The sequence below is a fragment of the Epargyreus clarus genome, unplaced genomic scaffold, assembly GCF_041222505.1.
Source record: "Epargyreus clarus isolate Ecla_fem2 unplaced genomic scaffold, WU_Ecla_fem_2.2 ptg000002l, whole genome shotgun sequence".
NCBI lineage: Eukaryota > Metazoa > Arthropoda > Insecta > Lepidoptera > Hesperiidae > Epargyreus > Epargyreus clarus.
In genome coordinates, this window is record NW_027332210.1 from 8,590,607 (window position 1) to 8,734,785 (window position 144,179).

At 34.9% G+C, this 144,179-nt stretch overlaps 8 protein-coding genes and 1 long non-coding RNA gene across 10 annotated transcripts in view; 5 read left to right on the forward strand and 4 right to left on the reverse strand.

Moving 5' to 3' along the window:
* Positions 1-634: 634 nt before the first annotated feature.
* On the forward strand, positions 635-21,087 carry LOC140747328 (protein glass). 2 transcript variants are annotated; one of them, XM_073079716.1, is made up of 10 exons: positions 635-858; positions 8,178-8,407; positions 9,247-9,440; positions 11,695-11,806; positions 12,837-12,986; positions 14,279-14,677; positions 16,729-16,946; positions 18,480-18,563; positions 19,868-19,972; positions 20,766-21,087. In XM_073079716.1, the coding sequence occupies exons 2-10, from the start codon at positions 8,270-8,272 to the stop codon at positions 20,839-20,841; spliced, it is 1,476 nt and encodes a 491-aa protein (XP_072935817.1). In that variant the 5' UTR covers positions 635-858; positions 8,178-8,269; the 3' UTR covers positions 20,842-21,087. The 2 variants fall into 2 exon arrangements, with proteins under 2 accessions (XP_072935817.1, XP_072935826.1); XM_073079725.1 differs by having other exon boundaries at positions 636-858; positions 12,852-12,986.
* A 3,487-nt stretch (positions 21,088-24,574) lies between these two features.
* On the forward strand, positions 24,575-45,569 carry Oga (O-GlcNAcase). Its single transcript, XM_073079737.1, has 22 exons — positions 24,575-24,899; positions 25,019-25,070; positions 25,888-26,116; positions 26,726-26,830; positions 28,204-28,366; positions 30,556-30,684; positions 31,255-31,398; positions 31,677-31,791; positions 31,890-31,975; positions 32,403-32,572; positions 34,305-34,680; positions 35,197-35,318; positions 36,049-36,128; positions 37,473-37,647; positions 38,317-38,491; positions 39,158-39,211; positions 39,655-39,845; positions 40,296-40,384; positions 40,896-41,029; positions 43,448-43,596; positions 44,014-44,200; positions 44,465-45,569. The coding sequence occupies exons 1-22, from the start codon at positions 24,833-24,835 to the stop codon at positions 44,587-44,589; spliced, it is 3,117 nt and encodes a 1,038-aa protein (XP_072935838.1). The 5' UTR covers positions 24,575-24,832; the 3' UTR covers positions 44,590-45,569.
* A 5,882-nt stretch (positions 45,570-51,451) lies between these two features.
* Positions 51,452-53,579, reverse strand: LOC140747349 (uncharacterized). Its single transcript, XM_073079750.1, has 4 exons — positions 53,254-53,579; positions 52,416-53,134; positions 51,720-52,068; positions 51,452-51,635 (listed from the first exon to the last, which is right to left on the reverse strand). The coding sequence occupies exons 1-4, from the start codon at positions 53,377-53,379 to the stop codon at positions 51,567-51,569; spliced, it is 1,263 nt and encodes a 420-aa protein (XP_072935851.1). The 5' UTR covers positions 53,380-53,579; the 3' UTR covers positions 51,452-51,566.
* A 1,196-nt stretch (positions 53,580-54,775) lies between these two features.
* Positions 54,776-56,783, reverse strand: LOC140745102 (uncharacterized). The gene is made up of 2 exons (XR_012102622.1): positions 56,620-56,783; positions 54,776-56,011 (listed from the first exon to the last, which is right to left on the reverse strand). It is a non-coding gene; the product is annotated as an uncharacterized LOC140745102 (long non-coding RNA).
* Positions 56,784-57,981: 1,198 nt separating this feature from the next.
* On the forward strand, positions 57,982-86,634 carry Nelf-A (Negative elongation factor A). Its single transcript, XM_073079837.1, has 11 exons — positions 57,982-58,191; positions 65,293-65,547; positions 67,442-67,619; positions 68,557-68,712; positions 69,309-69,419; positions 69,988-70,097; positions 70,714-70,878; positions 71,691-71,738; positions 72,325-72,483; positions 72,831-72,930; positions 78,383-86,634. Exons 1-11 carry the CDS (start codon positions 57,982-57,984, stop codon positions 78,646-78,648), a joined length of 1,758 nt encoding a protein of 585 aa, XP_072935938.1. The 3' UTR covers positions 78,649-86,634.
* LOC140747423 (uncharacterized) lies at positions 86,624-88,616 on the reverse strand. The gene is made up of 4 exons (XM_073079866.1): positions 88,464-88,616; positions 87,723-87,863; positions 87,171-87,324; positions 86,624-86,838 (listed from the first exon to the last, which is right to left on the reverse strand). Exons 1-4 carry the CDS (start codon positions 88,557-88,559, stop codon positions 86,780-86,782), a joined length of 450 nt encoding a protein of 149 aa, XP_072935967.1. The 5' UTR covers positions 88,560-88,616; the 3' UTR covers positions 86,624-86,779.
* Positions 88,617-88,970: 354 nt separating this feature from the next.
* Positions 88,971-90,487, forward strand: LOC140745109 (uncharacterized). The gene is made up of 2 exons (XM_073076884.1): positions 88,971-89,157; positions 89,448-90,487. The coding sequence occupies exons 1-2, from the start codon at positions 89,073-89,075 to the stop codon at positions 90,449-90,451; spliced, it is 1,089 nt and encodes a 362-aa protein (XP_072932985.1). The 5' UTR covers positions 88,971-89,072; the 3' UTR covers positions 90,452-90,487.
* Positions 90,488-100,875: 10,388 nt separating this feature from the next.
* hkb (zinc finger transcription factor huckebein) lies at positions 100,876-101,850 on the reverse strand. The gene has a single exon (XM_073076895.1). It carries the CDS (start codon positions 101,848-101,850, stop codon positions 100,876-100,878), a length of 975 nt encoding a protein of 324 aa, XP_072932996.1.
* Positions 101,851-122,414: 20,564 nt separating this feature from the next.
* Positions 122,415-144,179, forward strand: part of LOC140745129 (probable sodium/potassium/calcium exchanger CG1090) — a 34,422-nt gene continuing 12,657 nt past the window's right edge. The window contains exon 1 of the mRNA XM_073076904.1: positions 122,415-122,764. Within this exon, the coding sequence (XP_072933005.1) occupies positions 122,753-122,764 (12 nt within the window). The 5' untranslated portion in view covers positions 122,415-122,752. The remainder of the gene's footprint in view (positions 122,765-144,179) is intronic.

The following is a 144,179-nucleotide window of genomic DNA, read 5'->3' on the forward strand; positions in this document are numbered from 1 at the left end:
TTTGATTTGAAATAATAATTACATCTAACACACATCAGACTCTACTTAAATACTACTTATCTATGTTAAATACTAAGTAAGTTATTTGCATGAATGAATGATAAATGAATTGATAAATTGAATGAAGCCACAAACAGCTTATTTTAGTAAGTTCTTTTTTTGAATTCTTGACAAATAAAAACATTTTTAGAGAAAATTTACGAATAAATAACTAATACTGCGTAATTTACGTAATAAATAAATAATTATATCAAATATTTTAGGGACATTTTGGCACGGAGACGTGCTAAAATGCCCCTAAATTTTTTACGCAACTATTTCAATTCTCAAAACTGGGTACATTTTCTTGTTAGGAGTGAGTAATCTTTGCTAATCTATGTTGCCAAACTTAATCGCCACTCAATACCGAACAAAGTGATTCAATTATAAACGTCCACCTGATTGGACCTCGCTCATCTAAATAGTATCAGATCACTAAACGGTTCTCACCACAAAAACGGAGCTTCCGCGCCATAACCTGATACGCGATGACAGCGACTTTCCCGCGCACAATATGTCATGTTTTTTTTTTCAGAGGGGTTGGATACAAACAGCCAATTACGAAGGGGCGCGGACTTGCACTTAACACACTTGAGATAGTCATTTAGTCACCAACATTAGCCTGCAAGGGTTCGTCCATCCAAAATGATAATTAAAATATTATCACCCACTAGACAGTGTTGCCATAACACACTATCGATACGTTAATTTAATTAGTACGCGGAGGTGTTTTGTGAAACTGTGATTTTGTGATGTGTTTTAACAAATTATTTTTGCTCGTAATTTTGGATATTTGTTTCGGATCACTTTACATATAAGGTAAGGGGTTATTGCTTCTTTTTAGAAGTGTTACACAGTGCTTCAGTGAATCGAAAGAAGGGAATAAATTTAATTAAAAGTATGACATTAACTTTCCCATTGTGTCGTATTCGCATCCAATAGTGAACCTTATTTTGAAGGAATATTTCATTTTTATTCAGGATTTATCAAAGTGTTTATAACATATTCCATTTATTATAGTAAAATATATAAATTACAACATACGCACACAATAAATTAAAATAACAATCAATAGTTATAATTCTCGTTAGATTGATGTAGTATATTCGTTTTTTTATTCCTTAGTGGATTTTCTTTAAAATGGCTCTACATGTAATTACCATTGTTAATTATAAGAAAAATATGTGATAAGAAATATTCGGTTGCGAAATGATAGATGTTTTCAGGCGATGTTTTCAGTGTTGCTATAAAAACAGATTCTGAATTTGATAAAAAAGATTGCTAAGATCCTACAGCTTACGAGTATTATTATTTTATATCGGACTTCAATAACATACACATTTGAGATTTAAGAAATAATATCAAAAATGCCTAGGAATTACCGACATTTTTATAATAAACCATTTTATACGTACCTATTTAGGCGCCTATTCATAATTTTTGAAGTTAAAAGTAGTTGTAGGTACTAAGTCCTAAGTATTTAATTACCGCTATATCAAAATTTATTATGTATTTGTGGTTTCACTGTTTTAAAAAAATCATGGTTTTTCTGATAATGTTATTTTTGAGTTGTAATAACGTTGTTTAGTTGTAGTAGCATACTGGTCTAGCACTTAAGGGTAGTTTTCGGGTCTGAAATGTAATAAATAAGCACTTAGGTCGGTTCATATGATATTAAGGTCGCGTTCCGATCCGGTAGTAGTTTCAGAAAATTGTACCTGACAATTTGTAAGTGCCGCCGGTGGCCTATACAAAATAAAAATAAAATAAGAATTTGTGTAGGTACTTACATTAAAAATTGGTCTACCGTTAAATTTAAGTATTAACTCTACATTTTTTTATTTTTGTGTACTATTATGGCGTTGAATTGTCTCCCTTTCATTAGTTTGAGTGTGTAGCCTGATGGCATTCTAATATGCGACTTATCCAAGTCTAGTCATTCATCTAGAATATAGCATATTTATTTAGTACATGTTATTTTGTCTTATACACACAGTGTTTAATTAAAAGGAATAAAACTAGAATAGATTAAATGTGATGTGGTTAAAGTACCTTAAACAATTCGTGATTCGACTGCGACGGCACCACTGACGTACCTATCTCCTTTAACAGTGGTTCTAATGCTGTTTAAACTAGTTTGGATTGCTAGGTAGCGTAGCAGAGATACATTTGTCAGAATTCGTTCCTTAGAATAGCAACGCATATGTCATTGACCCCGGTGAAAATCCTACTCTGTTTTAGGTTTATTGCAGATATCCATGAGCTGAAGAGACCACTTACAATCAAGTGGATTATATTTCAATGGATATAATTAAAAAAATAAACAGAAAATGAATCGAGGTTATTTTCGGTCTGTAAAAGATTGAGAAAATAAAATTAAAAAAAAAATCAATCGACTTCTATGTCGGTTTTAATGGTGGTAGAACCCTTTGTGGTTCGACTCCGGCGGCACCACCGCCACACCTATTTCTACCTAATAACAGCAGTGTTAAGCGCTGCTGTGTTCCGGTTTGAAGGGTGTGGTAAGGGAGACAGACTTTTCCGAGGCGTTCCAGCTTAGTCCTCAGGGGTAGCGGCGCATCTGTGGCCGACCTCAGGTAGGAATATCTAATCCTATCTGGGGTTGATTACAGATGTCCATGGGCGGCAGTAGCCACTTACCATCAGGTGGACTGCATGCTCGTCTGCTACTCTTATATTATAAAAAAAAAATGTCACTATAAAGTAAAAAATAATTGAAATAAATGTTGGTTTAGTACATATTTCTGAAGTCGGCGCTCAATATATTTCGCTGGATGACGACGTAAACAGCGTGTCTAATATGAATGTAAAATGTATGAATGTAAAATAAATATATACCGGCCGAATTGATAACCACTTCCTTTTTGTAGTCGGTTAAAAATGCCTTCAGCTGATCCAAAGAAACATCTGACTAATAAGGATAGCCCCACCACAGGTTTAAAGGCCTAATTAAGAATAAGCATAGTTTAGCATACTAAGCTCTCAATATCAGTCTTTGCATAAACTATGGGAAATTGCCATTAAAGTAAGTGTTTGTAAGAAACTCAAGTAGCGTACGAGCATATACTTCTCTTGATGATAAGTGGTCGGTGCTACAGACATCTCTTATCTACCTTAACTTATTTATAATACGAATAAAAAACAATTTATAATTATTTTTTTCTGTATGTTAGTCTGAACTTGTGAATCGTAGCGACTAAAGACCTAATTATGAGCTTTCACTCAAAAATTCTAAGAAGTAATAGTAAAATAAGACTTTAAAAAATAAAATTAAACTAGATTAGCTATAAGCCATATGGGCTACCTCTTTAAAATGTCTTTCTAAAACTTGACATCAAGTATAATGTGAAAATAAAAATATTTCAGATTGAAATTATCGAAATCTTTTAAATGCTAAAACCGCTAACCCCAAGTTATTTACGTTGAAAAAATATCAATAGATACCCTATAATCACTAAATACGTTTTTAATTTCCATAAAATGTTGTGAAAGATTCTATAATAATAAGAAAACTCAATTTTATTGACATAAAATACCGAAAGAGACTCTACAACCACGAGATACGTAATTTTAATTCACATTTCACCTGAATTATTTTCCAATCGGCTTGGTTGTTCCAATAATTTATTGAATCCATTAATAATAAACGGTTACACCGTCCGTCTGAGTCACACGTCGATATCCGCCGGAACGAGCCATCGTACGACGAAACATGAAATTGGAGACTAAGAGGGGATTACTCGAAATTACCCTTTTTACGATAAAGTCGTTAAAGAAAGATAGTGAAGAAATTGTACCGAGACGTGCAAAAAACATTTTCCATTCGGTGGTGCTCGTTAGTAATATTCAATGAATGTAATGTTTTGTCTGCCAAAGATTGATAACTGTAATTTTATGCGTACTAGAAATAATCATATGTAGATTTCGTTTTGGGAACCATGCCTCGCACGGCAATTTTAGATGGTTTATTTTATTTATGATTTTATCTTTTTTACTTTTGATTGTATATATTGTTAATTAGAAATAATTTGTATATATTTTAGCTCTAATAATTTCTTGTTATTTAGTTATAAATTTATTATCCGTAATTGACAAGATTCTGGTCAGAAAAAATATAGATTGTTTATCAATATCTGACATAAGAAATACAAAAATATTATAATTGATAATTTACAAGTGCCCCCGTAGGCATATACTACGTAGGCTACGTATAAATAGTAGCAATTATAAAAAACGACTGAAACAATATTATCTCTTATCTCTTAACACAATATATGTTTAATCATACATTGAAATATCGTACCACGACCTCGTTAAAGTACGATTGTTTTTGTAATATTACAATAAACTATTTTGTATGATGTCGGTCGAAATAATTCATTCTTGTTTTTGACAGTAAATTTCATTTTTTATGCGAAATATGACAATTTCAGTTGTTTTATACAATGGATAAGCGAAAAATGAAGCTCGACTTGGCGGAGGCACTGCCGTGCCTCCTGATAAGGGTTTAAGTTTACGTCACTGGGCAGGAATAAAACAAAACTGTTTTAAGGAGGTGGTGGTACGAAACAAAATATTGTTGATGCAATATTGAAATAAACCTTACCTGAACTATGATTGTTTTTAAAAGGGTACTACCATGTAGGGCCTCTGAAATGTCACTCCCACGATTTAGACGCATCCGGCGGCACCTCATACATACGTTGCAGTGGCGGACTAAGGTTGTCAGGCCCGGGGCGGAAAGTTGATAGGAAGCCTCCAGGGTAAAAAGTTCGCCTGTGATTCGCTGACCTTTTTTTTCGCTGTCTGAAACACATTTCATAGATTGTTTGGTCCTGACGACCTGTTATTTGAAGACCCCCCAGAATCGGAGGCCCGGGGCGGACCGCCCCTTCCGGCTCCCCCTTAAGCCGTTAGAGATATGTTGAAAGCTATTAGGCCTGTAACGTATGCAAAAAACACAAACACACGTTCGAAAAACATTACACTTCACAGTCAGATAAATAAGGAAAAAAATCACCACTGGATTTTCAGTATTGAAGAATTTCATATTTCATCTTAACATAATGATAACAACGGTACAATAAACGCATGCATTTTACTACGTTTCACTATCAATTCTCATTCCTAAACAAGCAGCTTGTCTGTAAAAGCTGCTTCATCTAGACAAAGCTTTACTTAGAATTATATTAACATAAATAATATACACTATTTTATATATGATAACTGTAGCTAACGAGTCAGTTGCATGAATGCAGAGCTCTAATCATAATTTCACATTGCTTCTAGCAAAGATAAGTTCTTTCTCTTTCGTCCTTCATCATTAACCCTTTAAGGAATAGACTATTCGACAGAGTCACAGGAGTTTAAGTCACAATTCCCATTTCCTAGGTGTGTAACATTTTCTCTGTTAAGTATTGCTGGAAGCATTTCGGAATAAATATTTAGATATGATGCTTATAGTTAACGCATAGATCATATTTTGAAATTACGATCAGTTATTTCATTTTCATATATACGGATTTTAGAAATCATGTTATTTTTTACGTGAACATTATTAATTATGTAAATAATTAGTAACTACAGTATAATATTTTCTGTCAAAGATTTAAAAGAAATATACTTAGAGCTTAATGATTACGATTATAACCATTGACTAGATATGATCTTTTTGTGCTATATTAGATACTAGCTGACCCGGCAAACTTTGTACCGCCTCAAAATCTATTTATCAAATATATTTCATATAAAATATAGCATATGTTACTCGTGGATAATGTAGCTTTAGAATGGTGAAAGAATTTTTAAAATCGATCCAATAGGTTATGAGCCTATTCATTACAACCAAACAAACAAAGTTTTCCTCTTTATAATATTAGTGTAGATTACAGAAATAAATTGAGAATATTAAGATGAGCGATATTGATGTAGCAAAATATGACATATAATTATAGTTACGTGTAAAATATGGTAACCGGGGTATAACGAAAATAATACGAACTCTATCCCCCACATAATTGCAAAAATGTTTCAATTGAAGCTTGCAATATGTGAAAATAAGTTGATTATTAACCTATTTGTGAATCTCTTACTTCAGTACCTATATTCAATAAAATTATTAGTTAACGAGGCGCGGCTTCACTCGCGTTACGAATTAATATTATTAACTAAGAAGATTTATATAAACTTTCATCCCCTATTTTATCCCCTTGGGGGTAGAATTGATCAAAATCCTTTCTTAGCGGATGCCTACGTAATAACATCTACCTGCATGCGAAATTTCAGCCCGATCCGTCCAGTGGTTTGGGCTGTGCGTTGATAGATCACTATGTCAGTCAGTCACCTTTAAGTTATATATTATATTTAGAAATTATGAGTTAATTAATTATACAAAAAACTTATCATTTTTATAATATAGGAGTAGCAGACGACCATGCAGTCCATCTGATGGTAAGTGGCTACTGCCCATGTACAATCTGTAATCAAACCCTATAAGATCAATAAGATTTGATCCTTACCTGAGGTCGGCAACAGGCGCCCCTACCCCTGACTACTAAGCTGGAAAGCCTCAGAAAAGCATGTTTCCCTTGCCACACCGTTCAAACCAGTACCTTTATCAGGAGTTTTTACGTTTCGACAAATATGAGTGTTTTGGTATATATTTACGTATTTGCCCATACAAATTTCAATCGGCGCCCCTAGCTGATTGTGTCAGAACTAGGAAATCGTACTTTACTAGGAAATCATACTCGATATTTGTTTACGTATTGGCCCATACGGGCCAATACGTAAACAAATATCAAAACAGTCATATTTGTCGAAACGTAAAAACTCCTGGTAAGGGTACAGGACACAACAGCGCTTAACACTGCAATTATAAGACAGAAATAGGTATGAGGGTGGTGCCGACGGAGTTGAACCTACTCAATATATATAAAACTAGACCGTTCCGCCTACATAACATTTAAAATCAATATCTTACTTAAATCGGGATGTACGTGGGCGTTGCCTAGATATAATTATGACGTATTATTGTTCGACACTGTAAAAAAATAACTTTTACGAATAGGATAGTAAATGTACTTCTTTTATAAATATATAGGCGTGACAAATATAGTAAGCGAGACTCAAAGACTAACTTCTAACTTAGTTTTCAGGATTGGCAACGTACCTCCCTATTATGTATGATTTTAGACAAATATTAGGTATCGTGGAATTCTTTTAATATGCAGCTAAAGTGTACTTACGATACTCGGTTTTAGGTACAAAATATTGGGAATAAAGAAATTCAAAAGGGCTTCTACATTATTGGTATTTTGGATTCCTAGGACACAAAAGTTCAAACATAAGCTTTTTTCTCACCCGATCTATGTTACCTGGGTAGATTTTCAGTTGTGTTTCAACCTGTGATGATATAGCAATGATGTTACCTAACTAATTAAGCATGTGTTGTTGTGTTTACTATTATTAATTATTTAAACACTTAGCGGTTAAGAATCTATCGGGTAACATTTAGAACTAATCACACTCTCTAACCTAAAGCATCTGTGCCGTAAAATTGACGTCATTCAACAAATTTAGGTACCTACATCTACCAGTTTAATCTACTGCATTACGATGCACTACTTCTATCTTCTTCGTATATCATCTTGCTAACCTAAAGCCTCTATCGTCAAATCGACGTCATTCCACCAACTAAGTTAAAGTCCGCGTAAAATTGCTAGTCCGCTCTGAATATAGAAATGAATCGCGTCGCCATTAAAAAATGTATGACAACACCTGCTCGCAACAACTTCAGAGCGGACTAGCAGTTTGGCGCAGACTATACCTACGTCTAAGAATTTAGTAAGTCTCCAGTACTATACATAATATTAAACATCGATATGCAATCGTTAAGTATACCTACCATTCCATTCAAAGCAATAGCCGACTGCGACTTCAAGCGACGGAAGCAATGAGCTAACCTTTTTTTTATAACCTAACCTAACCCAAAGTTTTTGTCTCGTCAAATCGACGTCATTTGATAAACTTAGGTACCTACGTCTACCAGTTTAATCTACATGCATATTCTCACATCTCACACTATAAACTAAGTATACCTACCATTCCATTCAAAGCAATGGCCGACCGCGACTACAAGCGACGGAAACAGTGAGCAGCCTCCGTACCGCCCTGCGCGGTGAGATGCGCGCGAGAAGAAGGCGTGGCCATGGATTGCTACGTGCCCAACAACCCGCAGTTCGGGCTGCCCGACTACTGCCACCAGAGCCTCTGCTGCGACCCGCTCCAGCCCTGCACCTGCATCGACGGGCCGCTGCGAGAGTTCCCCGAGGAGGAGTGCTGTCAGGTTAGTTTTAAACAATTACCAGTATTAATACTAATTATCATTTGTAATTATAAAATGGAGTTAAATTGAAAACCTCCTTCTTTTTTTTTGAAGTTTTTTTCAGAAATCCTAATTTGTTTCTGACGGTGTTTATGATTATTATTCTAATTTAAATACATGCATTATAAAGCTCTCTGTTCAGTGACTATATTTTAATTGTGAGATGATACTCAGTACCATTTTTAAAGCTTATTTTAGTCCTAGGAATAGGTCGTTATATAGGGGTCCTACGGTAAAGGCAAGCCCGATTTTAACAACATTGGCTTTTTAAGGACAGACTTAGCGATAAAAAATTATACTTTGATTTGTTTTAATGTTTTTTGAGATATTATTGTTGTTATTTCTTCACGACTTTCAGAATTTTATAAGGTATCTCAATTAAAATTTGCCTCCGGCCTTTATGAACCTGCCCCATCTGAATAGACACTTATGTAAATATGTTTGTAAATTCTTGTCGGTGGCAGCGAAGTCCAGTCAAGAACTGTGTCATATAGCCCAAAATTAATAAACATAACAGATTTTTCCTTAATAAAACGACTGATATCACCCTATCACTAGTGACTAAACTAAATATAGTGATATACCTTTACTCAATTTTTGTTAAAACGATGATGGTTAAGCTTAAAACGGAAACTAAGCCTTATTAACAGGTTCAACACAAACGAATACATTTAACAGGATTGATTGTCTCTTTATCATTATTAACTTAATACTGTCCCGGCACAAGTCTCCAGACACGAGTCCTTTATCTATCCAACACACTGTAACCAATTTTGTGCTAAATCTTTTTACCTTTGCAGCAAGAACCCGAGACCTGTTGCCCAGAGAACGGCGAGCTCAACGCCTTAAGCGAGACCATCGCGCCTTGCGACGTGACCCTCGGCGATGTGAGCGAGCCGTGGCCGGCAGAGGACATGGGCTCGTTCTCACTAGCCCCCCTCGAGCTCGACCCGCTCCCTTCACTGTTTCCCTTCTCACCGTGCTCTGGGTACAAGTAAGTCATTCTTTAATTATAGACGTAGCTAACGAGCATGTTTAATTGATGATAAGTGGCCATGGATAGCCGCAATCAAGGTGGGAATACTTTGTGGTTCGACCCAGGCGGCACCACCGCCACACCTACTTCTGCCTAATAACAGTAGTGTTAATTGTTGCTGTGTTCTAGTTAAAAGGATGTGGTAAAGGATACATACTTTTCCGAGACATTCCAATTTAGTCCACAGGGGTAGCGATCATAGCAGTATTTAACATTTCTATTATAAGGCGAAATAGACATTGCTGTTCTAAAACTGAAGTAGAGGTAAGGCATAAATTTAAACCTAGCGATAAGCAGACGAGGCACTAGATGGTAATTACAATCACCTATGGATATTTGCAACACCAAAGAAGTCGATTACTATGTATCGCCGGCTTTGAGACTGGAAGTAAGACATAAGTTTCTTGGGAAGAATAATCACCATATGGGTAGGATACACAGACGGTTCCGGGATCGAATCCGCGGACAGATAAACATATAAATGCTAATTTAAATATCTATTCTGGGTCTGTGTGTTTGTGTATCAGTGTGTGTCCAATGCGAGTGATAGCCTAGTGGTTAAGAAACTCGGCCTCTCGATCGAGTGGCCCGAGGTTCAAATCTCAGGCACGCCTCTGATTTTTCAAAGTTATGTGCGTATTAGAAATTAGTTATCACTTGCTAAACGGTGAAGGAAAACATCATGAGCAAACCTGCATACCTGAGAGATTTAAAAAAAATATCTAAGTTATGTGAAGTCTACCAATACACACTTGGCCAGCGCGGTGGACTATGGCCTAATCCTTCTCATTATGAGAGGAGACCCGTGCCCAGCAGTGGGACAGTAATGGGTTAATGATAATGATGTGTGTTCATGTCCTGTACCTACGGATTAGGGAATAAAGTGTGGGGCTGTAAGTTTTAAAGTGAAAAAAGCTGAACGTTTGAAATGTTAAATGATGTTTCAGTACTTAAAGGTGGAAACAATCAATAGTTTCCTTCGTCAAATTTTGTATTTCTCTTCAAAAGAGTAATATAAAAGGTTTTGTAGCGCCTTACCTAAGCGGGAAATAATAAAATATTATTTTTTTTTATTTTATAGCAAATAAACAGGTAGAATAGTGTCCATACATTTAAAAAATGTTTGTAATACGAAGTAGTGGACAATGGTATTGGACAACAATATCTGTAAGGGCCTCGGCAGATCTGCTACATTTATTATTAGCGATCAACGCGATGATTAAGCTGAAGCAGGATTCGACTAAATGCACACATTTGAATTCACGTCGTAGATACTTTTGGAAAAAGAGTCGCAAAACGTAATGCATTGTCGACGCAATCGCCATAACGCAAGTCACAGATGTTTAAAGTCACGAGTCTGCGGCAGTAAGATTTCTTTATGCGGCTTCTTCAAAAGCTTCACGTTATGTCACTGTTTGAGGGAGCTTTAGAAAAAGTTCAAGAAGTAATGAACGATTATATAAGCTACGGAGGCTACGTTAATACGTAGCACAGTACCCTTACCAGGAGTTTTTACGTTTCGACAAATATGACTGTTTTGGTATTTGTTTACGTATTGGCCCATACGATTTCCTAGTTCTGACACAATCCGCTAGGGGCGCTGATTGGAATTTGTATGGGCAAATACGTAAACAAATACCAAAACAGTCATATTTGTCGAAACGTAAAACCTCCTGGTAAGGGTAGTGTAGTGCATCAATGTGCTACGAAGTTATGCTGTTACACGTAGATGCATTGTGCGTTGATGTCTAACGTCTACGCCGTAGATGCTACGGATTTTTTTAATTATGGAATTATTAATTTTTAGTATATATTCATTTAAAAGTTAATTTTCTGTCAGTATTATGTAAACCTTGTACTTATTACATTGGCCATTTACCATTTGATCTACTCGTTGTCTACCTCAAACTTCAAAGCGCAATTTTTTAAAAATTTTGAGCTCCTCAATGAAAAATACAACTTTCAAAAATTTTAAAACCTTTGTTCATTGAGACTGAGATTTTTATTCCAGTTATAAAATCATTATACATAATTATGACTTTTATGAAATACAGGTAGAAGGAATCAGTGTATTTAAATTAATATTTTTTATTGCTTTGTTATCAAGCATCTCTCTGGCCATAGACAGATACACTCCCATATATGCAGATAAACATAGGCTTTTAACTATTCTAACCCTCTTTTTACGTAGGTTATTAAATTTCTATTGAAGCAGGAACAACGGAGGCGACTGCCGGGAGCGGGGCGGGGGGGACGCCGCGGACGTCCTGCTCTCCCTGAAACACGCCGTCGTTCACGGGGACTGCGCGGAGACCGTGCCACAGGTATAGTCATCTCCCTCACTCACACACACAACCCGTTGCTAGATAGAGACGGGGTATTAGGGTAGCATAAAGGGCGGCCCGTTATGAAATGATTGTAATTAATACGGTATCGGAGATTAATCCCGAATACCTACATGTTCTGAAACCTTAATTAGATGTTTAGTCGTTATGATATTTTCGCGGTTCACTTTGATGTAGGGATGCAATAAATATAGAGCTTTGGGATAAACCAGGTACAGAGTTATTTAATCGACTGTACAAATAAGCCATGTATGTTAATAATATGCAAGGCATCCTAACAGACTAGGTAACTCAATAAATAAAAAAATGTAAAAAAGTTTTTTGTTGTTAACTAAGTATTTCACATATTTTATTTCATTACATTTGATTATTTAAGTCATATATGAACATAAAACAGATTTCATACATTTGTATTTCTTGTTATTGTTCAGTTAAGAAAATGCGTAATTAGGTAACAAGTAAGTGAATACGTGTGGCAAATGAGTTTAAAAGTAAACCGCATTTTGCGGTCATTCGCCGAGAGACTCGAAATTGAATTGATTTTTAATCTCTTTCATACTTACCTATGTCTTTCTGGTTAGATCAACCTATATTTTAGTTTACCTATACCTATACTATATTCTATACCTATATTCAGTTTTATTTACCTAAACGTAATATAATACAACTGCATAGTATTATATAAGACATTATATCCAATAACTACTTATTGCAATTTGGTAATAGAATAGAATTTAAACTTAAACGATTGTATTATTTGTACTATAAATGTTATCCATACATACCATAACAATAATATTAATGAAAAACTTGTAAAATAAATAGAATAGAATTCAATGTTATATGATTAAAGCTTTAAAATTTTAAGATGTGTAGAGCGACGCCATTAGGTATGCCTCGAAATCTTAAATTGAATTAAGCTTAGGGACTTCTTTATATTTGGAAAACAGTGATCCTTTTGGTTAATTAAAGTATAACTTAGAACATTACATTCTTCTATAACATTTAGTGTGATTGGGGCCAGATGGTGGTGAACGGTGGTAGTGGTTACCCGTACTACGAGCACTATGGCAGCACGCCACTCTTCCCCACCATGAGTGTAAATGTCTCCATGAACATGACCATGCACGGCTGTCCACCAGACCAGCTTTGTTCCCAGGTAAGTAACATATCTCTCATTGTGAAGATGGTAGAGCTCTCTGTAATTCGACTCCGGCGACAATCAACGACAGTAGTGTTGAGCGCTGCTGTGGTAAGGGAGACTTTTTTATAATACAGGAATAGCGGACGAGCATGCAGTTCACCTGATGGTAAGTGGCTACTACCGCGCATGGACATCCGTAATCATCCCCAGATAGGCTTATATATACCTACCTGAGGTCGAACAAAAATGCTCCGCTACCCCTAAGGATTAACCTGGAACGCCTCGGACAAGTATGTCTCCCTTACCACACGTTTCAAACTAGAATATAACATCGCTTAACGCTGCTGTTATGAGGCAGAAATAGGTGTGGCGGTGGTGCCGCCGGAGTCGAACCACAAAGAGTTCTACCACCTATGTTCGGCTGTATATTTTATATTCGTCAATTACTCCGCGATTCTTTGTATTTATGTAGCATTGTTTGCGACTTGTATCCGAGCGCGTCCCATTTCTCGCAAACTAGTAAATTTTCAGCAATTTCCGTGGTAACAACCGGTGAACATAATCATAAGTTAATTAATATACATTTGTTTATCATAAAGTAGGTTCAAACAAACTTTTTAAACAATATGGCTTCCTATTCAGTCAATGTTTCCAAGTTTGAGTTTTTAAAAAATTTCCCTTAGCGAAGCCAATTAAAAAGCAAAAATTTTAACAATAGAAAAGTTTCTCTTTAATGTCGCATGTTTATAATTTTTGAAAAGAAAACTTTTGTTATTAACAAACTTTTCAATTGTGGCGCGGCACGTACAAAAAACACCTACTTGGTTATAGGTAATCCAACGCTCATCGTGATTGGAAATTTGTGATTTATATGTTAATAATATTCTAAAAGTCACTTAAAAGAATCAGAGATGATCTCTCAATCCGCGGGTCCGAAAATCAAACCCCAGGAATGCACCTCAGATTTCAAAGTAGTGCGTATTAGAAATTAAATATCAATTACTATAACGGTGAAGTAAAACATCGTGAAGAAACTCACACACCTGTCTATTGTAAAAAGTTCTCATAGATGTGTCAAGTCTATCCACCTATGCACTTGACCAGCACGATGGACTATGACCTAAAACCCCTTTTACTCTGAGAGGAGACCCGTGCGCAGTAGTATAACAGTAATGGGTTGACAACGATTAAAAAATACCCGATTACCACAAAACATGACTTACGTTACGACTATGGGCTAACGTTCTTATTCTGAGGGGAGCCCAGCTGTGGATGTTGATAATGAATAACTAAATATTCTTTCACAGGTACAATGGAACCAAAACGCAGCAACGCCATCAGTGAACGTGGTCTATCCACAAACCCAAAACGTGATCCCCACTTCCTACCCAGCCGCCACTTACTCCTTCACAGCCGACTTCCGAGCACCGAACCAATCGGACCCTCTGATCACCGCTACATCAACATTCAAGCCTCTCATCCAAAACTCTCAGAAGCCAAACGCGAACTACCTATTCCAGCAAAAACCGAACTTTGCAAGCCAAAAGACTATGGGGCCGATGCTGAAGCGGTCGCCTTCTAAAATGTACATGCAAGAAACCCAAAAGGATCCGATAGGCAATGGGTATATTCTGAACCACCAAGGACAGATGCATCCTCAGGAGTACGGTTATACTGCGTGTGTTAACGCTTCGGGGAAAGTTCAGGTAAGTCAGTCAAAATTTGCAAATGATTTCATATGTTTAACCAATGTTAAGTAAGGAGAGTACGGGGTATGTTCCAATTCTTAAAGGATGTTTATAAATGCTTGAAAAATGTAATACTTCTTATATACTCGTGATATAATAATCATATTCTACAAAGCACGAGGCGCGCAAGATATCTAACTCACTTTCATCCATCTAAAGCTCGATCGCGTTTATTTAACTTTTTAGATTACTTATAATCTAATTCATAAGGCTGAGACCGCACTGCGATTAAACGCAGACTGAATAAAAAAAGCTGAAAACGCCAAAACGCATACGAACACGCACTGCGGTTTTCTTTTGGCTTAATTTTATTTCAGTCTCATCATAGATTTCAGGCGAACAGCACGTGTTGTGGGGTTAGAGACTGAATAAAAAACCAATGATATTTAAAACTATAGATATGTTACCTGCCCACAAAACAACACAAATAAGTGTTACACTAAACACACAAATACACGTTTTTCTTTTTGCTTACCCGAAAGTAACTCATTCATTCATACGTAAATATGTACGTAAATTTTGCTTCTCTATTACTACTTGTGGAAGGAATACGTTATCTCTATTTTGTCAGTTACGTAATTATAGCGGACCAAGCACGAAAAACAATCAAGATATAATGATTTCTCCTCATTTACTTGTGAAATGTGATTCCATGAATCTTGGGTATTTTTTTTGCATAATTTGTACATTTAAGCATTGCCCAAGAAGGCATTTTGAGGCTTAGAAGACTAAAATAATGACGTTAAACGTATACAGTGACATACATACGTGTCAGTTACTACGCCGCCGCGAGAGCGGCTGGAGTCGATTCACTCCCATTGGTGTATTTTGTATATTTCATGTTTTACCCACTAGTAACATATCTTTAGTTTATATCAATGCCCCACCATACAATTACTATGGGAGACAAAAAACCGCGCTTTAAACAAGCCGCGGTCAAAATGTAACAATAAATCAGTCGACTGAAAAAGTCACTAGTGCGTGCACTTGTATAGAAAGCAATATGTTTTATATTTTAGCGGTTTCAGTCTTGCGGTTAAACGCGTGCGTTTAATCGCAGTGCGGTCTCAGCCTAAGTAAAGTTTAACTTTAGAGTAAGAAGGTAATTCTTGCCTCATTTTTTATTGAACGGAAAAGGTTTAACGACAATAAACGCTCGTGATAACAAATACGTATTGGCGTTCCTTTTAGACACCTTTTAGTCCCTAACTTTAAATTAACTTTAATTCTTAATTAATGAATAGTAACTTTAAATACCTACGTTAGGCCGAGAACGCACTGCGGTTAAACGCAGACTGAATAAAAATAGCTGAAAACGCCAAAACGCATACGAACACGCAATGCGGTTTTCTTTTGACTTAATTTTATTTCAGTCTCATCATGGATTTCAGGCGAACAGCACGTGGGGTTAGTTTCATCGCTCGTTCATCGAGACTGAATAAAAAACCAATAATATTTAAAACTATAGATATGTTACATGCCCACTAAACAACACAAATAAGTGAGCGAACCGCAAGCGCATTGATACACAAATGCACGTTTTTTATTTTGCTTACTTGATATTTTGAGTGACAGAGCTATTGGAACAATGTGATAAAGAAAGACAACTAGTGTTTGATATTCCGTTTTAAGATTCATTCATACGTTTGCTCTTTATTACTACTTGTGAAAGGAATTTGTTGTCTCTTTTTTGTCAGTAACATATCTTTACTTTATATCAATGCGCCACCATACAATTACTATGGGAGACAAAAAACCGCGCTTTAAACAAGCCGCGGCCAAAATGTAACAATAAATCAGTCGCGTTTAATCGCAGTGCGTTCTCAGCCTAAAGTCCGCGCCAAACTGCTAGTCCGCTCTGAAGTTGTTGCGAGCAGGTTGCGATTCATTTTATATTCAAAGCGGACTATCAGTTTTACACGGTCTATATACCTACGTACCTAGTACCTACATATTGGTGTTGTATTAAAGGACAAGTGACATTTTCTAAATTATTAACATAAATCCAGGTGGGAGCCCTCAGCGGTTGTTCAGAAGACGACGAACAGAAGCCAAACCTTTGCCGAATTTGTGGCAAAACCTACGCTCGACCCAGTACCCTGAAGACACACTTACGAACCCATTCCGGGGAGCGGCCCTACCGCTGCGGGGACTGCAACAAGAGCTTCTCCCAGGCAGCGAACCTTACTGCACATGTTAGGACGCATACAGGCCAGAAGCCCTTTAGGTATGTATGGTTTTAAACTGATACTTTATTAAAATGACGCGTGTCTCAGCAAAAGCTAGAAACTCTACAAATAGACCTTTTTTGTTTTTACCGACTCGGAAATTATAAATATTCTAGACCTCTTATCATACCTATGGTAAACATTCAGAAACTAGTCGCCCTTAGTTAGAGTTTATATTAGAGTTTAGACTTTTATTTTCTTTTTTTCTTTATTGCTGATATTTTGACCCAGTTACTCGGATTGTGGTCACGGCGTAACATAAAATGTAATCCGAAATGGGACTCCCAATTACGTGATCTAAAATATAATAAATCATTAACTTCTCATTGACTAAGGTTCACTTTGCAAAGTTGAGTCGTATAGCAACGTTAGGTACCTACTCATTGTAACTTGTTTATTCTAAGGGAACTTTCACAAAGCGTGATGAAACCGTATAAATAAGGGAAAAACTTTTTCATTCGCAGCCAGACCTTTGTATTAATTGAATGAAAAGTTATCAAACATTAACCGACCGACAAACTTTTAGACGCCACTGGCCATAATAATGTTGCTAGGTTGTCAAAAAAAAAAAAGAAATGGAAGATTTTAACTATTCTATTTAATTTATCAATAGTTAACAAATGATTGCTAATAATAATGTGAAAAATATTAATTTTATTGACCAATATTGTTTTTAAGATCGTAATTTTATTAATTTAACATCAAAACTAAAGACTTTTATTTGAGGAAATTGAAAAATCACTTTAGCTGAAAACATATGACTGTTTTCGAATAACCGTCACCCACAAAGAGTATGTCCCCCACAAGTAGGGTTGCCACCCGTACTTTATAATAAAGTATTGTACGTTATTTGAGGTAATTGTACTCTATACTTTAAGAGAACAATAAAGTACACGAAAATACTTTATTTCGCATGATTTGATTTAAAAGTTTAGTCGTAAGTATTTTTTCTTTAAACGACATTTATCGATTGGTGCTGAATCGATGTCGTCACTCGCCAGCGCGACATCCCTTAACTTAAATATATTAATAGAGAAAAATAAATGTACTTTATTTTGATACTATGTACTTTATTTTCTAACCTATAATAATCAATATACTTTATCTGTAGAAAAGAAAGGTGGCAACCCTACCCACAAGCGCCCACATTAAAGTTTATCGTATTATACTTACATTTGGAGTCGTATAATAACATTCTTTTTTATTTATATATTACGGCAATAATATTAATGCAAAGTTACATAGTATTGCCCAGTGCCCTCACTTCGGTGTTGTATTCACTAAAATGTTTGATGTCAACAGCTCCACACGTATCTTACGTTTCCTACGCTAGAGGACGCTACTAACGGCTTAGTCTAGTCTCTATGGTCATTATAATAAAAAATAAATTATATAAGGGATGTTCGAGAATTTGTGATTTTTATTTTCGATTTTGATTGTTTTTTCCTTTAAATGTAATAACAGTCAATGTAATTAATTTGAACAAATTTACAAAATATAACAATGAAAAGGAATAAATGAATATGTTTCAGATGCCCAATTTGTGACCGACGCTTCAGTCAAAGTTCAAGCGTCACCACTCATATGAGGACGCATTCCGGGGAGCGGCCGTACCAGTAAGTATCATAGAGTAACTTATACATGAGGGCAGTAAGTACTAGCGGTGGTCGTTGAATCAACGAACTAGTTAAATCAACCGTTGATTCACTTTTAACCAATCAACGTTAACCCAATAGAAATTAACTAGTTAAATACGTCATCGACGTTGAACGGAACTTTCGTTATTTTCAACGTAAATTTTATTTTGTTTAGAATTAAACTTACGTTAAAATAAAACAAAAACAATGTATATATTTTTTTATAATATATGAGTAGCAGATGAGCATGTATCGTTTTTAGGGTTCCGTACCCAAAGGGTAAAAACGGAACCCTATTACTAAGACTTCGCTGTCAGTCCGTCTGTCCGTCTGTCCGTCTGTCACAGGGCTCTACCGCATAAACCGTAATAGATAGACATATGAAATTTTGACAGAGGAGGCATAACGATGGCAGCTATAACAACAAATACTAAAAATAAAATAAAGTTGAATATTAAAGGGGGTCTCCATACAACAAACCGGATTTTTTCGGCATTTTTCGATCTAACTGTTAAACTGTACTAGGAAGACGGTTGAAATTTTTACAATACGTTTACTACTATAACTGGTATTATAATAAATACAAATAAGAACCATAAAATATATTTTAATATACTTATTTTCATTTTATTATACTTTGATTACGTATAATCGTCGTTCCATTGTCACCCCAACGCCATCTATTGTTGTTTCATATGACTAAGTATTGTTGAAAATCATAAAATGAATTAAAATAATGAACATTTGGTAGTACGGAAGCCACTATGTGCGAGTTCGACTCGTACTTGGCGAATTATTTCGGTATATTAACTTAACTTAAACTCCAATTATGTAGAATATATCTAATAATTTCCTAATGAATAATTAGAAATATCGAGAATTGATATTTATTTCAATTCTTGATATTTATAATACACACTACGTGAAATTGTTTCTAAAATAACATTTACCGCACGTCAGCAGAGACGCGTTTATCGTTGCAGCATACTTAAAAACCGTTTATTGTTGATGCAAGTTGAAATTTGTAGCACATTAACTCGTTGACGAAATTAACTAGTTGATCAACGAAAATTAACGTTGACGTTTCGTTGATGGAAAAAACTTTAACGACCACCGCTAGTAAGTACTATATCTATGAGCGAAGATATATTCTTTGGCATACCGTTCAGCCCACACGGCGTGTTGGATTTTTTTATATATTATGCCGTGTCGTTGGATTCGTCTAAATTCGTCTAATTGAATTCGCGGGTCCGACGAATATTAAACTTAACATTTTGTTTCAGGTGTAGATCCTGCAAAAAAGCGTTTTCAGATAGTTCAACGTTGACTAAACATCTTCGAATTCATTCAGGGGAAAAGCCGTATCAATGTAAATTATGCCTACTAAGGTAAATATGACATTTTATTTTATGCGCTTTTTTTCTATTATTACGCATGACAACAGAATGATAGAGTAAGGAGGTACATTAAAAAAGTTATATTTGAAGCATTGCATAAAAACCGTCGTCGCTTAAAATCTCAGTGGCATAGAAAATAAGGTAGCAATGCAAACCGAGATAACTAATGCAATATACAATACAATACAATACAAAAACTCTTTATTGTACACCAAATTTATAGTAACAAATACAAAATATTTACAATAATTAAAGGTACGCGCGTAAGTGGCGGCCTTATCACTAAATAGTGATTTCTTCCAGGCAACCAATATTTAGATTTTTTATATTTTTCTTGCTATTGCTATGCTGGCTGATCTACATAATAGGCGACAGTATTTGTCTTAATGAAAAGCAATATACCTCTTACCACTTCAGGTAAACTTTTAGGAAGTAGGTTTGGTTACAGATGTTCGTGGGTGGATGCGACTGCTTGTTCATTTTATTCTTCAATCTTAAAAAATAGTATATATGTGTATATTATGTGTATATATTATTGTTTATATTTTGTGTATTTATTTGCATATATTTATATGTCTATGATATCTATCTTACCATATCTATTTTGTGCACACTATGTTTGCCTATCATATAAATTTTCCGACCATAGGGGCTGCTGGAAGAAATTTCAGGTTGGAATAAGTTGTCCTCTGTACTATATTTCTCTATAATGCTCTTTTTTATTATGTTTCTGTGTACACAAATAAATAAAAATATAGTATATTTCTGTCATTTGTTTGCTAAGGTTCTCGCAGTCCGGCAACCTGAACCGGCACATGCGCGTGCACGGCAACGTGTCGGGCGGCGCGCAGCTCGGCTGACGCGCGCGGCGCTGCGGCGCGTGCGAGCTGTATCGTGATGCCGTGTGGCCCTCAGTGTGAACATTCCTAAAGTGCATATTATGGGACAAGTTTTGGTGTAATGGACTATTGGTGGTAATGGAGCAGAGGTGTGTCTGACCATACATAAAAGAAACATACGTGTGGCGACCTCCCGCTACTCGTTAAGAGATGGCGCTGCTGAATCACGCTAACGAAGTTTTCTAAACATCTGCATATATACAAGCTCCGAACTGAGACGGCGGGAGATCTCTCTTTGCCAAACGCGGATTATATTAAAGTTTTCTCTGTGGGATATATCTAGCTCGACTTACATCGTCTTTATGCAAAATCTGTCACACAGTGAAATCCTTATTATACCATCTATTTCGGATTTGTTAAGCAAAAGGATTGTTACATTTCGACAGCTTGTAGAATTTGACAACCTCACTTTCCAGTGAAAAGATTGTCTAGAGTCTTAACTCTGCATCCAGTACCAAATATTACGACTTATTCGTATGTAATGCAGTTAAATTTAGCTGAAACTTAATATGCGTCTGAAGGTGCTTTGTGGCTCCAGCCAAAGTTTTACTACACCTAATTCGGAGACAATCTTCTGAAACCGGTGATTTCGTAAATGACTAGTATAAAATTCATTAAAATATTGTAAAATATATGTATATTTTCTGAATTTAAACTAAGTTGGTTCGGACAACGAAGACAAAAATGTGTTACATTATGTCTACAGTATAATATTTATGAACTTATAATCATCAGTATTAACAATCAAAGAAAACTAAAACTAAGTAGTTACATAGTAGTACATATTCATAGCTTAGTCTTTCTTGTAAATATAGAAGAAGAAAGTAAATTGTAAATATTAGTTTGTTAATACCAATGTATATTATATGAACACAATAATGGTATCCCCTTGGTCTGATTTTTAGAGGTTCTTACATTATGGAACTAGGAATGTAAAATCATTATAGCACGATAGTCTTTCCCATGTACGTGACATAATATGTGGAATTAACTTTCTTCGAAGATATTACCGTTTGTTCACAGAAGGTGCCAAAAAAGCTCTTCTTCTAAGTATTAAGTTTATAAGAGTAAATTTTGCCAACCTTAAATTTGCCAACACGTTATACTTGCCAGCTAAACCAAAATGTAATAGATTCTTGAAATCAGTATACAGGGTGAATTTTTCAAACGGACCTTCAGGGCCAAATCCGAAACTATAAGGATTAGCAAAAAATGCTGAAAGGAGTTACGAGGCTGATTTTGGTAAAAACTAAAACTGCATCATTACTTTTTTAAAATAACTTTTTCCCTAGCCGGGAATCGAGTTCGTTTTGAAAAAAAATCCACCCTCTATATTATTCCACTATCTGATAGTGCTGCTCATAAGGATCAAAATCTGGGAAGTAATGATAAATGTGCACCAAGCTAGTGTTATTTCCTGAAAATATGAGTTTCTCGTGACTGGGGAATACCTGCTCGATACTTAGGGATCTCTAATTAATATCGATTAATATATTATTTATTAATTAAAGTTTTAGGAAAAACCGTACACACATCAGCATGTATTCCGGTTAACTAATAAATCACCTTTAGGACTAACTCTATTTAAATTTAGATGTTCTAAAAATCGGATCAAGTGAACAAAGCCAGTGACATACAAATACTTATATCTCAAATTGTGTTGTTCTAGTCACTTTTGTATGTTTGATATTAGCTTTAGCACTATTAATAATCAATAATAGAGGTTGTATTTCTTTGTTTTGTCAATAAATTGGATAACAAAATGTTCATGTACCTATGTATATTAATTATTATCAATTATGTTATATTATTCTTTGCTACGCTTACGTATGAAGCTTATAATATTGATTACTTGTGAAAATTGTGTCTTTTCTTCATTTACACTTGATGATGAATACCTCAAATATCAGTATTATGCTGTAGTGCGTAGATATATAGTTATGTAAGTATATTTTATCTATAATAATCTATATCAACATGTATGTATCTATAGTCCGCGCCAAACTGCTAGTCTGCTCTGAAGTTGTTGCGCACAACTACAAGCCTGTATTCCGTAGCAACGTAGGGGCATACTAACGGAGCTATGTACCCGTGGGCGAGAGCAGGCAGCGGCGGGTGCCTGGAGGGGTCCCGCGCTGTCTTCATCTCGCAGATATGTACAATTTGCTATTCGACGCGACTCTTTTTTATATTCAGAGCGGACTAGCAGTTTGGCGCGGACTATGCTTTCTAAATCAAAATGCATAATAAAAATATATGTATACAAAAGGCGTTTGTTTTAATTTAAACCCTTTTGATAGATAATCATATTTTTTTTTTTTTTTTAAATTAAAAATCACGCTATAACAGTTTTTGCAACTAAAGAGCAATACAACAATTATTGTAATGTAGTAATTTTGCAATGAACTTTCTCTAAGGCGCTCGAACAATCTCGCCTCGAAAATCGTTAAGCCTGAGGATGTTAATAAGGACAATGGTACAAAATTATTTAAATCGTATATTGTCATCGGTTTTCATAATTTGTTTGATATCGGTATTTGATAATTATTCAAAATATTGAATTAAACTGAACGTTCAAAGTGGATAGAAATCGGGTTCAAAGATTCCGTTACATAGTTACATATATACATACATACAACCCAAGCTAATAAAAGCGTGTTAAAAAATGAAAGGTATATTTTTTATGAAATGTACAATAACTACGTCGACGACGTTATATCAAACTGAAGGATTTGTTTAAGTTATTGAACGTAACTTACAGTTATTTCTAGTTTAATTCTCATGGACAGCCTCTTTTGAATAGTTGTTGCTTGCTTTTACACCACTAGTGTGACTTCCCTATATTAAGTGTATCATCTATGAGTGTGACTAAGTTCTCACTAGACCTGTAGCAAACCGTATGTATTCGGTACTAAGTAACGGGTGCGCTCTCTGGTACCGAGTAACGAAACGTTACTACTGAATGAATTTCGTTACTCGCACGATTTCGTTCCTCGATTTATATTAGTATTATGTGAAATTTTATTTTATTTAATATGACTAATTTCATTAGAACAAACTATTTATGTTGTTTAAAATATGTTTTTATTTAATAATGTCTAATTTCAGGTTCAAAATAAAAGATTTATTTGTTTAAATGTCAATACAATAAATAACTTTGACTTAGTGACTTAGTGTTGGTATTTCATTATGAATTAGAGATTCCATTAATACTACCTATTATAATATTCTAGGTATTTACTCAATAGTTCATCATTTCCAGTTCTACACTACACTGATACACTCGTACCAAATGAACGATACGATTCGTTTCGTTGGGTTATCATACTGAACCTCTGAGGTATCAAAAAGTAACGAGTAACGTAACGATACGAAAGTAACGAGTACTCATTTTTATAGTAACGAATACATACGGGTTTGCTTTTTCTCGTTACTTTTACACCTCTAGTTCTCACTAGCGTCATCTACAATTTCTCAAAGAACATTTTGGTCATGTTGGTGTATTATCCATTATTTATCTATAAATAGGTAATGGATTAAACATTCAAATTTACCTTTTTACGTCAATGCTTTTTAAAATAACGATTAAAACAACAATTCTATGTATGTAAGTTAACCATAGATTACCTCTTGAGTCTAGACCGAAATATTTAGTCTGTACTAAATTCCGTAATTGTCAAAATGCTAACGACATCTTCAAACACTTCACAATTTCACATCTCAGTTTGACACATCACATTAGATTTCTCCGTATAATTTCAATTTGGGGTCCTATTTCTGTAATTATCGTCTAAATACCGTTCACCGGCGCTAAATTCTTTGGTGATTGATTAATAAGAGCCTTACTAAATTGTATGGAGTGAAATTTTCGGTTCCTATCACGTATTTAGGCTGCAATACGAATTGAAAGTGATTGATTATTTTGTGCTGTAAGTCGTAAGTTTCTTCAAATATGACCGAAAGCTCGCCGGACGAACCTAATTCTACGCGAAACGACTTTATTTGCGGAGTGGTCGAAGGTAAGTTTGTTATTTTGGTGTATATTTCTATGCTTTCGTTTGTACAGATGCTACGATCTATAGATAATATATGTTGTATGTTAGTGCTAGTGTGAATGACCTAAGCTTGTCTATTACAGGCTTTTACGGTCGCCCGTGGACTACGGAACAAAGAAAAGACCTATTTCAGAAGTAAGTTTATTCTTTAATACTCCAATCTTATGTAAATTATGTTGTATTTGTAATTTCTAACAGTACTGAGTAATTATAATTTGTAATAGTCTTACATCTTTCATTCTACAAAAGTTCTTTTAGTACTTTGTCACTTTAACTTCAATCTTTTTAAGTTAAATATTTGTAATCCCAAGTTGTAAAAAATAAAATGCTAATTAATTTACATAAAAATTAAAATTAAAAAATAAATATCCTGTTTAAACTTTTTATGTTTAAATTTTTATTTTATGATAATAATATCATATTTGTCCAACATAGCCTATGACAAAACAAACTTGTATTATTCTATTCAATGTGTATGAATGTATCAATATCTTCAGAAATACAGTAGCAATAGCCCAGTGATTGTAACTCGGCCTCTTGATTGAAGGGTCCAAGGTTTAAAACCCAAGCACCCACCACTGATTTCTCAATTATGTGCAAATTAAAAATGATTTTCACTTCCTTTAATAATGAAAGAAAACTTTGTGAGGAAACATGCATACTTAATATCTTATAAAAGATCTCAATGGTACGTGAAGACTACCAATGTGCACTTAGCTAGGATGGTAGACTATCCTCCTAATCCTTCCTTCCAATAGTAGTCCTAAGTCTTTTCATTCTGAGAGGAGACCAGTGCCCAGCAGTGGGACAGCAATGGGTTGATGATGATATCTTAAGGAACACAACCACACAAACATGGGCCATTCCTGTTGAATGCTGTTATCTATAGAAAAAGATCATTTTGTCCGACACACCATTCAGTCTATGTATTTAAAAAACAATTAAATTGCAGGCTAAAGAAATGGGGCCTCGATATGTACGTGTACGCTCCGAAGGACGACTACAAGCATCGGGCGTACTGGCGCGAGCTTTACACAGTAGAGGAGGCAGAACACCTCACCTCCCTGATCACCGCCGCAAAGTCTCAGGGCGTGACCTTCTGTTATGCCCTGTCACCTGGTCTAGACATCACGTATAGCAACCAGAAGGAGATTACCACGCTTAAACGGAAATTGGAACAGGTATATAAGTGCAAATATATGTAGTAGCTGAATAGAATAGAAGATCGTTGTATTGAATCAAATCCTTTAAATCACAGTAATTTAATAATTTATAATTTCCACAGTCAGAGATGTTGTTGCTTATAGAAGTAATTACTGCAATACATCATGTACACTGATGCCACACCTATTTCTGTCTCATAACAACAGCGTTAAATGCTGCTGTGTTCTGGTTTGAAGGTTGTGATAATTAAGACATACTTTTCTAAGGCGTTCCAGCTTAGTCCTCACGGGTAGCGGCGCATCTGTGGCGCGCAGGTAAGAACATCTATTCCTATTTGGGGATGATTACAGATGTCCAGGGTGACAGTATCCACTTACAATCAGGTGGACTGCATACACATAAGTACAAACATGCATTACCAGAAATATTTTTAGGCTGCATTACTCTGGTTATCATAAAAGGCGACTAAGAGCCATGAGATAGATTATATAAAATGTTTCTTTTAAGTATATTGTTAGTTAAAAGTAATTTGTGTTGTTTCTCAGTTGATGCAGCACAACACTAGACGAATGACATAAATTCTTAAGTTTGTTTTCATTTTTATTAACTGGTATGTTTTATTGCAGGTCTCCCAATTTGGTTGTACATGTTTTGCGTTATTATTCGACGACATCGAGCCAGAGATGAGTGAATCTGACAAGTTAATATTCCAGAGCTTTGCCCATGCACAGGTATGTTATATTTATATTAGAAATATTACAGGGTTGTCTATAGTAATATTATAAGGAAGACTGATTTTTATTATATTTCAGTTTGTAATGGATAAACTTAAAATAACTTGACCAATTTTAAACACTATTGAGATGCAACAAATGCCAGATTCCAGGCAGAAATCTAAATTCATCATTTAGATGTGTGCTAGGATCATTATAGTGTTTTTCAACATTTCAGCCCATAAAACAAAAGATTAGAATCGCCACACTAGCGATACATTGCGATCCTCAGTTAGGACAGTTACTTGAGCACATCTTATGGGTCATTGAAACACACTTATAAATAGTATTTATATTAACATAATTATATTTTTGCAATTTCGACAAATTTAGTAAATTCGTCGTTCGACCTGTATCACGATACAGTTTTTCAGCTTTTTAACATTTCAGCCCATAAAGCAAAAGATTAGAATCGCCACACTAGCGATACATTGCGGTCCTCAGTTTGGACAGTCTACTTGAGCACATCTTATGAGTCATTCAAACACACTTGTAGATAACGGCGTGTCCCACTCGCCTAACTGTTCTCTGCATAACTTTATTTGTTCTTATTAACTTTTTGCTTATATTAGCTTCACCTGTATGTGTATTTGTCTAAGCATGACTTTTTTACGTATTTTTTACCAACTTAGAAAGGTCTGATGAATTAAAAAAAATCACGCGTATTAAATACCGACCACAATACTAATTTAGCATCTTGGAACTGATCCGATAATGGAGATAGGAGATGTGGATAGTATATTTAGTAGCTATTTCGTGCCAAAAATCCGTAATTTTGTTTTTCTCGCATATCAAAAGAAACTTAGGCTTTTAAGACGAATATAACGTTACCTTAAATGTCGTTAACCTTAACAATCCAGTCGTTTTATTTATACGAGGTGAAAAAAATGAAAAATAGATGCGCGCGAAAAATTGCTGCCGCCCATAGACGTCTGTAATTAGCCCAAGCGAAGATTAGATTCCTTCCTGAGATCGGCCACAGATGCGCCGCTAGCCCTAAGGACTAAGATGGAACGCCTCAGAAAAGTATGTCTTTCTTACCACATCTTTCAAATCAAAACACAGCAGCTTGGCACCGCTGTTATTACTGTTATTAGGCAGTAATAGGTGCGGTGGTGCCGCTGGAGTCGAACCTCAGGGTTCTACCACCTTCAAAATGAATTTAACTCTCTTCAGTGTCTTCGCGACCCGTATAAGTATGCGTATGAAACGTGCATCACGAATCGCACGCGTGCATTTGCATCTGTTTTATACGCACACATACATGGGTCGTGAAGCCATTATAGGGAACCTGCTCCAACAACGTTCTTAAAAGTGCCATTTTTTCTCAGGTGTCGGTGACCAACGAGATCCACCAGCACCTGGGCTGCCCGCGGTTCCTGCTGTGCCCCACGCAGTACTGCTCCACGCGCGCCGTGCCCACCGTCAACAGCTCCGAGTACCTCAACACGCTGGGCACCAAGCTCTCGCAGCAGATCGACATCATGTGGACAGGTGAGCGTGACCAGCACCTGGGCTGGTCGTAACCGGTTAAATCTGGTTCATGTGGACCACTTAGTATGTTCCCGCTGAGAGATTTTGAAGCAGAAGCAGTGGGAGCCTAGTGGTTGAAACTCGGTCTCTCGATCGTGGGGTCCGAATATCGAATCCCAGGCACGCTGATCTTTCAATATTATGTGCGTATCAGTTATTACCTTAGAGATTTATAAGAAAAAAATGTCAAAGGTATGTAAAGTCTACCAATATGCACTTGGCCAACGCGGTGGACTTTGGCCTAATCCATGTCATTTAAAAAAAAGCGCCGTCTAATTAAAGTGGTCATTAAACGAGCAATATACAGGGTGAATTTTTCAAACGGGCCTTCAGGGCCAAATCCCAAACTATAAGGATTAGCGAAAAATGCTGAAAGGAGTTACGAGGCCGATTTTGATAAAAACTAAAATTGCATCATTCGTTTTTTAAAATATCGTTTTGTATATTGTATTTTTTTTCAAAATGAACTCGTTCGATTCCCGGCTAGGGAAAAAGATATTCTAAAAAAGTAATGATGCAGTTTTAGTTTTTATCAAAATCGGCCTCGTAACTCCTTTTAGCATTTTTCGCTAATCCTTATAGTTTCGGATTTGGCCCTGAAGGCCCGTTTGAAAAATTCACTCTGTATAAAAAACGTATTATAAAACAAGTGATTACTTGTTGGAAAAATTGCGTGGTTTGAAATGGCTGCACTCCAACCAACATAAGTTGACATTGTCTATAAAACTTTTGGGAAATATGTGTGGTCATTAAACGAGCGATATATAGAAAACGTATTATAAAACAAGTGATTACTTGATGGAAAAATTGTGTGGTTTGAAATGGCTGCACTCCAACATAAGTTGACATTGTCTTTAAAACTTTTGGAAAATATGTGTGAGTAAAGTTTCTTTCGCCGCTTTTCTCTCCATACAAAACACCATAGGTTAGGTGATTGACTTACAAAATCTTTGAAACAATATTTTAACTTTACATGTTGTCACGCACATGTGAAAAATGGAAGCAATTTTCATGTGTCGTTTGTAATCCGATACGGTATCTAGATTGGGTCGAGAGTCGAGACAAGTAGCCGACAAGTGGTCAGTGACCTAATATTTGTTTATCGGCGCCGTTGCTAGATTTTCCATTGACGTACGTAATTGTAGTGTGACTAATGTACTGTGCGTGCTCAGATTTTGTTTATTAACTTTTAATGCATACACACACACATGCGTGCAGATCGTTGTGTGATGAAATCATTCAAATGTGTGCGGCCTAATCTTAAGTTAACTTTTTAATATAATATAATTGGAAATGAACTTTACTTGTGTACTGTGATTTGGATAAATTTTATTCATTGACGTTTCTCTAAAGTAAAAGTACTCAAAAAACCGATAATCTAATGACCATACTTTAATGACCAAACATTCATAGCTTTTTGATACTCGAACAGAATATAACGTGATTTTTATATCCAACATAATATGGCAGGCATAACCAGTTCTATTAAAAATCATAAAATATATTTTGAATTCAAATACAAAATCCTATATGATATGTTATTTACTACAACAATTAGGTTATTTAGTTATATTTAGTACTTAAAGTTGTTGAGTTGAATCAATTCGATTTGCATCATATTTTATTTCTTTTACTGTAATTATAATTACGCATTACTAAACGTTCACTTTACATTTTTGTTATGGAATATCTTTGGGAAATCATTTTGAAGGTCTGGGTCAATAATTTTTAAATTAACTACAGAAAATAATATTATTCAATTATTCTCTTACGTGTAATAAATAAAATACAGCAAAAGATTGCATTTGCAATGCAAAAACTTTTTGACATTTTTCCGCATCTTAAAAACAAATTGACCATCGATTTATATAATCCTGGGTCTAGTCAATGATTATTATTGATTTTACCACGTATGCATGAATCTGTATGTAACATAATCTTTGAACTTGATTTTACCCAAATTGAACAGACAGATTAATTCAAAATTCTGAACAATGAATTATCAAGAACCGATGACAATACACGGTTTTCATAATTTCATCCCATTCTCCTCATCAGGTTCGTCAGGATTGTCGATCGATGTTTTTTAACTACAATTTATTCCAAATAATACATTATTCCGACAATATATTTTGTGTATTTTACCACAGGGCCCAAAGTAATATCGAAGACGTTGACAACAGAGTGCATAGAGGAGATTACTCAAGTGCTGAGACGGCCGCCGGTAATATGGGACAACTTGCACGCCAACGACTACGACCAGAAGAGGATCTTTCTTGGTAAGGATGATTTATGGTATGAGGATGCGTGCTATTAAAACTAGGTCGGGACGGAATGAGATTAGATGAGATGGGATGGGATGGGATTGGGCGTGACTGAAAGGGATTGGACGGGATGGGACCAGGATAGGGGAATAATAAATTATTTGTAAGTATCAAAAAAGTAAATACTTATGCATCTCTCTTTAAATCCGTGTGGTCGCAATCCAAAATGTAAAAAATATGTTATACATGTTGTTTAGTTTTAAGGAATATTTTATCTTTTGATTACTTGAAGTACGTAAAATTTTGTGCAGTTTTGATAATCATCTATTGTTATTTACTTAAATAATTAACAATTTCATTATATTGGCCAAAACACTTTATTCATAAATTATATACCCTCGTTATGGATTTCTACCAAATATTACAAAAACGCAAAGATAAATTAAAAAAAACCTTTCGAAACTGAATTGCAAAAGGGTGTATGCAAATTGAAAATCCATAGAAAGTTAAAACAAATTGGTCATTTGTATTTTTGTCCCGTACCATATCCCAGTTGTATATAAAAATATTTATATCAATTACCAGGTCCATACTGCGGTCGGTCGCCGGAGCTGATTCCCCTGCTGCGGGGGGTGCTGACCAACCCCAACTGCGAGTACAACGCCAACATGATCCCCATCCGCACCCTGGCGCACTGGGCCAGTTGCAGCCTTGACGCTCCAGCACACAGTATGTCACTTATAGAGATATTATTAGTTACATTAATTTCTTTATGCATTATTGATAAGCTCTTCCTCACTTTAACTTGTTTAATATTTCTCTTGATAAAAAACTTACAGAATTATAACATTTTGTAAAAATCGCATTTTTTGTGGCTTCTTGTTCTCACATTATGCCATGACAAATTTACACAATCTCTTTCCATCCCAAATAACCACTATTTCCCATGAGTATAAAAAGTATACATACAAGAACATAAATAGAAATGCATTTTATAATATCTTCAGTGGAAGCAGTATCGTGGGACATCAAGTTGGAAAGAGAGAGCGAACAGGGCGTGTGTGACGACGAAACGCCCCTATCTCTCGGGAAACATGTGTATCATCATAGACAAGCTCTGAGGTAATTATAATTTTTATTATTTTCCGTAGTAACAATGTTAAAGTTCATAACTTGAAGGTTTAAATATGAAAGCAGTAACACGTTCACTTGCTTCATAGGCAAGCCATAAATGAATGGCTACCAGAGTTTTCCATCCCGAAGACGGCCCAAGGACCTGTGATCAAGCCCCAACCCCCAGTAACAGGTGAGTCAAATAGAGTTTTAAATACGCGCGAAAAACATAGGCTCACAGTGAGTGATCGATTTATCAATTATAAAAATGTTAATATTTTTAAGGAATTGATTAATTGATTGATTGATACTAATTGTGGTGAAAAGCTGGTAATGGTAAAAGTAGTGAATAGTAAAGTATTATTAAATGTGAAAAATCAGTAATTTTTTAATTATTTTTGTACAATTTTTTTCTATAAAAAACCTGGTAACTGCAAAAAATAAACAGTGAAATCATAGTAACAGTGACCCAAAGCTGGTAATTGCAGTAAATAAAGACCAAATTCATAGTAATAGTGATCCAAAGTTGGTCACTGCAGTAAATAAGCAGTAAATTCTTAGTGTGATTATAAACTGGTAATGGCAGTAAATAGTGTAGCGTTTGTCAGTGTGCGTGACAGTGCCGCCGGTGCCGATCGTGCCGATCCTGCCCTCCGTGAACACGTGCATGTCGCTGGTGACCGCCACCAGCAACACCGCCACCACCAGCACCGCCGACATGGCCATCCCCACCGTGCACACCGCCCAGCTGCAGGCCCTGGCCGACGACCGCCCCATCCTGGCCACCGGGGTGAGTGGCCACCGACACTGTGTGAAGCGCGGCAGTGGCGCGTGACGTCACCACCGTGCACACCGCCCAGCTGCAGGCCCTGGCCGACGACCGCCCCATCCTGGCCACCGGGGTGAGTGGCCACCGACACTGTGTGTAGCGCGGCAGTGGCGCGTGACGTCACCACCGTGCACACCGCCCAGCTGCAGGCCCTGGCCGACGACCGCCCCATCCTGGCCACCGGGGTGAGTGGCCACCGACACTGTGTGTAGCGCGGCAGTGGCGCGTGACGTCACCACCGTGCACACCGCCCAGCTGCAGGCCCTGGCCGACGACCGCCCCATCCTGGCCACCGGGGTGAGTGGCCACCGACACTGTGTGTAGCGCGGCAGTGGCGCGTGACGTCACCACCGTGCACACCGCCCAGCTGCAGGCCCTGGCCGACGACCGCCCCATCCTGGCCACCGGGGTGAGTGGCCACCGACACTGTGTGTAGCGCGGCAGTGGCGCGTGACGTCACCACCGTGCACACCGCCCAGCTGCAGGCCCTGGCCGACGACCGCCCCATCCTGGCCACCGGGGTGAGTGGCCACCGACACTGTGTGTAGCGCGGCAGTGGCGCGTGACGTCACCACCGTGCACACCGCCCAGCTGCAGGCCCTGGCCGACGACCGCCCCATCCTGGCCACCGGGGTGAGTGGCCACCGACACTGTGTGAAGCGCGGCAGTGGCGCGTGACGTCACCACCGTGCACACCGCCCAGCTGCAGGCCCTGGCCGACGACCGCCCCATCCTGGCCACCGGGGTGAGTGGCCACCGACACTGTGTGTAGCGCGGCAGTGGCGCGTGACGTCACCACCGTGCACACCGCCCAGCTGCAGGCCCTGGCCGACGACCGCCCCATCCTGGCCACCGGGGTGAGTGGCCACCGACACTGTGTGTAGCGCGGCAGTGGCGCGTGACGTCACCACCGTGCACACCGCCCAGCTGCAGGCCCTGGCCGACGACCGCCCCATCCTGGCCACCGGGGTGAGTGGCCACCGACACTGTGTGAAGCGCGGCAGTGGCGCGTGACGTCACCACCGTGCACACCGCCCAGCTGCAGGCCCTGGCCGACGACCGCCCCATCCTGGCCACCGGGGTGAGTGGCCACCGACACTGTGTGTAGCGCGGCAGTGGCGCGTGACGTCACCACCGTGCACACCGCCCAGCTGCAGGCCCTGGCCGACGACCGCCCCATCCTGGCCACCGGGGTGAGTGGCCACCGACACTGTGTGTAGCGCGGCAGTGGCGCGTGACGTCACCACCGTGCACACCGCCCAGCTGCAGGCCCTGGCCGACGACCGCCCCAACCTGGCCACCGGGGTTAGTGGCCACCGACACTGTGTGTAGCGCGGCAGTGGCGTGTGACGTCACCACCAGAACGGCCAACATGGTCATCCCCGGTCAGGCCGTCTCGTTCTGAGAGAAGACTCATGCCCAGCAATGGGACATTAATCCTCTAACAAAATTCAAATTATCGACTTTGGAAGAAAAAAACAGATTTCAGCCTCAACAATTCATAGATTTATAGAAGCAACTCGGTCAGGTGCTAGGTATAAATCTATGAATCCCTAAATTCCAGAAAGTCGTGTAAATTTTCATAAGTCTCTTCAAAAGTTTCCGTCTTAGATTTCAGTCGAAAATAGTTAATATTCAGTCAGTTGAAATACTACACTTTCGTTCACTCATTAATCTTGATTTTCTGTTCCAGATAGCGCCGGTGGAAAACTTCAACCCTGTAACAAATCCAGTGATGAATTCCCTGGTATCCCCCACAAAGGTTATACTAAACGAGTCCATACCAAACCCCATCATACCCATGGCGAGCTCTATCGCTCTACCGACCGAGATACCCGTGTCGACTCTACCGGTACCCATATTAGGGTTGAAGGCTTTAGAGGACACAGGGGATAAGTTGGAGACAGATCAAACTATGATAGATAAAGCGAATGATACGCTTAGTAATGATAGTATCTTGGAAAGTACCAGCTTTATTGAGGATATGAAGAAAGATAAAGATGAGGAGATTATTGTAGATGACGTGGCGGTGGAGGAACAGCAGCGGAATGGAGATATGAGTGTTGGTGGTAAGGTTACTTTTTAATTAATTGAAAATTAAAGCTATGATTTTCGGTAATAAATATGGAAAGTGAATGATTGATTAAAAATAAATGTGATAACTTTAGTAAATTAATATTTAAAGTGAGATGATTTTTGAATAATTTGATAACAAAAAGGTTTTTAAGTCATTAAAAATATTAGTGATGACATTTTCATTAATATACAATTTATAATATAGGCTTTCTTGTCAATAAAACATACTTTTGTCACTTTACATTTTTTTGCAATTATTTATTTTAAAACTACAAAAACATAAATGTTTCCATAGTCAAGGTGTTTTATTAAAGAACTTTAATTGTTCTCGAACTATAAAGCCAAATATACCTAATATATTTTAAAACAATTTTCATATAAACGTTTAAAGATAGTTTAATAGTCTCGTGTTTGAAATCCCTCCCAAAAATGACGTCAATGTGTAAATTTAAAATATTTAATCATCTTGTTACAACAATAAATGTATGGTAATGTTTTTCAACGTACAGACACTCCACAAACGCTGAGCCCGTCCCGGCCGTCGCTGCCGGGGGTGGAGCCCCTGGATGTGGACCCGCCCTCCAACGCCGCCACAGACTCCGATGTCGTCATGAATGATGGGTTTAGCGAGGTATGTTATATGTTTTTTTCACTTTTTACACTCACAGCCCCACACTAGGATTCCTTGTATCGTAGGTGCCATGGACACACACACACACAAAGACGAATACACGAACACCCAGACCCAGAACAGATATCTGTCTGGCCGGAGATCGAACCCGGAACCCTTAGCGCGTCAGATCGGTGTGGTGGCCGCTCTGCCACGCGGGTCGTCATTATTACTTTTTATTACTTCATCCATAATATACAGATTACTATAAAAAATTAAAAGTGAGCCGTCGCGGGCTGTCTAGTAAGTAAATGGACAGTAAATAATATTTGATACGAACAAAACTAAGATTGGTAAACTTGTTATTCATAAAAAAATTCTTACACGAAAGGGATGATCGTTCGTATTGATATGAAATGAAATATATTTATTTTGTAATTACAAATTGCGGCACATACAAATTGTCAGTTACAATATTTTTCTTATACTATTACCGGATCGGAACGCGACCTGAGAAGATCCGATAAGAAACTCAGTGGGTTTGTCGTATTTTTTAATAATAATTTTTCTCTTTTTTTTATATGCCATCATTTTTACATATGATTAATAAAGCGAATATAGATATGAAATATAGATAGATGGTGTAACCTCTGACTCATTACATTAGACATTTCGTATTAAAAATCATTACATACTATAGTTATTTTATAATTATATGGGTATTTTTGATAGTTTAATGAATTTATTTCAGAATGGTTCGATGCAAGTGGAGCCGAGTAATAGTCCGCTAAGTGGAGACATGATGGTAGAACCTACTGAAGTTACTGATGAGTAAGTGTTGATTTTGTTTTATAAAAATATGTATTTTATACCTATGTAATACCATTTACATAAGATATATGTGTAGTTTATTTATATACTTTTTGCTTTGTGTGTTCCCCTACCTTCTTCATGTCTCATATATCTCTAACTCCGTCCAAAGGTTGTCTGGAAGAAATCGCTCATTAGCGATAAGACCGCCTCTTTGTATGCCGTCTCTGATATTATTTTATGTGTTCCTTGTATTGTGGTGTGCAAATAAAGAGTATTTGTTGTTGTTGTTGTTGTTGTATATTAAATGGCAGCACAGACAATCGTAGTTTACCTTAAATTAAATAAGTTTTTGAAATTTAGTCCCTAATTATTTGCCGTAACCAACCTTTCCATTATTTTAGTTCTATGCAGAAATGAGAAGATTAAAAATACAATTCGATGTAAGTCATCTAAAAAAAAGACATTTAATTTTTTTCTAGAGTTCTTGAGACCCGGAATTTTAACTAGAAAAATTAAAAAAGTACTGATCTTTTTTGGGCCATCCCAATTCACATACATTATAAAAACCTATGAACTATAGTCGTCACAATTTAATAGGCCCATTTTGACACATGCTATCGCTACGGCACTAAGCATGTGCCACACAAATCGATAACCAAAGAAACCGATTTTTACTACAAATCGATAACTCCATGTCGTTCTGTATATATTACTTAATATTTTGTAAACAGAATATTTGTTTAGTATTTTTCTAAATCATCTTAAGATTTAATAAAAAAAAAGAATAGAAAATAAATTATTTCGTAATTTAAAAAAATAATCATTTTCAGAAGATTAAATAAAGCACGTTGGTGCTATCGTAACCTGTATTTTTTTTTTCATTTTAACAATCACTAAGGAACAAAGACTCGATTATTTTATTGTTGTTATGATGAAAAAGCGATAAAAAAATAATTATTGGTAATTCTAAGTTTCGATTATTTGAAAGTTAATCGATTATGGTTTCTTCCGAATGGTTTGAAGCTGCAAGCTGTAGCCGTAAATTGTCGTAAACTGCTAAATTACCCGACTGATATAACATTGCAACGACGCCCTGATACTTTTTGATAGAGGATAAATTGGTTTCTGGGCACATTTTAATTGAAATAATATGTGTAATACAATTTATAAATTTTACTAATTATTCTTGTTAATAAATTATTTCGTAATTGTATTTGACTTTCCAATTACGTGTTATGCGTTCATACAAAGTTAGTTCAAAAATTTTATGACATTAGGATGGCATGTGTCAAAGTGGGCTGATTAGATTGTGATGACTATAGGTTGGTTAAGTTTATTTAATGTTTCGTCTATTTTATCCAGGACATTAGAAGACTCGGGCGAGGCCAACGCGATAACAGCGGACGATCTAGTGTTGCTCTGCGATCTGTTCTACTTACCCTTCGAGCACGGTTCCCGTGGTCTCCGTTTGATGCACGACTTCAACTGGCTCACCACACACGCGGCGAGCATCCTGCCCAGGGGGAACAAGCCTGAGGTAAAAACACAAGTAAATAAAATGTTTATAATTAAAAAAAAATGTTAAGCCCGCGATGCGTTGGCGACTCCTCTGGTGTTGCGAATGTCCATAGGAGACGGTGACTGCTTTCCACCAGGTAGCCTGTCTGCCTTATCGTTAGGTTGGATATAAAAAAAAACATGGTGTAGATTAATACGAAATGACATAGAGAGGTTATTCTGAATTTTGTTAACTGTATCAAAAAAGTGTTATATTACGTCACGCAATAGAAGAAAAATCATTCCCAGGGTGACTGTCAATTAATCTATGCAGTTTTTATCTGAAAGATCGAAATTTCACCATTTTGGTCTACAGAAATTGTGAAGTTTTAACCTCGTTCATTACAAATGCGGTTAACATCCTGCCTAGGGAAAATAAATAAGTACTTTATTGATATAGATATATGGGTATGACAATATAGAGGTGACGTGTACATCCTATTATAATATTAGTATCAATAATCGTTAAAATTTATAACTCTTCTTTGTTTAATTCTTATTTATCGTGCCGATTTCGCGAGTCACAAATTTTTTTATCTATTCAATATTTAGTTTCAATTAAAAAAACGATTCTTTTTGTCGAAAAAAAAAATCGACACTTTAGTTATGTTACGTCATCATCCCTAAGTAAGTTTGTTTCGTTGTCCAGACGAGCGAGTGGCGCCGTCGCCTCCGCCGCTTCTCCTGGTGGGCGACCCGCACCCGGCGAGCGGCCCGGCGCTTGGCCGCCGCTGCGAACCGCGAGCTGCACGCCGAGCTGCGGCCCTACGTGTGGGACCTCTGCGCTGTGCTCGCGTTGCTTGCTGCTTTTCTGCGCTGGCTGGGTATGATATGCACCTATCATAACGTCACTCGGGTACATACCACATACACACACGCCACACATACACAAACATACCCCACATACACACACACATGAACATATACACGCACCACAAACACACAGCACACGTACACTGATATACGATACATCATAACGAAATAAATAAGTAACCGCGAGTTACACGCTGAGTTTCGGCCCTACGTGTGGGACCTCTGCGCTGTGCTCGCGTTGCTAGCTGCTTTTCTGCGCTGGCTTGGTAAGTACCTCTATATATCTATTTGTCTGTAAATAACGCAATTATAAATATATGCACCTAGTATATCACCACACACACCAGATACATACACACCATACACACACCCATAAACATATACACGTACCACAAACACACACCACACATACACTGCTATACGGAACAGGAAAAACTGTGGCCCTACGTGTGTGTAACTGTATATCTTTATGTCTGTAAAACACTGCACATACGCTCGCACACACACGCACACACATACACACATACAAATACAAACTATAGCTGCCTTTATCTTCCTTCTTTCTTCCTATAGCTTCCCCTATTCCTCTCTCTTCCTTTTCTTATTATTGTATTTAAATTACATTTACATGATTATGTATGTATACATATGATGTTAACAATTTAATTTAATTCCAGAATTGGGGAAGTTTCCACAAAATATCGCTGCCAACACACAAGGGAGTTACACTTGTAAGTAAAACAAAATCTTTATATATAATTTCATACATATTATTGTTTTGTAGTGTTTAGTTTTTGTGTATAATATCAATGTTTCTCATTAAAAATATAGAAAAACACGTTTTTATTAACATAAAGAATGTTAATAAAAACGTGTTTTTCTATATTTTCTGTTCTTGTTTGTTTGTTCTTTTAGTAACTTCATTTTGGTTTTCATATTTTTCTCATAAAAATCTTTCATTTGATACTTATACAAGTATAAAAAAAGAATATTGCCATATTGGATTTAGAATCGCGTCATTTATCTAATCACGCATTGTCATACAGACAAAAACATGCAAAATTGGAACGATTACTAAGTAGGTTGTGGTTAACTGATTTAAAATTCAGTTACAAGGTGACCTTTACATACATACAAACAAACTGCAAGTTATACAAAAGCCGCATCTTCTCAGGGTTCTCGAAGGGCTGGCGGGAGGCGTTCGAGAGCGGTGCCCAGGAGCCCTGGGTGTTCCGCGGCGGGCTCACAGCTGATCTACGGAGACTGCTACCAGTGGAGTGCAGCGGGGATGTGCTCAGACCTCACGCTATACCCTCCACACTGCCCTTCACTGTCCGCCCTTATGTTCTGGCTGATGAGGACTCTGTGAGTTTTTACAACTTATATTTTCAGTACAGTTTGTGGTTTTTTTTAATAACCGAGAATTTTGATTTTCGAAAAATAATGTTATAATTCCTTTTGGTGGAATCACTAAGGACCCTTGTGACTAATAATATAAAATTATCATTTAAGTGCTTTATTTGGATGAATGATTTCATATTATGACGAAAAATAATGATGGAAGATTTCATCTTAGTATAGGATATTTTGGTCTTTAGTCATTTTACGACTTATGATTTAAGATGGATATAATTATTTATTGTGGAATTGAAATATTCTAATATACGGGTACTCACGATACGTACTTTTATTTTTTTTACTGTCGACATTTCGACCCAGTTTCATGGATCATGGTTACGGCGAAATTGCCATCTCATGTCAAATGCGCAACATTATGTATATTGTTTAATATCTGAATGTGTTTTACATTTTTAGTTATGCGCGTTATGTCGCAAAACGTGCCGGGACGGCTCCGACGGCAACGATCTATTCCCGCCGGACCTTCAAAGTTTACCGAGTGACAAGTAAGAATCTATTATTTCCTGTTTTAAGTTGTTAAGTTGAAAGTTCGTAGAGCTTATGTAGTTTGACCGGGAAGGTACCATTGTCACACATACTTCTGACGTGAAACAGTTCTTGTATTTCGATGGCAAGTAGTAAATGAGTATGCAGACATGCATCTAATAGTAAGTGTCTACTGCCGCCCATGGACATCTGTAATCAACCCCAGATAAGAGTCCTATCACAGGTCGGATACATAGAACACTGCTATTCTATCTATTAGCTAGTACTAGGCAGAAATAGGTGTACCTACCGGTGGTGCCTCTGGAGTACAACCACAAAGGTTTCCACCACCTCTAATACCAGGTAGACACCGTGCCACACACTTTACGTAGACCCTTTTATCTATATAGAATTAATTACAGATGTCTATGTGTGGCAGTGAGTGAGTGACTTAGTTGGATGGCAAGCTTCGCTACTGCAATTTTATAAAAAAACACAAAAATAGAAATACACCTGTTCCCGTGTTCCCAGGCTATTGGCTCCCTTCCTGACGCTATCACGGGAGTTCTGCATGGTTCTGCAGGATGATGAGGATTGGCTGCCAAATAGCGATGGTGAGGGCGAAGACGACTCGGAGAAGATTGATGGGGATGTTAAGATTAATGGTGAGTAAAGAGTTTTCACTTTATTATATATACAGGGTGAATTTTTAAAACGGGCCTTCAGGGCCAAATCCGAAACTATAAGGATTAGAGAAAAATGCTGAAAGGAGTTACGAGGCCGATTTTGATAAAAGCTAAAACTGCATCATTACTTTTTTTAAATAACTTTTTCCCTAGCCGGGAATCGAACGAGTTCATTTTGAAAAAAAATACACCCTCTATATTATTCCACTATCTGATAGTGTTGCTTATAAGGATCAAAATTTGGAAAGTAATGATAAATGACAAACTAAAGGAAAAGCCTCAATTTTAAGAATATACATATTTTTTCATATTAATTTGGCAGTTAAGTTCCCGCCATTCATCAATTTAAACATTTCGTGTATTAAATTTTTTTTGGCTCAATGTTTCTAATCATTCGAAATGGACGTTTTGTATCCCAATAATTTATATTTTTATGTCCGACTTAGCTAAGGTTATTTTTAGGACCATTAAAATAGATTTACTTACTATGGGCGGAGTTTCGTTTAATACAGCTGTAAAGTTGACAATTTGCGAGAATTACTTTTTAGAGTAAAATCCGAGTGATTACTAAAAAAAGAGATATAGAAAATCATATTTAACGTTGAAACGAAGTTGTAAACAACAAACAATAAGAGTTTTATATTTAATCAGTTATCTATTTTCATTAAAAAATAAATCCTAAAAACGGCGGTAACTTATTTGCCAAACTATTACTCTGTCATACTAAGCCGTATGTCATAGTCATAACATCGAATAATTAGTTGATTAACCAACAAATTCTTCAATGGTATGACTTATGTCTGTTTCTAAAGAATTATACATAAATCATTTGTTATGTATATCATCCATACATTGGTATACTAATCCTTAAGGATTAGTATGTCAATGTATGGAAAAATAGGTATTTTCTTCAAAATTTTCCTTTTCCTTTAATTTGTCACATAACATTACTTCCCAGAATTTGATCCTTGTAAGCGACACTATCAGATAGTGGAATAATATAGAGGTGTCATTTTTTTCAAAATGAACTCGTTCGATTCCCGGCTAAGGAAAAAAATATTTTAAAAAACTAATGATGCAGTTTTAGTTTTTATCAAAATCGGCCTCGTAACTCCTTTCAGCATTTTTCGCTAATCCTTATAGTGTCAGATTTGGCTCTGAAGGCCCGTTTTAAAAATTCACCCTGTATATATATATATATCGTTAAAATATACTTTGAAATGAATGTTTAACATTGATAGTGAATAAAGAAAATATTGTCTTTATACGTGTATCCAAAGCAGTATTGTATAATCTCATTCCCCATTTAATTCCGTTTTTATAAATACTTTCTTAGTGTTCATTAGGTCACATAAGGATGTCCCTGTAGTCCCGGGACTAGAATAGGGCTACGGTAATGCCACTATATAAAATTGGAATCGGTTATCCAACTTTTACATACATAATTTTTTTAACCTTTTTATTTTTATTCTTAATATTTTAACATTGCTCTTTTAATTGATTGTTTAAGTTATTATTTTACACAATATTTTTTTTAGTTTTACATTTATTTTTATTATACTTTTATTTTTACATTTGTTTCTAATTTACATTTATTTTAAACAACTACATTTGCAGTAGGGCCGCTACAAGTTCTTGATCTACTAAGTTATTTATTTGTTGGTGTGTGTGTGTGTTTGCTACGTGCGAGCGTATATATGCGTCGTCGTAGACCTTGGGAATTCTAAATTCATAAAAAAAATACGAGCACATCTTTATGTAATTAACAAAGTATTATAAAATGGAGCATATCTTAGAAATTATTAGATTAGATTTATTATTATTAGAAAATGTGTGTGCGTCGTCGTGGACGTGTGCAGATATTTGGAATACTCAAACATTAAAATATTCTTATGTAATTATCAAAATTGGCATGATGACAGTATTAAAAAAATAAAGAATAAATGATTTAAGAAAACAAAATATATTGAAAGGATTCTCAAAATAGACTCAGTTTAAAAAAAACTTTAAGATTTATTATATTTTCAATTAAATAAAAGTATAAAATAATGCAGTCGGCCATCTTGTCTGAAACGCTAATCGGGGCGCGAATGACGTCATTTTTGGGTATGTTACTGAATTGCTTGAAATTTTGTATGGGATGTTCTAACGTGACGTCACCAACGGACGCCATGACACTCGCGAGCGTTCTCGCGCTTAATTCAAAATGGCTATAAACAAATCCTATTATTTTCGTTAATACTGAATTTATTGCCGAAATAAAACGATTTTTGGAATCAGTAGACATGTACCTACATTATAGAAGTGGACTTCAAAATTTGTCATCATGCACATTATCAAAATATTATTAATTGGACTTTATTATCATGAGTCTTCATATTGAAGTATGTCTCGTAGGGATGAAGCCAGAGATAGTGGGCTACGCGTGCGCGGCGCTGAACACAAAGGAGTTCTACAAGCGCCAGGAGATCGCCTGGGTACCGGAGATGTGCAAGAAGTACCCGCTGGAGTACCTCGAGCGGGAGGATCTTAGTGATGTTGCGAAGGTATGGTTTATGTATGGGGAGAATTTTTCAAGTTTCAAGGGGCTTTAGGTCGCTAACGTTGTAGATATAATTATAGCGTAATTATTTTGTCACCTACTAATGTTTTTTTAATAAAATCTTGGAAAGTAATAAACACTAAAAAAGGAGTCCATTTTTAAGAGAATATTGTTTTCGTACATTAAATAAATTTAAAGTAGAGGCTTACAATTTTTTACAATCAATTACTTCTTAGCTAAAACTTGTCGTTTAAGAATAGCTTGACGGAAGTAACGAAGATTATACTGTAATAATCAATTGTCATTAAAGTTTTTTTTTATGTTTTACCTCTGTAAAACATTGCTGTTATGCTTGCTGGCAGCCGGTTGCTCGTGATTAATTTAATAAAGTGAAGTGTGACATTGTTTTCATACTTCCCAGTCGTACATCACTTCATTCCACGCGTGGAACGCGGCGATCACTAACGGCGGTGGCGAGGCGACCCCCGAGGCGGTGTATCGCGCCCAGCCCGCCGTGCTGACCGCCGCCGCCCTGCCCGCCGCCGCGCGGGACCCGCTCGCCGCCGCCAGGCTGCTCACGTGCCTGCTGGCGGCGCTCAGGGCGCACGGTGAGTACACACGAGTGTATAGATAGATAGCACACACTAAAAGTGCTAAGTGTTTTTCTATCGCGTATGTATCCACACGCGTATTCCCCACACGCATGCCATTTACATTGTTTTAAACTTAAAAAACACAGATCTCTTAAAGATGTTGCAGTCATTTATGTCATGAGTACATAATTTTATGCATAATTGCAGGCATGAAACGCGCGTTACGGGATGTGCTCTAATTGTTATTAATTTTATGTTTCCATTTTTTTTTATTTTCAGGCGCAAGCGGCGTGCACGCAGTGGTGGATCTATCCGAGCCGTTCACCCAGCAGTTCTACTGCAAGCTGGGCTTCGTGGAGGTAGCGCGCACGGACAGCAAGGTGTTCCTCGCGCGCTCCTTCTAGCGGCCGCCGCGGCCGCGTCGCCTGCCCGCCGCGCGGGCCGCCGCTGTGCGCAGGCGCCGGGACAAGTGACGGTGGGCGCCGCTAGGGGCGCTGTGTAGTTAATATCTTAGTAAGCTCTCGTCACTAAAACGCACTTGTGTATGTTAGCGATGGAAAAAGTAACGGTTTGCGCCGCTAGGGGCGCCACTGTGTGCAGGCGGCGAGACAAGTGACGGTGGGCGCCGCTAGGGGCGCTGTATAGTAAGATAATATCTTAGTAAGCTCTCGTCATTAAAAATGCACTGGTGTATTTTAGTGATGGGACAAGTAACGGTTTGCGCCGCTAGGGTGGCCACTGCGCGCTGGTGATGAAATATGTGACGTTGAGCGCCGCTAGGGGCGATGTATCTAAAATTTTAAGATAAATTAAGCTCTCGCTACTACAAGCGTAATTGAATATGCTGGCGATGGGATAAGTGACGGTTTGCGTCGCTAGGGGCGCCACTGTGTATGTAAAGGAATTAGATAAATTAACCTCTCGTCACTAAGAGCGCAAGAGCTGCCAAGTTACACGATAAATTAATCTCTCCACGCGTAATTGTATCGTAAGTTATCATAGTTAGGTGGTGCTTCCTATCACAGTGCGCAGGCCACGGAATAAGTGACGGTGAGCATCGCTAGGGGCGCTATACAGTCAAGTTATAAGATAAATTAGACTCGCTACTACAAGCGTACTTGTATATGTCGGCGACAGGATAAGATATAACAGGTGTTGCCACTGGCACCTCTATGCGCAGGCGACGGATCAAGTTACGATTATCGCCGCTAGGGGCGCTGTATACTAAGACAAATTAAGCTCTCATCACTAAAAGCGCACCTACGTTGACGACGGAATAAGCGCCGGTTTGCGCCGATGTAAAGGAACGAAATAAATTAAGTTTTCGCTACCACAAGCGTAACTGTATATGTCAGCGACGGGATAAGCTATAATGTTGGTAACCGCCACTGTATAATTATGTCAATGAAATTAAAGTGACAGTGGTCGCCGCTAAGAGCGCCCATGTAAAAATAATGCACGCAACGAGATAACTTAATGAAAATTCTCGCCGCTAAAGATCACTAACCTGATTTTTGTATAAGTAACGCATACTTCAGATTTTCCTCATGCACCCCTTATATCGCCACTATGCGTAGAAAGAAAATTACATTTTCTAGGGCTACCACTGTTGACTGTATTACTAACACTACTGGCGAACGACGGAAATAATTATAGCCCTTATCGCTAGGGATGCCACTTTAATGAGGTAATAGTGACAACTTTTTCCGCCAGCCTCTGTAGCCTTCGTCCTTTCGTCCCTCATCAATTATCAATATCAATTTATCGCTAATTAACACGCCGGTCGATTCAGATCAAAGCAGAAATTTCAACAGTAAAATTCAATTTTATTTGAACAATTATGTTATGAAAACGCATTTTTGTTTTCTTTGTGAGTATCAGAAACCACATAAATAAATTGAGTGTGAGTATAAAGCATTTACATTTGCAAGATTTATGCAAGATAAATCTATTGCCTTGCACTTATTATTAGAAAAAATGAGATAGGTAGGTCGTTCATTATTGTAAAAACTGTACATTACATTAGCATGTGACGAAACATTTAAAATAAATGTAAAAAAATAACTTTAAGTTTTGCACGCTAGCTTATACGTGGAATAGCGATCGCTAGATCTCGTGAAAATCTTCTACCTATATGTATAGTGGTTGAAACTCGGCTTTTTAATTGGTGGTTTTAAAGTTCGAATCCCAGGCACGCACTTTTGATATTTCAAGTTGTGCGTATTAAAAATAATGATTACTTGTTAATACGGTGAAGGAAAATATCACGAGGAAACCTCCACACTAAGAGTTATTAAGGAATAAGTCGGCAAAGGTATATGTGGTGTACCTATTCGCACTTGGCCAACGCAGAAGACTATAGTATAAACCTCTCAATCTAAGAGTCCAGTAGGAGGATTGATGATACGACGATAAAGCAATAATAAATGGTTGTTTCATTGCATTATAATGCTTTTGTTAAAATGAGATCGGATAATGGGTATCTTCATTACACTACAATTGGTTACAGATTACGATTGTAAAACACATAACTATAAAATTCCGCGTTAGAATATTATGTATATGTAAATTAAATTTGTCTGTATTTAATATTTAATATTTAATGTGTGTTTGTTCCATGTATGTCACTAAAACATACATATATTTTCGTTGAATCGTTAGGAAATTGACGCCAGCGAAAGATTTGAATTGCTACTATTATTGGTTAGTGTATAAATAACGTCATTCAACAGGTATTCTTGTATGTAACATACATGATAACTGAAGAAGGATTGTTTGGAAATAATATTACAAAATAGAGGTATGCAAATTCGTCATTATTAAGGTAATGATAGATTAGTTTTGTGTGTCAAATATTGTTTAATACGCAGACAAAGTCACAGGCAAAAGCTAGTATTCATATTTTCGCCTTTTAAATGAGACTTGTTATGCTTACTTATCGAATGATTTTGTTATAGTGTTAATAATCGCTGGGAGATTCGCACAGTGCTCTCGCATACGATTTTCTCGAATTCGAGAATCTCGTATGCTTCGGAGAGTATAGGAAAGTATTTTGGACAATTAAGGCTAGTCAAGAATGAGTAAAGACTGAGTAAGTGTGGTTTGATATTGAATAGTTGTGTGATAAGTAGGTTCTCACTTTCATGTACTATAAAATAAAATTTACATTTATATGTCACTGAGTTAAAAAATATAATCGGCAGCATTTTGTATAGGAATTCTACGTTTAAGAAGTTATACATTTTTGGGTATTTGGGAATGAAAGTATTTTTTTGCAAATCTACAAGTAAGATCGACATCATCAATTTGGCTTGTAAATTTTATAAGTTTGGAGAGAATACATTTTTTTTAAGTATGACACGAAGTATAACTCCTTACGTGTGTACATAAGTATACACGCGCAATTTTAAATTAATGAAGGTAGTTTTAGCCCCTTAAAACTACCCGCAAATCAATCGAACATGGATAATACGCTGCTGATTGTGAAAAATGTAAATATTTTAAGGTGAAATTGTGCGTCATTAGGTGGAATTGCAGCTTGCAAAATAACTTTTTCTAAGACCAATTCAAATTAGCTTCATGTCACTGCCCTAGATCCAAAATTTTAAATTTATAAATTATTAATTATGAAAATTAAGAACATAGCAATCCTTAATTTTAAATGTAATTATTGAAATTATAATATTATTCAAAATTTAAAACAATTTAGGTGAATTAAAGAAGTTTGCTGTGTTCATAGAAAATTATAATAATTGTTTAGTAAATTTTGGGGCAGCATGGCGTGAATGGCATCTACAGAATGGCGTGGTACTTTTTATAAAGAAAAACGTTTTAAGTTTCAATATCTTTTTATTTGAAAGTAATGTCAAATTATAAGTTTTTGTGTGTGCTCAGTGCAACAAAATTGTTATATAGACAAGAAAATACAAAAAAAAAAAACAACTATTTCTATGTGGTATGTTATTCTTTCATGTATGTGGTATATTTTCGTATTACATGTAATGTAAGGGATATAAGAATCTTACATTATGTTTGTTTATTTTAAGTGACAGATTTTTTGAGTAAACCGAGCTTTAACAGGTATGCTATTTTTTGCGATATGCGATTTGGCCATTATGTCGAAGCTGCATTACATTTTATCGACAGACCTTAGCGACGATAATGCATATTTCAGAGACTGTACCAATGTTATAACTTGTAACCGAAAAGCAGCTAAATCGATGATGCTAAAAGTAGCATGTCTGTTGGTACCCTTACATATATTTTTTTCATTCCGATATTTCATTCTGAAGCAATTCTTTGTTTCTTTGTTTTGTTTCTTTACTTTATAAAATACGGATATTCCAAAAAAGTAAAAAAATATTAAAAAATGATAATTATTATTTTCTAAAAACTGATACATTGCATTCACCTGACTATATGTAACTAACACTTGAAGACCAGTAGGTAATTATACTAAGTAAGCATTTAACTTGTAAGGAGCGTACTAACTTCAAATGAGTTTGCTTCTTTTAACTAAAGGGAGATGGGAGTTATAAATTTTATACTACAAAAACTCAATACTAAATAATATTATAAATGCGAATGTTAGTTTGTTTGCTTGCTACATTTTTACTCCATAACTACATAACTGATTGTTATGAAATTTTGTACACACTTTGTCAGATTCGTAAAAGCGCATATGGTACCTTCTATCCTTCAAGGTACTTTCTTTAGGTAGGTTCCCGAAGGATATAAAAAAACTAGAGATGCGCCGAATAGTGGTTTCACCGAATAACCGAATACTATTCGGTTTAACATTTACCGAACCGCATATTCGGCCGAATTATTCGGTTTACCATTTCATTATTTTCAATTTGCCAGTTATTTGTATTCATTAATATTTTAAAATGTTAATTTGAGTTTTAAAAATAAATACTTTTATATAAGGTTTAAAATAAATATTTAGTATATTTTAAACTAAAAATGTTGAGTTGAGGTTTCAAGGCAAATGTTGATTTGAATAAACTTCAATTCAATTTCTTTATTTTATTAGCTTTATTCGACACATCCTTCATAGGAGTTCTTAAACTTATACTATAACATAAATCTTGCATAAAAAGTTTTTTGTTTTAGTTCTGTACCGTGTCGTATATACAAGAAAATAAAATACTCGAACCGAACATATTCGTCACCAAAACCGAATAATTCGGCCGAATACAAATAGCAAAAAAGATGCCGAATACACCGAATACGGAATACCAAACGAATATTCGGCGCATCTCTAATAAAAACCTCTGACTGCGCCGAAGCCGCGGGTAAAAGCTAGTAAATGAATAATTCAATAGCGGGCAGTTTTTACATTTAAGGCTCAATTTACATTGCCGCGGAATGGAATGGAAGCGAATTTTTGCAAACAAATTCTGCATAGCATAATGAACATTAAGTCAATTATGACAAAATCCACAGACGGCGCCGACAGTTGTTTAGGGAATTCTCGAGAATGCGCGAGGATTCCCCGGAAGACTCGCAACCTTTTTTTTGGCACGTATTTAGTTTGTACGTTCCACAATTGACATAAAGTTCATTATGCTATGCAGAATTTGTTTGCAAAAATTCTCTTCCATTCCGCGGCAATGTAAATTGAGCCTAAGACCATATCGCCTACGTGCAATCCTACAGATAGCAATAAAGATGAGATTAGTATTAAAAATCTTATGAATCAGTATAATAGGATGCTTCATATTACGTTTTTATTTTCTTTTCTATATTTTAAGTTTTAAACATTCTTTTTTCTTAATAAAAGTATAGCTTTTGGTTAAAGCCGAATGAAAATGAAAAAAAAAGAAAGTAACTACTAAGCATATTTAAAAAGTATATTATTTTTACATATATTTTTCAGTCAGTATGTTATAATTTTGTTAAGTAGGTTATGTACGATTATTATTTTATACAATTGTATTTAATTTCAATAGTTCCTAGCACAACTTGTAATTCACACAAAGTTGGCACAAAGCATAATCCGATTATATTATGAAAGTAGTCAAATTTCGAATTTAAAATTTTCAGTGTCTGATATTTGAAAATACGCTAATTTACTAATTTTTAAACTACCCATAAAAGTGTTATTTAAACTAAATTAAAAAAAAAGTAAATGCTAACAACACAGTAAATTCATTTTGCAAAAGTCAAAGTATTAAGAAAAATATTGATTATTGAATTTTTAATTTTTTTTTGAGATTTTTTCCGTCGATATTTGTAATGCGTGAGTTAGTGCATATATTTTGGTATCAGATAAGTAATAGTTTTCATTCAATTATTATTAGTATGATTTGATAGCGTAGTCAGAATATAAAAAGGTAAAATTTACTAATTTTTGAACACATGAATATATCATGCGAAAACATTCATATTATCGTGAAAACCATATTTTAGCTAATTAAATATAATTGTTTTTTTACTTATTTAACATTGAGTTATATCGAATTTGTATTTACCACAATCTGTATTGTACACAAAAGAGTGGCTTTTATTAATATTAAGTATTATATCATATTGTTTTCCATTGTTATTTATATATATAGACCTTTTATGGTGCCGGCCATCGAGATGATTAAACAATAAATGAGAAATTTGAAACTGTATTTTATTTTATACCCTTTTCTTTAAAGCCTTTATTATAATAGATGGCGTTACACGTATCTAAAATACCGAATGGGAGTACTGTAAATTGTTCACCGAATTTTAATTATTTATTTACTTTATAAGTATGACCTGGGGGCCTACCACCATCTTTTAAAAACCATCATAGTTCAGGAAAGTTTTTTTTCCTTCTTAAGACAGTAAATTATTCCGTCATACACAGTTGAACAAACTTAAACCCTTATTAATTTTTCGCTTATCCATTGTATAAAACCAACTGAAATTTTCATATTTTGCTTACAAAGTTAAATTTTGTGCAAAAAAAGTAAAATTATGATTAAAATAATATTGTTGTAAGAGGTGTTAGTAACCCCCTTAACTTAACCTTCAGAAGATTTGAAATATCCGATTTAAATAATATCTAGCCTATTGAATGATGAAGATATATTAAGTTACATACTATCAGGGTAGCTTCTTATAAACGAGACAAAGTTAGATATTAAATAAATTGTCAATTGAGATTCAAAACGCTGTTTTTCTATCAGTTCTAACATAGAGCATTTTAAATTACCCCCATAATATGTTACCCCGATGTATAAAGGAATATCAAATTAACGTAATATTCAATTATAATGTATAAAAAAATCTCAATGTCTGAAACTTTATAAATAAACAAAAGAAAGAAATACATTATATTAAATTATCATTCAAATAGAGATATTAACCAAATCAAGCAAGTCATTGCTACTCGATCAAGGCACTAATCTACTATCACTGACTTTGTATTCGTCGTTGAGAGTTCCATTAATTTCTGCTTTATTTCCGATATCTGGAATAAGAAATAATGATTCACACAAAAATAAGTATTTCCTTTCCAATTTCGAATTGGTTGATATTTTATATTTATTCTTACCTTCTGAATCTCACCCAGCAAAACCTTTTGTTCTGTCCTCGGCGTCATAGTTTCTCTATTCAAATCGATCGCTTCCAAATTCTCAAACAATTGCTTAATTTTCATTGCCAAATGCACATCATTGTTACTTTTCCTAGGAATCGTCGGTTTAGACTTCCTGATCAACCTCTTTCTGTATTTATCGGGTAAGTCTTTCTCAATGTCTTCTCTTGTTAAGAGAGTCATGTACTCAGGGCTAGTGTCGTATGGGTAGCTCTTAGGGTCTGTTTTGTAAGAGCTACCCCCATGTAACATACGCAATTGTTTGCTTCGGTAGCTCTGTTGCCAATTCCTCAGAAGCTCTATGTTCCTGGAAGTGTTTTTGTAGAGTCAATAAAATCATTCAAGTGTAATTTTTGTTTACCGTGATTCTAATTTTGATAGTGAAAATTCTGTACCTACATTATTTTAGTTCTAAAATTTAAGATATTTTCTTTTGAATGAACAATTGTATTAGTAATTTACATAGATCCACAAAAATGGTTCATAGAAAATTTATCTTTAGTATACTTAAGTATCTAAACAATAGTTAATAAGTATCAGCGTTGTTGTAATAATCGAATCGGAATAAATGTTCAATGCACGTCCGAAACATTACGTAGGTATTCCCTACCATTGATGTAATTACTTTTTACCTTGTAAATTGTAGGTACTTACTTTTTACCTTGAATAATTTTGTCTCGAGTCGCGAGCAAGTTTTTATGCTTCTTTAAAGCCAAATCTTTTAAAAAAGATTGTTTTATTTTCTCATCTTGAGTGTCTTTGTCGTCAGTATAAACTTTTTTAAGATACTTTGCGCTCTGGCAATGTGGCGTTAGAGTTTTAAGTCGACTTTTTGGTAGTTTTGGGCATTTCCCTTTAATTTTGGTATAGTATTCCTCATCAGAGTCAATATCTTTCTCACTAAACTGTACTGAAAGCGGTTCTTTTGCCTTGTTCAATTTTTCTTCGTCCAGCACTGAATTGTAACTGCGAGCGTCATTGCTAAATGAAGTTTCTCTAAAACTACTAATGCTAGCCTCATTCTCATCAGACACGACTGATTGTGATTGAGAAAAGAGATCGTCGATATACTTTTCTTGTAAGAAATTTAAAAGTTTGATTATTCCCGCATTTACTATTCCTTCTGGTGGGTAAGTTAGCGGATTTCCGCTCAACTGAAGCACTTTTAATCGTTTCAAAGTTCCCAATTCATTTGGGAGTGAAGATATTTTATTGTTGGATAAGAGTAAATGGGTAAGACTTTGGTGGTTCTTTATTGACTTTGGGATTTCTGTAAGCTGGTTACATCGTAAATCTAGCCACATTAAATGAGGCAAAGTGGGAAAAAAGTCGTCAGGTATCACCGTGATCTTGTTGTTCTGCAGATATACAACCTGTAAAAACACTTATATCACTTTACAATGTAAATGTAAAGTCGTGACTCAGTGTTCATGTAAATTCATGTAAAAAATAATGATAAAATAAAATATACCATACATTTTCTAGTACTTACACATAACAATTTGTTATTAATGTTTGGAAGAATTTCCAATTCTTGCGAAGCCAAATCCAACGTAGTTTCTTCGTTTAACTCTTCGTCATAAAGATTTAAAGCCAATACACCAGTAATATCAGACATGTTAAATTATACACTTTAAAATGCTTTATAAAAAGAATCCCTTGTTTATATAAAAAGGTATTTAAAGTTTAAATCTTTGACATGCATTATTAAATCAATCGTTTCCTAGGAAGCGAAGTTTGTTTACTTTAAAAATGGCGCTTATTATGATAGTTAAATTGGCGCGAAATTGTATGGTGAGAATCAAAGAGTATAGTAGCCCATGAGAATAACCATAGTAAATTATAATGCAGTAATTTTTAATTTATGAATGAATAAGTCTGATGGGAAATCCTATTTGAAACTGGTTTGGCTTTATCTCAATGAAAATTATTAATTGTTTATTATTAACTACTATAGCCAATAATACCAGCATGACGTGTGTGTTAAAATTTGGGTGCAAAACAAATATAGGTCTGTGAGTTCTTATTAGTGATCGAAGGTCTGTGGTTAAAATTATAAGTAATGGCCCGTTCACATTAGGTCGATCATCGAATGCGTCACCGCCTCCGTATTCGCTAAGCGATTTGACTTGTTTACATTAGGTGAGAGATTGAAATTTGCTTAATTTTCATCAATCACATTGCAAAGACCGATGGGAGAAGTATTTTGTCAACATGTTTGTCAATAAAACATGTTACAAATAACTATTATAGTTATTTGTAAATATTATAACAAATCTTGTAGCAAATATCATACATTAAGTTAACTCATATTAAAATTAAAGTATATATTGATATTTAATTTGCATGCAATGCGTTTGAATAGGGTTAAACGAATATTATTGTCTTCACATTGTAGATCTCCGTTAGGAGTATGGGTGTTCTGGTATAATAATAATACTCTATGGTGTTCTGTGTTTGCAATCAAATACGAAAGTCAAAGCAACCTATGTAAACGCCCCATAACATATCCACACCTGTAAAATTGGCCATAGACATTTTTTTGTTACTGTTTAACACTTCCACTCACTTTGACATTGACAACTTCTCTACAGCTAACTCACCCGCGAAAAAAATTTTTTTTAGAAAATGGCTACTAAATTTTTCGTTTACTTTATTGACGGATTACGTAAAAATAATTAATATTTTTGCATGAAATAAAAAGTGATCGATTCATTATTAAGTGTATTATCGTATGATATAACGTTTCAGTGCTCGATAATAGTGTTTTTTGTTGTATTCACTTAAATCTTTGACATGAACGATTTCGAAGTTATATGCTAAAAAAAGTGTAATAATTTATTATATTATTTGTTTTTCTGGTTTGTAATAAAATATAATATGCTATTATATCGTGTGTTGTGTTTATTCTGTAAGAAATATTACAAAAAAATTAGGTGCAAAACATGTTACACTACTTCGTTAGAAGCTATCTATTTTATGAATAATTGAGGAGTTTTACAATAAAAACAACACAGAGTCATACAAGTTTTTATTTTATTCTTCTAAAATTACAAAATGACTGATATAAATACTATTTCGGCACTTTGTTACACTAAAATAACAACTTACAATAAATTTGATTTTGTCATAGAAAACTCACGAACAACGAAAGAATGTTCCATTTTTTACAATAAAACCAAAATATTTTACTTTCACACATAACAAATAACACAATAAACGTCCGATACACAAAAAATGTGAAATAATTATCAAAATTACACAAAGATGACCATAAAACAAAACACTGTCGGACTAGTCGGAGAAGTACTAGTGATGTGACCGTTCCAATATCGGTATATACGCACGATCATCATGCCACATTATAATAATATGATTTTAGTTTACATTTATATTTTATTATGATGGTACAGATAAGAATATTATTATCACTTCCATTTGTATAACGGAGTTTATTTATTTTTAGCGTAATTTTATTACAAGACAGTGTTGTTGAAATTAACAATAACAATTCTTCAAACTTTGTTTGTGTTCCTGAAAAAAATCTTTAGGCATGTTGAGCAATTTTCGTAGAGTATAATTTTATTGGTTTGCGTTATCGACATGGTAATGACAAAATATATCTATAGCTACAGGATTAATGTTATTATTTTACAAAATATGTTTATTTAAAAATTTAGCCTTTTCCTTTAGTTTGTCATTTATAATTATTTCCCAGAATATAATTCTTATAAGCGACACTATTTGATGGTAAAATTATACGTTTTTTACTTTTATAGTAGTGCTTTTTCGAAATTAACTCGTTCGTTGCCTGGTAGTCAAATACATTTTTAAAATATCTATTGATTGATTTACTTTCTATCGAAATTGCCCTCGTAACTCCTATCCGCTCTTTTTATTCATTCTTATAGTTTTGGTTTTAGCTATGAAGGGTCGCTTGAAAATTTTGTCCTTCATATAAATTTAATTTATTTTAATGTACACACTTTGAAGTTTTAATTTAACACATTGGCATCAGTTATATTAGTGATAAATATTTTCCTGTATCTACATGTTATTTGTTATAACTAACCAACTTACAACACCTATAACCGATAATACGATTATCGATAGGATCGACCATATCACATACAAAAACCGTAGCTGTCATTGTACAAACAACTGACTCGTCGCCTGACAGATTTCCTTATATTTTTAAAGGTTTTCATGTTTTCTGACAAGTCAAATGACAAACTTCTTTGAAATCATGACTGAAACAAACAAACATAAAATCAAGAACACATAAATAAAAAGTATATAAAGTATCCATCTATTCAAAAGGCGTTAAAAGTCTATACCTACGGATATACATAAATGGTGTTTACCTATAGAAAAGGTGGTAAAAATCTTACGATAAACCAAACCCCTGATAAAACTCGACTTATCGAATTTTCGACTCCGGCGGCACCACCGCCACACCTACTTCTACCTAATAATTGAAGGTGGTAGAACCCTTTGTGGTTCGACTCCGGCGGCACCACCGCCACACCTATTTCTACCTAATAATAGCGGTGTAAGGCGCTGCTGTTTTCCGTTTTGAAGGGTGTGGTAAGGGAGACAGACTTTCCGAGGCGTTCCAGCTTAGTCCTCAGGGGTAGTGGCGCATCTGTGGCCGACCTCAGGTAGGAATATCTAACCCTATCTAGGGTTGATTACAGATGTCCATGGGCGGCAGTAGCCACTTACCATCAGGTAGACTGCATGTTCGTCTGCTACTCCTATATTATAAAAGAAAACGTAATGCCATACATAATTATTGTGGTTGTCCAAGAGGTATACCTATATTAGTATTACATATAATTTATTGATAATTACTTACTTGATGATCAACTTTATAACGAACACACCGCTTTTCATTTTATTATCTGTTTATCTGTTATTTCTTATTTTCTGTTTCAATATTTCAATCCCAAAAAGTACAGCAGCAGTTTTGGAAAAAGGATTTCTGAAGTTCCCAATACTACGAAAAAAAAAACATAATTATATTATATACGTAGTAATCATCAAAATAAAATAATAACAAACGATAGCTTTTATATTTACAAAGTTTTAGTTATTCAAAAATAAGATTACACATAATTGTATACTATAAATAAATCTTTTGAATAATACTAAAGTTATTGTTTAGGAAGAAAATCGATATAACATGAAAACGGTAATGACGATGTAATCGGTACGGCACGTCCCTAGCGCTTGTTTATCCGAAGCCGTACAATACGAAATAAATGTTCGTAATAATGAACAAAATATCGAATGTCTTTTTTTCATTATAAATTCCCTTCTTTCATACTATTATTTATTATTTTCACAAAAATACTTTAAACCATGACATAAAACGACATAAACATTTTGTTTTATAGTCTTGATGAAGTAAAATCAATATTATTGTTATGAAGATAATTATACTATTATGTTATAGAAATTGATACGAAACACTATTATACAATAAAACTAAGGTCTAATAATGCATAATATCAGTAATAAATAACATTTTACTTACTGTTTCATTTATAAACACACAAAACAAATCACAACAACTGCACAATCCGAACTCCCGCCATAAACTAAAAGTACTTAAATGACTTAAATCTATGCGTAATACGATGTTGACAGTGTATAATTTTAAATGTCTAAAAATATCAAATATTATATGGATGCTTTTAATTTTCTGTAGCAAATTCGTGTATAATTTATTTTTCTTCATTTTTGTCTCAGACACCTTGTAAAAATAATGTAAGATAAAGATAAAAATGTGAATTTTGTTTCGCGAGGTAGCCATAGCACACATGTGTGCAATAGTCGAGCGAACGGTAATATTCGGTTTATAGCACATAAGTGTGCAATAGTCGTCGGAGAGGTTAAAATCATTTGAGAGTAATAATATTAGTAAAATGTGTAAAAATCAGTAAAATAATATTGTATATTATATAATCATATCATGAAAATATTTTTTTGTATGTTTATATAACGTAAGTAATAGAGGAATTGAAAAGTTATATAATTTTATTTTGATGATTCAATAATTTATTGTAATTAATATATTTTAAATCATATTTTAATATCTTATATGTGTTTATATTTGTTTATTAAGAAATTAAAAATATTCGGTTCTTGCATTTTTCAACGACAATTCAAAGGCCACATGCATACAAAATGGAAACGTCACTATCTCAGTTACAAGATGGCGAACGTGCGGGATAGTGACACATCTTTGTGGCTCCACAATAAACTCGGGACGTCGAATGATTCGTGGACAAGTGGTTCAATTTGTACACAATTAAACGCGGAAGTTCTGAAGAATATAAAGGATTGTTTTCCAGACTTACAAACACAAGTGAAACTAAAATTATTGCTAAGTTTCTTTCATATCCCGCGCAGAAATGTTGAAGAGGTAACTTTTCTCTTTGATGTTCTATGGTTTTGCGTAACTGTTTTGTATTCATCATCTCTGTCACTGGTCATTTATTTATATGCGTTAGAGTGAGATAACATATCGCTCAATTATAGACTACTTTTATTTGTTGTCATAAAATAATATAGGGAAAAATTGAAAAATATATGTTTAGGAAGCGATGTAAACAAAATGTGTTATGAGGAATCAAATAACCGACAATTTTTTGATAAGGTTATGTAAATTTAATGCAGTAAACGTGATTTGATAGGTGCTATTGGTTGAATTAACAGCATGGACTGTTGGATCTCATACATAACCAAGAAAAACAATAACAATATTGATAATTTGCACGTTACCGCCTTTATTTTGTTGATATTTAGAATTAAATAGCTTGGAAAACTCACTTATTGAGCTTATTATGAATCCTTGATTTACGACATACAAATACCATTATGTATAATAATATTTTAATAAAAACGAAATATTTTGTCTAGGTATTCGTTTTATATCGCGTTTAGGACTTATGTAGAATATATATCAAATACTAATTAGCCTTTCACCTCAAGGATAATAATTCAATAGGGCTATTTACTTAATTGAAATAATGTTTATATCAGTTAATAAGAACATAAATGAAGAACCCTTTACTTGATGCAAGCATGAACAATTCTGTCAGGGCACACAATCAGATTGACCATTCAGGTACCAAATATGATTTCCGTATTAACAGATTTACTTATTAATATTATTATTATATATTACTCTAAAAAAGCTTATTATAATGTAAATCAGTACTTAAATGATAAATCCGTATGGTATGACAACTCCAGCTCCAACATCAAAAATTAATTATATGTACAGTCAGCGTCAAATAGTAAGAGACACTCAGGATATACAAATAAATAGACGCAACCAAAAAGTCGATAATATCGGTACAAGCAAAGGTTCCTTATTGTTGACAACAATATAGTCGCTCAAAGGACCGAGACGTTTAAAATGCCATATACATGGGTTCAGTCAAAACACCATAAACATAGTTACAGTCATCTCGCCAATGGTATCCAAGCATTCTAAGCGTTCAAAAATATGGAACATTAGAAAAATAAACTACTTTACTTGTTATAGAAATAAACAGTTTCTCAAATATGAAAACCTCTTTAGGCAACCTAATGTTATTGGCATGTCGTTCTATTATTTATCATTGTATGTCAATATCTATAATTCAAATCAATGTCAAGTTTAATACTAAGGCAAGTTACAAATAATATCTATTGATGCAATATTAGTGCTTCGTGGCATAAATATGGCTACATATCGTATTAATGAAACCACAAAGCATCGAATTATATATTTGAAGGAGGAAGGTGTTTCCGTAACAGATATATCAAATGAACTCGGAATATCCGTAAGTATCGCTTTAAAAGAGTTACCTACCTATCGAAATATTCGCATCTATTCAAATATTTTTTCTTTCTCTTAGAGAAACACCGTATACCGTTGGTTAGAAAGATGGCAAAGTGCGTAACCATGTCTCGTTTGGTCGTCCACGTAAAACAAGTACAACTCACGATAGAAATATAGTGCAGCGAGCTATAAGTAATTGATTTATAAACTCCAGGAATATATCTGTGGAATTTGGCGTATCACAGCGCACAATAAGACGACGTCTACGAGAAAATGGGTTACGCCATCGTATTCCAGCTAAAAAGCCTATATTAACGCCGAGGCTTAAAGCGCAACGTTTACAATTCGCACGAAATTACTTAAATTACAATTTTGATAATGTGATATTTGTAGATGAAAAAGTTTTTTGTTCATCTGCCCAGGGACGGTTATCTCTATACCGAACATCGAACACAAGGTATGATGAAAGAAATGTTCTCCCTAACAATCGCAGTGGTCGCATCACCTCAGGATTTTGGGGATGGATGACCCAAAGCGGACCGGGAGAGCTAGTCGAGGTGGGAGGAAGAATGACTGGTCTCCGATATAAAGACATCCTAGAAAACGTTTTGCTTCCAACCGCCAGGATTTTTATTTCCACATGAAAGGATTAGATTTGTCCAAGATAACAGTTCCGTGCATAACTGCAGAATTGTTCAAAATTACTTGGAAGGTAACCGAGACCTGGAGTTAATTTCGATGCCACCTCATAGCCCCGACCTAAACCCGATTGAAAACTTATGGGGCAAAATGGTTCAAGTGTGGGACAGTACTCGAGCGCGAACCACCGCAAATTTAAGGACTCATGCTGAAGAAATTTGGGAGTCCATGAGAGGAGACAATTTTTGCTACAATGCGGTACAATCCATGCGAAGACGTCTTTCTGATGTAATTCTAGCAGACGGTGGCTACACACGATTCTAATTAAGAAATAAATATAATTAAACCTATAAAAATATATTTTTAACACCCGATGAGTTTTGTTTTTTTTTTTAGCGATAGGACCGCCCAATTTGTATAAACTGCGCCCTTATTGTCTAACTTAATAGCAATCGCAATGGAAATCGTTTGACATTAGTTCGGCTTTTGAATTAAATATATCAAAGCAAGCATTGAAGCACCACTTCATTTGACATATATGACTTGCACTTGACCAATGTCAATGATTAATCAATTTACTTATCGGAAAAAATGATGCACAATGAACTTTATTGCATGTCATATAAAGTCAATTTTTATTATGTGTTGCTATATTTTTAGTTACTTGGGTGCTACATATTTTTGAATACTTTGGTTGCTTCATACTTTTGGACACTTTGGCTGTTAGGCAACCAGTGGCGTTGTGATTGTCACGGTACTAATGCCGACTTGGATGTTATCAAGTATTTGGTGTTGTGCGTGCTCCGGTATATTTGTACACGGAGGATGGTCTGAACATTTTGATCGCTTTGGTTGAGCCATTCTTAATGGTCATATTGAATGTTTCCATGTATTTGGTAATCTTGACTGCTACGTACTATATGACGCTGACTGTACCACTATGTAAAATTGTATATTATTTACCCTTTAAAAGATGCAAATATGCACACGTATGGAGTTTCTTGTGCCGCTTCTTCTCCATAGCGAAATACCTTCCGAAGCGGTGGTAGTTTGTTGACTTTCACAAAGTATTCTATATGAATCAATTTTGAATAAATGAAATTTTAATTTTGAAATTTGAATTTGAATTTATTTAGACCTCAGATTCATATACTAAACACTAGTATTTTGACATACATTAATCTTAAAATCCTAACGTATGTTTTAAATTACCTATAATTGAATAGGTTATAACATTGAAGTTTTTTTGTTTAACAAAAATTTTGTACATTTAATTGCTACTATAACAAGTTAATATTTTTTCAAATAGAAAATTTATACTAAAGCTTAGGACCAAACTCTAATAATGTTTTTATTATGGGCCTGTAGTAGTGATCTTCATAGCTGTCTATCATACATAAGGTTCTAAGTTTGATTCCCAGCGAGGCACTTATCTAAGCTACGAGGGTGCGTTTTTAAGTCCGCGGAATGGCAGGGTTGGAGGGGGGATAGCGGGCTCGTTAAGGGCGGTACGTGTTAAGTGACTCATAAATAGTACAAATATAAAGTTTTATCACAATTGCATCATTAGTTTTAAAACTATCGACAATTAAACAACTCAATCCGGAAGAAAATTGGAAGTATGGAGAAAATCGAGCATCGCGCCGTTATAAAGTTCCTTACCAAGCAAGGAAAGTCTGTGCAAATCATAATGGAAGAGATGTCATCGGTTTACGGGGACTCTTGCCCTGGAAAAACGATGGTTTACAAGTGGAACAACCTTTTTAAGCAAGGCAGGGATTCACTTGAAGACGACCCACGACCAGGACGGTCTGTTGAGGTGACCATTCCGGAAACGATAGCGGAAGTCGAAAAATTAGTACTGGAAGATGCTCGGCTAAAGAAGAAACAGCTTGCAGAAATGGTTGGAGTATCGGATACAACCATTTTTAAAATTCTGCATGACCATCTTGGCATGACTAAGGTCAGCGCGCGGTGGGTGCCGAGAATGCTCACGCCGTCTCAGAAACAACAGCGCGTTGAATGTTCCCGTGCGTTTTTGAACCTCTGTGGAGAAGATAAGGATATTGTACTGAATCGAATTGTTACTGGAGATGAAACTTGGGTTCACCATTATGAACCTGAGTCTAAACAAGACTCCATGCAGTGGCATAAAAAGGGTACAGCAACTCCTAAAAAGTTTAAGGTGTCACAATCGGCCGGCAAACTCATGGCGACAGTCTTTTGGGATGCAGAAGGAATTTTGTTAATAGATTACAAAGATAAAGGTGTCTCTATAACCGGAGAATATTACGCAACAATCTTGGAGCGGTTAAAAGAAGCCATCAAAGAAAAAAGACGAGGAAAATTATCCAGAGGTGTCCTGCTGTTGCACGACAATGCGCCCGTACACAAGAGCCGTATTGCACTGGCTGCCCTGCATAAGGTGGGCTTTGATATTGTAAAACACCCACCCTATAGTCCAGACCTGGCTCCCAGCGATTATTATCTCTTTCCAAAAATGAAAAAAGAGCTTCGTGGAAAGAAATTTTCTACAGACGAAGAAGTAAAGGACGCAATTTCCTCGTATTTTTCCGACAAGGACAAAACATTTTTTTATGAGGGTTTAAATAAGTTAATACAAAGATCTGAAAAATGCATTCGTCTTGCAGGAGAATATGTAGAAAAAGAAAAATAATTTTGACATTTTATTTTCGCTCCTTGTCCCTCATTCCGCGAACTTAAAAACGTACCCTCGTATGATGAAGTTTATGGTTTTTTGTCACATATCCAGGTATCCAAATGTAAAGTTATAAATATAAACTATGTTATTATATATAGTAGTATAAGTGATAATCATTAAACTGATAAGAAGTAGGCGTCTATTAGTCAAAGATTGCATACATAAGATTCCTAATAAATATTTATAAAAAAAACCTTTTAGGTATATTTTATAGTATCATATGTACATATAAATAATAATATAATAATAATTTTGTTACTAAGTTTCTGTTAGTTTATATACTCTTTTAGTTTAATTAAATTATGTTTATTATCTCTAATATTTTAATGTATATTATTTTGTAATATAATTAATATGTTTTACTACCAGATGAAATAAAAAATAAAACAAAAAAAAGTTTGTTGTTAAAAACGTGAATCACTGGCTTGCAATGACATTGCAATAAGTGGTTTGCAAATTAGCAGTGTATACTGTATCATTAGTATACAGGGTGAATTTTTCAAACGGGCCTTCAGGGCCAAATCCGAAACTATAAGGATAAGCAAAAAATGCTGAAAGGAGTTACGAGGCCGATTTTGATAAAAACTAAAACTGCATCATTACTTTTTTAAAATAACTTTTTCCCTAGCCGGGAATCGAACGAGTTCATTTTGAAAGAAAATACACCCTCTATATTATTCCACTATCTGATAGTGTTGCTTATAAGGATCAAAATCTGGGAAGTAATGTTATATGACAAATTATAGGAAACGGAAAATTTTGAAGAAAATACATATTTTTCCATACATTGGCATACTAATCCTCAAGGATTATACATAACAAATGATTTATGTATAATTCTTTAGAAACATACATAAGTCATACCATTGAAGAATTTGTCGGTTAATCAACTAATTATTTGATGTTATGGCCCTGAAGGCCCGTTTGAAAAATTCACCCTGTATATGTATTATGGTTATGTATTATGTGTTCTAGTACATAATACATAACCCATTGTTATAAACTTTCAAGGTATCTGAATTACAGTTATTACTGTTCTGGTCTGTTGACTAGATTTTGCCTGCATCCAAACATAGTTTATGATTCTATAAAGGACATACAGACAAACATTTAAATAAAAGCACCAAATAAACTGCATATTTCATTTACATCACCTAGTGCACTGTGTGAACTATCTACCTATCTTCTACTACTATCTTCTTAATAAGTAATCTTCTCATTTTTAATATAAGATAAAAATAGATCATAATATGGTTAATATAATTTTTAATTTAGTATTAAAAGTGTCTTTATTAATAGTAAATATAAATGAATAAAACAATATTTTAAAGTATTATTTTCATCATTTATTTATTTATGTATTACATTACCAACACTACCATAAAAGTTTCTATACAATGATCACTAATCAAAGTTTTATTGTTATTAATATCATAGTATAAACATTATTACCAATGAAATTAAAACATTATCAATAAGAAAAATAAGACAAAGTATATCGTCCAGTTACAGTTTGACTTTCAATTATTATAACATTTGATTGAATTTCATTCAGTAAAAGTACTGTGTGTTACTCACCAGCTTTCAAGGTTATCAATCAAGGATTAAATTGCCCAGTGGCTTTTAAAATAAGTTATACTGCTAATAGTTAGTAAAAAACTATTATGGCAAAAACTTTGTATGTATGTTCTAGCAATCTAATCTAGATATCTGGTAGTCTAAGTATAATACAAGCTATATAGGATAAATACTATTTTTCAATACTCATGTAAATTAATTAATATGTAAAATATTTGAATGAAAATGCTAGGAATTTGTCTTACCATATCAGGTCATTCTGTCTGTTCTACAATAATTTAATTGTTGTTCTCTCCCTTTGCGACCTTTACAGATTTACTCGTAATCCAATTACAAGTTGCAGTATGTTCAGATATAAAAAATGTATAGAATATTTAGAAATATACACATATCGTTCTACCGGTATGAAACCTATAGTGGTAGGAACCTATGTGGTTTGATTTAGAGGTGTGATACAGTCACACCTATTTCTGTCCTATAAATTAACTCTATTAAGAGGATAAGAGATAGTCAGAGTAAGAGAAAGATGTGAGTGAGTGTTCCATAATAATTATGCATATGGGGCCAACCTCAGAGAATATTCTAATCCTATCTGTAGTTGATTATAAATGTCCATGGGTAGATGTTAGAGGGTTAATGCCACTTACAATTAGGTGTATACATTGTTGTTTGCTACTTAATAAATAAAAATACTACTTGTAATAAATAAAAATAATGTACAAAAATGTATAATATAAATTTATTTCAATTTTCAGTGGAAAAATGAGCTCGAAGAGATCATTGAGGTGGCAGCAGTGGACTCTGACCTGTGGGTGGCCATGCTCGCCGAAGTCCTCAAGACCTTCCCGTCAGCCGGAACCCTTAATACAGAGATAGCCGAGTTTGACGAGACCAGACCGATTTTCAGCGACATGATTGGGGAGCTGAGAAGAGCCTTAGCCAAACATTCAGATCTAGGATTATTACCGCTTGAGTGCCTATATTTAAATAAAAATGCCTTAGTGTCTGTGGTGAGTAATACTTTCAACTGATATTAAAAAATGAGGTTATCAAAGGTGGTTTTGAAGGTGGTAGAACCCTTTGTGGTTCGACTCCGGCCTCAGGTAGGAATATCTAATCCTATCTGGGGTTGATTACACATATCCATGGGCGGCAGTAGCCACTTACCATCAGGTAGACTGTATGCTCGTCTGCTTCTCTTATATTATAAAAAAAAATCGAGTTACCTTGCTTTGAACTTGAAATTGACTTGAAATTGGAAAATTAAATTTCCATTTTCCAAATGAAAACATATCTTATTGTTGTGCATGTATCTATAATAGCTATGTTATTAATAAATAAGGCAAATTCAATCTTTATATCTATTATATGAACCGTAAATTATTTTTTATGTTAAATTTACATTAAACAATTTTCGTGGGTTGGAAAAAAGTAATTAATTTTTTTTTGCATTATTCAATTCCGAGTTCTCGGACCTCTTTCCTGTCACGCGGCCTTACGCTAGCACGCGTGTATATGGCATACTGTTAATTACCAGATGCCGTGCCGGCCATTCGCATGCGGGTCGGGAAGAGACTGCAATGAACATGTACATAAAGACGCGTGCAGCCATATATGCATGACAGGAAAGAGGCCCTTTAAAGTCTATTTTCATGGAAACCACTTTATAAATATTAACGTGCTTCGTTTCATATTTAAGTAGTACACATAATAACAAGAAACTCTTAAAGGCTTAAACGAAAACTTCACACTTGTTTTACAATAGCTAGAAACAATCGATTAAGCACACTCGAAATTGGAAATACCATGATGTAATGTCTAAAAATGCTTGTGTACTTAAGTATTTACATAAAATCTATATACTACACTCGCGTGGCACGCTTATCGCCACACGCGAATCTTACGCGAAGAGTTCGCGGGTTCAAACCTGACTACACATCTAATGATGTCTGTTCAGGCAATTTAGGCAATTGTACAGCTACAGTCTCAGGAAAGTATACTGTTGGATCATAATTTAAAAAATTATTATTTCTTAAAAAGAGTTTTCTAAGTGTCATATGAAAATTTACATTTACTAATCATTTAACATTATTTTGGAAGCAGCTGAAACTATTATGATAATGTTATGTAGCGAATAACACAGATTACCTGAATTTATTTTATGCTCGACTATAATTCTAAGGAGCTTGGTACAATATTGTACTTTATGTATTAAAAATCTTAGATTATATTCAAAAAACTTGCTCATCAAGGGAACTGAATAAATTATTTGTATGAAACTGTGTACTTCTGTAAAAAAATTATTTCTTACATCAGCCATAAATCGCCTAATTTCACAATACAATTGTAATTGATTATTGCATGATGCAATTTTGTTCACCGCTCATTATTAGGACGATATGGTTACTTTGAAAATAATTCCTATGAAAATATTTTAAAATACGCATATTAAGAAATGGGGGTACAGTTTGGCAGAGAATGAAAAAAATATTAGGTGAAACATGTATGAATCGACTTGAGAATCACTGCATCTATTTGATACTTATATAAATTTTGTTTAGCGCTGATGTGTTTTAGTTTAAAGGGTGTGATATAAGAGATACTACCTTAGCCCTCAGAGATAGCAGGGCAGGTCTTAGATAGGATTCTTATCCTATCTGAAGTTGATTATCGATATTGGTGGGCGGCAGTTGCCACTGATCAGATGGACTGCATGCACATTTGCTACCTCTACATTACAAAAAGTCAAAATATTTTGTAAATTTGCAATGCAAAATGGCATCTGTTTCTTTTTTTAATTTGGTATCATAAACTCTATTTCCACCAACTTTAAACTGTCTTGTATCCTGCTTGTATTATGCAATTATTATATAATATTATTACGTTATACCAAACCAATTGCAGGTAGGACAGCAACCGAACCCCGTGAAACATTTCACATTGAAACGTAAACCGAAGTCTGTGGCGCTACGTAGCGATCTGTTAGCGAAGGCTGCGGAGGTGCAAGCCAACCAGAAGAAGGCTCAAGCGCCCACCGTGCCCGTCCGCAGTAGAGGGATGCCGAGGAAAATGACTGATACCAGTGAGTTATTGTTCTGTAGTGTACATGAACCTTCATAGTAGAACCCTCTATGGTTCGACTTCGACGGCGCCACCGCCACACCTATATCTTAATAACAGCAGTGTTAAGCGCTGCTGTGTTCTGGTTTGAAGTTTGGGTCTAGAAGCATGTGAGAAACACCGGGTTTTGACCCAGAAAAAGCCTCCTTGCTACCTGCGTCCTCAGTACCATAATAAAAAATCCGGAATTTTTGATGGAATGCAACCGGTGTCCTCTGAGTATGGTAACACCTCATCTTTGAGAAATTTTTGTCTATATAATTGATTTATTTAATGAAATTTCAGGTGTGGTGGTTTCCGCACGATGTTTTCCGTCACTTTGATAGCGAGTGTAATTAATTTGTAATACACATAAAACTAAAAAAAAATGAGTTTCATGCCTCGATCTATACCTCGTACCCCCATTGAGAGACCAAGTTTTAACCACTAAGCCATCAGTGCTATGTAAAAACCATCATTATTATTGAACCATTGTTTGTTCCTCCGTTAGTCTAGGCCTTCGACAGACTATGTAGATTGCATACAACTTACGCAGTGATAGCCTAGTGGTTAAGAAACGCGGCCTCTCGATCGAGGGGTCCGAGGTTCAAATCCCAGGCACGCACCGCTGATTTTCAAATTTATGTGCGTATTAGAAATTAATTATCACTTGCTTAAACGGTGAAGGAAAACATCGTGAGGAAACCTGCATACCTGAGAGATTTATAAAAAAAAATCTTAAAGGTATGTGAAGTCTACCAATACGCACTTGGCCAGCGCGGTGGACTATGGCCTAATCCTTCTCATTATGAGAGGAGACCCGTGCCCAGCAGTGGGACAGTAATGGGTTGATGATGATGATGATGATGATGATGATGATACAACTTACAGCTAGTACTAAGAGTAACATTCCCCTCCAGCCCCCCTCAAGGGCCTGCCGTCCCGCTGGGCGGCGCGCACGGGCGCGCGCGTGGCGCCCGCCATCTCGCGGCCGCCGCCGCGCTCCGGCATCAAGCTGCTCGACATCACCGAGCAGCCCGCCACGCACGCGCAGATCAAGAAGAGGAGAAAGCTCGGTACGACGTTTTGAATTTAACTTTCTATAATATAATACTCGCGTTCCGATACTACCGGAGTAGTTTAAGAAAAATATTGTACCTGACAATTTGTAAGTGCCGGCGTTGGCCTATACAAAATAAATATATTTCATTTCATTTCAAAAAGTGCCGTAATTCGACAATCGTTTCTAGAATTATGGCGAACAACAAGTAGTATTACTATTTAATGTATGTCCTCCAAGACGTATCCGTCGGCGACTCTTCAGCGCGCCGGGTGTGTGCCCTGATGGGACTTGCAAAGCCAAATTTATTTTTTAAAAAATTGCTGCATATTGCGCTACATAGTTTATTTTATAATACTCAGTATGCCACAGCTTGCACTATCTTACAATTATTTATTTCTATTTTAATATTATATTATAGAATTTCTTTTTCTTTTTTCACGAATCTTTATTTCTAAGTAATTTGGTTTTTTCCTTTTATCATATACATTTTTCTTGTTTTTTTTTTAATTTTACAAGTGTACCCTTTTTTACTCTTCAATTTTTTTCACATTTCATATTAATTTGGTAAAATAGTTTCCTCTTATTAAAATATTGTATATTTGTGAATAGAAATGGAGGAAGGAGCCAAGAAGCTAGTGAACGCAGCTCCGTCATCACCGCCATCCGAGTACGGGAAGGGTCTCAACAATTACCCAATGGGCAAAGACGACCAGCCGCCTAGTAAGATATATTTTATTATCCTTTTCAAGATGTTGATTTTGATGTGTATTATAATAGTCATTAATGAGTGAATCGATCAATTAAAATACTATTTATTAGGATATTTTTGTAGGGTTTTTTTATTACCGAAATATTTTTGGTTTGTTTACATAGGTTGTAGAGTGTTAAGGTTATTTTATTGTTTTAGTGAGTTTCCAGAAAGTGGTCAGTTTTATGATATACTAAATGTATATCATAAAACTGACTAAAAATATGTAAAAGTGATGTTACTTATGAAGAACATCTTTTAATAATAACAATAATCTTTGTTATGTAATATTTTTATATTCTATAAAATATTACTAACATTGTCTAAAATGCAAACTTACAAATTAACCAAATAGAAAATAATAATAACCATAAGTCTTACTATGCTCTATCTAAAAAAGCAGCAACTCCCTTAAACTGTAAACAGATTGTTATGTAAAAATATTTTTAAATTGTTTAAAGCCCCCTCAGAAGGGTACACTTTTTTTGGCCACAACTCTGTAGTAGTTATGCACATAATTTAATGGAGATTTGTTTACAGCGACGAGCGCAGAGGGTGCAGAGATGGGTACTACGGAGGGCGAAGCGCCCGCCTCGCCGCGCGCGGGTGACGAGCGAGCCGCGCCCGCGCCCAGCCCCGTCATCCTGCCCGTGAGTACCACCACTACCATCATGACCACCCACATTACCACTGATGACCACACATATTACTTCCACCACCGCTATTACCGCCACGATCTAGTGGTGGTAATATAAAGGTGATGGACTACCACTATATCACCAATACCATCTGTACTGGTTTGGTTACTACTATACAAATCAGTCCATAACGCGTCCTACCCGCAAGGCGCCCAAACGGACCAAATGCGCCTCAGTATCGCGCGCCCAATGGGGCGTGGGATTTTTGGAAAAAAATAATAAAGTATTTATACACTACACAATCATCACATCTATTAACCCCCATCATGAAATTACAGCCCATCATTTCTGCTATCATCATTATCTCCCTCTCATATTTACTGTATTATCATAGTTACTTTCATAATAAAGATAATTCCATCTTCCCTGCGTTCACACATACAACTCTAATAATACCACCATTGTGACAAAATCACAAACAAAATAAATTCGAAACACCATAAATAAATATAATAATTGCTTTATACCAATGACAATACATAATTCAATAACTACAGCTGCAACTAAAACAACATTTGTTAATCCATTCCATTATGTAAATTTGAACTTAACATAATATTTTTTCTAGAACCCAACATCAAAACCGATAGTGATAGGGCAACAACCGAAGCTGTTGATAGCTGGGCAAGCCGGTGGAAAGCCGTTGCTCCTATCCGCACAGAACCTGCTCAACACCTCCGCGGTCATACTACAGGGTGGGGGCAAAGCGGTGTTGCTGCAAAATATCAAATCTGTGAGTATTTGCTTGCTAAAATTTATTATAATTTAACACCTACTGATGGGTTGACTGACAGAGAATGCCAAGAGGCATTATGTTTGCCTTCTTGTATCTTAATCATGATGCAATCTGCGTGCGCCTATTAACAGAATCATTAAAGAATACAATACTGTCTCCAGGACCTCAAATTTTGACATCTTCTCTACGAATCTTAAGAAGATCAAGTGTACTCTACATTGCATTACGATTGTAACACTTCATTGTAACTATACAGACATTATTGTGCTTCTTCAATTCAATTTTGTTTCTTTTTTTTTTTTCATTAACTTGCTTGTAGTCTACACCTATAATTATAGTGGCATTAAGCTAGCCCCTTATGTGTTTTGTTGTACCTTAATTGTATAAGTATTCATTATGTTGGTGTTCAATAAATAAATAAATAAATAAAATAAATTAACTCTGTTAGTGTTACAAAAAACGAATAAATAAATAAAACTTATCGAAGATGACTCAATTATTCGTAATTCGTCTCAGAAGGCACTGCCGCTATCTCTGTTTCTAAATCATAACAACAGTATCAAGTCTTGCTGTGTTTGAAGGGTGTGGTAATAGAGACATACTTATTAGAAAGAGTTCCAACATAGTCCTCAAGGGTGACAATGCACCTGAAGCCGATGTTAGGTGGGAATCTGGTCTTACCTGGAGTTGATTACAGATATCCATGGGCGGAAATTGCCACGTACAAAATACCGAAAAATCAGACGAAGTTAAATTTTAGTAAAATATGCAAATGAGAATAAGTTGAAACATTAATTATTTTTCTACAGGTGACTCAACAAGTGCCTCAATCAGCACAGCCAATTCAACAAATACCTGTAAGTGTATGCAATTTTGTGTTAAATTTAAGTTTGATGGTATACCACCTTAACACTTTGTGGTTCGACTGTGATGGTGATATTTCTGCCTAATAATAGCAGTTTTCAGCACTGTTGTGTTCTGGTTTGAAGGGTGTGGTAGGAGAAATGCCTCGGAAAAGTATCCGAGGCGTTCCAGCTTAGTCCCCAGGGGTAGCGGTGCAACTGTGGCCGACCTCAGGTAGGAATATCTAATCCTATCTGGAGTTGATTACAGATGTCCATGGGCGACAGTAGCCACTTATAGTCCACGTAAAACTGCTAGTCCGCTCTGAATATACAAATGAATTGCGTCGTCATAACAAATTGTATGACTACACCTGCTCGCAACAACTTTAGAGTGGACTAGCAGTTTAGCGCGAACTATACCATCAGGTGGACTGCATGCTCGTCTGCTACTCCTACATTAAAAAAAAAAACAAGGTATATCTGCTATTTGCTTTCATTTGTACAGTTTGGTATGCATGTTCAAAAAATGGTAATTTTAAATTCAAGTGGTTCTGCTTTTATAAAAGTGATGTAATATGTAACATACTCGTAAACCCAGGTTCAAATTCAGCAGCAACAAGTGCCGACGGCGGTCGTCGCTCCCGTGCAACAACAGCAACAGCAGCAACAGCCGCAACCGCAGCAACAGCCGCAACCGCAACCGCAGCAACCGATGCAACAGACGCCGCTGTTGCCGCGAAGAGGATTGTCGCTTACGGTTAGTGTCGAAACAACATTATGTTCTATACTCTTTTTTTTTTGGCAGAACTCGACAGACTCGAACTTTGTGATTCGAATGAGATGAATTCTGCGTTCTGGTGTATCTCCAAGAAAGTTGTCATGGTGTGGAGTTTAACATTATACTATGAAGTAAAAAATACTTGATATTTCAGATGAAACTATGTATATATGTACTATAGTACGTTTAGAATCGAACTCCTGGTGTGAAGTTTATTCTTCAAAGGCCACACTATAGCTTATTATCAACATTTTATTGTAAATGTATTTGTGCTAATAATAGCTCATAATAGCACAAATAGTGTGTAATCATTGTGTTGTTTACAGCGTGAACAAATGTTAGAAGCGCAAGACATGTTCAGAAATGCTAACAGAGTGACCAGGCCTGAGAAGGCGCTTATACTCGGCTTCATGGCCGGGTCTAGAGGTAAGATATCTATACTATACATGGATTATTTCAAATCAAATCAAATCAAATCAAATCAAATCAAATCAAATTTATTGTGGAACATGGGTACATGGTGCATGGTACAAACATATTTTGAGTCCAACATATTCCCGCCACAGGTGGGCATACAATAATTGTGCAATAAAATATAAGTAGCAAATCATTAAAAAAATATTAATTACAACAATAGAAATATAATAATTATTATTAGTCATTTGAATTAAATTATACTGGAAAAATAATTAATATTGGATAACAATGTTTATTATATGGATTTGTCATTTAAAAAGTCATTTAGTGAGTAATAACACTTGTCAATTAAAAAATTATATAATTTCCGCTTAAATAATTCAATTTCAATAGTGGAACGGATCGTTGCGGGTAACTTATTATATATAATTGGGGCTTTGACGAATATACTTTGTTTATATAAGTGTGTTTTGGATGCTAATATACATAAGTTAGCTGCTCTACGTGCTCGAGTCTTAAACTCAAATAGGTGAATGTTAAGGTACACAAATATACTGCACTCTAATATATAGAGACATGGCATTGGTAGGATTTTAAGATGTGTAAAATAAGGTTTGCATGACTCCCATGGTTTTAAGTTGCACATCGACCTGATACAGCGTTTCTGTGCTTTGAATGCAATATCTTTATCTATCGAATTACCCCAAAATATGATACCATATCTAAGTGTTGAGGCGACACAACCATGATATGCAGTCAGAACGGTTTTTTGAGGAACGGTTTTTCTCAACATACGAAGTGCATACGATAATTTATTCAATTTTTTGCATACATAATCTATATGAGTTTTCCATTTTACGTTAGAATCCAAGTATAGGCCCAAGAACTTTGTGGTTTCTGTTTCCTCTATTTTGTGTCCTAAATAGTTAATGTCAAGATTCTGTGCTAAATTTTTTCGTTGTCTAAAGTTCATTATTTTCGTTTTTTCTAAATTTATTTTGAGATTATTTGATTCGAGCCATTCAATTAGACATACCAAGGATGCGTTTATGTCACTTTCTAGATTATTTATGTCTTCATTGAAAAATAATATGGTACTATCGTCTGCGAACAAAGTCAGTGGATATTTGATTACTTGGGGTAGAGGATTAATATAAATGATAAATAATAATGGCCCCAGTACACTGCCTTGTGGTACACCAAATTTGATTACTTTGCGGTCTGATTCATATGTAAGGTTACAATTTGTTTTGGGACAGAATTGGCTAAGTTGTGTGTATTGTTGTCTGTCTGTTAGATATGATTTAAGAAGGTCATACACGTTACCTCTTATACCGTAGTCATATAACCTACATAGAAGGATACTGTGATCCACGTGATCAAAAGCCTTAGTTAGATCAAGGAATAGAGCAGTCGTCGGTATTTTATGATCCATCTTTGACATTACGTCCGATAAAAAATTGTATATTGCCATATTGATTGACTTGTTTTTCCTAAATCCGAACTGGTGGGGTGTCAATATTTCATTTTTATCTAAAAACGTTAACAAAGACTTATAGATAACTTTCTCAAAGACTTTTGAAAGGATAGGAAGCAAAGCTATTGGTCTATAGTTACTCATGTCAGACTTGTCACCTTTTTTAAATAATGGCTTTATTACGACCGTCTTTAACTGATTAGGGAAAACACCTTTTTCAATGCAAAGATTTATTGCATGAGAAATGATTGGAGATATAATTGCCGAGCATTTTTTAATTATCTTAGTGACAATTTCGTCGTGGCCGGTACTTTCGGTATTTTTTAATGATAATATTATCTTATGAATGTCATGTGGTATCGTCGGGGGTATGAAAATGGAATTTAAATTTTTATATGTCAGACCATTGTTAAATTGTTTATTTAATACATTATTGTCATCCTTTGCTAGATCAACAAAATAATTATTAAATTCATTAGAAATTTGTTGTGGGTCTATGATATCTTTACCATTTATTTTTAACGTGGGTGTAGTTATCGTAGGACATCTGGTTTTTTTTATTGTTAATAATTTTCCATGTAGCTTTATTTTTATTGGTAGCATTGTGTATATAGTAGCTGTTTTGAGACATTTGAGTCTGTTTAATGACTCGCTTGTAGCGTTTATTATAGACCTTAAATAAATCTCTATTAATTTTATTAGGAGATGTTCTGTATAGCCATAACAACTGTCGATTTCGCTTGCTGCATGTTTTGATTCCTCGTGTGATCCATTTAGGTTTTACCTCACTTTTTATTTTTATTTTCTTTTGTGGAAAGCACAGGTCATATAACAACTTGAACCAATCATAGAAAATATTGAATGCCATGTCAGGGTCTTTACTAGTATAGACATCTTGAAATGTAAGTTGTTTTAAACTGCTCTGAAACTTATTTATATTTTCTTTGCAGTAATCACGTCTGAAAATATACCAAAATTTTAATTTACACTTTCTTTTAACGGGACATGTTAAGATTTGCGCTGTGTGATCAGACAATGCTAACTCAATAATTTGGTTTTTACAGCCTTTTATGTTATGAGCGAAGTTGTCAATGCAAGTTTTACTCACTAAACGAGTCGGTTCTTGTAATTCAAGACTCAGATTAAATGAAGTTAAAATTGATTGGAATTCTTTTGAGCATTTGTCATTTTTTAAAGTATCAATGTTGAAGTCTCCACATAGTATAACTTGCTTTTTATTATGAAAGTATTTAGACAGCATGTAATGCAACTTCTCCCAAAAAATTGTATAAGACTGAGAGTTAGCTTTTGGCGCTCTATATACACATATCACATAAATTTGGTGATCAATTAATTCAATAGCCGAGAACTCTACGACTCCCTCCAACGATATTGAGTGAATGTCATGTATAGTTTTGAATTTATGTGTGTTCCTTACGAGAATGCAACTACCACCATGCCTATTTTGCCTCATATATGATGCAGCTAATATGAAATTGGGAATATATAAACTATATTCGTCATCGCTAATCAAGTTGTGCTCGGTAATACATAATACATCAACTTGCGTACCACTATTGCATAGTTCGTCAATACATACAATTAATTGGTCAGATTTATTGATTAATCCATTAATATTCTGATGTAAAATGTTGATACAATTAAGAACGAAATAAATTATTATCATTTGTTATTTCAGTTTCAGAAGAATTATTATTAATTATAATGTCATTATTATTTACAGCCGGTATGTCAATATTTTCATTAATTAATGTTCTATTACATAGATCTAATTTACAGTTTTTACATACGGGTTTTTCAGAGGGGTTATTATAAGTCAGTTCTATATCTGTTTGGGTGCTTACGTTATGAACTAATTTAATAACAGTGTTTCTTTGATTAAGATAATTTTGATAATTTTCCCTCTGTCTTCTATAAAAGATATGTAAAATTTCCTTCAAAAATGATCTTGCAAGGTAAATTGCGAAAAATCTATAATTGGGAATAAATCTAGAGAAATTTAAATCTATGTACGTCACATTATCATATTTATTACAAAGAAATTTCATTTCATAATTTAATTTTTTTACATTAAGGTATCTGTTGTATGGTATCTCACCGACAATAACATTAGTGTTCGTCACAGAAGTTAACCAAAGATTAAGACTAAAATTAAATTCACATGGATTTTTATCATTGGTTCCTCCTAGCAGTATAACATAATCGTTTTTATTTAATTTTTTTATGTCACATATCATTGATTGTACAATATTTGGGGTAGATGCATTTGGTTTTATGAAGCTTTTTACTTGATAATTACTGCCTAAAAGATTCTGCAACTGTTTCCTTAAACTAATGCCTTGATTATCTGCGATAATTATGACTTGAGATTTTGTTTTAATATCATTATTTAACTGATTGTAGACAGATCCAGCCTTTGTGTTGTTTATGCTTGTGTGATAAAAGGAGTATTTCTTTGGGACCTCAGTTGGTATTGCTTCAGATTTCGATTGCTTAGTAGACTTTATATCATTGTCATTCTTCGAAATTTTGGTGGTAGACTCTTTCAAAGGCGTAGAACCGAGACTTCGACACACATTTTTCCCACAGTGAAGGGGAGATGTACGAGATGTATTTATTTTAATTTTTAACATTTTTTTAGACAGGGGTGTAAGTTGATTAGATTCATGGCTTGGTATAGTATAATTTTTTGATAATTTCTTCAATAGATCAATTTGATTTTTTTGCTCCTCTATGGTTTTCATTAGCCGTCTATTTTCGGATAATAAATTGTCTATTTCTTGATCAGCGGCGCTTAATTTTTCTTTCAAATTTTTTACTTCAATATTTTTTAATTCACTTGTTTGAGAATCATTTGCTTGCGTCAGACTGTGTAAGCTATATGTAGATGCATCAAATAGGGTAGAATTATAGATGTCTTCGTTATCTGTTATGAATCCAATGTTTGTTTCGGAGGTGGAACGCCTTAACTTTTTTCGTAAAGTGATGTTCTCCATTTTTTTTTTTTTAATTATTATTTTTTTTATAAGGTTTTTTTTCTTTAAAATTATTTTAATTATTTACAAAAATATATATATAAAATTTAAATTTAAATTAAAATAAAAAAATTTTAGTTATCAGTGAGATTCGAACTTGGGTGTCCTGAACTCTTCCGCGTTTAAGACTGTACAAGTACACACGGCGCTACTGAGTCAATAACACAATTCACGAAAGTTGTGTATCTATAGTGGCATTTGGTGTTAGTTGGTGAGCAACGGGTTGATGATTCATCGTCTTTAGATCACTTGTATTCTCACTGCTCTTCTTAGTTTTAACTGCCACTAAATTGCACTTAAGATTTCAATATAATATTACGTAACGAACACTGCACTTTTAGTCTCTATTTTATCACTGTTTTGTAGATAAGTACGTTACTATTATGAGTGAATGAATTTCTTGCACATTGCACACATTATTTCCTGAGATTCCTTACGTAAACCTGGTTTTATAGTGTGGATAAGGCTGAAAAAGTATTGCAAATGACAATTTGTAAATTTGTAAATGTCTCCATAAGCCTATACAAAACAAATAAATATATCATTACCACGTGTACAATGCTGCACGCGATTTCTTTTTGTTAATTTTCATGCGTAAATATGCGAATTTCTTATGTATATGCATTACACATAGATTATTGTATTGTTATGCATTATATTATTATTTGTGTTTATTGTATATTTTTTGCTGAATAAATTATTTTCTTTCTTTCTTTATATGCAGAGCAAATATTACTATACAAGATCCTGGATTAGCAGGAACACTCTCCTGCTAGTCCAGGCTTAGATTATAGGGAAATATGGCGTTATAGATCTGGCATAAAAAATTCAAATTTCTCTTTGTAAATTTATTTCCATCCAGGATATTTTAAAATTGCCATTATATGTAACTTACACCTGATATTGACAGTAAACTATTTTATTTCAGATAACCCCTGTCCGAACCTGGGCAACATAGTGACAATAAAGTTATCGGAGAACATTGAAAACGTTCTACAGTCTGACGACACATACCTGACCATGCTCTCCGAGATGCACTTCCAGATGAACTACAACAACGGTCAGTGGACGAGACTCAAGAAGTACAAACACATAGACGGTATGGTTCCTCAGAAGATCCCGCCAGGGTCCACGGTGATACCGGCGAGCACTCAACAACCGGTGGTGTCTATCGCCAACCAGAGTGTCAGTTAAAACCGGTTAACACCAGTTCGAACCGGCTAAGACTTAGTGCGTGAATTTGTTGTGTATTGTGTTGCGGAAGTGTTATTGTGTTTGTATGGACAAAGTGACAGGTGGTGATTCTACGGTTGTAAGGCTGCTCGCACGATTGGCAATAGTGGCAATGGTAAGGTAATAGAATACTTTTTGTTTAGCGAAAATGCATTTTTATGACTGGTTTTATTTATTTATGGTATTTTTTTTTGCAATTAATTGACGATAAGTTTGTGTTTTTTTGTTTGAAAAAATAAATAGGGTATATGAATTATATAAAAGCGCGATTGATTTTTCACGTTTCTACGATATGTACCACAGATGGCGCCACTATGGCATGTGCCCTACCATAATATGTAGATTTGAAATGTTGTGATCTTCTAATATGGCTATGGCTACGGCTTTGATTATGAAGATTAGGGGAAGTGATTGGGAACATTCGAGCCTCAAGATTTCGCCTTTCGCTCAGTTCCCAAAGAGGTAAATTTCCCCTTTATAATAACAACTAATCACCATATTTTAAGCATTTCAGGACATACAATGGTGACGCCATCTATACAAAGTTTTAAACTGTCCTCTTATTTCAAGCTGGTTTACAAGTTGTCAAAATGAAGTGCTCAGTGTGTGGGCCGCCTTACGTAATACCGATAATGTTGCCACTGTGCGGTCGTCCTCATGGATATTATTGTTTTGCGTTGAAAGATTGTGGTATTGTTAAAGATTTTATATATAAGATTTATATTTCCATACGCATTGCTATGTACATTTTTGTGTTACAACAAGACTTGACAAACGAGAGAATGTGTCTATGTTATTACAATATGAGATAAGATTCATTGAAGCAAAGTAAATAGTATACAATTCTCTGTTTTGGGCCCGGATAGAGGAATATTGCAGTAATAAATGTATGTTCTATGTTCAAGCTGATTTCATTAGTATGTGTGCGCCGTTGTTACATTATTTATAATCAATTTTTCCAACATTTTCCCTATTAAAGGTCGAAATTTAATAATTCTAGTAGGCAGGTATATTAAAAATTGTTTTCTGAATATGCAATTTAAATAACTGAACGATAATAGTGTTTCATCAGCCCTCAATTGAATAAGTATTCTTCCTGTTCTGTTCTACTTGAAATAGTTACAAAGATCTTTAAGTTTTGTTCTTTACTTTGTTTTATCAATAAGCAGTTTTGTTATAAACAACTGTTTGAACATTCATACACATATACAAATACAGTTTATTGCAAAGTTAACCCAGTAGCCAGTGCAAATGAATGAAATTTTATATATGTGTGCACTGTTAAAGACTCGAGGATACGTCTTACATTTACATGTTTTAAGTAGGCATGCATGTTGTAGGGCTTTTTTTTCCTGTCACGCGCACACATCAATTAATTCATTGCACACTCTTCGCGACCTATGAGAGTTGCGTATCAAACGATAGGATGCAAAGGACACGCGTACTGTGGGACACGCTTACAATCGTCTAGGCGCAAGATAGAATTACATGCGTGACAGGAAAAGCGCCTTAATGCGGACCGCCCATTACTTTTATGTCGTCGCTAATGCAACTGTTAAAAGTTACTCAGCAACTATTTAGTAGCTTATATATATGTAATGCATTATAATAATGCAATGGGCGGTCAGCCTCAGTTATTTGAATTATTCTAAAATACAACAGAGACAGGACATCAGTAGATACAGAGATGGTCAAGATAAATTTTCACACTAATTTTCCCATTGTATTTAATGCTTAATTACTTGGTTTTTTTATGTCCCACTGCTGGGCATAGACGAAGGTCCAACTTATTATGTGTAAATGAGGACTTATGTTTTATTTTTTTAACAAAGTTGCTGAAACAATTGTTCGTTATTATTTGATTTTTTTATACATAATAATGATCGATATATTATTAGTCTCACATTAAACAATATATTCTCTTTTTTAAAAATTGAAATTTTCAACTCACGGAATAACGTTAATTACGTCACATGGTACGTTAAGGGGAGGTAAGAGAGTAAATCCAAGAAAGGCTCACTTTTTTTTTATAATATGCAAATGAAAAATAAAAAGTTTTATTGCATTTATTTGAATTCAATTTAAAATTATGTATAGTGACGTCACAGAGCACAGGCCTCTAACTTTACAAAAAGGGGTAACTCTAAATAACATAAAAATTTAAACATATAAAAATTGTGAGCTGGTTTTTGTATCGTCCCTAAATTCCTTGGAAGCATAACGCTGTATTGTTTGATCTCATAGTACTATTGTGTTTAACTTCGTAGTATAATTTGTGCCAAAAGTGTCGGGTGTTGTTATGGTAGAAGTAACGTGCTTCCTCGGTTATGTGATGGAGAAGTTTTTTGGGCATCCAATATGGTGAAAGATGAATAAAATTGGCGAATATTATCGACATTAGAAATACAACATATTGAACATGCTTTTATTAGATAACTACAATTGTTTCTGATAAGTATTAAGTTTGTAGACACTATCCGTTATGACCGTATCTGTGATTAAATATCACATTGTTGGTATAAGATATCAGGATTATATTCTAACATGACTTGTACTTGCCACTTTCTTGTTTTTAGTAATGAGAGTAAAGCGTCCGGTATTCAGTACCTACATTTATATGGTCGGATACCGGAGAAGGGGCAAATTTGAATAGACGGATAACCGGATATGCTTGGCGCCTAAATGGGTACTGTTCGATTAAATATCGGAAAATATGTTGTTTTTACGTTTATTATTAAAACGTGTAACCGGACCCCTGAATTTTGTTTACGTTTATTATTAAAACGTTTAACCGGACCCCTGAATTTTCTTTACGTTTATTATTAAAACGTTTTAACCGGACCCCTGAATTTTTTTTACGTTTATTATTGAAACGTTTAACCGGACTCCTGAATTTTGTTTACATTTATTATTGAAACGTTTAACCGGACCCTTGAATTTTCTATATGTTTATTATAACAACGTTTAACCGGATTCTTGACTCATGTTTACGTTTATTATTAAAAGGTTTAACCCGACTCCTGGATTTTGTTTACGTTTATTATTAAAACGTTTAACCGGACTCCTGAATTTTGTTTACGTTTATTATTAAAACGTGTAACTCGACTTCTCAACTTTAACTAGATTCGTTATGTAATTGCCATAACGCAGAATAACATATGAGCAAACGCCTTAAAAATTAAGTAATTTTATTCGGCTAATATTATTGCACTTGTTTTATCATACAAATAAATATAATATAATATTGTTACATTGCTTGTATATTTCCTTAAACGTGAGAAGAAAAATAACCTCAAAATGTCTCTTAATTATTTTTAATCATAATTTAAGGAAACGAAATGAACATTTTAGGGGCCACATTTGCTAATTCAATGTTTATCGGGATAGAGACTAATTTCAAATCTCTCTCCAGTCTAAAATACGTCTTTTGTGAGAGGACAAGGTAGTGCTGTTGCATTAAGCTATTTTAAATCAGATTAGTATAAATTCGCGAAAGCGATAGTGATACCGTATGGAAAAGTCTATAAATAATATGTCATAAATTATGACTAGTTATAACTCATAACTCAATTCTCATTAATGGTTCATTTACATCAGACAGAATTAGACATACAGAATTAGAGCGTGTCAGACGCCTGCTAAGCTAAACTAGTACTTTGCTATAACTATGTGTGTTAACGTATTTATATCTACCATAACACAGCTGCCCAGATACAGGACTTTGCCTGTCAAAATATTGTACAGAAAAATATGTTTTTATCTGAGGCATTCAAAGTCTATAGAAGTAAATACCTTATTCGCAGACGCAATAGAAACAGCCTTAAATATGGCACTGCCGCATTTTATTATGTTCTTTTAATATACAATAAGTATAATAGTATATGTTATATTGCTGTTGAAATTGTAATAGGTATAGACAATAAAATATTTTCGTTACATTTGATTGCATGAAAACAATTTTTTTTTGTTTTCTGTTACATTTCCACATTGAGCAACGTTTTGCAGTACAATACGAAATATGCCTAGTATTTGTAAAGAAATAGATTTTATATCCAATAGAATTAATAATATAGTATAACAAATGTACATAATTTAATAAATTAAAGAAATTTTGTTGCGTAAAATTGCGTAGATTTTAAGGACCGGCCACACGGAACTACCACATTTTACTTTTAATGTAAAGTTTTTTTGCAAAATTACGGTCGATAGTAATACACATGTCTGTAAAAAAATAGAATGCCGTACGCCGTACGCGTTCTATGTGTTCGCTTACTACGAATCCAGTACAACGCAAATTGGCGCTATAACGTGGCGTAAGGATCTTACTTCTAGCGGTCGCTTTGTCGCGTGTAATTGACACGTTCTGTGTGATCGGTCCTTAACATACATCTCTGTAAGAAAATAGATACAAATTAATCATCCAGTTAATTAAAAACGCTTTAATATTGTAATATTGTGTACATGAACACACATATATTATATGTATGACAATTATTATGACGTTTGGGCTGTTTACATGTTAAATAAAGATGTCATAAAAATATAAACATATACTTTAAATGAATGAGAGATTTTAACAGATAGAAAACTTATTTTAATTTTAGCCTGAAACAAAGTCCCTCCTTCTGGGGCAGTAGGCTGTTTTAAACATAATCATTTATTACCTGAAACCGAAACTGACAGTGGTTCTGATGCAAGATTAGCTTAGTGACGTCATTTAAATCCAATATGGCGGATGCCCCAAAATGAAAGTTATCTGAGAAGAATACTAAAAGCAGAAAGCTTGATTTTTAGATTTTAAAGCTGCAATATACTGTACTCCCAGCATAAATATAAATGGTATTTATAAACTTTATTCCCAAATTTCCTAGATTACATTTTGTATCGCAATATTTGTCTTATGAATATTGGTATTAGCTTGTATAATTGTATACGTATGATAATAATATATTCTGCTGTATAAATGTGCAAGTATAAAAATACAGCTTCATAAAACTAAAGCAAAAATATTTTATCTTATAACGTAAAGTTATTAGGTTAACCTTATCTTACCTGAAAAGAGATTTGTACAAGGCTACAGTTTAATGCCCATTATTAATTCTATCTATCCAAAGTTGTCTACCAAAGATCGACAATTGAAAATTGCTTCATACTAGAAATTCTCTAATTTTTATCTTTGGTAGGCAAAACATTGGATAGATTATTAATAACGGGCGTAAGCTAACACAGAGATATGTGTATTAACTTTAAGGGCGTCCGCTTAAACTGACGTAGATACACGCTTGCGTTCTTTTATGGAAAAATAGCCAATAATACAAAAAGCGCCATAGACGCGCGTTCATGAGACGGATTTATATGTGGTATATTCTTAAGCGCCGGGCGCCCTCTCGCATAATATTTCGCATATTGATTTGATGGCTGCCAGTACATACTGCGTGTTACATGCGACCGTCCCCCCGGCAGTTCCCAGACGGTCCCAGTTCGTCAGTGCATACGCGTCAGTTTACACACGCCCTTACTCTTGTAACCTAATCTAAAACATTTGACGTATAATTGATTGAATATAAGAAAATAATAATAATAGGAGACTGGTGACATTACGAGAACACTGTTAAATTTCTGTTTGTAAAATACGTGTATGAATTAAGATTTTCGCCGTAATTCTTATTTGTGTTTTGTTTACCTAAATTTGTAAAATGTCTGTTTGAATCTAAGAGTGCTCGTGCTTTGTGTGTTTGGGTAATGGGTAAATAAAACAAAAAGTTGAAAATCAATAAGTTAGTATTATAACTAATGTATGTATTAATGGCTCATGAAAAATATTTATGTAGCATTTTCAAAATATCACACATTTTTTTATATACGGAATTATACTATGCCCAAATGCTCATAGTACAACTTCAATATTGTAAATAAAAATTGTATTAATTTTTCTTCAAAATAAATATGTAGGTAATATATAGTTTAAATTGAACAGTTTACAGTATAAATTGTATGTACACATACAGAATGATTTTTAATACCATGTAAATGAAGATTAGATTGAAATAATGTAAAAATTGTATTTCTGGACGAAGCTTGCAATATAAACGTCTATGACATTTCTGATTATGAATTATAGTATGGACGGTATGTCACCATATTGAGAGACAAAGGGTAATAGGTGTATGGTATTGTTGAATAAGTATGAAATTTCCCATCGCTATGCGTTAATAATTCTGCATACCGAAAATGTCGGAATTTTTGACCCCTAGCCTTTTCCTGTCACGCGTGTTTACGCACACGCGTCCTATATACTTACATCAGCATGCCTCTCAGCCTATAGGTTCACGCGGACAGGTCGCGCAAAGACTACGGCGAGTTTGTGTGTGCCGGTGGATCGCTCATATAAGCGTTCATGCGTGACAGGAAAGGCGCCCTTAAAATTACTTTAGCGTAGTGCTCAAGTTTGTCGATATCATATGTCAGAAGCGTTTTACAGTTTCATCACGTTTAGTGTTCAGGTATGTGCCTATGTAACAAATTAGCGTATTTGTTAACATTCTTAGTTAGTTGAAACATTAATATTCGTAATCATCGTCATCAATCCAGTCTCACTGCTGGGCTCAGATCTCTTCTCCGATTGACAAGGTTCACTACGCTATGTGCAAATCGAATGACTTTACACATTTTTGAGATGCAATGGTATGAATTTCGGGCTTACTAAGCTTGAGGTCCAAGATCAACAAACTATTTTGTTTTTCTAAATGTGGTTTGGAAATCAATTATCACTTGCTTTATTTATGGACTTATTTTAACGAAATGCCTGTGACCTCTTCTACTATAGTATAAACCATTGATTGAAAAAATAGATGAAACGTAGTACCAAGAGTCTAGACAGATTTAGAGCGGATACGTGGTATCTGCGTACAAAAGACCATTTAGTGAAAATGTCTTATAGACTTGTAGAATTCGCCATGATTCTACTCCGGAGACACCGCCGTTACACCCATTTTGCGTGTAGCTACCGGAATCGAACCATGAAGAGTTATACTCTCAAAAACTGCCGTAAATCATAAAAGTTGATATATATTTTTACATATAGCGCTTACATCGTATCCGTTTAATATGTTGTTATATATTGTTATAGTGAAAAAACAGACGTAAACAATTATTGGAATAATAAAAGAGAAGAAAAGTAGTTTATTGGGGTCCATTTCGTCAACATCACATCATATGTTAATTAAAGTAGATTGTAATTAATATTTACAGCTTCATTTTTACTGGATGCTGAACGTTTCTTTAGTCAGCGGGTACTCGTAGCATTCCATCTTAGTTGACGAGTGTCCGCGTTGAGACTAACTTTGATCTTAGAATATAAAAATATACAGAATCCATGTCATTTTAAATTATTTGTCAGTTTTATTGTGTATTTTATTTTAATTTTCTTTTCAACACTGTAATTTAGTGTTATTTAATTTCTTAACATAGTGGCAGGCAAGCCATAGCCGTTTTGAGCGCGAATGCTCCATATAAATTAATTGGCATGCGTCCTCTGTATTTTTTCTATATTCTAAGCGATTATCGACAATATTTATAAGGGCCTTTTTCCTATCACGCGGGCTTGTTTACCAGCGGACAACTTGCATATTTGCATACATAGTAAATTCCCTGTCATGCATGCCAGATATGAAGGTCCCGGCGAGACTGCAGCGGATTATATCATGCGCGCGGGCAAATGCCTGCGTGACAAGAAAAAAGTCCTAAATATAATGACCATTTAATACCCGGACTTTCACAATTATGCATTAATTCCTGTTAAGGAGTTTTTTAATCGCAAAATGTTTTCTATTTAGTATTTACGTTAGTTTTACGTTTGTTGTACGATGTTTTTCTATAGATATTTAATATTCACCATGTATATAGTAGATAGTACAAAAATATTAAACGAAACAAGTATTTGAAAAATTGTTTTTATTTACCTCCTATTATTTTCTTTATGTTTTTCTTAATATAAACAAACATACCTACATTGTCAAACACTTAGAAGTCCAAAATTTAAGCTCAAATAGTCACATTACACGTAGGAAAAAAGATTTCCCAGTACCTAAAATTAAGTTCCTTCCAGGCGCTTCCTGTATGAATCGACTAACGGTAGGCATCGAAATGTAACTGAAAAATTGAAAATATCATTTTGATACACATAGAAAACCTTAAAGAAAACAGTTTTAACCATTTAAAATAATGTAGGTTTGTCAAATGTCAAAAATGATCTTACAAATATTTTGTTATATAACTTTTGTACACAAAAATATAACATTTGATCTTATTTGCTCAGATATTTCCGTGAGTTTCCAGTCATGACTTAGGAAACTCAATGATGATTTCTAAGGAGTCTATAAAATAAAGTAGGGCGTGAAATTCCTATCAGAATAGCTTAGCTTTAGATTAAGATTAAGATTTCTCGGCATGTCTAAAGGCAAATGAGTAGGCAAAGAGCTTACCAAACAAAAAAGCGACCTCTGTGACGAAGTTGATGAAACTCCAAATTCCTTCGTCATTAAGCCGGAAGAGAAAATCCAGAATCGACACCACAAATCCGAGGACTATGAAGCCGAGGACATACCATAGATAGATTTGTATAAGTAAAGCATTTTCCTATAAATTAAATAATAAATTTATAATGTAGAAGAAGCAAAGAGTATATATTTCACCTGACGGTTTGTGGCCACAGTCACTCATGGATATGTCTAATCAGTCGACAATATTCTCAGGTAGTTACATACTTATATTAACCTAAATATAATACAGCTAAACCTAAATATAAACACTGGTAGCTTAGTAATTTGCTGACAAACTACAGATTTTTCGTAGTTATGTGCATATAAATCAATTATTACTTTCTTAACAATAAAGTAAAAACATGATCGTGATTCTGTGTTCTGTAAAAACGTTCTCCAATGTGTATGAAATCTAATACTCGTAATATGATTTCACCAATGATATGGCGCAAACCTTTTTCATAAAAGAAAACCCATGACCCATGTGATACATACAACGATCGATCCTAGCAATAGCAGCATATTAGCCATCTGGTAGAGCGTGACCAGGGTGCTTCGCATAGAGTCCAGCTGCTGCCGGGACTCACAGCAGTGAGGGTCGCTGTCGTTCAATAACACGTCGATTATGCTCGCTGTCTGAAACAAAACAATAGATATTAACTTTTTACCTGATTATGGAAAGCAATGCTTAGGTATATTCTATGTCTCAATCTTTGGCAAGCTCTATAGCCAAACGGTTTGTCGAATTTTAATATTATGAGGTATCGTTTAATTCATTTAAATTGTGTGAGTGTCTAGGATGTTTTACTTACGTTTTAGTTAATTAGGTATATATATTAAGAAATTCAAGTTGTAAAGGGAAATGGCTGCCCTGATGGTTAGATATTGCTCCCTGCCCAGACATCAAGTCAACCTCAAATAAATAAAATCGGTTTGGTTTCATACATTAGGTAGACCAGAGATTTTCCCGTCGGATTTTCAGGCATTTCACTTTTAAATATATGTTTTTTTTTATTTTATTTAGGTACATAAAGCGGAAATCCCACTTAACTACTTGAAGATCACAGACGCGTACGTCTGAATATTGTAATACTTACAACTTAAATAAACAAGACGTTAGCAATATAGAACCACAAAATAGCTTCTATGAAGGCAGAAATAATCGTAGCGGTGGCGCCGCAATCAAGATAGGAAAAGATTATCTTACCTTTTAAGCTTAGACATAAGGCAACTTACCAAACTTATAATTGATATTAAAGCCGTAGAACTTCGCGGTGTAAGACAGCAGCAAGTGCCGTCTCCACAAGTATCGAGAATGATTAAAGTCTTCATTTAGATACAATAGCAACCTTTGCAAGAACTTCCTCATAAAACTACAAATAACTTGTCTAATATGACTTTGTCAATATGTTTTTAATCCAGCGGATGAATAGCCGGCGGCATATTGTTAAAATCCAGTTTAGAAATTTAGAAGTAGGAACAGAAAAATATAGAGTAGGTACCTACTTTTAAACTTAACTGTTTATGTCAGAATCATGTTATACAGAAACACTACCAGTTAAATACTTGGCATGTAACTTTTCTACTCTTTGCATTCAATATTCAACATTGTACCAGTAAAAGTACGTAACGATTTTTTTGCTCTGCTTTTGGAAACTGAAACCTCCTTGCTTTTGTAACTTTAGTTCCGTGTTTAGTTACTGGCGAATAATAATTACTTTATCTGTGTCATGGACAAAGTTCTTTAGAACTTCAATGTCTCAATGTTAATGCTTTATGATCTTCATGTCAAAGGCTTGATTCGTGCAGAATTTTTCTTTCAGCGCTATAAGTTTTAGAATAAAAATGTTGGTTTACTTTCCAACATTATGTGTTATTACGCTCGGATGTCTTTCTGCAGGTTATTTGGCAATTGACATAGGCATGGAAGGTAATGCTCAAATGCTAAGTAAATCTAAAATGGTAGCACCTTGACTTCACTATGGTAGCGTCATGACTACCCTTTATAACTAATTTGCAATTTTGTGTTGACTAGTGAAGTTAACTGTAAAGTAGAGATATATAGAGTTTTGCAACTTAACTACTCAGAAATGATTTTAGTAGAGCCCTTGTTTTATTTGGATATGTTACATACTCGTATATGGACCGCAGACACTACTCATTTTGAAGTGGATTCACTATATAGAGTTCTTAAACTACTTAAAATTTGTTCTTTAACAGCTGAACACGAAGTTATCAATACAGAAGAATCTTTTGTTATAACCCATCCACCCGATGTAAGCGACAATTATAATCATGTTGAAGAGGTTATTGAGAGAATAGAGCACCGATCTATTCTGGCTGAGAAAAGGATTAAAGAAGGAATACTGCCAATTGAGTATACAGAAGAATTATACTCTAAAATGGCAGAAGAAGTGGAAGAATTAGTAGATTTTGCTAATGAAACTATTAATGTCTATAACTTTTTGAATGCTAAAGGCATAGAAAGAACTATTTTGCCAAACATAGGCATTGATTACGCGCCCTTGAAGAGGCAACTGCTGTTACTTATCAAAAAACTTTTCGATGTAGCGCCCATTACAACAAATGCCGTAATGCCAATGGGTATCGTAGACAAAGTATTGGACATTTTTGACGAAGATGACAACTTGGCTTTGAAGGCACATGCCCTGGATATATTATATGTTTGGTTACCAGACAATCCAAGGATTCAAACGCGCGTAATGAAGATGAAAGGTTTAGAGCCGTTCTACTATCAAATTCCAAAATTGGACTCGAGTGTTATTGTGCAACTTCTGGACCTTTTTAACAAGATTTCGGAAGAACATGTAAAGGCTAGGACCAAAGACGTACAGAGAAGCAAAGCGGATCACGAGAGACTTAAGTTATATCAAAGGATTGGCTTGATTGAGCGAATGTCCACACCTACTTTCTGTAACGGTTTGCTCAATATCTTAGAAACAACTTGGTCTTACAATACAGATGATAACGAAATGGCAAAGCCAATTTTCGAGGTGATAAAAAACGTAAGACCATTTTGTATTAATATTTTTAAAGCTAAGCCGAGACATACCAAACTCTTCCACGTATTATTAAATTATGTCGATAATCCAATTAAAGTTGCTTATTTTGAGAACAAGGGTATGAATATAACGGAGATGCGTGAAATTTTAAATGAATATTCAAGTGTTACTAGTGATATTTCTCTTAAGGACGAGTTGTAATTTAGTTACCTATTTCAATAAAGTTTGCATGTAATACTCAGCTTATTTTAAGTCATCTAGCCATGTGTCTTATAACTATACCAAAATCTTTATATTTACGGCCACTACTAAGATAAGTCTATAATTATGGACAGACCCACAGACTTAATTTTAAAGACCTATTTTGGTTTATAATTTTATCTTTTGAATCTCACAGAAAAAAATTCAAACATGTCGTTAAACAAACGCTATGTAAAAAAGCGTATTATAAACTAAGTGATTATTTGGCTGACAAAACGGTGTGGTCTGAAGTAGTTCCAGTTCCACATGTACCATTAGGTTAAATTTGACATTGTAAAAATGTGTTTTTTAAGAGATGTGTTATGGAGTTTCTTTCTCCGCTTCTTCTCTATAACGAAACAACTTGTGAAGTGGCGGTAGTTGTATTGACATTCAAAAAGTGCTCTGTAAAGAAGCTATGTGAAAAAAAAAATGATTTGATTTGATTTGTTATCAACATCAATATCATCCTCCTCACGTGTATACGGAATATACACCTACATGTACAGAATATACACCTACATGTACATTTATTAGATTTGTTTCAGCCGTTTTCAATACAGATATAGGTACAAAACATAGATTAGTAGAGATTACTCACTCCTAACAAGAAAATGTAACCAGTTTTGACCATTGAAATTGTCACTGTCATCTATTTTCGTGTTTGAGAAATAAAAAAAAATAGTTTTTAGATAATTTACGAATGAAACGATATTTCTCCGCACTTTTTCTTCGATTTCATGTTTTTGCACCACTTAACTGCGCATGTCGGCATTGGTCCGCGTAAATTACACCATGACAGCCATTAAATGGCTGACATAATTGTCAGCCGTTGAAGTCATTTAATGGCTTCCTTCAAAAAGAAAAATCCAGACATAAATATAATTACACAAAAAATCTAATTAATCAAAAAAATAATTTTACCACCATACCTAACGCACAGTATAAAACTAAGTATATACTTGTGTATATACAAAATGATTATTTTTATTAAACTTATCCACAATAGGGACCCTTCCGTGTGGTCTGCTATCCACCGCAACCTCTGATATCCATTGTACAAGTTGCAAGGGTGCATCACCCCAAACTTTTGTGAAGCGATTGTTGCAAATTGATTTATAGCTAGCGATGTTGACTGGGTGTTTTGTTACTTAATTTATTATTCAACACCCAATGTCTAATAACACGTCATCTAGTTTAGAAATTTCAATCATAAACGTAATAAAGGAATTAAAGGTATATCGACGTTTATGTTTTACGTAGCTTACGAATCTTTTTTATAGAATACTAGCTGACCCGGCAAACTTTGTACCGCCTCAAAATCTATTTATCAAATATATTTCATATAAAATATAGCCTATGTTACTCGTAGATAATGTAGCTTTCGAATGGTGAAAGAATTTTTGAAATCGGTCCAGTAGTTTTTGAGCCTATTCATTACAACCAAACAAACGAAGTTTTCCTCTTTATAATATTAGTGTAGAAAAGCATCAAATGAATTTGCAGTCCGCCTGACAGTACTTAAGTAGCTACTGCCGCCTATCTACGGTCAATCTTCAATTAGATTATTCTAATCGTTGTCGACAGATGCGTTATTTAAGGACTAAGGCTGGAACTCCATGTTTCAGAGTCCTTGGCATGCATAACACAAAATATAGTACAGCAACACATAGAACACAAAACATTGCTGTTATGAGATAAAAATAGGTACCTATCTGTGGCGGTAGCGGCAGTAATATCATATGGGGTCCTACTACATTCATAATTTCTCCTTTTTACGTACTACTAATATAACTACTTATATAAGGAGGTACCTACTATAAATTTTATATGTCACTCAGTACACTGCAGTGTCTGCATTTGATAAAACTATCGTTATATAAGTAGGTAATGTCACATTTTCCTGGTTATGAATTAAAATTCCTTAATTCTATAGTGATTTTTATACTTTTTTCAATATATACCATTGATTCAAAGCTCATTTGAATAGCTTCTGGTTTTACTATCGCTGTCTCTTGGAGAGCATCAATTACGTAAAGTTCCCCGCGAAACCACAAAACTAAATGTCCGCCACCCATGGCGCGCGATTTGTCAATATCACCCATCACGCTAATGATCATACGTGCAGATATTCCGAGCTTCCGGTGCAGTCGTAGACCAAGTAACTAAATAGACCTCTAATATGGCAAATTGCTAGTAAAACTGCTAGTCCGCTCTGAATATAGAAATGAATCGCGTCGCAAATTGTATGACTAAACCTGCTCGCAACAACTCCATAGTGGACTAGCAGTTTGGCGCGGACCATAACATTGTATAAATATATCTTGTTTGAAATATTCTGGGAACTAGTCTCTCCCTCAAAAAGGAGTAAGTTTGGCATGTACATACGACACAGCTATTGCAATAGGAGGATATACAATATACATTAGTGGCCATCCTGGATCGGATATTTTTGAAGCGTTTTTTTAGCGGCCAGCAATATCTATCGATGCATTCAAGTGTTCACTAACACACATATAGGTAGGTTACGTATGTAAGAAAGTTGCTCACGCAAGTCCTAACCTCCAATAGGAGTTTATACATCGCGAGGTGATAAGCGTTTACGAATATTTATACTAATATTATAAAGAGGAAAACTTTGTTTGTTTGTTTGGTTGTAATGAATAGGCTCAAAACTACTGGACCGATTTTAAAAATTCTTTCACCATTCGAAAGCTACATTATCTACGAGTAACATAGGCTATATTTTATGTGAAATATATTTGATAAATTGATGTTGAGGTGGTACAAAGTTTGCCGGGTCAGCTAGTTAGTAATATAGGTCTCGTTACCTGGTACGTTTGTCCAAGTTAAATGGCGTGCAATGTGGACCAATTAACATGAAATTCTTTACTGTTGAGACCGCAATGATTTCAATTTATTTCCCTGAAATATTAACGCGAATCCTTGCACGACTTTGCCACTACGCCGTTTTGTGCGTGTATTATATTTTTATGTAATCTTACATAAATATTCAACGTTAATATTATTAAATATACGGTACATACATTGCGAGTAGATACATATATAAAAATATAAAAAATGTTGACAAACGCGTAAATTATTTATTTATCTACATAGATTAGGAGTTTATTAAATTACTTCGTCAGTGGTTACAGTAGTATTGAATAAATTGCGACCACAAAACTATCGATTATTATTAGGTATATTACGCATTTATATTGCGCACCATTGTGAGTTGACGAGAAATAAGAAATGATTATTTCGTTGAGGTTACGATACAAAGGTGGTAAAAGTCTACCTTAATAATATCTATATATGGGTACCTATGGGTATATATGGGTATTTTTCACATGAAAATTTACCTATTAAAATGTCACTATAGTCCACTATCATCATCAACCCATTACTGTCCCACTGCTGGGCACGGGTCGCGTCCCATAATGAGAAGGATTAGGCCATAGTCCACCGCGCTGGCCAAGTGCGTATTGGTAGACTTCACATACCTTTGAGATTTTTTTTATAATTCTCTCAGGTATGCAGGTTTCCTCACGATGTATCCCTTCACCGTTTAGCAAGTGATAATAAATTTGTAATACGCACATAACTTTGAAAAATCAGAGGCTTGCCTGGGGATTTGAACCTCGGATCCCTCGATCGAGAGGCCGAGTTTCTTAACCACTAGGCTATCACTGCTATATATTTAAATATAGTCCACTAAATATCATATTTTTATACTAAAATGTACCATGTAAATTGGATGAATGGTTCTAGAGGAATAATTCAACAAAAGCACAAGCAATGTTCAGAAGTGTTAGTCTGTCGCCGTTTTCACCCAAAATTTTGCTGACAATACAGCGTATCTAGATTCGAATTGCGTGGGAGCATTTACAAGGTGCCTGTATGTCAAAAGTCGCACAGGTCGACTAAACAAACACAAACATCGAATCTAATCGATCATTTTTTCTACAAAAAAATCCACATTCATAGTAAATGTCAAAAAATGAAAAAGGTCAAAAAGTCTACGCATATCAAATCCATAGCAACCTGTACCGAACCGAATTTGCGAGTACTCGTGAGAATAAAATTAAATTGTACTTTTTTCTATTTCGAAGCATGAATGAGCATTGTCGAGTAATGACCGCACTAAATAACGCTATTTGTATTGTACACGCAATTCTTAGGACTCTATTTGAACGGGGTAGGGTGCACATACTTTTTATAGTAGATTTGGGATCTCTTCTTTTCGACCTCTATTTTTTACCTTACAAAAACCTTGAAGGTGGTAGAACCCTTTGTGGTTCGACTCCGGCGGCACCACCGCCACACCTATTTGTACCTAATAACAACAGTGTTAGGAGCTGCTGTGTTCCGGTTTGAAGAGTGTGGTAAGGGAGACAGACTATTCCGAGGCGTTCCAGCTTAGTCCTCAGGGGTAGCGGCGCATCTGTGGCCGACCTCAGGTAGGAATATCTTATTTTATCTGGGGTTGATTACAGATGTCCATGGGCGGCAGTAGCCACTTACCATCAGGTGGACTGCATGCTCGTCTGCTACTCTTACATTATAAAAAGAAAAATTAAAAAAAAAATCAGGATCTCTTCTCTCCGACTTCAATTTTTTATCTTAGAAAATTTACAAGACTTACAAATTATATTTAAAATTTTAGTATGACCTAGATAATACTTATTATATTACCAATTTTTGTATATTAGCAAAGCTTTGTAACCCTTATATTCATTTTAACACTTAGTGCACACCTCTACAATTGAGAACGACTTGACGTAACGTACTCCATAGTAACTCAAAACAGATTTGATTATTATGGCCTTCGCCCTAGAACTGAAAATCATAGCGCTAACTGAATGTTTTTTAAAATGTAGAACATGAAAAACAGAAAAAATAACCATGAATGCCCAATGACATTGATAACGATTCAGGACTATCCCAAAGCTTACAAAACCGGGATCACCCGAGTGACTTTTATCCTACAGTAGCGTCAGGTAGCGAAGAGTCATAAAAAATGCCTAAGCGTAGGCGTGACGACCACCTGACCGGAGTTCCCATGCACTGGACAAGGGATTTAGGTGTTTTATCTGCCGAAATAAACAATAACTAATCGATGGGCTTTTTCTTCTTGTCTTTTAATTTTTAATGCACATAGTGCCGTAGGTTGTAGTTCTTCATACATAATCAAAAATATGTGTTATCTAAAATTATAGACAAAATAAGAAAGTTAAAAGATATATACAGAAGAATAGCCGACATACAATGCAAACTAGTACGGAGAATAGACTAACATGCAGCTTTAAATTATTCTGTATCAAAATTGTATACCATTATAATATGAAACAAGTATGTATATCGCACGTTTGTAGCTCATTATCAACTATGTATTAATGCGCCATATTTGCAGTGAGGAAGAGATTTAAAATAACTTATTAACTTTTTTGTATTTTTGTACATTTTAAGCGTCATCTATACATTACTTTGTAGAATACAGGTAGTCAATTAAAATAGCAGGCGTAGACGTAACATAGCCCATCGTATCGAAATTCCCACATTTTACTAGCATGAATTTATGGCCTTGTGATTTCAAGTACCGAAAAAAGTATATTTCGCGGATTTAAGACGTTCTCAAGAAATTTCTAGAGTTATGGATAGTTCCATAAATGTTTTTTTATGAGTTTTAACTTTTTCTTTCGGGATGTCGGGATGATGCTAAAAATAAAGTGATAAACATGAGTTTTAGTAAATGTTAGCAATTTTTCTTATTGTTAATTCTCTTGGGGTTCACGAAACTGGCGTACATTATTTTATTTTGTTAGGTAATATTGTTCCGACCATCCAAATGTGCTTGAAGTTACTGTTGTTCTTGATCATGTCTGTAAATTAATTTTTAGTAATCAATTCTCCTGACGAACGTCTTCTGAAGTATGTAAGACAGACTAGACGCTTTTGCCATAAGTCTGGAATAGGTAAAATCATGTTACAAATTAATAAAAGTGAGCCTAGGAGCATCTACAACTAATGTTAGAGTTCTTACAAAAGTTTTCTAATCGTTTATGCTAAAAAAACTTTCTGAACGAACACAGCTTAGCATCTCCCACATATGTTGCAGCGACCAAAAGCAAACAATAAATGTTTACACAGTCCAGTCATTAATATTGTGTTTTTCACCAGATCGCCACGAATTTCATTCAACCCGCGAGAACCACCTGCGCCCATCCCAAAGCCTTTTTATCCTACAAACTTAAATTCCGATATGCTCAATAAATTATCCATTCAGCAAATTTGTTCGGAACGTAGGCGGGTTATCGAATGAATAAAATTATTCGTTCCCATGATTTGGACAAACTGTAATAACTAAGAATGGTTGAGTTTTTTGGTCATTCAAAGGGTCACACCTCTCTTTGATTTGTGGACAACGTTTTTTAGTATTCTGCCGGTTTATGAGACTTTTTTTAGTTTCATAGTTTTTTGCTTACATTTTGCGTCTATAGTTCAGAAATATTTTTTTATAACGTAGGATACATAATATCAAAATCTACCTGTCTCTGGTGGTAAATAAACTTATTTTAATGCAATTATCTATCAATTGATTCTTTACTTTAATCATCTATCACAAAGAAATACTTTTCCGAGGCCTTCCAGCTTAGTTCTTAGGGGTAGCGGCACATCTGTGGCCGGCATCAAGTAGAAGACTAATCTTATCGGTGGTGGATTACAAACTCACGGCAGTAGCCCCTTTACCATCATCATTAGAGTATGCTACTCCTATATTATAAAAAATAATTGATTCATCATTCGAGAGGGAAAACTATGTATTTTATTATTTTACAGTAAACGGCTCTATATTGTTGTCGCTAGTTTCTTTGCTAAATAAGATTGTGTCATATATTTCTTACTTTCTCAGTAATTTAAACTACTTCCTATGTTATTGCGGATATTGGGTCATAATGGTCATAAATTATGACACTCGCAATAACGACAATGACAACACCTCATTTATCCAATTAAACACCGTTTAAGTTAAAATGGCCGACCACACGCTGGGCACTTCCGAACTGCTTACAATTACGTGGAATCATTTTAAATTATTGGCGAAATGTCTTCATTTTGGAGTCATCGTCGTGGGAATATGTTCAATTTGCACGTAATGTGTGCAATACCTTTAACTTTTCACTTGTTATTTATTTCATTTCGTGTTCATGCAGTTATCATCCATATGTCCAATCAACTTTTATTTAACGGCACGAAATTGGCAGTACGCAATTTTATTAAATCTGTTTTATGATTCAATTTAACTTTTGAATTTTCAACGTAACACCAGTTGACTTTTGTATTTAACTGAAGTTTTTATGTGTTTATTTAATATTTTATTAGCTACCAAACACTGCGCATTATTTATTGATTCTTATTTTTGATCAGAAAAGTAAACAATATTTCTATTGAATTATTATTTGTTCAATAATAAGAGTATTGGAAAACCAAATTTTGACTTTATTATGCAATTATAACTTACAAATGTATAAAGAGTTTTAGCTAGTTTTCGAGTTATCAATCGGCTTATTGATTATTTACTCATAAAAAAATTTAAATGTGCAATGTTTATCTTTTAGACCTAACTTCATGTTACTTAGTTTTAATCTAATAAAATATACCTACATATACATACCTATCTATAGATGACCCCTTGTTAAGAAAAAAATCATTAAATATATTTCATTTTGCCTACTCACACCCATTAAAACGTCAACGGCCAACAGTGTACATTATAACAAATTACATTTAATTCTTAAAATTCTTTTAATATCACAAGTGTGTCTTGGCACAATGACACGGAGTCAAAATATTGTAAAACGGCTAATTGTCTATGCCTGGCCATTCTTTCCATAGACCGGAAGTCCGTACTTGGGAGCCATTTTGTTATTTCACTTGCGTAAGTATTCAATTTTTTTGTCGATATCGTAAGGAATGATGTATCGATTTTATAACATTGGTCCTTTGGGGGCTATTTGTTATTTCGAATAATTTCATTATGAATCTGATCTAAAGAAATTCGTATTGAATGGATTTGAAGGTTTAAGAACTCTATTTAGATATTCGTACAGAAATATTTTAAGCTTAACTATGTGACATTGTTATAAAGTACTAGCTGACCCGGCAAACCTTGTGTTGCCAGATAAATAAAAAATGTTAAGGGTGATCAACCCTTATTACTTAAGGGTATGAAAAATAGATGGTAGCCGATTCTCAGACGTACTGAATAATCATATTAAATTTGGTGAAAATCGGTCAAGCCGTTTCGGAGGAGTACGGTAACTAACATTGTGACACAAGAATTTTATAGATATATAAGATAATTTGACCCTTATTGATGGAATATCTAGTCTGGGTCTGGGTCTGAATGTATTCATATTTGTGTTTGAAAAGCATTTATGTACAACACGAAATACTAATTATTAAATAGTGGATAAATGCCATTTTCTTTATATATATATTTATCTATTATACTTAATATTATATTTATATAGCTATTAAACCAAAAAGGGTGTTCTTAATAATGTTTAAGAAATAACTATCAAGGATATGTTTAGCCTAGAAATTTGCACTTGTCCGAAGCGGTTGACTATGGCCTAATCCCCTCCCACTAAGATAAAAAGTTCGTGCCCAGCAGTGGGACAGTAATAAGTAAGTTAAAGTACTTATCATAGAGCAAAACTATTTGTTAATAAACTACTTGTTTTATTTCAAAACAGAATATAGGTAATGTTTAGAGTAGTGGAAGTTATAGAACATGCGGTTTAACTATGTTCAAACTCAATATCAACTGCATATTGCATAACTTTAGTTACTGTCTCGCTTATAGGTATTATTAATATTACTGTTATTATGTTTGTTAAATGCAAACAGATTAGATAGATATCTAACAGACATAAATTAGTAAAGATTACTCACTCCTAACAAGAAAATGTAACCAGTTTTGACAATTGAAATTGTCATTGAATTGTTAGCCGTTTAAGCCATTTAATGGCTTCCTTAAATTACAAGGCGGTGAAATATCTATACTTATCTATGCTGACAGATAGAATATTTATTCCAAAACCTTGAGTACATACAATACATTTTATAGCATAATTATATTAAAAATTGATGTATATATAGTCACAAAATACAATTAAGGTAACTTATGAAATAAAGATAAATCCCACTATCTTTGAAATTAATCCCACTATTTTTTTTAAATTGTACATTATAAAAGCAACACAGAAATACTTATATTACTAAGTGCCGAAGCAACACTGGGTGAAAAACTTTCCAGAACTCAATAAATGCAGAGATTGGATTACAGCGCTGATTTTCAGCCCTGACCATATTCGTACTTGACTCGAAAGGCGGATTACTTATTCTTCTATTTTATTATAAAATAATGAACAAAGCAAAGAACAATTTATAGTGTTATAATTACACAAATTTAAACCACGACTGCAAAAAATGAGCCCTTTAATTTTATTTCAGTTTAGAATTTGCAATTAGGCTCCGAAACAAACGTGGTTCATTTTATGCTATCAAAAACTTTTTAAACCAATTAAAACAAAATATAACTTATGTAGTTGATTAAATAAAATTTATATACTAGATAAATACGACTATATCTTCTATCTATATTTACTTAAGTCAACTTTTAGTACTTAGGTACCTACATATTTAATTTTGTTCATATGTCTCTGTCTAATAAGTAGTAGTATGAGAAACAGTGTACATTTTATCTATTTATTTATTGGTAGATATTTTACGCATATAGATATATCAAATAAAATGTTTCAGTTAAAGATATATTAGAGTAATGCTAAATTATTTTACGGTGTAATTTTTTTGCAGTTTAAAAAAACTATAATTTAATCATATTTTTTAAATGAATTAAAAATTGTGAAGTGGAGATTTGTTTAAAAGATCCTGTATGTGTAGTATATCGCTAATTAGGAATAAAAACCCTTATATTAGGTAATTAATATATAATGAGGTTCAATAATATAAAATAATAGAACTGTTTATCTTTATAAAAATATTTCTTTATTATCCTTAAATCTATATAAATAGTTCATATTTTCCACACTTCAATCATTTAATTACATTATCGTATAACCCTCTTACAGTCTTAACAAGCTCGTCTGTACTCATTTATAAAAATAATTTTCTTAAATACATAAGTAGACACTTTATATAACAAAACCTAGCAAAGAAGTAGACAATCTCTCTTAATGATAGTAATCGATTATAATTCGTAACATCGCCTCTACATCGCCGGCTTTGAAGACTTCGTTGTCGCTTGTGGACGCCATTTTTAAAATCCCTTTTATGCCTTTTCGGGCATTTTCAAATCAATAACCGTATAGATATGGGAACCCGCCAACATGTGGTACAGCCGACAGCGGTACAAACACAGGCATCATTCTCTCAGCTTGAAGAAAATGGGTTCTTGTGTGTTTCTTCAAGTGGTCTCTTCTCCCAAACTTCTTCCCACACGTGGGACACGGGAACGGACGGACGCCGGAGTGAATCCTCTTATGCCTCGTCAACTCTTCGTTCCTCGTAAAGGTTTTACCACAGTTCTTCTCGTCACATTTGTACGGTCTTTCCCCGGTATGAATACGAATGTGACCTTTCAGTTGTCCGTTATTGGAAAATCCTACGTGACAATGCGGGCATTTGTATTTCTTTGGCCGTTGTTTTCGCGCGTTTAGAAGTTTAGCTTCGTTTTCTTGGTGCAGTATTCTTGCGTATTCCAACTCCATCGCGTATCCCTGGGCTAATGATTCCAGAAGCAATGGATCCGTCGGGGGTACGCCTAAGGTATGAGCGATGTCCGTTGGAAGGTAATCGGGTACAAATCCGTTATAGGCGGCTGGTACTGGAAACACGTTTGTTGGTGAATAGAGGTTTTCAGTTGGTAGTGGTGGCTTAGGAACATCTTGCGGTCTTGTGATTTCGTGCTTTATAGGTTTACTAGGTTCTTCTAAGAGTCTATCACAACATAAGCTTAAGTTCGCTACCGGTGATTCGGATGAAACTTCTTCAGGTTCTGTAGCAACAATAAGGCTTACTTTTTTGTCATCATCCAAGTCATCAGTCGTAGTAGAGACAGTCGAATCTTGATGTACGTTAGTCACACTTCGTTTAAAAGTCCCGCGAATTTTCCTCAACCGGGACTCTCTCTTACTTTCGTCCGACTTTTTCTTCTTTTTCTCATTTTCCACGGCATTATCACAATTGGTTTTGTTTTCGATTTCAGTTTTTTTGTCACTCACATCCCACGGCCTAAACAGCCTAGCGTAGCTCTGATCAACAGACAACATGGTTTTAGCTCGTACCACTCACGACAGAAGTCACAGACTGAGACCCTTTTCATTTCAGCAACTTTTATATACATTCCTTTAACAATAAATTTAATAAAGGCGCCCAAAGAGGGATAACCGATGCCATTGAATGGACGAAAGAGACGAAATATTTTTCAATTGTTGCACACTTGAAAGGGTCTCAGACTTTTTGTGCAAGTCCCATTTATCCTAATCTAAATTAACTCCTGCGTTTATTGTGTTAAGGTTGTGTTTGTTATGTTTGTGTCCTGTATTTACGGTGTTTTTGTGAAGAAGGTTGTCATAGTCTTTGAGATAGGGGTGTGTAATGTTATTTATGTTGATTTTTGTGCGTGGTTCGGAGGCGGGCTTGGGGGCCGAGCGTTCAGCTCGAGTGGTCGCGTCCCTCGCAGCTGGCTTGTTTGTTTTAATGGCACCACGATTGTTGCGGTTCCGATTTTTTCTAACCCACGATACATACCCATGTGTCATGGTTATGTTCTGGAAATGCATTGTTTGTCGTATGGGAGACTTAACAATTTTAACAGGGTTTATCTATGAACAATAAGATTTATGTTTATTGCGATATTTAATTTAAATGTTTTTATTATACCGAAAAGATTTCATATTCTTAGGCTGTTGCGTTAAGTGTTGGACAATTTTTAATACCTCGTAAGAAGACTTAGCTAATTTATGTTAATTTTTGGCATAAAAAACATGGAATAAAGTCGTAAACACACCACATTTTTTAGAATTCTTGCATTAATGTAACACTCTGCATGACTTTCTCCGCGAAAAACACAAATTAATAAAATGTGGTAAGAAATGTATATATCTTCAGATCAGTAATACAATGTATTAGGAAATGTACATATTAGGTAGATCAGATCAGATCAGAATACGTGGTAAAACGCTTTGCGGTTCAACTATGATGACACTTTTAATAGCAGAGTTAAACGTAGTGTTTCCTAGTTTGCCGGTAACGAAAGATTGCGACTTACGCAAGGCATAACATTTTCAGTATCACCTAATAACGCATGTGTGGTTAATCTCCAGTTACACTTGAAGGTGGTTGAACCCTTTGTGGTTCGACTCCATCGGCACCACCGCCACACCTATTTCTGCCTAATAACAGCAGTGTCAGTCGCTGCTATGTTCCGTTTTGGACGGTGTGGTAAGGGAGACATATTTTTTCGAGGCGTTCCAGCTTAGTCCTCGGGGGTAGCGGCGCATCTGTGGCCGACCTCAGCTAGGAATATCTAATCCTATCTGGGGTTGATTACAGATGTCCGTGAGCGGCAGTAGCCACTTACCATCAGGTAGACTGCTCGTCTGCTACTCCTATATTATATAAAAAACACTACAATTTTATTTAGCAACTTTAGGCAAAACTGACAATCAACATGAACTAAGGCACAATCTAGTGGTACCTATATCAATGGACATAATCGTTTCTCATTTCCCAAAAAAAACCATCTTACAATCGTCCCACGCATAAAACTTATTTCCTGATTTATCCCAAAAAAGCGACCCCAAAAAGTGTCGCACCACAAAATTGATCGGAGGATCAATCTAAACCTTATAACGTTATTCAAATACAATGCTCTTGATTGCGACGCATTCACTTTGAGTTATTTTGTAGAAAACGCGAAATGCACGGAATATGTCAAAATCTATGTCCCAGTGATGGATCGCTGTTCGAATATTTCTGATTGCGTCAATGTAGTTTTGGAAAGATTTTTGAAATGTTTCGAAGCGGTCATCTATTGCTAGTTGAACTATAGTTTTTTTATTTTTCATTGCTATTTTTATAATATAGAGCATGCAATTCACCGAATGGTAAATAGGCGTTCCGCTCATGGACAACTGTAATTAACCCCAGATAAGACTAGAATCCTTTCTGTGGTTGGCCACAAATGTGCTGCTACCCCTGAGGACTAAGATGGAAAGCCTTGGATAAGTATATCTTATAACACTGATGTTAATAGGCAGAAATAGGTGTGGCAGTGGTGCCTCCAGAATCGAACCGCAAAGGTTTCTACCAACTTAGGCAAATGAGTCGTTCCTCGCAACAGTAAGAGACTTAGCTGACTGCATACGATTTTTTGCTGTTTATGATTGAAGTTGCATGAATTCCACCATGGTAAGTGTTAACTGCTGACCATTGATATGTCTAGCTTACTCACAGAGTAACAGAGTACCTATTTTCTACCTAAAGCCGATGACAGATGTGTTGCTGCACCCGAGGATGAGGTGCTCACCTCATAATATGTACCTGGCATCCACATCCTTCCATACACAAGAACCGCTTCACGCTAGCATTAGCCATGTATATCATTTTATTTAACTACTCGCAATCTAGCAGACTGCAATTTCATTAAATAAAAACTTTATCCCACATAACTTAGTAATAAACTTAGTAAACCTACTTTATTTACGAAGAAAACTTTTCTTGTAACCTGAATAACGGTATTTCTTCAAGAACTTCTGACTTCCTTCATCTGTTTCAACGCAGTTTCTTAACAAACTTGAATACAATGTAAATAACAATTACACCTCGGGCTGAAGGCTTTAGACACTGTTTTAATTAAAACTTCACTGAACTTAGGTCTCGGTCAACGTAATAATTTCAATTAAGAATTTTCAAGACTGATTTGCGTGAATAAATATTTTTTTAGTTTTTCATTACAGTTTATGTTCCACCGGTTAACTGTTGTCAGAATTTTTAATACGTAAAAGGTACTCGCAATGCGCGTTTTTTATTTCTTTATTGCCGATACAGTAAAAGCTCTTTATTAGCGGGGTTTATGTTCCATAAATATGCCGCGAATACAGAAACCGTGAACACGGAATAGTAATTTGTATGGGATTATAGGGGATACGTTCCTAGGTGACAAAAAAACAAACAATTTAATTGAAATTTTTGAACATTTTGATAGGCTTATATTTTGAAATATCTTAAGGCTTAGGCAATGGTTTGAAGAATTTTGTATCTCTGACTTGGCAATTTTTAAAAGCTCCTTCAATTCAGACTGATACACAGCAGTCGCATTAGCAATTTGCCTCTTAAAAATAAGACTTCGTTCCGTAGACGGATCAATGTTACCTTCACCGTAAACCTTCAATAAGATTTTTCAAATTAAATGTCACGTTCCCAGTGCTTGTTGAAGCCTCTTCTTCAATGGGCTATGAATTTAACATTTCCTGTAGTCCATTTGACGGCATTTACAAAGGATATAGGGTTGGATATCTATTGGAATCCTTTTATTATTACGTATGTATTTATTAGAAGGAGCTTTTACTGTATTTCAAAACGATTACGAGTTGCGTATTAAAACAGTCTGCCAATTCCATTGAATTCCAAATAATATTAGTCTGAATTGTTAGTTAGGCAACAGTAAGCTAATATGTATAGTCCGCATAAAACTGCTAGTCCGATTTGAAACAATTGCAACACACAGTACAATAATAAAACAAATATACAAAAATAAAAACCGAAATTAAATTGAAAAAAGAACACAAACAAAACAAATAATAAATAAAAGACGTTAACAAAACAAATAAAAGGAAAAAGAAGTTTATTATTTTCTATTAGCTTCCATATCTTATCTATTAGGATTAACAATAATATTTTGTGAAACTTTAGGTAGTAAAGTTCGAAAGTGGCCCTATTCTTTCAATTCTGTCAACCGGTAGTTCTATGAGCTCCTACGTAATCCGTCAGTTTATTATAAACTCAAAATTTTCCGTTATTCAATTTCATCAAAAACACGTATACACACTACGGCCCTTAAATTTATAACAATGTACCAATTCATCAAGATTCTGACACTATTTTGTAATTCTTTGATTCGAAACTTTATTTGGAGGTTTTGTTACCTCGCGCCTTGCGTCTCGAGGCTAAGATGATTGATCTGGTGATTTTTATATTCCGTTTCGTGTAAGCATGAGCAGATAGACATTGATATTTTAGGCACACATAAATACATTTTTATATAATATAGGAGTAGCAGACGAACATGCAGTCCACCTGATGGTAAATGGGTACTGCCGCCCATGGACATCTGTAATCAACCCCAGATAGGATTAGAAATTCCTACCTGAAGTCTGCCACAAATGCGCCGCTACCCCTGAGGACTAAGTTGGAATACCTTGTCAAAGTATCCCTTACCATACCCTTATGCAGGTTATTCATGCCTTCGACTGTAACTGTTCACTTGATGGTGGATAGATTTGATGTAGAGTGAAGCAGGTTGGCCTATTCACTTTTGTTTTTAACGGTTCTAAAATAGTTGTCAGGATATTAATATAGCAGGTAGAGTTTCAAACTTTGGCGGTATTGAGTAGAGACCTGGGGCTCTTCAGAAATTGCATGATGCATTGGCGACTCCTCTGGTGTTGCAAATGTCCATAGGCGACGTTGACTACTTTCCATCAGGTAGCACGTCTGCCTAATCGTTAGGTTAAACTATTTAAAAAAGACGTTTTAACGGATACTAAAACTAAATGTTTGTATTATTTATAATAATGCGCTACTAATACGTTTTATATAATTTATGTTCTATAAAGAACACGTCGGTAATTTTGTCGTAATCAATTTCCTATAACTACCGTACAAACAGAATATATGTATTTAAAATCGTTGATATATATCGATTGCTACATTAATAAAATCTCTATTTATCATCCAATAGCCGAAGACACAAAATTAAAAATCCATCGGCTAACAATTGGAGCACAAATCCATTCACAATTCTCGAATATTCCTTTATAATTTCCTATAATGATAATGCAGTACGAATCCATTTTGTAGCCTTAATTTCTTTATGAAATTCATATAAATCTCTTGAATAAAGCCTTGGGTATTTCGTAGTGGAATTTTCTAGCGTGACAACTTTATACTTATTTTAGTTATGGTCGTTTTTTGGGTTACGTTTTGTCCTTTCGATTACTACGCTTGTCGTGAATGAAGATGTTGAATGGAACTGTAGTAGGTGGGTGCTACAGGGTGTGCTAAAACATTCATAGTATAAGATGCTTCTCATATATGGCATTTTACCTACAATGCCGTACCTACGGACGTACGTAGGTAGATAAATAGCTAAGTTTTACACTTGTATAATACCGTAACTATTTAAATATTTTTTTTATTGCGTGTGTTTTGACTATCTTACGAATACAACTTTTTTGCGATATTGTCTAGCAAAAGATAGATTTAATTTAACCTGGAAAATCTATATTATATCTTATACATATTATACTTACTATAGTGAGGAATAGAAATATTTTTCCTTTACTTACCTGCAAGAACATTATATTATTTTTTGGAAAATTAATAAAAATAATTTACCTAATGGTGTTTTTAAAGAAAGTAGGTACTAGTGCAAAAAACTAAATTCCTACGTAGGTAATTACGTTTACCTCCCAATTCCAATTTTTTTTGATTACGGATAGTTGAAATTTAAAAAAAATGCATAGATAGGTCTCTATCTCAACACCCTGTACACACCAATTCGCGATACCACTGTGTGGTCCGTATTTGGCCACAAACAAGTTTGGTAAGTGGCCACAAAGACAAAATGCGCCATAAATATAAAATGGCTGACACGTCATTGTTAACGCCATTCAGCTCGCAGACACAACGACGCTTTACAACGTAATAGAGTACTATTCTGTAAAATACTATGAATTGTAATCTAGTAAATTTACAAGATTGCTCTGAGGAAACACTGAGATAAGTAAATTCGTGTTTCGAAAAAATATATTCGGGATTTTAATTTTTTATAATACTTAAAATTAGCCACAGATTTAGCAAACAAAAATACAGTCCATTTGGTTGTAAGTTATGATGGTCAATGACGTATGAAAATCTATAGTCAATCTTGGTTGTGATTAGAACCAAAGATGCGTTGCTACCTATGAGTAGGTACTAATGTGTCTATCGGATGAGTATGTCTCCCTTACCACATCCATCAAATCAGAACACAGCAGAGCTTAATACTGCTATTATTAGATAGAAATAGGTGTGATGGTGGTGCCGCCGGAGTCTAACTTTGAAAAGCTCTACTACCTTTAACATTTAATTACCTACATACGGTTTACATCTACCGTAAGATGAGTGAAAATTCTAAGGATTCAAATCCTGGGAGTTTTTGATTCAACAAACAAATCAATTGAAAATAATAGTAAAAAACAAAAAAGATTGAATAGGTAGGTACTTAAGGGAAGTTGAAAATTTTCAATCATTTTGAAATTACAAACAAATGATACATTGGTATAGGAATAAAATTGAAGATGTCTAATTTACAAACAAATAGTAGATAGTAAAGCGTCTGTCACCAATAAATATAAAAACAAAAATAAAAACATTTATTCGGCGGCCATTTAATTGAATCTAAAACTGTAACTGGTTAAGCGGTCGGGCCCTTTGCAGTGGGGTCAAAGGGAGGGGCCCTGATTAGTAACAGGGGACGATAACCCCAAACTTACCGAATTATTATTCCTACTGCCCTCTAAAGCGTATTACGTGTTTTACCGAAGGGCCTAGAACCTACGGGCTTCTATCCTTTTTGGTTGTTTGTTGTCGGGCGGCAGTGACCACTTAGTATCACAGGGATAAATTCTGATTTTGTAAAAATATGACACGTCAGTTTTGTAAAAATATAATCATTAAAGGTCTTTTCCTATCACACAGTGTTATGAAGGTAGTAGAACCTTCTGTGGTTTGATTCTGGCGTCACCACCGCCACACCTATTTCTGCTTAATACCAGCAATGTTAAACGCTACCCCGTTCTGGTTTGAAGGTTCCAGCATTCCAGCTTAGTCCCCAGGGGTGACGGCACATTTGTGGGCAATAAAAAGTTGGAAAGAAATGCGATCGCCATTCAAGAAACCTATATTTACGACGTTTTTATCTATTAAACCGTTATAGGTAGACAGATCAAATTTTCACAATTATTTACTTTGATGGCTGCTTATAGCAGCAAAACAAATAATGAATTAAAAAAAAAAAAATCTTGGGGGTACGGAATTCTCCGTGTGTGAGTTCGACTTGCACTGAGCCAATTATTTTATTTACTATGTCATACTTACCATACTTCCCTTATCAAAACATACTCACCCACTTTACAATACTGTGATAATAGAAGAGTTTAAAGTGATCAATCACATTGTTTACACGAGTCTCTAATACGTAAAAAGCATCGGTGACACATTGAGATCGATCGACTAGCTTCCTCGTGTAACCCTTTTCAAATCTATCTCCAGACACACGGACTTTTCTATATAGGTACTTAGATGCAATTATTAGAAAGAAAGAAAGGAAAATCGTTAATTGCTGCTGGGCTTTACACTGCTGGGCGTTGCGCTTGGGTGCCTGTTATACAGGGTGAATTTTTCAATCGGGCCTTCAGGGCCAAATCCGAAAATATAAGGATTAGCGAAAAATGCTGAAAGGAGTTACGAGGCCGATTTTGATAAAAACTAGAACTGCATCATTAGTTTTTTAAAATATCTTTTTCCTTAGCCGGGAAGCGAACGAGTTCATTTTGAAAAAAAATACACCCTCTATATTATTCCACTTTCTGATAGTGTCGCTTATAAGGATCAAATTCTGGCAAGTAATGATAAATGACAAACTAAAGGAAAAGCCTCAATTTTAAGAAAATACATATTTTTAGGCCGTAATCAACCGCGTGGGTCATATGCGAATTGGTAAACTTCACAGTTCACATACCATTTACAACTTTTTTTTATACTCACATGTACACTGTACAGGTTTCCTTACGATGTTTTCTGTGACTTTATAGTAAGTAATTAATTTAAATTAATAATCTTCGCAATACAATCACCAAATATTTTAGCAAAGCTACATTTGAGCAGCGTGGTGAAGTGAGAGCCAGGCCGAATCAGTTGTGAAAAAAACGTGCCCAGCAAGAATGTATTCTTGTAAAAGGAAATTTCATCTAATAAAATATCTATTATTTGTATGTGACACTGCCAAAGTTAAATGAATTTCACACTTAAAAAATATTATTAATACATTTAATTTGAACTTAAAATTCAAAATATCTAGCGCTACACTACTGCCAAGTTTGAAAAATCTTAAAAATAGCTATATCATCACTACATCACGTTACATAACAAGATATTCTGTATCTAAAGGTTTTCATGCACGACTACACATGTACAATCGTCGTCACAACCACAGATGGTCGCCTGTCTGTCTGCGGCATCTGCAACAAGGTGTGGAGACGCAACAAACAAATAAACAAAGATGTGACGCCACGCCCTGCGGCTCTGTTTGAAGTGGGAATAAGATTTGGTATTTGTACAAATTATTATAATAATAAGCACTGTTATTTTCTAAGTTTACTATAGTTATTACGTTTATTTTTATGATATAACCATACCTATAATACGATCACTACATCAACAATTTAAAAAAATACATTCATAATCAAGAGAACTAGTGAACAAGTGATCTTTCACGAAACTTTAATACAGGACTTTATAGGTCGTAACAATAATATATGTCACACAAACATGTTTGGGTTTAAATCGAGGAAATCATGCAAGGGCAAGGTAAAAAGGACACATGAGAAAGCTCTATCTTCGGGAAAATATATTCTACATTGCACATTTTCGAATAGTTTTAATAGTAGATGTTGGTAGCTATTTTCTACATACAGAAAAAAATAAATCATCTAAGCGATCCTTGTAAAGGATCAAAATATATAATATAAATACCTATATATCGTGACAAAAGTTTTAACTAATTCATAACCGGCATTGCTAACGTTGTCTCTATGTCTTCTATTCTTCTTTGTTAAATGCTCTACTTGTTTTTAATCATTTTCTTTATGTAACTAAATAATGTATTATTGACCGATAACATAATACCTACGTTTCAAGCAATTTAAATGTTGTGCACTAAGAAGGGAGGATTACTCGAAGTTTGGGTGAATACATTTATCTTAGTGTAACTGTGTCAATATTGTACTTCTCAGAGAGATTCAGAGGTTGAGGAACTGAACTAATATGAACGAAGGAAGATTCTAAATTTTGACAAAATTTCGACACAATTTCACTTAATACTAACTTCTGTCCCACTTACAGGCTCAATCAATTGAGTTATCGACAAATAAACATTTTAGCGTAGAAATCACACAACAAACATACTTGTCACCGAATAAAGCGGCAAAGGCGCCGAAGACCCTTTGATGACGATGCCGCTCAAGCCCCGCCCTTCACACTTACCAAAGACATGGAATAAATATCGCTGTCTACTTACCGACATGGGTCTATTAGATTATAGAGTAGGGTAGCCAAATTCCTAGGTTGTTTAGGACAAAAACTTTAGTATAAATATATTTTTACAGAATAATGAATGGTAGAGTCATGTTCGATTTTCTCTGAAATAAAATTAGGACGTATAAGAGGGATTGACATGTCCTATGTTAGGAATGAATTAACTTTTCGACGATCAACCATCATATATAATTATAATAATGAGCACAAACAATTTGGCTAATCAAATGCTACATTTTAGTTTTACCAACTAGACGTTAAAATATATATTTTGAAGGTGGTAGAACCCTTTGTGGTTCGACTCCGGCGGCACGCCACACCTATTTCTGCCTAATAACAGCAGTGTTAAGCGCTGCTGTGTTCCGTTTTGAAGGTTGTGGTAAGGGAGACATACTTTTCCGAGGCGTTCCAGCTTAGTCCTCAGGGGTAGCGGCGCATCTGTGGCCGACCTCAGGTAGGAATATCTGATCCTATCTGGGGTTGATTACAGATGTCCATGGGCGGCAGTAGCCACTTACCATCAGGTGGACTGCATGCTCGTCTGCTACTCCTGTAATATAAAAAAAATATATACCTACTCAGATAGTTCGAGTTAGAATTTTCCCTTATTTTTTAATGATATTCTCTCTTCCGTTTAGAAATATGGGCGTTTTATAAATAAAGTATCATTTGTCAAATGTCAAATATCAGATGTCAAATGTCAAATATCTACATATTCCGTTCAAAGTCAATCAGAAATAAGTATGTTTTTCTATTTCTGTTTCATCCTAAGAGGTCTCAAATAACGTTTAAACCATAGAAACACCACAAAACAGTTGTAACAGCGATCACCGTCGGTCGTCGATTGATGTGGCGAATTTTTGTTTGGCCTGCTTTGTCGGCGCGAAGGCTGTGTCAGGTACATTTGTTACTGCTTCAAATGCCCATTGACACCTTTTCACACTCCATTCAATGATACCTTTGATCTTGTTTAAAAGCCGAGAAGCCGATCTTTGAGATATTTCTATAAAAATACTCGTATGTTCTTAAGAGAAAATGATGTGTTTTCGTTTGAAAGTTACAAGTGGAATTACGTAAGTCTATATTTAGTTGTAAGTTTGTTCACGAAGGCTTCATCGTAAAGTCCTAATATAGAAAGCCAGTTAATAACTATTCATCTTCACAAATTTTTGTCTGCCAAAATTCAAAAGACAATTATTGTTTGTCAAAATTGTATAATTTCAAAAGCAAAAATTGGTTAAGATTGACTATTTCTAAAAAGCTATCAGCCCTAGATAGGACCAGAGTATGTCGGACATCAGCCGTACATGAGCAACATGTGAGAACTAAGTTTTTTAAAATATAAAAGTTGCAAAAAAGCATGCAGTCCACTCCATGGAAAGTGGCTACTGCCACCCAGGAACATCTGCAATCAACCCCAGGTAAAATAAGAGTCTAGCTGAGGTCAACCACATGCACTATGCTACTCCTGAGGACTAAGTTGGAATGCCTTAGATAATTATGTCTCCCTGACGACACTTATCAAACCGGAATGCAACAACGTTCAACAATGCTGTTACAACTCACAAACGGTTCTACCACCTTGAAACTTTTCAATTATCAATGGAATATAATTTTAAAAGTCGTGACTAGAACTAGTAAAATAAACTGTATTTCAAAGCCTTCATTTCCACATCTGCTCTCACATTGTGCATTGATTCGCGGGGAATCAAACCCCACACATACGGGCGCGGTCGTAACGTACTTCCGCGTCGCTACACACATAGCGCCATTATCATTTCTGTTATCTTATTTGTTATGTAATATATAGTAGTCTAATGTAATAAATATCTATGTATGTGTTTTAAATATTATCATTGAGTTAAATAAAAAAGATTTATTGTAAGAATGTTGACAACCTTTTAATAAATAAGTTTATAGTCTATGGTATATGGATTCTGGTAGCATTATTATGGCGATAACTTATGGCTGACTTATTGCTATTTTATATTATAAAAGTAGCAATCTAGCTTTCAGTTTACCTGATGATAAATGGCAACTGCAATCCATGGACAATATAATCAACCCCAGATAGGATTGCATTCTTACCAGAGGTCGGCCATTAATGCATTGCTATACCTAACAACTAATTTTAATAGTTTCAAATAAGTGTTATTTTATCACACCTTTCAAACCAGAATACAGCAACGCTACACGGCAGTAATTGGTCAGAAATAGATATGACGGTGGCGACACCAGTCTTAATAACTAAAATTAAAAAAAAAATGTTATATTGATTTAAGTACAATTGTGAAAACAAGGCGCAAGAGTTGGTAGCCCCTGTTACTTACTGGGTGCCCCGCTCATCACAGGCCAATTTTAATAAAATATACACATGCTTTAAGAATTATAACTATTTAAATTAAGTCCATCTCTTATTAGCGTGTGTGTGTGAGTGTGTGTGCGCGTGTGCGTTTATGATATATGAATATAATAGTGATCTTTCTTGTGGAAAAAACGAATGTTGTTGTTCTGTAAATAGAGATTTTATTCTGTTAAACTATATTCTATGTACAATAATAAAACTAAAATGATATAAATGAATAAATAAATAAACAAACCTGTAAATAGAGAAACGACATTTAACGTTTTTTTATTCCACTAAAACATTTTTCTATTTAAATTTATGTGACATTGAATCAAACGTCACAAATACATAGACAATAGTAAAATAGTTCATAGAGAAAAAGAACAAATTAAAATAAACTTTTTCTTTACATGAATATGATCATTTTATTTAGTAGATATTTTTATGTCGGCAACGTTAAGCGAAAGCCCCATAGGTCGCTCGATCGATTATAAATTATAACTTATATGATCAAATGGCGGTTGTCACGCGTGGTCAAACCACAAAGCTCTGAAATATCGTCCTCTCAACATCTGCTCACCATGGTACCGCAAAAAATACATTTCTTGACACGGGCCAAATATCACTGCTATAAAGAAATTTATAATCACTTAGGTACATAAAGGAGACTGTATTTCTATATAGAAAACAGACATTCAGACACAAGATTAATATGAGTAAAACAATCATAAAATTTACCTAGATAAGTGTTTTTAAAATAAATATATCATATATAATAGATGTTAGAAATGTACAATGAACATTTCTCAGTTTACTGGTTTATTTGCATATTACTAAAAATAGTTAAAAAGTAATATTGGATACTTTTATTTAATCCTGTTAACTCTAATTCGATTTAAACAGGATTATTGCAGAAAACTACTTTCTAAGGAGTAATCCGAGCAGCTTTTTACCCCTTGACTGCTAATCGTATTAAATATAGGTAAAAGGAGGTTGACACCACAATATGCAAGTGATGCTCTCGTCAATTATGTAAAAAAGGGCTTACTGGCAATATTTCAATGCACCTATGTTATAAAAATACTGACGGTTATCAGAAAACAACCCCAAACTTCACCCTAAAACATTATTTTTAACGTGGCATGTGACTCATATTTCTCTAAAAACTTTCTTTGCGCTAAACATAGTGACCCAAAACTGTTACTATAAGGCGTATTAAAACAAAGAAATTTACTAAATTTAATAGCAGATAAACAGTTCGTAATGGTACATTTGCAACACATAACGAAAATCCATCTCTTCGCTCGAGTTCAACAAGGTCTTAAATGTCAATCTTACTGTTTAAAACGTCATACTCAACGGCTTATACCCAAAATCGACACAACCCGTTACTTCTACGATTTCTTACAAACATCCAACCACCTGCCCAAAACATAAGTGACAACGTTTCAGTAAAACAATCACAAACACGTCCACATAATCGCATAATCGGCTCACGAATCTTAAAGAGCTATTTGGCAAGATCCGCGTCAAACACTTAAGCCGACATAATGCATTTAAACCGTACTCAATTTACTGAACGCAAGTCGTACAATATATTGTTGAAATTTAACAACCTTTAATGCCTAAAAGAAGTCGTTATTGCGATGAAAATAAGGATTATTTCGCAGCAACTGACTCGAAATAACGTTGTCTTTTTTTGCAATATCGTTGACTTTTGTCAATGCTCCCTTTGTCAAAACCAACAATACTAATGCACTCATATCCATTGAAACTTGTCATCTACACTAAGTACTTTTAACTAAATGTACGGAGAGTTTAAAACCCGACCTTATTTTTGAAATTTTAAAGTTATTTTTAGGTAAATTGTAGTAAGAAGTAATTGAGTATTTTACTTAGTTAACTCGTGTGACGGGGCGAGCTAGTGTGACGAATCGGGGGTTTAATTGTGAAGATTCACAAAGAAAGTGGTGAAATTGTCCCTAGAATTATTGATCGTCCTTGTTAACGCTAGATGTCAGTTTTGATGGATTTATCAGCCTTTAGCCAACTTTCTTTGTATTGAATATTAAACGTGAAATTAAATATAGGTACCTAGTATGATGCTTAAAATATACATTTATTATTATGAAATTAAATTTATTATTTTTTTAATTAAGTAACATAATTATATATAATCTATCTATCTATTTACAAACTAAAAATCTATATGCAATATATACAAAAAATATAATTTAAACAAAAAAAGAAATATTAAAACTTAATTATTATTATGCTTTATGTACCTATATATGTTTCTGAACGTGATACGTTTAAATAGAGGTTGTTGTTGAATATAAAAAGGAGTAATTAAAAATAAGCTAATGCAAATCTCTTTTTATTCGTTGAACGTTTCGAAAATATTTTTATGGTGAATTTCTGTTAGACAGTATCAATACAATTAGATATTTATTATTTAGTTCATATTATATGCTTGTATAATGTATATATGTAGGTAGAGGTATAATGAAGTAAAAAATAGAATATTAAAAAATACTTTAATCGTCATTTATTAAATTTAAATATGTATCGACTATATAATCAAGTACAACATAACATTCACTGGCTTTCAACTTGAGTGATATTTCTATTCATAACACAAGCGAGATGCAACTAAGATGACCATACAACATTATGAACTAAACTTTCTTGTTTACAGTACTCCAGTGCACTAGGTGTTACTATTTACTAAACTTTGTAGACAAAGAGGCTATCGTAAAAGTTCACTGAGTTAACTTGAGGTACATTTCTATTCATAACACCACACTAGGAACAGCTACAATGACCATGCGTTATTATAAACGGGATAGTACTGTTAACGGTAACCGAATTATCGTGATTTCATAAATGTTATTAAATTACCACAAGCAGTTATATTAGATAGTTTAGTGGTTTAAACTTGGCTTCTCGGTCAAGGGGTTTGAGATTCAATCTGAGGGACATTTTTTGGAGTTATGTGCGTATTACATATAAATCATCCCTTGCTTTAACGGTGAAGGAAAACATCGTGAGGAAACCTGCAACCTGAGAACTCTAAAAAAGAAGTTTTATGTATGTGAAGTCAACCAATACGCATATGGCTAGCGCGGTGGAGTATTTTAATCATTCTCATCCAGAGAGGAGACCAGTGCCCAGCAGTCGGACGGTAATGTGTTGATTACTAGAAGCAGAATATAATAGTATTACCGAAAAATAATATAACATTTGACTCCTCTTTTAAATTTGAAAGTCGTCAATATTAACAAAAAATTGAATGAGATTGTTGATCATTGGAATTTAAAATAGTTTTCATAATTTGCAGTGAAATAAAACTTCGTTATACTGCGATTAGGTGGTACAGGACTGTAATTTTTACTTTTATTATTAGGTAAAGTGGGTGATATAAATATGAATAACTACATATCTAGTTCTGTCTTCTTTAGTTAAAGTTAGAAACTACTACAATATTGTTTAAAAGAAATATGTCTTGACTTTCTATGTAAATAATGGTCACTTACATAGAACTATATTGTTGCAACACGTCCCATCTAAAACTTTTATCATTGAAACAAGCTTAGATTCATTCAAACTGCAAGTTTTACATTAAACTTGTATGAAATTAATATTAACCCAATCCCTATGATACCTACCTAGCCAGGGTGGCGCAAATTTAATCATCTAATTTTGTTTTTGAATAATTGTTTTTGAAAAATATTTTGAGTAATATAAATCTGAGAGAAAGGAAATTTTAGAATATTTATGCTAATTAGAAAATATGATCCGTAAAGTGTCTTCCACCATTGGTGACACAAATTTGCGCCCGTTTTATTATATTTTCCACGACTTTCCTTATGGTTTCCGCCGGTAATACTTCGCATTCCAGTTGAATATTCTACACTTTGTTTGGTTGTAATGAATAGGCTCAATAACTACTGGACCGATTTTAAAATTTCTTTCACCATTCGAAAGCTACATTATCCACGAGTAACATAGGCTATATTTTACATGAAACATATTTGATAAATAGATTTTGAGGCGGTACAAAGTTTACCGGGTCAGCTAGTATTTGATACAATTCATTCAACATACATTTTACATGTTATCTTTGTCATACCTCCTTAATAATAATAAGCTAAGGGATTCGTAATTGTTAAAAGTATTACATACGTTGTGTTTGAATCACATCTGTTACGCCACTCCCATATATTTACCGCTCAATACATCGACACCCCATACGCTCAACCGTTTAATCTAATACACACCACATGCGAAACCATCGTGTGAAAACATGTTTGCAATGGTTTTGTGGTTTGCGAAATGCACCGCGGGATTTAGAAAAAATAATTGGCCAAGTGCCAGTCGAGAACCGGAGGGTTCCGTTCCAAATTTTATTTTTTTAATTTTTAGTAGGTGTTTGTTTTTATAGCGGCCATTATTGTACATACTCTATAAAATTTCAAGTTCTCTATTCAGTTCAGGACAGAGCCTTGTGCCAAAGGCACAGACGGTCAGGCTTAGTAATAGGGTTCCGTTTTTACCCTTTGGGTACGGAACCCTAGAAACAGATCTATCGCTAAGTGTTTACTGTCAATTTAAAAGCTTAATCTCGAGTAAAACTTTTATATATTCATTAAATATTAAATAGTGTTTAATATAGTATCAAGATTCACCTATAAAATAATTTAAATTTCTTCGTTTTTTTAATCAAAGTAATCAACAATTTCCTTAAATAATTTATTTTGAATTTTGTTGTTACCTTAAGTAATAAAAGACGTTGTGTGGTAATGGACATAATTACTTGCAAAAATAAGGTCTTTAATTGTTAAGATTTTCACACAAAAATCCTGAATTGTATTTTTTTAATGAACGGTTGCGGACCGATTTACCAATTAGTTATAACTCCTGGATACTTTTCCACTCCATGTACATTTCTATTGCTACTATATAACTGAATGCGATTTGAGTAAAACCAATATTAATCTTTGTAAACATAGTTACTTATTTATGTTTATTCAAAATTCATAACTTGAAATTTCGTTTGAAGTTTCGTTTCCCGTGTTTGGAAAGCAATATTGACTTGAATGTAAAGCTAACGAGCTTCATGTGGCACATATGGGAGCCTTCGGGCGGTTGGGTTAAGTTCCTGAACAAAGTTCGTAAAACTTTTCTTGTAACTCGTGAAAAATTTTCGAAAGATATTTTTAAAATTTTCAACCTCTTTGGTAGTTTTATTTTATTTTCAAGACTTGTTACAATAATATATACAAACAACATTGTAACAATTAAAATAATATAAAAAAGAGAATAATAATAATATAACCATATTTTAAATTAAATATAAAAAACTACATCTAAATTGCTGTCCCTGGGATGCTAGCAACATTCCCTCGTTGGATAGCGAGGCTAATTCGCTGTCCGAGGTATGTGCCAGCTCTCTGGTCATTCGTTGACTGTATCAACCGTTTAGACAGATGCTTAAAAAATAATCTAGCATTGGAACCCCACGGCCCCAATTAGTCAGGTAACCAGTGTCTTTTTGACACTATTGTAAAATCAAATAGCAATAATAAATTAGTATATAGAAGCATATTATAAACAAATATTACTAATATTATTTCTATGTCACGATTGGGAGTAAAACTTTTCAGAATAAACATGATAAATTTTTTTGAAGTAAATGTAATCAGAAACTTTGAATTCACATGAAAACCACGTCTACATTAGTTTAGCCATTTTTAATATTTTAAAATCATATTTATAAGTGACGCAAATGACTTTAGAATTTTATAAAATGATGGTTTATTTTAAATTTGCTAAAATATACTTCATAAATTATATGCATAACAATAACATAAGTATTTCTAACAAGACCATCTTCCCTATTAGATCGTATTTGACCAAGAGTATGAACGCCATCTATCGAATACTCAAGTAATGTCAAGTTGTAATGTATAACAAACCCCTCGATAGATGTCACCACTAACATCAAATCTTACTAGAATCCGTTCTTACACGTTCCAATAAGAGAACGATAGATATCCATTTTTAATTATATAACTTATTGGATTACGTTTTAATTCATGTATAACTCCTAGAGAGAGATTTTTTTCATAATATTGAATGCAGTCTTCAGTAATTACAACACATTTGTGACCAAACTTGGGTAATACTCCAATCCTCTGGGATTGATGGAATCTAGAAAAAGATATCCTAGGGCAGTGACCATGTAAGATTAGTTGGACTGCTCTTTTTCTACTTGAATTTTAAACTAAACTTATTAATTAATAAAATAAAAACACCAAAATCCCATAAAACGTAAAAAAAAAACATCATTATGACATTCTATATTCAAAAAGATGTTTATACTAAAAGCGAGTAGAGAGGAGCATGGGGTTAATGCCACCAAACGGTAGAGATACAATCTTTCAATGCAGTGCGCATTCAATGCCAATACTTACGTCGACCTAGATATCCGATACTCCCCATTTTACCCGAGAATTATCGGTAACGAAATACGCTTCTATTTTATATTTGAACAGAACCCTTAGTGGTTCGAATCCACAAGCACCACCGCTACATATTGAGGTAGAACTCTTTGTGGTTCGACTCCGGTGGCACCACCGCCACACCTATTTCTGCCTAATAACAGTAGTGCTAAGCGCTGCTGCGTTCTGGTTTGAAGGGTGTGGTAAGACAGACTTTTACCTAGGCTTTTCAGCTTAGTCCTCAAGGATAGCGGCGCACCTGTAGCCAACTTCAGGTAGGAATATGTAATCAAATCTGGGGTTGATTACAGATGTCCATGGGCGACAGTAACCACTTATCCATCAGGTGGATTGCATGCTCGTCTGCTACTTCTATATTATAAAAAAAAAACGAAATCTGCCTAATAACAACAGTGTTACACTGCTATGGCCGCTTTGTGTTGTAAGCAAGATATGCTGATCCAAAGCATACCAACTTAGTCCTCAGGAGTGGCAATGCACCTATGATTAGGCGCTGCTGTGTTCCGGTTTGAAGGGTGTGGTAAGGGAGACATACTTTTCCGAGGCGTTCCAGCTTAGTCCTCAGGGGTAGCGGCGCATCTGAGGCCAACCTCAGGTAGGAATATCTAATCCTATCTGGGGTTGATTACAGATGTCCATGGGCGGCAGGAGCCACTTACCATCTGGTGGACTGCATGCTCGTCTGCTACTCCTATATTATCTACATGAGTTGGTTACGGTAAGTATCATCAGCATCAGGTTAACTTCAAGAGTGTTTGCTATTTTAATCATATAACAAAAAAAAACACCAAAAAGAGTACGTAATAAAATATAAGGGACAGTTTAGTGAATTTTGGTTACAGATGCAAATTGCTATAAAATATATTATTGAAAATACTCGTAAATAAGGAAAAAATAGAAGAATCCTTAAAAACTTGTATATGGCGATTATAGTAAAGCGAATAAAGCCTTAACTACTGCAATATGACCTCATTAAAAAAGAAAACTATGTCCAGTAGAGGATTTCTAAAGGCCAGCTGGAGGCAGGCTATAGAAAAATTAAAAAAAATGCAAAACTACAATGACATTACGCCAATGACTACGATCCTCGTAGCAGCGTAGCGGGGCCTAACTTACTTATACATAGGGTAAGCTTTCGTTACTTCTCTATGGGCCTCGTAGCATCATCATCGTAGCAGCGTAGCATACCCTAACATAGTCGTGCATACTGCAAGTCTTAAGGCCCTATAGGCGTCGTAGCATCATCACCGTAGCACCATCGTAGCACTCCAATGTAGCAACAGCTGGTTTTGTATAATGAATGTAGCAGTATGTAGAAGTAGCTACGATAGACCGTAGCATGCAATCCCAATTCAATATCTATGAGAGAACAAAACTATTTTTTTTTATAATGTAGGAATAGCAGTAAGCGGCTACTGCTGCCCATGGACATTTGTAATCAACCCCAGATATGATTAGATATACCTAGGTGAGGTCGGCCACAGATGCGCCACTACCCCTAAGGACTAAGCTCGAACGGCTCGAAAAAGTATGTATCCCTTACCACACCCTTCAGAACGGAACACAGAAGCGCCTAACAGTGCTGTTATTAGGCAGAAATAGGTGTGGCGGTAGTGCTGCCGGAGTCGAACCACAAAGGGTTCCAAAGTTTTATTATATAATTTATATTATTTTCAAAATGTATATTATTTTAGAATGAAACAAAAATATGACTCGCAAACATAATATAGATATGATGTTATTTTTTTTGTATTGTTATGTGGTTTATTTTTTATCATCCACATCAAATAACATTATAAAAAATCATATGATTCTAACCATGGAACAGAGAAACAAGATTCTAACCCATCATACAATATGATGATTATTATTAAGGCAGATGTCACGCCCAATGACACCAAATCTATATAGATATCAACAATTTCTGAAGATAATTATAGCATTAAAAATCCTCTTTAAAAATAGCAATCTGTAGTACAACGTTTGATTGTGGCGAATTAGTACTGAATTCCATTGTAATATATAGACCCTTAACTAAAGTTGGTAGCATGATTAAAATAATTAAGAGTCTTCGTGATTTTCGCGTGAAAACAATTGCTTTTACGTCACGACTACCTCGACGCCAGTCTGTCTGTGTTTCCAGTCGATGCTGGGACAATAGAGGACGATACAAATAACAAACATAACAATCAACCCCAAAACTTCATTCCTAACCTTATGAACAACGCAATAGTAGGGAACAGCCCGCAAATTATTACCGTAGATTTGTTTTAAGGTGACGCGAACGAATATAGACTTTAATACGTATACATTGAAGTGATTTGGGGAAATAGTGGGGTTAGTTGAATGTGTGCTGGGAACTCCGCGCAGTCGCCCTCAGCCATCAGTCCTCTCGGCGGCGCCACTAACACAGTCGCGTCAAGGGTACTTCCATTCGAACCCCAGTCAGTGATCTCAGTCAATTGTGATTTTACCTCAGTCAATTCCAGCCTTCCATTTAAGTCGTAGCTCGTTGCTTACTTTGTGCGTAGCGTTAGTATTATCAGAACATAGAACAATAGTATCTAAGCGTAATGTGCCCGGTTGTATGAAGCCGGTAACGTCAGCGGCGCCGAACCTTCCCCGTAGCGTGGGTTACGTAACGGTTCCGGGGAAAATCGATATCCTGGGCGTATAAATAGCGATCAAAGGTTGAGAACAGCTGGCCGCTCGCCAGCCACGATGCAGCCCTCGGTAAGTTTGCGCAATTATCTTTACACACATTTTTGTATGAGTCTCTGAAATCAAAATGTCAAATAATAATGACATGATGTGCTAAAATGGCGTTATTGAAATGCAGCTGTCTAACAGTAAATATGTAAGTATCTACGTAAGTCAACATGTAATACAAAGTATCTAGCTAGTTCAAGTAATTAATACGTATTATCTGTAATCTTTCGACTTGGCGAGAATCCAATTTAAAAGATAGGATCTTAATTAAGATATTTAATCAAGGAGCGAATTGAAGAACTTGGAACGCTTAGACCCATTATCGTTCAATTTATTTGAAATATTTAATGCATTTTTATAGAAGAAATTAAACAGCTACTTAACAATTACTTACGTAAAAGAAAAACAAGATTATTAATACTTAAAAATGTAGACAATATATAATTATATATAATATTTTATTTAATAAATATTGCATGTTATGTTAATGAATATTGCATGTACAATCCAATAATAAGAAAAAAAGACCCATTTTCAAATCACTGTCTGACATTTTAATTTTATTTATTGCTACAGATTTGAGGTGACATAACTCTTCAGACCGTATTGATCTTGAATAGTACTATTCCCTTCTTCCCTTATTCGATATTGTAGGAGGTTACTTGGGAATTTAGGGCATAAGCAGCAGTCCACTTCCATAGTTATTTTGCTCCTGTGATCACCAAAAAGTGTATGACAAGCCCTTGTTTATATATTACTCCTTGAAAGAGAGGATGACAGAGGTTTTCAAGGTGATATAGCTCTATGTGGGTCGATGCCGGAAGGAACCCCACTACGACCATTTCCACCGGTTTATTGGGTGTGGTAACGGTGGCACACTTACTCGAAGCGTTCCATAAGATCTCGAGATAGCAATCTTGGAGTACCTCGTCCATTGTTCATGGCAGCGAATGTCACATACCATCAGGTGGACAATATTATATCGAGATCAAACGAAAGGCAAAATTACAAAAACAAAATGCAATGTTAAAGGTAGAACCCTTTGTGTTTCAATTCTGGAGAGACTACCGTCACAACTATTTCTGCCCTAAACGGCAGTGGTAAGCACTACTCTCTAAAATATCCGAGTACTAAGAATATAGCCAACTTAACTGCCACAATCTATCAAATACAACCACACCTCATATGTGTTAAAATCAGTCAAGCCGTTTGGCCTGTAGGGCGTTTTTAAGGATGAGACATACAGACAAACATACATACGTACACTCGAAAAATATTACCCTTGGTAGTTGAATAAAAAATGTAATAATAAAGTAATAAATTGCGTGGCCTGCGCATATAATCATGTTGAAGATATTATGTACATATATATAGGTATATATGTAGTTCGAAGGTTACACGGCCATCGGCCAGTGTGTTAGCGACGCGATTAGCCCTGCAACCTTGGGCCTTTCTTTCCTTTACGTAATCCCATTCACGGCTATGAATGACGAATTAATTGCTTTATGTTCTATAAAATAAAAAATATAGTATAAAAATTGGTAAAATACTTTGTTTATGAGAAGGTTCTACGTACACACCTAATTTTGCCATATAACAGCAATGTCAAGCGCTGCTGTGTTCTAGTTTGATGAGTGTGGTATGGGAGACCGCTCAATGAATTTTACTACCAATCTTAAATTATAGATCTTAAATTATATAATTATAAATCTTAAATTACATCAGTAGATACCTCCATCTCATCTATTTCTAGCGTGATGGAGTTTTCGTGTTTCACTGTGCATGTCAGCTAAATTATATATAAAAAGAACCTCCATAGTCTTCAGGAGTGTCAACGAGTCTGCTATCGTCTTTAGGTAGAATCGCTATCATAATATGGAGTTTAGTCGTCCAAAGACGGTAATGGCCACTTACCGTTGAGGTCGCGTTCTGATCCGCTAATAGTTTAAGAAAAAATATTGTACTGACAATTTGTAGGCCTATACCATAGATTAGTAAAGATACTTCGCCGCCTTGAAATTAAATGAAGCCACAAATGGCTTATTATCGTAAGTTCTTTTTTTGAATTCTTGACAAATAAAAACATTTTTAGACAAAATTTACGAATAAATAACTAATACTGCGTAATTTACATGAATTTACATAATAAATAAATAATTATTTCAAATATTTTAGGGATATTTTAGCACGGAGACGTGGCAAAACTTTTGTTACGCAAGTATTTCAATTCTAAAAACTGGGCACATTTTCTAGTTAGGAGTGAGTAATCTTTACTAATCTATGGCCTATACAAAATAAATATATTTCATTTCATACCATCAAATAGATACCATAAGATATGGTCGATAGTGTCTTCAATCTTATAAAGAAATCTTGCTGAAAACCATCTCAGTAATATTGAAAGCGAGTATCTTGGCAAAATTGCAATCTCAAATGCTAGATATCAGAGGTTGGTACTAACTAAGCAATATTTATACGCGTATTGCTCAAACACAATACACCAATATAGCGTTAAATTATGTTGAAGTTTAGATTACCTTATCGGTCATATATTTGCTGATAAAATCATATCTATAATCATATTAAGGTAATACGAGTGCCACTTCAAGAGCGCTCCCTTTGTAGGAGAAAAATATAAAGTAGTGCAAAATTAATGGTTTATCGATTTTTTTATAACATTGTTACATACAGTCCACCTGTTAGTAATTGATCACTACCACCCATAGACATCTGTGACCAACTGTATATGGAACAAAGGTTTTACCTGAAGTCAATTACTGATACATTGCCTTCTAAGGCTACAATGTTGGTGTTACAATACAACAGTATAGTCAGCGCCAAACTTCAAGTCCGCTCTGAAGTTGTTGCGAGCAGGTGTAGTCATACAATTTGCTATGGCGTCGCGATTCATTTCTATATTCAGAGCACTAGCAGTTTTACGCGGACTTTACCTCTAAAAAGATCAATTTTGAAGATTTGTACTTTTTATCAAAATCTACCTTGTAACTTTAAATTGTTTCAGCGTTATTCGCTACTTATTAAAATTTTTGATTAGATCATCCACACACCCTTGAAAAGTCACCTTGTACACGAGTAGGAACATAATACAATATCGAGCCTCTACCAACACAATAAATATATCATACTATAAAGGTATGACGTAATACTCGTATATTATTAGGCCAGAAAATTGAGATATCCATTTCACTGGTATACATTTCAAGCTCTAATATTTTCTGTAATAGGTCGAGACTGCCAAGAGAATTTCGTATAAGATTTTCTGAGTATTTTTATTGTTCGCCAAATCATGTTTCTTGACCTGAAATTATGGCTCAAAGGTGCCCTAAATGCATAACAACGTGGTAAAGAATCATGGACGTTTACAAGGGGGGATGGGGGCTCTGAACCCCTACAAAAATCTTAAGTATTTATTCGGGACCCCCCCTAACATAGAAGTTATTTGAAGTCTGTCAATTCATTCTGGCCCAGTGCGGTGGACTATGATCTTAAATGCTTCTCAGGAGACCCAGACCCAGCAGTGGGACAATAATAAACTGACGACTAGGTATGTAGTAACTTTGGCTAAGAAAAGTAAAAAGAACATATTGGTAACACCTGGTTATCAAAACTTAGAAGTAAAGTAAACAGACCAATCTATTACATAATATTAGGAATGTAAGCTTCGCTCGATAAACATCGATTTTTTTGCAAAAAAAAGTAGTTAGGAGACGAGAACTCAGGATAAGTAGTAGCAATTTCAGCAGTATGTGTCATGAACTTGATAGATTGTACTTGATAGGTAGATACCAATCTTATCTTATTTGCTATCCCTTTGTCACATGGTAGACAACTCGATTCCCGAATAAACCTCACAAATTGTCGAGGAAATAAAGCCTATAAACGAGTCTTGAATACCGAGGGATATTGAGTTACGAGGGAACCGCGCCACTTGCGAACTCAGTCAAATCTTGTAACCATAGACTATAGCTACATAGAAGTGGCAAAGATGTAAAATGTTGATATTAGCTAGCTAAGAAGCAGTGATAGCCTAGTGGTTAAGAAACTCGGCCTCTTGATCGAGGGGTTCGAGGATCAAATCCCAGGCGCGCCCTGGATTTTTGCAAATTATGTGCGTATTAGAAATTAACTATCACTTGCTTAAACGGTGAAGGAAAACATCGTGAAGGAAACCGACATACCTGAGAAATCTTAAAAAAAAAAAAAGTTTTCCAAAGTATGTTAAATCTGCCAATTCGCAGCTTGGCCAGCGCGGTGGACTATGGCCTAATCCTTCTCATTATGAGAGGAGACCCGTGCCCAGCGGTGGGACATTAATAGGTTGATGATGATGATCATTAGCTAGCTATTTAAAATATATGTTCTGCGTGTCTTAATATTGTCTCCAGATTTTGATTATGGTTTCATAATGGCTTCCAAATTTCTTTGACTTGATGATATTCAAGTCTTCGCAACGAGCACTGACTAAAACCGATTTGATTTGAGAATCCTAACTGATATTATATGAATGTGAGTTTATTTCTTTGATCGTTACACGTCTTAATGATATAACAGATTATTATGAAATTTTGAAGAAACGTGGGCTGGGGTTTAGTAAAGGACATAGTGCATCTTTTATCCCGAACAAAGTATAAAGAATAGATAAAAACCTCTGACCACGAGTAAGGCTCGGGTAAAAGGCAGTATTCTAATACACAACTTGGCGTAATCGAATTTCTCTATATATATTATACTAGCTGACTCGGCAAACTTTGTACCGCCTCAAAATCTATTTATCAAATATATTTCATATAAAATATAGCCTATGTTACTCGTAGATAATGTAGCTTTCGAATGGTGAAAGAATTTTTAAATTCGGTCCAGTAGTTTTTGAGCCTATTCATTACAACCAAACAAACAAAGAAAGTTTCCCTCTTTATAATATTAGTGTAGAAAACGAAATCATGCAGTCAAAGCTAAATTACGGAAAATTAAAAGTGCGAAGTCATTTCTATTTGTAATATGTTCTGTGGTATAATTCCAAGTCACGTTAGAATTCAAGCTGCAAATTTCATTACGGGAGACACATCCTTCGATAAAACAAAGACAAATTCTTGTAGTTCATTTTGGTTTTTGTTTCTTTGCATTCGTGGAATTTATAATATAATTTTTAAAACACGTATTATTTAAACGACGTTTTGTAAAATTCAATTTTAAATAGGAATTGTTATTTTGAATTTAATGCTTACTAATTATATGCTTATAGGTATAGTGTGGTGATAAATGTAATTGAATAATGTCTTTAAAAACGTATTAGATATTACACTGTTGACTAAATTAATAAAAATAAGAATAATGCACAGATAAAATAGATTATTGTGGGGAAAATGTCCTCAAGGCTACAGAAAATACAGAGGTCACTTTTAATGTATATTTTTTATTGTTTATCCTAGATTTACTACAATTAAAAGAAAACCTTAGTTCAAACCCATAGATAAGTATAGATATTGAGCCATTTAATGGCTTAAACGGCTGACAATTCTGTCAGCCATTTAATGGCTGTCATGGTGTAATTTACGCGGATCAATGCCGACATGCGCAGTTAAGACACAAAAAGAAAACTGCGGAGAAATATCATTTCATTCGTAAATGACCTAAAAACTACATTTTTTTAAATATTTTTCAAACACGAAAATAGATGAAAATGACCATTTCAATAGTCAAAACTGGTCACATTTTCTTGTTAGGAGTGAGTAATCTTTACTAATCTATGTTCAAACCACACTCTTAATTCTAGATAGTTCTAATGATACTTAATTGTGTATCAAAGTGAAAACACCATTGACGTTATTACCGCAAAATGTAGTTCTCTTTAAATATTAAACATTCCCTCACAACTAAGAAGTTTCTAGAACACGCCAGAACGTTCCAGAACGTTCCAGAACGTCCAAAACGTCCTTTAATAATAAATCTAGACGTTTACGACGCCGACGAGACAGGACAGCGATTAATCTACATTTCAGTGCAGTGACGTCACATAACCCCATTCCTCGTCCATTACGGTGATGTATTACAAGTTTATTACGAAATTTCGACCTCATTTTAGGATCGATTCTTGCATCTAGCTGGAGTGGAGTGATTCGAAGTGATTAACATATTTTATAAAAACTTGCGCTGAATGCCTTTAAATATATTACGGATTTCTTAATGCTTAAGAAAGTTGATAGAAAGTAGATAAATATATACTTAAGTCCATTGATATAATAACTACATATCATTGCGTAACCCAATGTTTCTCAAAGTGAAAAATTACGCCCTATATGATTCTGAAGGCTTAAAGACTACCAGGGACAGTGAAAATTCCAAATAAATCATGATTCTTTCAAACGGTTTAAGGGGATGGACGAAGGGATGGGAGATGATTGATTATCTTTTACTAAAGAGACAAAATGTGGATGTCATTTGTCTCTTTAGTAAAAGATAATCAATCATCTTCAAGGTCAAGGTCTGCTTTCACTCCCGGGCAAAAATAGAAAAGGTTGTTTTTGTGTTTCATAGCAATTGGATAAATGAGTTAATAAAACAAAACGTTTGCTCTCCCTGATTGGCAAGGGTATGCGGTTAGAGTAAGAGGGATTAAAGCCATAGCCCCCCGCCCTGGCCAAGGGCGGATTTGTAAACTTCACAACCCAATAAAATTTTTTTACTTAAAAATCCGTAGACGTGATGATTTTCACATGGTTTCACATATTCCTTCGTTAAAGCACGTGACAATACATTTTAAAACACATAACATTGAAAAATCAAAGACACATACGTGCCTGCGTATCTCCAACTTTCTTATTGTGAATTTCTAACTACCAAGCTATCACTTCGTTTCTATAAATAGTCTTAGTTAAACATATTTCCAATGTTGTCATAAAGTTAACTGAAATTACTGTAAACATGAAGTCATTAGTTACCCGATATTACGTAATTAAACTTGCTTGTATGTTTGTGTAGCGAGGGTGTTATTAGGGGTGATGTACCGATTTAAATCTAGCCATGGCAACGTTATAACAACACGTGGTGTTACAAGCATGATATAGAATTTTAATACTAGCTTCGACCCGCGACTCCGTTCATGTTGACCACTGATAGGAAGAGTCCACCTTGTGTGTTAATTTATGATTTTATTTTTGCTGTAAAATTACAACTTTTTCAGTTACGGCTCGTAATTTAAGGTGATAATTTAGTTATGATTATAAAGATTACATACATATAATTTATACAGATAGTTTATTCGTCAAGGAAGTTCCAGATGCAACCGAAAGAAAACATAATTATCCCATAAGACTTTTGGAACTTTTCGGATTCGGATCGGTACTCGCATATATAAAAGCTTAACAGGGTTATTTATACTGGTTAAATGATTTTTATCTTCTATTATTTTTCAAACCCGTCCGAAATGAGATACATTTTTATTTTGTTTACCAGGGGGAAACTCTCAAAAGGTACCATATGCCGTAGGGGCGGCACGGGGTTATGTAGGATTCTTACCGCACTAAAACCCCCCCGGTCGCCGTGGACTCCGGGATCTCTAAAGGAACGCAACCGGAGTCCTCTTAGCGCGTTGCCCCATCGGTCTGCGCCCAGGTGAGCTTGATGCTCGCCACACCGTCTGGTAGGCACGACGGACTGCGACCACACATACCGCCGTCCTTTCCGGGGTCACTAGCCGGGCGCTTCGAGCTCCCACTCTTGCCGCCCGCAACCCCGAAAGCCCCTTTTAGTCGCCTCTTACGACAGGCAGGGGATACCGTAGCCCTATTCTGGCCCCGGAACTACAGAGACAGCGAAACGAGATACCTAGGTACTTAGAATTTCTCACTAAATTAACAGAAATTTACAAAGATTGTTAAATATTTCTGAGTGACATAGAACATGTTCAAAACGTTGGCAAAACGGACTTCTATCATCTCAAAGGACAATAATGTCAACCTCTATGTCACTTCTCAAAGCGTAATTTATAGAACTCTACGCCTGCCTCCTCACAGCTTAAGCTCAATGTATATTTAGAAAAAGAGCTATATTTATATTAACACCAGTACAATAGTTTGTTCTTGAAAGAATAACAAACATATTCCCACACATAAACATACCACTATTATTAGTAGTATATCTATGCTCCCACATTTATAATATAAGCGTGGTACATACAAATACCTTACATAATAAATTGTCCAAAGGTATGTATTGTACGCCATTAAATGTATTTTATCTTGAATTCCATCAACGAACGCCATTACTGGATCGATATTGAAGCGTAAGTGAATAATGTACTTTTAAACATTGTTTCGGTTAATGGACTTTTATATTCAATACTGTTTTTATTGTATTGAAGGAGAAAACGAATGCAGTCTACTTGAGATTTTTTTTGGTAACTATGATTTACAACAATTAGTATAACAATAACTTATGAGATTAACATCACAGATTTTTTAGAAACTTTTATCTATAGATCTTAACAAGACTTTTACAAAAAGGCAGAAAAGTATTGTATACCTAATGCAAATTAGTAATTTTAACCTCCACCCTTACAATATAATAAGCGTCTGCTTAAAATAATTAAATGAAAAACGAAATAACTTTTGATGTAACGTACCGTTACCTGTAACCTAGAATGTACCCCATAGATATACTACTAATACGTCTTCATTTGTGGTATATCTATGATGTAACCTTTGTCAATCCCAAAATTTAAACAAATCCTACGACACATCATGTGTTAAAATCCGTCAAACCATTTGAGCTGTAACGCATGCCAAACAGTACATATGTACAATCACGAGCATAAATATATGACTATGGCCAGATTAGCAAAAATATCTGACCCAAGAACGAGTTCAGTAATATCTGCCTGCAAGAACGCAGCAAAAATATCTGACATTAATAGGCAGCAAAAATATGTGACAATATTAATATATTCACTTTTGTTATTCCGGCTCAAAATAAAACTCGAACGTCATGCCGAGGTCTTTTTCTTTTTTACGCTAAGTCATAGAATCATATCAGCCAGTGACTTTATAGATAAGAACTTATTATTATAAAAATAACACATCATGAAAATAATCCAAAATAATTTATTAAAATAATACTATAATAAAAATAATTGAATAGGTTTCTAATAATAAATTTTCAATCAATTCCATAACGTGACACGGCAGCGTTGGTTGAAAAGATCTACTACCCACTTTTTAACGATAAAAATATATCAAAGCGATCTCAAAAACCTATTTCTCCGATAATATTGCTAATTGTAGAACTTGGTATTGCTAATATAAATAATTAAAGTTACATGTATCTATTAATTGTTGCGGTAACTTCCTTTTTATATTTTTGTCTTAGCAGAATATTCGTGACCATTTTAGTTTAATAGTATATAATCTATAGATTATTGTAAAAGTCGTTAGGACATATCATGTTTGTTGTATACAAGGTGAAATTGAAGCTATAAAGAAAATTTCCTATAATTTGTCAATTATTCCCAGAATTTAATCCATATAAGGGACACTATCTGAAAGTGTAATAATATAAGGTGTGTATTTTTTTTTTTCAAAATGAACTCGTTCGATTCCCGTATAGGGATATTTTAAAAAATTCGTCAAGTACGACTCAAACTCGCACATGGAGGCTTCCGTACCACCAGATGTTTAATATTTTATAAAAATAAGTAAAATACTTATTTTCCGGACCCCTTTTTACCCTTTGGGTACGGAACCCCAAAAACGAATGATGCAGTATTAGTTTTTATCAAAATCGGCCTCATAACTCCTTTTAGCATTTTTCACTAATACTTTTAGATTCGGATTAGGAAAATTCACCCTGTTAAAATACATTAATTATCCTGTCTTTGTCTTTAACCCTGTTTTTTTCTTACTTAAAAAAATATAAGAAAATATTTATAACGTGTTTTTTTTCTCATATTCTTTCTCCGGCAAATTACATTGGCACCTTTGACCGGTAGGTTGATATATTTACATCAAAGATATTTATAAATTTTGTCAGATATTATTGCACCTTAGTTGACGTCACATGTCACAATTATTTGATCAACGTTATCATCACATATTTTTGCTGCCTATAAATGTCAGATATTTTTGCTGCGTTCGTGCAGGCATATATCATTGAACTCGTTATTGTGTCACATATTTTTGCTGATCTGCCCATAGTAATATATTTATGCTCGTGTCTGTACATACATACGATCGAAGACATTACCTTCCAGTCGGTTAAAAATATTGATTCTCATCCTAAACGCAGGTTTGAAGGTGGTAGAACTCTTTGTGGTTCGAGTCCGGCGACACTACCACCACACCTATTTCTGCCTAATAACAGCAGTGTTAGGCGCTGCTGTATTCCGGTTTGAAGGGTGTGATAAGGGAGACATAATGATAGATAAGGGCGCATCTGTGGCCGACCTCAAGTAGGAATATCTAATCCTATCTGGGGTCGATTACAGATGTACATGGGCGACAGTAGCCACTTACCATCAGGTGGACTGCATGCTCGTCTGCTACTCCTATATTATAAAAAAGGTCCTATTACTGCTCGTACAACGACATTTAGTCCTTATAGGTAGTATTCGTAACTGCCCTAATGGATCCCACGACGGTGTGTAACCTACCCTTATACAACAAAGGAGTGTACTTGACCCGCCCACAGTAATAGCGAGGGCTCCTACATTCAATCTCGAGATGTTCTAGAAAGGAGGGATATAGGGGTAAATCGTCTCTCAGGAATAATGCTGATAAGTACTTCTATTGTACGAATAGCTGTTAGAAAAGGATTTATAGAAAACGAACTGTGCCACGGGTTATAACGCTCAGAAGAGTACTTTGAGGATTTCATGGGTTTGATTTTTCTGCGTGTAACCCTTACTTTTTCTAAAATAAAAATAGCCTAAGTTCATCTTTATAACATCAGCCAATGAAAGTGCCGTCCCTCTGAAAAAATCCTCTCTCATTCTAAGAGGAAACCTGTGTCCAGCAGTCCATTACTATCATGGACTAGCGGACAACTCTACTATGACCAATTCCATATACAGGTTTTTCCTGAAACGCATCACAGAAGCGTCGCTCCTCCTGAGAAGTTAGATGGTCGCCTGATATGTAACACTGTAAGTACCCGTCCAACAAAACGCAAGAACTGCTTTACGTTAGAAATGTCTGGCTTTGGTGCCCAGATTTAACTAAATTCATTCAACCACCTTTCTCTAGTGCCAACTCAATGGAATGGCGTTGGGTTAACACGACACTATTCGACTGTTTTCAATTAAGGCGTTAATCTAATTTCTATTAGTCAAAATGCGTTAATCTAATTTCTATTAGTCAAAATGCGTTTACCTAATTTCTCTTAGTCAACATGCGTTAATCTAATTTCTATTAGTCAAAATGCGTTAATCTAATTTCTATTAGTCAAAATGCGTTTATCTAATTTCTCTTAGTCAACATGCGTTAATCTAATTTCTATTAGTCAAAATGCGTTAATCTAATTTATATTAGTCAAAATGCGTTAATCTAATTTCTCTTAGTCAACATGCGTTAATCTAATTTCTCTTAGTCAACGTGCGTTAATCTAATTTATATTAGTCAAAATGCGTTAATCTAATTTCTATTAGTCAAAATGCGTTAATCTTATTTCTCTTAGTCAACATGCGTTAATATAATTTCTCTTAGTCAATGTGCGTTAATCTAATTTATATTAGTCAAAATGCGTTAATCTAATTTCTCTTAGTCAACATGCGTTAATCTAATTTCTATTAGTCAAAATGCGTTAATCTAATTTCTATTAGTCAAAATGCGTCAATCTAATTTCTGTTAGTCAACATGCGTTAATCTAATTCCTATAAGCACTATATAAATATAGATATTGAGAAACAAAGTATTTTAATATGCCGCTACATATTACTCATGAAGTCTTAGTAATAGGCTTCCGTTTTTACCCTTTCGGTACGGAACCCTAAAAATATGCCTATAATATAATTTCCTTATTCAAATCGTATCGTACTCAAATCGTACAAAGTTCCGATGACAAGGTTACGATTCCGATCACAATCAGATTTCCGTACGCTAGGATGCGGGTCCCTTTGAAACGGATTGGTTTTGAAGCACAAAAGATATGAGATAGATAACGGGGAAATATTTTATTTGACTTTAGAAATACTTGAAGTTGGATTTAAAAATGAGCATACTATATTTATATTAATTTGTGATTTGTACGATTCGAAAGTATATTACGTAAACCGGTTTTTAATTTTTTGACATTTGAATTTGAAAATAGATTTATCCTTATTACGATGATTCATGACACATATGTAATATTTGAAGGTGGTAGAACTCTTTGTGGCTCGACTCTGGCGGCACCGCCCCCATAACTTTTTCTGCCTATTATTAGCAGTACAATTATTTGCAGGGGGCGATTTAAAGTAGGGACTTTACTTATCTTATCTGGGGTTGATTACAGATGTCCATGGGCGGCAGTAGCCACTTACCATCAGGTGGACTGCATGCTCGTCTGCTACTCCATTATAAAAAAAGATCACGATGATACACGTTATAATTATAATCATAAGTTTCCCATAAAAAGTTATTTTTGTTTAATTAATTAAATCCATTAAAACCTGAAAATGTTTAATTACTTCTTGTTTAGCACAGCTGGTAACTAATTTGGCAGCGTTCTCTTATAAATCTCGTACTTTCATAATTAGGGCGCTGCCTGTGCGTTTAGTTACATTTTTATAATTAAAATTTTAAAATATAACTGTAATTTTATGAGAAAGCATCTAGAGTAATAATTTATTTGTTTCCAGAATCAAATGTTATGCATTTGTTGAGTTCATACCCCATGTTGCATATACTCGTAGTTGCAAGGTTATTTTTAGGGTTTCGTCCCCAAAAAACGGAACCCTATTATTAAGCCTCCGATGTCCGTTTGTTGGTCTGTCACAGGGCTCTTTCTTTTGAAATGTAATTGACACTTGAAAAAATTACAGAATATGTACAACGGCGGTCGATATAACAAAAAATAGTAAAAGTAAAATTAGCTTAAAAAGAAGTTTGGGTCACCCACAGACCTGTATTTGTTTCCATACAAGAAACCTCTATTTTTCAGCGTTTTTCCTTTTATCTATACCGTAATAGGTAGACATCTATAGCTTCTACAAATACTAAAAAAATGATGATTAGGTGCTACGGAGTTCTACTCGCACTTAGCAAATTATTTCAAATACCTACAATATTGTGCAAAGTACCTTTTTTCATTACATAAAAGGCTTGAAACTCCGTTCGCACCACACATTAAGAAGTTTTATTAGATAGACAAACTTCGCATCTACCGACCACTTAACACGATTACGGGCTGCTAACATTACGCTGGGAATGAACACGAGTGCTATTTAAAATGTGTACTCTTGTAGGTTAGAAAAACAATAACATTTATAGTGTAAAATATGCTTTTTAGATGATGTTAAGTTAGACATGACCGTGTACACGCCGAGTGGCGCGCTTTTTAAAACATCGTACAAAACAATACGTATAAATATCCGCATTTACGACACCTATTCCCAGTAATTGTGTTACTTTTTCTTTTATACAAATGGTAAATCTAGTAAAATACATCATAAAGAAAAATCTTATATAGGCATCAGCGTATGGACAATCTAATGCCGTATATACAATAAAAAATGCAAATTTTGACATGTTTTCATAAACTTAGGGAGTAGGGATCGTCGTTTTATACTAACTTCATCTCTACCGACCACTTAACACGATTACGGGCTGCTAACATTACGATGGGAATGAACACGAGTGCTGTTTAAAATGTATTTCTGTGCTGGAAATCTGTTTCTATTAGATGTATTTTATTTTATTTAGATATTTAAACATTATATTATATGATATTGTATTTATTTTTACCACGATTTTATTAGCTTGGGTTGTATTTTTGTATGTATGTAAGTAACGAAATCTTTGAACTTGATTTTTACCCACTTTGAACTGTCCGATTAATTTAAAATTATGAATGATTAAGAACCGATGACAATACACGATTTTAATCATTTTATCCAATTCTCTTCATCAGGATCGTCAGGAATCAGAATTAACGATATCCTTGTGCGATTTTAGGGTGGTTGTTAGTTTTTAAACTATAATTATTTCTGACTGCGAAGGGTTTTCCATTGTATGTACCTATGTGCGGCATGCTCTACAGCTCAAATGGCTTAACGAATTTGAATATATGAGTGAGTCGGATTCGTCTAAATTGTGAGAGTTACATAGTGTCTAATAGTCTAGGGTCAAGCTGTCGGTTGTTATGTTTTTTTTATAATAATAAGTATCTATATTATTTTTTTCTTCACAGATGTATTAAATTTATTTGAAAGGGATTTTTAAATATTTTTTCATACAAATATGTCGCAATTTTAAGCAATGGCAGTGTATTTCGTGCTTTGGCCCTATGCCCTATGTAGCTCTCCGACTGGTATAAGATACAAATTTACAAAACTAAATAAACCATTAGACGAGGTCGAGAGTTAAATGGGTGAATGGTCAATAAAATTTCATGAGGGCTTCCGTGTTTCAAAGGGCAGTTATAGCCGTCAGCCCTTTTGTAACCTTGCCCTGGCCTTACTAACAGTTTAAAAATAACCGACGTGGGTTAGCCTCTAACCTGTAGGTTAAAAGGTTACCTCTCTCCTGTAATCAGATGGAAAAAGGTTGTCGCCCACTAAACCTCCACAATAATATGAATGAGTCATTCATTTTCGTACACGACCATATTTTTTTATTTTAAATTACGAATTGACCTTGTGGTTTTCATACTAGCTTGTCTTACGAAATTAAATGTTACATAATTTTATTAAATGTTGGTAAATATAGTTTTCCGTCCCTACTATGTTTTTTTATTGTAAAGAGGTAGAAAACGAGCATGTCCCCGATAGCCTGCCACTGCCGCCCACGCACATCTCAATCAACCCTAGATAAGATTTGAATTTTACCAGAGATCAGCCACAGGTACGTTGCTGCCTTTGAGAACCGCCCTAACCACACCCTTCAAATCAGATCACAGAAACGCCACTGCTGTTATTTCACAGAAATAGGTTTCGCGGTGATTCCACGACTGGAACCACAAAAGATTCTAACCACTTTCAAATCCATTTCTTTTATTTAAAACTAGCTGTTACCTCGACTTCAATCGTGGTCAGAGATTGTATTTTATCCCGCGGGAACGCTACTGTTTTCCGGATAAAGAGACCCTATGTCCTTTTTCTCCCTAACACTGTGTGTACAAAATTTAATGTCAGTTGCGAATGTATTTCAATTGTGAAAGTCTAGCAAACAGAATCACATTTGGATTTATGTTATAGTTATATGTTATATACATATGACTTTATATTACAAGTTACGTAATATTCAATGTAAAATAATTACAAGTGTTGATATGTCAACCGTGACGTAAAAGTGTTTTGCGCGGCGAAACAGTATTGATCCGCGGTACATCTGTGTGTGTGCGACCATTGACGCTGGCCTCAGTCTTCAGCAATATCGCCCTTAAATCTATTATAATAACAGGTTTGAAGATGAGGGGAGGGGTCCTCGTTTCTGGTTCACAGATAGGAATGCTGACAGAGCGGGCTTTAGTAGGTGTTGGCGTACGCTGCTAATGCTACGGTTCTCAACGTTTTCGATATTAATCTATACTTATTTACTTTATTACATATGTTATAGTAATTTGAAAGTCGAAGAATCCTATTTTTCGCACGAGGCACCAATGCCATATCTATTTCCGCCTCTTAACATCAGTGTTAAGTGTTGCTGTCTTCCGCTATAAAAGGGTGTGGTAAGGGAGACAGACTTTTCCGAGGGGTTCCAGCATAGTCCTCAGGGGTAGCGGCGCATCTGTGGCCGACTTCAGGTAGAATATCTAATCCAATCTGGGGTTGATTACAGGTGTCCATGGGTGGCAGTAGGCACATATTATCAGGTGGACTGCATGCTCGTCTGCTTCTTCAATATAATAAAAAACATATTTATGTTTACAACGTACGTATGCGTAAATATAAATATACTCCCTTGACCTCATAATTCGTAGCGCTATTTTTACATCCGTAGATGTCGCTGACATGAAATTCAAGGAAAACGGTAACATGAACGTAACGTAAAATCTCGTAAAAATATAGTGCTTATAAGCTGCGGAACTACATACTTTTCGTAGAGGTTTTACAAAATATAAACAGTAGGTACTGAGCAAACATTGACTACTTGCCTCATACTGTTTCGTCTGTCTTCAATAGTATAAAGTGGCCAGTGTCACCTTTACGTTATACATAAACCAATATAAAATTAACCATAGATAAGTCTTTCTACGCTTTCTACACTAATATTCCTACACTATGCTATCTCCTGTAGGCCCTGGCACACTCATACCTATTTACACTTATGAACAGAATAGGAATATATTCATCATTCCGATATCTGCTTGGCTGGGGATCGAACCTGGAACCCTCTGTGTGTCAGACCAGGTGACCGCTCCACTAAATCAGAACTTTGCAACGCTGTTCCTAAGTTTTACTTACAAAAGTTAAAGTATAAAACACAATATAGAAACACAGGTAAATCCTCTTTTCAAGTAGGGTCGTTAAAAGCTTTGCTTCACCCATTCCCTGGGTTATCTTCCCGTAAAATTCCCTTACAACAGGAACCTGTTGGATTACGAACGAGTATGCGACAAGTGGTATGCATTTTACTATACAAACGTATAATAATAAGAAAATTGAGTAATAAGAAAGTAATAAGAAAATTGAGTGTGATTACCAATTTTTGCCTAATGAAATTCGAAATTTGACAATGTTGGTCTACCTTTAGAATTATTATGACACAATTACCTACTTAATTGGAAAAAAATATTTAGTCTAACTTATATCCAAAAAATGACAAAATTACTAATGCAAAATTAACTCTCAAAGTAATTACCGATTTTCTTGTAAATACACACCATTCAGTAATATTTTATGTTAAATCTTAAAAAGCCCTTTACTACTTGTTGTGACTGTATCGTGAATTATCGGGAATAAAGTTTTCTTTCTTTCTAATATTCAATGTAGAAGTACGCGTGGTACCAAATATACACTAAAATATTTATTATACTAATTGTTTTCGTATCCGACCACACTACTGTTTTAAACTGCGCGGTCTATATGCAACAGGTAATTTCAATATAACTTTTTAAACATAATTTAAACGCTTTTATTAGTATGACCTGTATGTATGTAACGGAATCTTAGAACACGATTTTTACCCACTTTGAACGGTCCGATTAATTTACAATTTTGAATACTTATCAAGAACATCGGTTCTTTTTTTTTATTTTTTTTATAATATGAGAGTAGCAGACGAGCATGCAGTCCACCTGATGGTAAGTGGCTACTGCCGCCCATGGACATCTGTAATCAACCCCAGATAGGATTAGATATTCCTACCTGAGGTCGGCCACAGATGCGCCGTTACCCCTGAGGACTAAGCTGGAACGCCTCGGAAAAGTCTATCTCCCTTACCACACCCTTCAAACCGGAACACAGCAGCGCCTAACACTGCAGTTATTAGGTAGAAATAGATGTGGCGGTGGTGCCGCCGGAGTCGAACCACAAAGGGTTCTACCACCTTCAAATATATTGTAATCGTGGATTGTCATCGGACAATCCACGATTACAATAATTTTATCCCATACCTTTCATCAGGATCGTCTGGATTCACTATTTCTTTGTGCGATTTTAGCGTGGCTTTTAGTTTTTAAACTATAATTTTTTTCTATTCCTTTTGCGCATCTTTTTGCCATCCTGTCAATTCTGTCAATTCAATACAATTCGCAGTTATAAAATGCATCCACGTTGAAATAGATTGTATGTGTATGACAGCGTTTCACTGCGGGACATCGCTCACGTTTTACCCTGCGGAGGGTAATGTATTTTGAGCGCATGTATGTATCTTTCTCTGGTACGCCCGTCAGCTCAATTTAACGATATAATATAGCTATATAAACGAATTTTAATATATGAAGCGTAGTTGGAGTAGCCTGAATTGTATAAGTGACTAATGCTAAAGGTATTATTATGGCAATAAAAGGGTTTTTATTGCCATAATAATACTTTAGAAAACAGTTCACAATGACATTAGACCTATCTATAGATAGGTATGTATGTAAGTATATGTAGAACCCATTTTCAAAATGTCTTAGAGGTTTAAAGATATACATTTAAATTAATGTTCTTATCGAAATGTGAATATCATACATTTTACTGGATTTTTAAAGATATTTTCTTTTGAAAAGCGCCATCAAAATCGCCTATTGACCTCAATTTTTAGACAAAAATCAGCTAATCATTGAATCAAGATACTAATTAAGCGCATATACGTCACGCGATAGCGTAATTAATCGCTAAGACGGACGAAACCTCAGTGTGGAGTTGGCTTTACAAATGAGTTTCCCTGAAATACACTTTTGGCCCACAAAAGTTGTCGACAAAGACTCTGTGTCTTTGTGTCACGAACAATAATGTATTTAGGTTAAACGAAACGGATTTTCGTTTATAACGTCATTGTCCTTTTTCTATTTGTATTAACGTGACGCGAAGACAATGTGATGAGCTTCGTATTCTTAAACTTTGTTGGGGAAATTTTATCCTGTAAACGAAAAACAAAGTTCATTGCGGAAAAATATCAGTAACTTTTAGTTGACATCAATAACAAGGCGTTAGTGGATATCTATCGCAATGGGCCTGTCATAATTTGACAGTTATACATTTTGTATGGTGGTGATCAAAAAAGGCCTGATGAGGTATTTTTATCCTTTGTATTTTTAACTCAAAAATCATAATTATCTTTATGGAATTTGTGAAGGTGTAAATTTTACTCGAGCGAGAAGGATTTTTAGGATGCCGTACCCAAAGGATAAACCCAAAGGAATCCTGGAACGATACATAACATACGAGTACAAAATAAAATAAAGTAAAGTTTCGTGGTACGAGTTCGACTCATCATCATCAACGTCCCAGTGCTGGGCACGGGTCTCCTCTCATAACGAGAAGGATTAGGCCATAGTCCACCGCGCTGGCCAAGTGCGTATTGGTAGCACATACATTTGAGATTTTTTTTATAAATCTCTCATGTATGCAGGTTTCCTCACGATGTTTTCCTTCACCGTTTCACCGTTTGAGTTCGACTCGTACTTGGCCAATTATTTACCTAGCATGCACAGCGTAAGCACCATATCGGAACTGTATGGCCTGAAACGCAGTAAACGTGTTTTCTTGCGCCGCTTCTTCTCCATAGCGAAACACTTTCCGAAGCGGTGGTAGTTTGTTGACTTTCAAAAAGTATTCTATATGAATAAATGTTGAATAAATAATATTTGAATTTGTTAATGAACAAGTTTAGAAGCAATTAGGTAGTTTAGAAGCAATTAGGTAGTTTACGTACCTACAATTTCTATAGGCAGCAGTTGCCACTTACCATCAAGTGAAATGCGCTCTCATTTGCATTTTTGCACTGTTATATTATAAAAAAACAACTCTCATTAAACTCTTAAATACATAGGATAAAAAATATATTTTCCATAAAAACCCATAGCAAAAAGTTTGTTATATTATTGACATTTAAAGCGTGTAGGCAAGTTACACTGGCCTGCGGTGTACAACGGAACGATTGCCCAAATCTGTCCTTAGGGACTACTCAACCTTTTTGGATCCAAACACCCTGTAGGTTGCCAAAGTACTTATAGATAATGTTAAGAAGATTTTTATATGATCGTTGTAAGGATTATTTACTCTTACAATAAATATGTGTTGTTTTGTATACGTATGAATTATAAAACAACTAAATAAAGATGGAGACGTGCGCTGCCGCCATTACCATATCTACTTCTGCCTATTAATAGAAGCATTGCTGGAGTGTCATTGTCAGTTCAGGAGGCACGGCAGTGCCTCCGCCAAGTCGAGCTTAACATTGTCCCACCGCTGGGCACGAGTCTCCTCTCTGAGTGAGAAGGATTAGGCCATAGTCAACCGCGGTAGCCAAGTGCGAGTTGGAAGATTTCACACACCTTTGAGAACCTTTCTTTTCTAAAGAATTTTTTTCAAATTTTTTTTTTTTTTTTTTCAAATCAAATTCGTTTATTATGGAATGTAGGTAAGCTAGGTACATGTACAGTCATAAAATGATATCCCTCTACATTCCCGCCGCAAGCGGGCATATAATAATTATAAGAAATACAAAAAAAAAAAAAATATTACAGCGTGAATGATAAATTTTCAGGTCAGACGTGTAAGTTTTCTTACTATGTTTTCCTTCACCATTATAGCGAACGATAATTTATTTATACGCACATAACATTTTTATTCCAAACATTAACAGGATGTACAAAATTGATAAACTTTAAAATCTAAATATATATAATTCAAAGGCGACTGACTGACATAGTGATCTATTAACGCACAGCCCAAACCACTGGACGGATCGGGCTGAAATTTGGCGTGCAGGTAGACGTTATGACGTAGGCATCTGCTAAGAAAGGATTTTGATCAATTCTACCCCCGAGGGGATAAAATAAGGGATGAAAATATTACTTCGTAACGCGAGCGAACCCGCGGGCAAAAGCTCGTCTTCCATAAACATAAAATATGTACCTACTTATGAAAGCAAAATTTAAATCTATCCTTCGCAATGCTAAAGTTTCAACTCTCGAATTTACGCCCTTCGGGACCTCTTTAAATAGACCCGAGCTTATTTAAACTCAAATTGAAATTTTAGTTTACCCCGTAAATATTCATACAAATCCTAGATTAGCGGTTACGCTTTGGATTTTCGCGGTTATTTATTCTGCCTTAAAACGACAGTGTAGCTCTATGTAGTTGCCTATTAACAACAGTTTGTAGAACCCATAGATTAATAAAGATTACTCACTCCTAACAAGAAAATGTACCCAGTTTTGAGAATTGAAATAGTTGCGTACAAAAGTTTTGCCACGTCTGCGTGCTAAAATGTCCCTAAAATATTTGAAATAATTATTTATTTATTATGTAAATTGCGCAGTATTAGTAGTAGCAACACATCAGTGGCCAAACTTAGGTAAGAATCTAATCTCATCTAGGGTTTATTACAGATATCTATGGCAAGACATGCGAGCCACTTACCACAAGGTGGACTTGGTACTCCAATAGTATAAAATAGTTTACTGTATACTCTGTATATGTAGTAGTACGCTATACTCTGTATACTCTGTATAGTCTGTATATGGGAGTGTGGAAGCAAGTCGTAATAATTAATTAAATATGATTAATTAATGATAACTAACGAGCAAGTTTAATATAAGAGTAGCAGACGAGCATGCAGTCCACCTGATGGTAATT

Excerpts from the sequence above, each read along its gene's own strand:
- LOC140747328 (XM_073079716.1), top strand. The coding sequence starts at position 8,270 with ATGGATTGCTACGTGCCCAACAACCCGCAGTTCGGGCTGCCCGACTAC. Across the intron at positions 8,408-9,246 it reads CCGAGGAGGAGTGCTGTCAG|CAAGAACCCGAGACCTGTTG; the intron begins GTTAGTTTTAAA and ends TTACCTTTGCAG. Across the intron at positions 12,987-14,278 it reads CAGACCAGCTTTGTTCCCAG|GTACAATGGAACCAAAACGC; the intron begins GTAAGTAACATA and ends ATTCTTTCACAG.
- Oga (XM_073079737.1), top strand. The coding sequence starts at position 24,833 with ATGACCGAAAGCTCGCCGGACGAACCTAATTCTACGCGAAACGACTTT. Across the intron at positions 31,976-32,402 it reads GCCCCAACCCCCAGTAACAG|TGCCGCCGGTGCCGATCGTG; the intron begins GTGAGTCAAATA and ends TGTGCGTGACAG. Across the intron at positions 39,212-39,654 it reads CACACAAGGGAGTTACACTT|GGTTCTCGAAGGGCTGGCGG; the intron begins GTAAGTAAAACA and ends GCATCTTCTCAG.
- LOC140747349 (XM_073079750.1), bottom strand. The coding sequence starts at position 53,379 with ATGTCTGATATTACTGGTGTATTGGCTTTAAATCTTTATGACGAAGAG. Across the intron at positions 53,135-53,253 it reads TTAATAACAAATTGTTATGT|GTTGTATATCTGCAGAACAA; the intron begins GTAAGTACTAGA and ends GTGTTTTTACAG. Across the intron at positions 51,636-51,719 it reads TGCTGGGTGAGATTCAGAAG|ATATCGGAAATAAAGCAGAA; the intron begins GTAAGAATAAAT and ends TTCTTATTCCAG.
- Nelf-A (XM_073079837.1), top strand. The coding sequence starts at position 57,982 with ATGGCGAACGTGCGGGATAGTGACACATCTTTGTGGCTCCACAATAAA. Across the intron at positions 58,192-65,292 it reads CGCGCAGAAATGTTGAAGAG|TGGAAAAATGAGCTCGAAGA; the intron begins GTAACTTTTCTC and ends TTCAATTTTCAG. Across the intron at positions 69,420-69,987 it reads CAAAGACGACCAGCCGCCTA|CGACGAGCGCAGAGGGTGCA; the intron begins GTAAGATATATT and ends ATTTGTTTACAG.
- LOC140747423 (XM_073079866.1), bottom strand. The coding sequence starts at position 88,559 with ATGAAGACTTTAATCATTCTCGATACTTGTGGAGACGGCACTTGCTGC. Across the intron at positions 87,325-87,722 it reads TATTGCTAGGATCGATCGTT|GAAAATGCTTTACTTATACA; the intron begins GTATGTATCACA and ends TTTAATTTATAG. Across the intron at positions 86,839-87,170 it reads AGAGGTCGCTTTTTTGTTTG|TTACATTTCGATGCCTACCG; the intron begins GTAAGCTCTTTG and ends TCAATTTTTCAG.
- LOC140745109 (XM_073076884.1), top strand. The coding sequence starts at position 89,073 with ATGTTGGTTTACTTTCCAACATTATGTGTTATTACGCTCGGATGTCTT. Across the intron at positions 89,158-89,447 it reads AATTGACATAGGCATGGAAG|CTGAACACGAAGTTATCAAT; the intron begins GTAATGCTCAAA and ends GTTCTTTAACAG.
- hkb (XM_073076895.1), bottom strand. The coding sequence starts at position 101,850 with ATGTTGTCTGTTGATCAGAGCTACGCTAGGCTGTTTAGGCCGTGGGAT.